The 144,179-nt window shown below is 39.4% G+C and overlaps 7 protein-coding genes across 20 annotated transcripts; 3 read left to right on the top strand and 4 right to left on the bottom strand.

The window, feature by feature from the left end:
• Positions 1-26,613: 26,613 nt before the first annotated feature.
• On the bottom strand, positions 26,614-35,875 carry LOC140771000 (disease resistance protein RPM1-like). Of its 4 annotated transcripts, XM_073112358.1 has the most exons (3): positions 35,637-35,718; positions 26,970-29,827; positions 26,614-26,890 (listed from the first exon to the last, which is right to left on the bottom strand). In XM_073112358.1, the coding sequence occupies exons 2-3, from the start codon at positions 29,784-29,786 to the stop codon at positions 26,885-26,887; spliced, it is 2,823 nt and encodes a 940-aa protein (XP_072968459.1). In that variant the 5' UTR covers positions 29,787-29,827; positions 35,637-35,718; the 3' UTR covers positions 26,614-26,884. The 4 variants fall into 4 exon arrangements, with proteins under 4 accessions (XP_072968459.1, XP_072968451.1, XP_072968474.1 ...); XM_073112350.1 differs by having other exon boundaries at positions 26,614-29,827; XM_073112373.1 differs by lacking the exon at positions 26,614-26,890 and having other exon boundaries at positions 29,784-34,952; positions 35,637-35,875.
• Positions 35,876-54,505: 18,630 nt separating this feature from the next.
• On the bottom strand, positions 54,506-58,861 carry LOC140771420 (disease resistance protein RPM1-like). 2 transcript variants are annotated; one of them, XM_073112979.1, is made up of 2 exons: positions 58,724-58,861; positions 54,506-57,720 (listed from the first exon to the last, which is right to left on the bottom strand). In XM_073112979.1, exon 2 carries the CDS (start codon positions 57,677-57,679, stop codon positions 54,848-54,850), a length of 2,832 nt encoding a protein of 943 aa, XP_072969080.1. In that variant the 5' UTR covers positions 57,680-57,720; positions 58,724-58,861; the 3' UTR covers positions 54,506-54,847. The 2 variants fall into 2 exon arrangements, with proteins under 2 accessions (XP_072969080.1, XP_072969072.1); XM_073112971.1 differs by lacking the exon at positions 58,724-58,861 and having other exon boundaries at positions 54,506-54,777; positions 54,857-58,717.
• Positions 58,862-66,475: 7,614 nt separating this feature from the next.
• On the bottom strand, positions 66,476-107,575 carry LOC140769579 (uncharacterized). Of its 4 annotated transcripts, none has more exons than XM_073110344.1 (28): positions 107,328-107,575; positions 107,157-107,249; positions 106,707-106,879; positions 105,729-106,002; positions 105,594-105,661; positions 105,444-105,513; positions 105,003-105,353; positions 101,624-101,703; positions 101,494-101,545; positions 100,851-101,004; positions 91,112-91,199; positions 90,935-91,037; positions 90,772-90,859; positions 85,179-85,276; positions 84,285-84,482; positions 80,294-80,545; positions 79,311-79,406; positions 79,100-79,194; positions 78,921-78,984; positions 78,745-78,832; positions 78,593-78,663; positions 73,107-73,192; positions 72,928-73,018; positions 72,584-72,657; positions 70,934-71,040; positions 70,678-70,775; positions 70,512-70,589; positions 66,476-67,120 (listed from the first exon to the last, which is right to left on the bottom strand). In XM_073110344.1, the coding sequence occupies exons 1-28, from the start codon at positions 107,499-107,501 to the stop codon at positions 66,881-66,883; spliced, it is 3,504 nt and encodes a 1,167-aa protein (XP_072966445.1). In that variant the 5' UTR covers positions 107,502-107,575; the 3' UTR covers positions 66,476-66,880. The 4 variants fall into 4 exon arrangements, with proteins under 4 accessions (XP_072966445.1, XP_072966455.1, XP_072966428.1 ...); XM_073110354.1 differs by having other exon boundaries at positions 70,678-70,763; XM_073110327.1 differs by having other exon boundaries at positions 66,477-67,120; positions 70,678-70,796.
• On the top strand, positions 95,885-98,407 carry LOC140769466 (uncharacterized). The gene is made up of 3 exons (XM_073110158.1): positions 95,885-97,664; positions 97,769-97,887; positions 97,976-98,407. The coding sequence occupies exons 1-3, from the start codon at positions 95,885-95,887 to the stop codon at positions 98,405-98,407; spliced, it is 2,331 nt and encodes a 776-aa protein (XP_072966259.1).
• Positions 107,576-108,763: 1,188 nt separating the features above from the next.
• Positions 108,764-115,657, top strand: LOC140772979 (ABC transporter B family member 19-like). Its single transcript, XM_073115262.1, has 9 exons — positions 108,764-109,012; positions 109,943-109,997; positions 111,792-111,967; positions 112,140-112,340; positions 112,542-112,801; positions 112,888-113,278; positions 113,463-113,705; positions 114,761-115,113; positions 115,213-115,657. Exons 1-9 carry the CDS (start codon positions 108,764-108,766, stop codon positions 115,655-115,657), a joined length of 2,373 nt encoding a protein of 790 aa, XP_072971363.1.
• On the bottom strand, positions 111,600-136,533 carry LOC140775342 (uncharacterized). Of its 7 annotated transcripts, XM_073118610.1 has the most exons (11): positions 136,343-136,532; positions 135,040-135,107; positions 134,824-134,917; positions 127,803-128,662; positions 127,521-127,635; positions 122,316-122,411; positions 122,114-122,230; positions 113,348-113,723; positions 113,109-113,258; positions 112,503-112,609; positions 111,601-112,269 (listed from the first exon to the last, which is right to left on the bottom strand). In XM_073118610.1, exons 2-7 carry the CDS (start codon positions 135,096-135,098, stop codon positions 122,147-122,149), a joined length of 1,308 nt encoding a protein of 435 aa, XP_072974711.1. In that variant the 5' UTR covers positions 135,099-135,107; positions 136,343-136,532; the 3' UTR covers positions 111,601-112,269; positions 112,503-112,609; positions 113,109-113,258; positions 113,348-113,723; positions 122,114-122,146. The 7 variants fall into 7 exon arrangements, with proteins under 7 accessions (XP_072974726.1, XP_072974711.1, XP_072974697.1 ...); XM_073118625.1 differs by having other exon boundaries at positions 111,600-112,269; positions 113,109-113,723; positions 122,114-122,202; positions 136,343-136,533; XM_073118596.1 differs by having other exon boundaries at positions 113,109-113,723.
• Positions 113,717-118,221, top strand: LOC140775332 (ABC transporter B family member 14-like). The gene has a single exon (XM_073118566.1). It carries the CDS (start codon positions 116,471-116,473, stop codon positions 117,857-117,859), a length of 1,389 nt encoding a protein of 462 aa, XP_072974667.1. The 5' UTR covers positions 113,717-116,470; the 3' UTR covers positions 117,860-118,221.
• Positions 136,534-144,179: the final 7,646 nt, after the last annotated feature.

Below are 144,179 nucleotides of genomic sequence, written 5' to 3'. Positions count from 1 at the left end.
GAAGGAGGGATCATCAACCCTTCATGGTGCATCCTCCCCCGGTTAGACAAGGACTTGGACATGATCCGGAACGAGACAACGGCATCCGTGGACAAGTCGTGCATCTCGAATTCCCCAAGTTCAAAGGTGGCGATCCGATCGATTGGTTGTATAGGGCAGAGCAATTCTTTGCATACCAAGGTACGGCGGAAGAATACAAGGTGACGCTTGCGAGCTTCCACCTTGAGGATGCGGCGCTTCATTGGTTTCGAGCAGCCAATGCAATTGACGCTATCGAAACTTGGGCTGAATTTTGCGCCGATATCACACGGCGGTTTGGAGCATCGGGATATGAAGACTTTGATGCTCTCCTCTCAAAGACGGTGCAAAAGACCACGGTTGGGTTATACCAAGAAGAATTTGAGAGGATTAGTAGCCGATGTCATCCACCATGGACGGATCAGCAACTTCGCAGCACCTTCATCTCCGGGGTGCGGGGTGACATACAAGCCGATGTGAGGGCTTTAAGGCCTAGAACCTTAAAGGAGGCCTTCGAAGATGCGGTGCTTATGGAAGACAAACATAGGGCCATGAAGATACACTTGAAACAGAGTTGGTTGAGCCAAGGAAGCCGCAATCAAGCTCAACCAAACATAGCGGCGGGAAATACTATCGGAGTACCAAGGGTTGCTGCTACAGTGGTACCTCCTCGAGCACCCTTGAAGCCATCCCAAGATGTGAAGTATGCACCTAGAGGTCCGGGACGAGCACTCACACCTGCCCAAGTAGAAGAAAGAAGAGCCAAGGGCCTATGTTTTCGTTGTGATGAGAAGTTTGTACCCAGGAATCGCTGCGCTAAACCGATGGGATCGGTGATACTAATCGATGGGTTGGAGGAAGCTGAGGAGGAGTTTGCAGCTGAAAGTGCAGATGTGGCTGTGATACGATTCGGACTTCACCGACGTCGTCTCGAGTTTGGATTGAGTTTTAGGATAAGATTGAGTTTTAGGATAAGATTGTGTTTTAGGATAAGATTGAGTTTTAGGATAAGATTGTGTTTTAGGATAAGATTGAGTTGTTGGTTAGCCTATAAAAGTATGTGTAGGGCAACCAAAATTATTATTGATTATTGAGAATTGAGTTTGCCTTGCCTCCTTCATCTTCTTCGCTCCCGTTCCCTCAATCTCCCCGGCGACGCCGCTTCTAATCTCCCTCGACAGGCCAATCACCCTAGTCCCTTAGGAGTGGCCCTCTTCTCCCCCTTCTTCCAATTTATCCATCGCTATCCCTAACCTTTCCATCATCCATAACCCTTCCACCATCACTTTTACACCGGTGCCACCCCATCAACACCGGCCCTCCACAATCCACCATTACCCAGGATTTCGTGCCTTCATCCACGGAATCCAAAAACAGAGTATCCTGACGTTCGTCCACTAATCGAACGATATTTCGAGATCCCCATCTCCGATTCGCCTGAAACTAGATCCGTTGGAAAGCTCTTTTCCGGGCCTACAACATATCAAAATTTCACAGCGATCCAACGGCGGGATATTTCGGGATCTGATCTCAAAGTTCCGTGCAAGATCGTATTAATCTTGAATCAGAGCCATAGCACCAAAAGAGGGTTCGTATCAATCTGGTATCAGAGCCTATAGCCGAGGAAGGATCGTAACAAGCTGGTATCAGAGCCACCGTTCCTCGGACAAGCGCTTCCAATGACGATCACTCGATCTAATAGGAATACGGAAGAACCTAGCGTTCTATCCATGTTGGGGTCTATTTCCAAACAGATTGCCATCAACAAGCAAATAATGATGGAGATGATGCAGGAAATACGGGCATGGACGAAACCTTTTTCAACAAGCAAGGCAATCACAAGACAGCATTGGGAACCCTCCACAACATACCCAACATCCTCCACGGCCTCCCCGTTCATCACAAAAATAGGGGAAAGTTCGGCTATCCAGCAAGAGCGAGATTCTACACCTCGACCTATGGTCAGCCGCAACGAACTGCCACCGGCTACAATGAGATCCTCAACCATTGTAGCAGCCCTCGGAACCTCCACATCTTCCCATGCACCGGAGACCTCGTCGACAAACCGCGAAGTGCTGGCTACCCCACACCTGGTCGCTGGATATCCCTCATCAGGAATCCTCATCAGTGGTGAAGGAGATGATCCGAAATCGCGAATTTCGACACTTGGGCCGCCTTTCACTAGCTCCCTTTGCAACCATAGTGAGTCGGCAACTAAGAAGAAATCGCATATGGCCTCCAGCGATCTTCTACCATTCTCCTCGGTCAATCGACAGTCGACCACGACAGCTTCATCACCAGCGATGACGTTGCAGCTCCCTGCCAAGCTACCACTCAAAGGAGAAGGCCACGATCTTCCACCCATGGCAGCTGAAGGTGCAGATGTGGCTAGACATCGAGGAGAAGAAGTTGAGGAGCAACAACACGTGGAGGACACGAAGGCCGAAATCTCCCTCGACGCCTATTCGGGGACAGCCGCGCCAAAGACCTTGCGGGTGAACGGTGTAATCAAGAAAACCACAGTGAGAATCTTGATTGACACCGGGTCCACCCACAACTTCATTGACAAGAGGCTCCTTAGGAAGATTGGGCTCGAGTCGGAACCCACGGAAGGGTTCGATGTGACGATTGGAGATGGCACCACCTTGCGAGCAGATTCTATTTGTGGAGGTGCAGAATTGAAGGTGCAAGGCCAAATTTTCACATTGGATCTTTATCCATTGGCCTTGCAAGGTGCCGATATTGTTTTAGGGACCCAATGGCTTCGGAGCTTGGGGCCCGTGACCTTTGATTTTATAAGCCTCACATTGACCTTTTGGAGAGATGATCAGAGAGTGTTGTTGGATGGAAGTAAATCGCTGCTTGAACTTTCAAAAGAAAGGGAGCTCGCTTCTTTCTCGGCACCCACTTTTCCTTTCTTTTCAGATCTACGGAGAGCCAGTGCAGAGGATAGTGATCTGGTCCGACTCATGGAGGAATTGAGAGCGAACCCCTCAAGCAACCCCGAGCACGAGGAGCGCAATGGGTTAGTACTAGAGCACGGGCGAATCAAGGTACCCCGAAACGAAGAGCTACGGAGGCTATTGATGGCACACTTCCATGATACTCCTATAGCAGGTCATGAAGGGGTATTACGTACTTACAAGCGGCTGGCCCAAAACTGTACTTGGACTGGGATGAAGACGGACGTGAAGAAGTATGTGCGTGAATGTCAAATCTGCCAACGAGTCAAATCGGAGGCACTCAAGCCTAGCGGGCTACTGCAACCACTACCGATACCAGAGCGTATTTGGGAGGATATCTCCATGGACTTCATCGAGGGGCTGCCGAAAGTTCGAGGACAATCGGTGGTGTTTGTTGTGGTGGATAGACTGAGCAAGTATGCACATTTCATAACATTGTCTCACCCGTTTTCAGCAAAAAGGGTTGCTGAAATTTTTGTTCGGGAAGTGGCACGCTTGCATGGGATGCCTAGGACGATCGTGTCAGACCGGGATCGCATCTTCATAAGTGAGTTTTGGTCCGAGTTCTTCAGATTGCAAGGGACTCAAATCAATCTTAGTTCAGCTTATCACCCCGAGACGGATGGCCAAACCGAGGTGGTGAATCGTGGACTAGAGCAATACTTGCGATGCTTTGTGGCGGATCGACCAAAGGATTGGGTCAAATTTCTTCCCTGGGCTGAGTGGTCATACAATACCGCTCATCACTCAAGCATTGGCATGACCCCATTTGAGGCGGTTTATGGGCGCACTCCCCCTGTCTTGCGTGCCTACGATAGACTCGCGGCGACGGATAGGACTGAGCTTGACTTGGAGCTTGCTGATCGAGATGAAACATTGAGACGGCTCAAGACTCACCTAGCCACAGCACAAAACCGCATGAAGCAAACGCATGACAAAGGCAGACGTGAGCGAGAATTTGAGGTGGATCAATTGGTGTTCGTTCGAGCTCAACCGTATCGACAATCCACATTGAGGCCAATTTTGAACCAAAAGTTGGGATACAAGTACTATGGTCCGTACCGAGTGCTACAACGAATCGGTCCAGTAGCTTACCGATTGGACCTACCTGAAGGAACCAGGATACATCCCGTCTTCCATGTCTCGGCATTGAAGGCCCAGATCGGGCCTAACCATGTAGTGGGTTCGACCTTACCCGAACAAATGGAGGAAGATGGCTCCAATGAGCCGGTTCGAGTCCTAAGTCGTAGGAGAAGACGCCAAGGATCCAGATTAGAGACTGAAGTGCTGATTGAGTGGCTGGGCAAACCTACTGACGAGTCTACATGGGAGCTAGAGACAGACATCATGGATCGCTTCCCAAATTTCAAACCTTGAGGACAAGGTTGCGGAAGCGTGGTGGATTGATACGATTCGGACTTCACCGACGTCGTCTCGAGTTTGGATTGAGTTTTAGGATAAGATTGAGTTTTAGGATAAGATTGTGTTTTAGGATAAGATTGAGTTTTAGGATAAGATTGTGTTTTAGGATAAGATTGAGTTGTTGGTTAGCCTATAAAAGTATGTGTAGGGCAACCAAAATTATTATTGATTATTGAGAATTGAGTTTGCCTTGCCTCCTTCATCTTCTTCGCTCCCGTTCCCTCAATCTCCCCGGCGACGCCGCTTCTAATCTCCCTCGACAGGCCAATCACCCTAGTCCCTTAGGAGTGGCCCTCTTCTCCCCCTTCTTCCAATTTATCCATCGCTATCCCTAACCTTTCCATCATCCATAACCCTTCCACCATCACTTTTACACCGGTGCCACCCCATCAACACCGGCCCTCCACAATCCACCATTACCCAGGATTTCGTGCCTTCATCCACGGAATCCAAAAACAGAGTATCCTGACGTTCGTCCACTAATCGAACGATATTTCGAGATCCCCATCTCCGATTCGCCTGAAACTAGATCCGTTGGAAAGCTCTTTTCCGGGCCTACAACATATCAAAATTTCACAGCGATCCAACGGCGGGATATTTCGGGATCTGATCTCAAAGTTCCGTGCAAGATCGTATTAATCTTGAATCAGAGCCATAGCACCAAAAGAGGGTTCGTATCAATCTGGTATCAGAGCCTATAGCCGAGGAAGGATCGTAACAGGCTGGACATCAAGGAGAAGCTGAGGAGCAACTCGTGGAGGACATGATAGCCGAAATCTCCCTCCACGCCTATTCGGGGACAGCTGCGCCAAAGACCTTGCGGGTGAACGGTGTAATCAAGAAAACCACAGTGAGAATCTTGATTGACACCGGGTCCACCCATAACTTCATTGACAAGAGGCTCCTTAGGAAGATTGGGCTCGAGTCGGAACCCACGGAAGGGTTCGATGTGACGATTGGAGATGGCACCACATTGCGAGCGGATTCTATTTATGGAGGTGTAGAATTGAAGGTGCAAGGCCAAACTTTCACATTGGATCTTTATCCGTTGGCCTTGCAAGGTGCCGATATTGTTTTGGGGACCCAATAGCTTCGAAGCTTGGGGCCCGTGACATTTGATTTTACAAGCCTCACATTGACGTTTTGGAGAAATGACAAGAGAGTGCTGCTAGATGGAAGCCAACCACTGCTTGAACTTCCAACTGAAGGGGTCGCAAGGGAGTTCGCTTCTTTCTCGGCGCCCACTTTTCCTTTCTTCTCAGATCTGCGGAGAGCTAGTGCAGAGGATAGTGAGCTGGTCCAACTCATGGATGAGTTGAGAGAGAACCCCTCAAGCCACCCCGAGCACGAGGAGCGCGATGGGTTAGTACTAGAGTGAGGGCGAATCAAAGAATTATTCACGTCCGTCTTCATCCCAGTCCAAGTACAGTTTTGGGCCAGCCGCTTGTAAGTACGTAATACCCCTTCATGACCTGCTATAGGAGTATCATGGAAGTGTGCCATCAATAGCCTCCGTAGCTCTTCGTTTCGGGGTACCTTGATTCGCCCGTGCTCTAGTACTAACCCATTGCGCTCCTCGTGCTCGGGGTTGCTTGAGGGGTTCTCTCTCAACTCCTCCATGAGTCGGACCAGATCACTATCCTCTGCACTGGCTCTCCGTAGATCTGAAAAGAAAGGAAAAGTGGATGCCGAGAAAGAAGCGAGCTCCCTTTCTTTTGAAAGTTCAAGCAGCGGTTTACTTCCATCCAACAACACTCTCTGATCATCTCTCCAAAAGGTCAATGTGAGGCTTATAAAATCAAAGGTCACGGGCCCCAAGCTCCGAAGCCATTGGGTCCCTAAAACAATATCGGCACCTTGCAAGGCCAATGGATAAAGATCCAATGTGAAAGTTTGGCCTTGCACCTTCAATTCTGCACCTCCACAAATAGAATCTGCTCGCAAAGTGGTGCCATCTCCAATAGTCACATCGAACCCTTCCGTGGGTTCCGACTCGAGCCCAATTTTCCTAGGGAGCCTCTTGTCAATGAAGTTGTGGGTGGACCCGGTGTCAATCAAGATTCTCACTGTGGTCTTCTTGACTACTCCGTTCACCCGCAATGTCTTTGGCGCAGCTGTCCCCGAATAGGCGTGGAGGGAGATTTTGGCCATCGTGTCCTCCGCGTGATGTTGCTCCTCAACTTCTTCTCCTCGATGTCCAGCCACATCTGCACTTTCAGCTGCCATGGGTGGAAGATCGTGGCCTTCTCCTTTGAGTGGTAGCTTGGCAGGGAGCTGCAACGTCATCGCTGGTGATGAAGCTGTCGTGGTCGACTGTCGATTGACCGAGGAGAATGGTAGAAGATCGCTGGAGGCCATATGCGATTTCTTCTTAGTTGCCGACTCACTATGGTTGCAAAGGGAGCTAGTGAAAGGCGGCCCAAGTGTCGAAATTCGCGATTTCGGATCATCTCCTTCACCACTGATGAGGATTCCTGATGAGGGATATCCAGCGACCAGGTGTGGGGTAGCCAGCACTTCGCGGTTTGTCGACGAGGTCTCCGGTGCATGGGAAGATGTGGAGGTTCCGAGGGCTGCTACAATGGTTGAGGATCTCATTGTAGCCGGTGGCAGTTCGTTGCGGCTGACCATGGGTCGAGGTGTAGAATCTCGATCTTGCCGGATAGCCGAACTTTCCCCTATTTTTGTGATGAACGGGGAGGCCGTGGAGGATGTTGGGTATGTTGTGGAGGGTTCCCAATGCTGTCTTGTGATTGCCTTGCTTGTTGAAAAAGGTTTCGTCCATGCCCGTATTTCCTGCATCATCTCCATCATTATTTGCTTGTTGATGGCAATCTGTTTGGAAATAGACCCCAACATGGATAGAACGCTAGGTTCTTCCGTATTCCTATTAGATCGAGTGATCGTCATTGGAAGCGCTTGTTCGAGGAACGGTGGCTCTGATACCAGCTTGTTACGATCCTTCCTCGGCTATAGGCTCTGATACCAGCTTGTTACGATCCTTCCTCGGCTATAGGCTCTGATACCAGATTGATACGAACCCTCTTTTGGTGCTATGGCTTTGATTCAAGATTTATACGATCTTGCACGGAACTTTGAGATCAGATCCCGAAATATCCCGCCGTTGGATCGCTGTGAAATTTTGATATGTTGTAGGCCCGGAAAAGAGCTTTCCAACGGATCTAGTTTCAGGCGAATCGGAGATGGGGATCTCGAAATATCGTTCGTTTAGTGGACGAACGTCAGGATACTCTGTTTTGGATTCCGTGGATGAAGGCACGAAATCCTAGGTAATGGTGGATTGTGGAGGGCCGGTGTTGATGGGGTGGCACCGGTGTAAAAGTGATGGTGGAAGGGTTATGGATGATGGAAAGGTTAGGGATAGCGATGGATAAATTGGAAGAAGGGGGAGAAGAGGGCCACTCCTAAGGGACTAGGGTGATTGGCCTGTCGAGGGAGATTAGAAGCGGCGTCGCCGGGGAGATTGAGGGAACGGGAGCGAAGAAGACGAAGGAGGCAAGGCAAACTCAATTCTCAATATTCAATAATAATTTTGGTTGCCCTACACATACTTTTATAGGCTAACCAACAACTCAATCTTATCCTAAAACACAATCTTATCCTAAAACACAATCTTATCCTAAAACTCAATCTTATCCTAAAACTCAATCTTATCCTAAAACTCAATCTTATCCTAAGGTAAATCCAAACTTGAGACGATGTCGGTGAAGTCCGAATCGTATCAGAAAGCGGGTGGAGTGAGTTCGAACGCGGTTTGTGAACGGGGTTGTGAACGTGGTGAAGAGAATGTACTGTGCGTTCGAACGCACTGTGAACGCCTGCATCGCGTTCGCAAATACCGACAGGCACTTTCGATCGCGCGTTCGAACGCCTGCATCGCGTTCGCAAATCTAGAAGAGCGAACTCGGTGCGTTCGAACGCGGTCGGGCGAGTTCGAACGCGGTCGGCGAAAATTGTGTTTTAGGGTTAATTTGAGTTGTTGGTTTGCCTATAAAAGGATGTGTAGGGCAACCAAAATTATTATTGATTATTGAGATTGAGTTTTGCCTTGCCTCTTTCGTCTTCTTCGCTCCCGTTCTCTCAATCCCCGACGATGCCGCTTCTAACCTCCCTCGACCGGCTAATCACCCTAGTCCCTTAGGGGTGGCCCTCTTCTCCCCCTTCGTCTAATCTATCCAACACTTGCCCTAATCCTTCCATCAACCACAATCCTTCCACCATCACTTTTCACCGGTGCCACCACATTAACGCCGGTCCACCTTCAACCACCATTACCTAGGATCACGTGCCTCCATCCACGGATCCAAAACAGACCACCTGACCTTCGTCCACTAATCGGACGATATCTTAAGATCCCCACATCCGATTCGCCTGAAACTAGATTTTTTGGAAAGGTCTTTTCTAGGTCTATAACATATCAAAGTTTCACATCGATCCGACGGCAGCATCTTTTGTGATCTTATTTCAAAGTTACGTGCCAGATCGTATCAAGCTGGTATCAGAGCTCCATAGCCAGAGGCGTGATCGTAACAAGCTGGTATCAGAGCTCCATAGCCTAAAAGGAAGATCGTATCATTCAGCGTGTTCGAACGCGATCGGCGGGAATCTCTAGAATTAGGGTTACTTATAGCTATTAGGACTTGTTGGCTAGCATCTATAAGTATGTAGACGGTGGCCAAATTCATTATGGAATTGGATTATTAATTTCTTGCATCCTATCTTCTCTCTAGACTCTCTCCCTCCTGCCTCTTCACAACCTTCCATCTCTACCGTTGGCAAGGTTTCTCCTAACTTCTAATCTCCCACGTTTGTCGAGTCACCCATCTTCTTTGGGATCTCGACCACTTCGTTCCCTTTGTCTATATTCCTTAATCATATCCACCATCCACCTTCATCTCCATACCCATCCATAACCCTAACATCCACTCCACTCGTCACCACCACCATCACCTACGTTATTCCGTGTTTGCATCCCAGTTGCAATTCGAATCTGCGAAGGGTATAAATACGAAAGTTGTAGATCAGGAACTTACGAATCTAATCCACTTGGTTTCATTATTGTTTGACTACAGGAGAATATTTTCCCACTATTGCGTGGACTGATTCGTGTAATAAATCTAAATCTTGAAGGAATTGTTTTGTAGCCAACCTTTTGGTACAAAAACCCATTAGTCGACCTCGTTTGAACGTGATCGGCGAGAGTCCACTATTTTTAGGGTTAATAATTTTTATTTTAGCTTGTTAGCCTCTTAAGGTGTGGATGGCAACCAAAATTATTATGATGAATGAATATTGATTTCCATCTCCGTCTATCTTTTCTCTTGTTTCTCTACCCTAATCTCCCTCCTCCCTCTTTACCAACCCATCACCTCTACATTGGCAAGGTCTCATTTAACTTCTAATCTCTCTCATCTATCAAGTTCTCCCTCCTCCTTGGAATCTTGACCACTCCCCCCTCCCCCCCCCCCCCCCCCCCCCCCCCCCCACCTTCATCCTTATCCCTTAAACTCCATCATCATCCATAACCATATCATGACCTCCACCCGTCACCACCACCATCACCCCCACTATTGTGTATTTTCGGCCTAGTTGCAGTCCAAATCTATGAAGGGAGTAAATACGAAAAATGTAGATCAGGAAGTTACAGATCGATCACCCTTAGTTTCGTAATTTTCTAACTATAGGAGAATATCTTGTGAATATTTTTCATCAATTGCACGAACTTCTTTCCTGCATCCAATCCAGATATTAAAGAGGATGTTCCATATTTATCAAGTCTACTACTACCCACTCCACCCATAAGAAGAACTAAATCGATGCTGATGTTTCACTACAACTAGGCATTGATGATTCCTCGCGTTGAAGAGGAAGATATTTGGGCTGAACTGAATGATCTAGAGCCTCAGAGACTTCATCTTAGAGTTGCTGTGGTGAACCATAGAGGACGAAGGGCATTCCAAGTAGAGGACAAAGTAGAATCGGCTATCCAAGGTGGAATCATTTGCCTCAACTTTCCTTAATTTAATAGGTGGATCTACTCGATTAGTTCTCTCTAGAGGAATAATTCTTTGAGTACCAGCAAACACCAGTGGCTCAGAAACTATTACTGTCATCTTTTTATCCTAATGAGACCACCATATGATAGTACCAAGCCTTCGATTGAGCTCAACCATTCTAGACTGGGAATGAGTTCACGGAGGCAATATGCATTCAGTTTGGGCCTATTGATAATGAGGACATCGAAGCTGCCCTCACCAAGCTCACTCAAAAGACTATGGTGAGGGCATATCAAGAGAAGTTTGAACGCATAAGCGACCTATTCCAGGGCTTGACGAAGTTGCAATTGAAGAGTACCTTTGTAAGCAATCTTTGGCAAGATATCCACTACCCAAATAATGGAAAAGAAGCTAAGTGAGCTTTGGAATACGGCCAGGGGGTGGCTGGAATGTGTCAAAGGCCAGAGCCACCACTCGACAAATCGCAACGACGTAAATGGCACTGACGAGTCTTTCAGAGATAGCAAGGGTTCTCTCCCTTCAACGACTTATTTCAGAAGTGAGGGGACCTTCTAGAGTCCCTATTAAGTGACTCACATAAGCCAAGTGGACGATAGAAGAGTGAAGTGGCTTTATTTCTATTGTGATAAAACATACAAGCAGGGACACAAATGTGCTTGACCAACGATAATGACGATGGTGTTAGATAATGTTGCTGAACTAGAGAAGGAGCTTTTAGATGAAAAGATTGTTGTTCAAAGACCTCCAAAAAACATCAAGGAAGTGCAAGACAAAATCTTGGTCCATGTTTATCCGGGATTCACTACAATGGCTACTCTCCAAGTTAATGACATTGAAAGCATGCATAACTTTATGGATGAGAAAGTGGTCTAGAGGATGGGCTTGACATCGGAGCCAATCTTAGGCTTCAACGTGATGATTGGAGATGATATTGCCCTTTGAGCAAATAATGTGTGCAGATGGTAATCTTGAACATCCAAAAACATGCCTTGGAATTGGATCTTCACCCATTAGCTCTCTAGGGAGCAAATGTCGTGTTAGGCACCCAATGGCTCTATGGCTTGGGTCTCGCTATATTTGACTTCAATTATATGTGGTTGGAATTTAAGTTTAAAGGGTGACATGTGTAGTGGAATGGAATTCAATGAAGTACTAGCGCCAATTTGCACTCAATGGTTGGTCTACCCTAAATCGGGTGTCACGAATACTTATTACAGATGTTCGGGTTGCCTAAATCCCCTTTGGCTGAGGGAGACACAATAGATTTGCCTTGGCCACCGGCAGTTCCACTCAAGGCCATGGTGAGCGCAACATTATCAAGAAGAATTTGAGTTAAATCGGTTTATCCGAGTTAGCTCCTCTTCCAGGTCCAGATCTATATAATAATGATACGATTCGGACTTCACCGACGTCGTCTCGAGCATGGATTCGGACAAGCGCTTCCTATGACGACAACCAGATCTATGGCTGCACGGAGAGATGATGAAGAAGAGATTCTCCCAGTAGAGGAGGGAGAAACGGTTGCGGGGACTTCCACCCGTGGAACCGCCCGATCTAATCAGAATACGGAAGAACCTAGCGTTCAAGCCGTGTTGGGGTCTCTTTCAGAGCAAATGGCCATCAACAACCAAATGATGATGGAGATGATGCGGGAACTACGGGCGACAAGGGAAGCAATGGAGAACGGGAAAGCACCATCGACCCCACGACGCGAGTCCACCCCCTTGAACCCACCGCCACCGGTTCAGCCTTTGCAACCACAAGAGCCGCTGCTACAACCACCCTATGGGCAGAGGCAAGCAAGGATGGTTACACCAGGTCCAGTTGCAGGTGAACCCATCCGACGTGCGAACCACTACGGAGACCGCCTTGGAGATCAAGATCCGTGGGCGGGTCAATACGATCCGGAACCACGGCAAGTTAATCAAAACCGAAGGAGAGATCATCAACCCTTCATGGTGCATCCTCCCCCGGTTAGACAAGGACTTGGACATGATCCAGAACGAGACAACGACATCCGTGGACTAGTTGTGCGTCTCGAATTCCCCAAGTTCAAAGGTGGCGATCCGATCGATTAGTTGTATAGGGCGGAGCAATTCTTTGCATACCAAGGAACGGCGGAAGAGTACAAGGTGACGCTTGCGAGCTTCCACCTTGAGGATGCGGCGCTTCATTGGTTTCGAGCAGCCAATGCCACTGAGGCTATCGAAACTTGGGCTGAATTTTGCGCCGATATCACACGGCGATTTGGAGCATCGGGATATGAAGACTTTGATGCTCTCCTCTCAAAGACGGTGCAAAAGACCACGGTTGGGTCATACCAAGAAGAATTTGAGAGAATTAGTAGCCAATGTCATCCACCATGGACGGATCAACAACTTCGCAGCACATTCATCTCCGGGCTGCGGGGTGATATACAAGCGGATGTGAGGGCTTTAAGGCCTAGAACCTTAAAGGAGGCCTTCGAAGATGCGGTGCTTATGGAAGATAAACATAGGGCCATGAAGATACACCTGAAGCAGAGTTGGACAAGCCAAGGAAGCCGCAATCAAGCTCAACCAAACATAGCGGCGGGAAATACTATCGGAGTACCAAAAGTTGCTGCTACAGTGGTACCTCCTCGAGCACCCTTAAAGCCATCCCAAGATGTGAAGTATGCACCTAGAGGTCCGGGACGAGCACTCACACCAGCCCAAGTAGAAAAAAGAAGAGCCAAGGGCCTATGCTTCCGTTGTGATGAGAAGTTTGTACCCGGGCATCGCTGCGCTAAACCGATGGGATCGGTGATGCTAATCGATGGATTGGAGGAAGCTGAGGAGGAGTTTGCAGCTGAAAGTGCTGATGTGGCTGGACATCAAGGAGAAGAAGCTGAGGAGCAACCCGTGGAGGACATCATAGCCGAAATCTCCCTCCACGCCTATTCGGGGACAGCTGCGCCAAAGACTTTGCGGGTGAGTGGTGTAGTCAAGAAAACCACAGTGAGAATCTTGATTGACACCGGGTCTACCCACAACTTCATTGACAAGAGGCTCCTTAGGAAGATTGGGCTCGAGTCGGAACCCACGGAAGGGTTCGATGTGACGATCGGAGATGGCACCACATTGCGAGCAGATTCTATTTGTAGAGGTGCAGAATTGAAGGTGCAAGGCCAAACTTTCACATTGGATCTTTATCCGTTGGCCTTGCAAGGTGCCGATATTGTTTTGGGGACCCAATGGCTTCGAAGCTTGGGGCCCGTGACATTTGATTTTACAAGCCTCACATTGACGTTTTGGAGAAATGACAAGAGAGTGCTGCTAGATGGAAGCCAACCGCTGCTTGAACTTCCAAATGAAGGGATCGCAAGGGAGCTCGCTTCTTTCTCGGCACCCACCTTTCCTTTCTTCTCAGATCTGCGGAGAGCCAGTGCAGAGGATAGTGAGCTGGTCCAACTCATGGAGGAGTTGAGAGAGAACCCCTCAAGCCACCCCGAGCACGAGGAGCGCGATGGGTTAGTACTAGAGTGAGGGCGAATCAAGGTACCCCGGAACGAAGATCTACGGAGACTATTGATGGCACACTTTCATGATACTCCTATAGCAGGGCATGAAGGGGTATTACGTACCTACAAGCGGCTGGCCCAAAACTGTACATGGACAGCGATGAAGACGGACGTGAAGAAGTATGTGCGTGAATGTCAAATCTGCCAACGAGTCAAATCGGAGGCACTCAAGCCTAGCGGGCTGCTGCAACCACTACCTATACCAGAGCGTATTTGGGAGGATATCTCCATGGACTTCATCGAGGGGCTGCCGGAGGTTCGGAGACAATCGGTGGTGTTTGTTGTGGTGGATAGATTGAGCAAATATGCTCATTTCATAACATTATCTCACCCGTTTTCAGCGAAAAGGGTTGCTGAAATTTTTGTTCGGGAAGTGGCACACTTGCATGGGATGCCTAGGACGATCGTGTCAGACCGGGATCGCATCTTCATCAGTGAGTTTTGGTCCGAGTTCTTCAGATTGCAAGGGACTCAAATCAACCTGAGTTCAGCTTATCACCCCGAGACGGATGGCCAAACCGAGGTGGTGAATCGCGGACTGGAGCAATACTTGCGATGCTTTGTGGCGGACCGACTAAAGGATTGGGTCAAATTCCTTCCATGGGCTGAGTGGTCATACAATACTGCTCATCACTCTAGCATCGGCATGACCCCCTATGAGGCGGTTTATGGGCGCACTCCCCCTGTCTTGCGTGCCTATGATAGACTCGCGGCGGCGGATAGGACCGAGCTTGACTTGGAGCTTGCTGATCGAGATGAAACATTGAGACGGCTCAAGACTCACCTAGCCACAGCCCAAAACCGCATGAAGCAAACTCATGACAAAGGCCGACGTGAGCGAGAATTTGAGGTGGATCAATTGGTGTTCATTCGAGCTCAACCGTATCGGCAATCCACATTGAGACCGATTTTGAACCAAAAGTTGGGTTACAAGTACTACGGTCCGTACCGAGTGCTACAACGAATCGGTCCAGTAGCTTACCGGTTGGACCTACCTGAAGGAACCAGGATACATCCGGTCTTCCATGTATCAGCATTGAAGGCCTAGATCGGGCCTAACCATGTGGTGGGTTCGGCCTTACCCAAACTAATGGAGGAAGATGGCCCCACTGAACCGGTCCGAGTTTTAGGCCGTAGGAGAAGACGCCATGGGACCAGATTAGAGACTGAAGTGATAATTGAGTGGCTGGGCAAACCTACTGACGAGTCTACCTGGGAGCTAGAGTCAGATATCATGGATCGCTTCCCAAATTTCAAACCTTGAGGACAAGGTTGCGGAAGCGTGGTGGATTGATACGATTCGGACTTCACCGACGTCGTCTCGAGCATGGATTCACTTTAGGAGTGTTTTTATTTCATGTATTAGTGTTTAATTTCCATTATAATAAGTTTTCTATAAGTCGCGTTCGAACGCGGGTGGAGTGAGTTCGAACGCGGTTTGTGAACTGGGTTGTGAACGCGGGTGAAGAGAATGCACTGTGCGTTCGAACGCAGTGCGTTCGAATGCACTGTGAACGCCTGCATCGCGTTCGCAAATACCGACAGGCGCGTTCGATCGCGCGTTCGAACGCCTGCATCGCGTTCGCAAATCCAGAAGAGCGAACTCGGTGCGTTCGAACGCGGTCGGGCGAGTTCGAACGCGGTCGACGAAAATTGTGTTTTAGGGTTAATTTGAGTTGTTGGTTAGCCTATAAAAGGATGTGTAGGGCAACCAAAATTATTATTGATTATTGAGATTGAGTTTTGCCTTGCCTCCTTCGTCTTCTTCGCTCCCGTTCTCTCAATCCCCGGCGACGCCGCTTCTAACCTCCCTCGTCCGGCGAATCACCCTAGTCCCTTAGGGGTGGCCCTCTTCTCCCCCTTCGTCTAATCTATCCAACACTTGCCCTAACCCTTCCATCAACCATAACCTTTCCACCATCACTTTTCACCGGTATCACCCCATTAACGCCGGTCCTCCACCATCCACCATTACCTAGGATCACGTGCCTCCATCCACGGATCCAAAACAGACCACCTGACCTTTGTCCACTAAATGGACTATATCTCGAGATCCCCAACTCCGATTTGCCTGAAACTTGATTTGTTGGAAAGCTCTTTTACGAGGGTACAACATATCAAAATCTCACGTCGATCCGACGGTAGCATATTTTGGGATCTTATTTCAAAGTTACATGCCAGATCGTATCAAGCTGGTATCAGAGCCTTAGCCTCAAAGAGAAGATCGTATCAAATAAATCAAAGCCTAAGGAGCTAGCTGGGATGGATCAACGATGATTGAGCTCAACTTCAAAGGGGCTCAAAAGACATGAGCTGAACTAGCAATGTCGGTTCCGACAATAAGCAAGTTGAAAGAGTAATTCATCCACCCATCACTTTGAGGATAAAGTCGAGTAAAAGCATGGTGGAATGATGTGATCCAGATCAGACTGAACCACTGCCAAGTTTCATTGAGGCTGATCAAAAACTAGAAGCTGAATTTCAAATTCTTTGGGATGTATCGGATTGTGGAACAGATCGAGGTAGTAACATATTGCTTGGAGTGATGGGTTCTTGTACCAAAAGGTCAGCTACGGAACAATTCTTTTAAGATTTGAATTTATTGTAGAAAACAGTCTGCGCGACCGTCGGAAAATATTCGTACAATATTTTTTTGTAGTAAGAAATTACGAAACCAAGTGGATTAGATTCGTAACTTCTTGATCTATAACTTTTGTATTTACACCCTTCGCAGATTCGAACTGCAACTGGGACGAAAACATAGAATAACGTGGGTGATGGTAGTGGTGACGGGTGGAGTGGATGTTAGGGTTATGGATGGGTATAAAGATGAAGGTGGATGGTGGATGTGATTAAGGGATGTAGATAACGGGAATGAAGTGGTTGAGATCCCAAAGAAGAGGGGTGACTCGATAGACGAGGGAGATTAGAAGTTAGGAGAGACCTTGCTAACGGTAGAGGTGGAAGGTTGGTGAAAAGGGATGAGGGAGAGAGTCTAGAGAGAAGATAGGATGCAAGAAATTAATAATCTAATTCTATAATGAATTTGGCCGCCATCCACATATTTATAGAGGCTACCCAACAAGTCCTAAAACAATAAGTAACCCTAATTCTAGAGGATTCCTACCGATTGTGTTCGAACGCACAAAAGACGTTCTCTGTATGTGCGAACGCGATGCAGGCGTTTGAACGCGGCCGACCGTGTTCGAATGCACTTTTCACGTTCTCTATATTTGCGAACTTGATGCAGGCGTTCGCAAGGGCGTTCGAACACGACTCCTCCTATGTTCAAATGCGACCTACAGAAATGTTATTTTAATAAAAATAAATAACCAATGCAGTAAGAAAAGATCCTAACTAAATGTATCAGCCCACCATGCTTCCCCCACCTTACCCTCAAGGTGAAAACTCGGGGAAACGCTCCAAAATGTTAGTCTCCAACTCCTATGTCGCCTCATCGGATGGCTTACTAAGCCACTCAACTAGAATCTCCATCTCCAATCTGGTACCATGTCATCGTCGGCGCCTAGCAAGTACACGAACTGGCTCTACAATCTCTATCTCCTCCGATGGCTCCAATAGAACTGATCCAACGACCTCATGATCTCCAAGCCGCTCCCTCAGTAATGAAACATGGAAGATAGGATGCACTCTCGACCTCTCCGGCAGCTCCAAACGATATGCAACCGGACCAATACGGTCTAACACCCGAAATGGACTAAAGTAGCAATGCGCTAACTTTTGGTTACGCATCGGACGTAAGGTCACCTGTCGATACGATTGCACCATCACAAACACCCAATTACCTATGTCAAACTCCTACTCCCTATGGATACGATAATAAACTTGCTTCATACGGTTTTGAGCAAGTTTAAGATGAGCACGCAACCTCCTCAATGTAGCGTCTCTACCCATCAAAGCTAAGTCCACCTCCGTTCGATCTGCAGATGCCACTGGATCATAAGCGCATAACGTCGGAGCTATGCGTCCATACACCACCTCAAATGGAGTCATGTCAATGCTGCTATGGTAGGCGGTGTTGTAAGACCACTCCGCCCACGGTAAGAACTCTAACTATCGTCTTGGCATCTCTCCAACATGACACCTCAAGTACTGTTGAATGCCTCGATTGACCACCTTAGTTTGGCCGTCCGTCTATGGATGGTAGGCCGAACTGAAGTTCAATCAAGTCCCCTGTAATCTGAAAAACTCCGTCTAAAAAGTCACTCATAAATATACGATCACAATCCAAGACAATCGTGCGTGGCATGCCATGTAACTGAGCAACATCTCTAACAAAAATTTCAGCCATCGACTTGGCTGAAAATGGATATGGCAATGCCAAAAAATACGCATACTTGCTCAATCTATCAACTACCACAAAGATAACGGAATAACTATGTACCAGCGAAAGACCCTCTATGAAATCCATAGAAATGTCTTCCCAAACACGGTCTAGTATAGGTAAAGGCTGAAGTAATTCGGCCAATTTTAATGTGGTTGCCTTAACCCTTTGACAGATTTCGCAAGTACGGACAAAACTCCTCACATCCCGCCTCAATCCTAGCCACGTGCAACTCTGTGATATCCTCCTATAAGTCCTCAAGACACCCTCATGACCACCCTCTGGAGAATAATTGGTGAATATTTTCCCTTGGTTGCGTGGACTGCTTCCTACATTAAATCCAGATCTTGAAGGAATTGTTCCATAGCCTATCATTGGTATCAAAGTCTATCTTTTGGTACCGTCAAACCTATCATAGTCTTATTTATTCTACAAGATATTAGTCTACCTTAGTATATCCCCAATTAATTTTCTGATCACACTATCTATATCTGTTATATGATGATTATCTCATAAATAGTTTTCCAACATAATGCTTTGTCCTTGAGTCATTTTGTTCGTCATTGTAGAATATTTTTTTAAATAATATAAAATAAAATATATAAAAAATGAGTTGTCTATTTTAAAAAAATTAGTATTGCCGAAACTTGTTAGAGATCAATTCGAACAAAATTTGAATCCATTCGAGCGAGATAGATCCATTCAAATAGAAATTTTCCAAGAGAAAATTTTATCTAATGTTCAAAATTCATTCGAATGCTAGGTATCATTTTGAATAAGATGTGTCCTATTATAAAAGAAGAAAACCTATTTCGTCTCTAAAACTCTTTAAATAAAGAGGGAAAGAGCATCTAAAAGTAATTAATAATAATCATACCCTTTGACCCTCTTTTCTTCATATAAAATCATTGATCTTAATTTTTCTTTTTGATCTTTAGATTAGTGATTGGTCTCAAGTTCCTTGAAAGTATAGTACTTCAAAATTTGATAGTGAAGGCATTACATCCTAGAGATAATTTCTAAGAGTACATTTGTACTTAGATGAGGAAATTAATTTTTAAAAGAAGCTACCAACATCTTGCCTTATCAACCCAAATTTCTTTTTAAATTCCACTCTACTTCACAAATTCCCCTAATAATTAAGATAATAATTTTTCTCATTATGGAGTCTTCAATGCTCAAGACTACTATACAAAAAGAGAGGCTAAATCGTTTTAGAGATCGTCTACCAACTCACCATATTAAAAGTGTTTTATGTAATTATAACTCTTTTTCTAACGAAAGGAGCATTTGAAGGTGAATACAGCTACAAATAAAGGAAATAAATTGATGACGATTATATTTGCTGCTATACCATTCTCAACTCAACAACAAATCCATTGTTCGATGAATTTTTCAAGTACACAATATATAGAGGCTAGCCAACAAGCCCTAAAGTAACCCTAATTCTAGAGGATTCCTACCGATCGCGTTTGAACGCGCCCGATCGAGTTTGAACGCGATCGAACACGCTCGATCGCGTTCGAACGCACAAAACACATTCTCTGTATGTCTGAACGCGATACAAGCGTTCAAACGCACAATATGCATTTTCTGTATTTCAGAACCTAGTGCAGGCATTCGCAAGGGCGTTTGAACGCAACTCCTCCTGCGATCGAACACGATTTACAGGAATTTTATTTTAATAAAAATAAACAACTAATACAATAAGAAAAGATCTTAACTAAATGTATCAGCCAGCCCACCAAGCTTCCCTCACCTTCCCCTCAAGGTGTGAAGTCGGGAAACTCTCCAAGATATCAGTCTCTAACTCTCATGTAGCCTCATTAGATAGCTTGCCAAGGCACTCAACTAGAATCTCCATCTCCAATCTCATAGCATGTTGTCGTCGGCGTCTAGCAAGTACATGAACTAGCTCAACGATCTCTATCTCCTCTAATGGCTCTGGTAGAACTGATCCAATGACCTCATGATCTCCAGTCCGTTCCCTCAGCAATGAAAATTGAAGATCAGATGCATTCTTGACCCCTCCGGCAGCTCCAAACGATATGCAATCGAATCGATACACTCTAACACCCGAAACGGACCAAAGTAGCGATGTGCTAACTTTTGGTTACGCATCGAACGCAACGTCACCTGTCGATATGGTTGTACCCTCACAAACACCCAACTGTAGATGTTGAACTTCTGCTCCCTGTGACTGTGATCATAAACTTGCTTCATACGGTTTTGAGCAAGTTTAAGATGGGCACGCAACTTCCTCAATGTGGCGTCTCTATCCATCAAGGCTAAGTCCACCTCCGTCCGATCTGTCGATGCCACTGCTGTGCATCCATACACCACCTCAAATGGAGTCATGCCAATGCTACTATGGTAGGGTGTGTTGTAGGACCACTCCAGCCATGGTAAGAACTCCAACCATCGTCTCGGCATCTCTCTAAAAAAAAACACCTCAAGTACTGCTCAATGCCTTGATTAACCACATCAGTTTGGCTGTCTGTTTGTGGATGGTAGGTTGAACTGAAGTTCAATCGAGTCCCCTGCAATCTAAAAAACTCTATCCAAAAGTCACTCATAAATACACGATCACTATCCGAGATAATCGTGCATGGCATGCCTTGTAACCGAGCAACATCTATAATAAAATTTTAGCCACCAACTTGGCTGAAAACGGATATGACAATACTGAAAAGTGCACATACTTGCTCAATCGGTCAACCACCACAAAGATAACAGAATTACCACATACTAGCGAAAGACCCTCTATGAAGTCCATAGAAATGTCCTCCCAAACACGGTCCTGTATAAGTAAACGTTGTAGTAATCTCACCGGTTTCAATGTGGTTGCCTTAGCTCTTTGACAGACTTCGCAAGCATAGACAAAACATCTCACATCCCGCCTCAATCCTGGCGACGTGCAACTTTAAGATATTCTCCTATAAGTTCTCAAGACACCCTCATGACCAGCCTTTAGAGTTTGGTGGAAATGCTCCAACAATTTTTGCCGCAATCCTTCATTTGCGTGCACCTTAATGCATCCGTAGTCCAGCAGCAAACCACCTCGATTCTCCAACTCTGGATGGCGCTCCGGATCATCCATCATCTCCTACAACAATCACAGAACATCTAGGTCAGATGTACATGCATACCTCAGCTCGCCAAGGAAGGGAAAGGTAGAAGAAGAATAGGCTGCAAGCTCGGTAGTATCGAGTTGGCATGATAGTGCATCCGTCGCTCTATTTTCTGTTCCCTTCTTGTATTGTATTTCATAATTATACCCCAATAATTTTGTGAGTCATCTCTGCTGTGTCGAAATGTGTATACGCTGTCCCATAAAGTATGGAAGACTCCTTTGATCGGTTCGTATAATAAATCGTCTACCGATAAAATAAGGCCTCCACTTTGTCACCGTATACAGAATTGCCAACATTTCCTTCTCATAAGTCGATAATTGTTGAGATTTTTGTGATAAAGCCTTGCTAAGATAGGCAATGGGATATCTTCTAGCACAACTCCTATGCCAACACCCGACGCATCACATTCCACAATGAACTCTTTGGTGAAGTCTGGTAGCGCTAGAACGAAAATCATCGTCATTGCAATTTTTAGTTTTTCAAAGGCTTAAGTGGCTTCATCCATCCAACTAAAAGAGTCCTTCAACAAAGAAGTGAGAGGAGCAGTGATCTTATAATATCCGGTGATGAAACGACGATAGTATCCGGTCAGCCCTAAAAATCCTCTCAATCCGGTGGTAGTAGTAGGATTAGGCCAAGCGGTCATGCATGTAACCTTTTGAGGATCCCTTGCTACACCATCTGCTGAAATGATGTGGCCTAAATACTCCACTTGTGGTACTCCCCGTAGGCATTTGGACTTCTTGATCTTCAATTGGTTTTGCTTCAACAAATTCAACACATCATCCAAATACCTCAAATGCTCCATTTCGGTCCTGCTATACACCCAAATGTCGTCTAAGAATACCAAGACATACCTTCGCAATAGAGGTCAGAATATATCATTCATGAGGCCTTGAAAGTTAGCTGGAAGCATTAGTGAGACCAAAAGGCATCACCGGGAACTCGTAATACCTATCTAGAGTCCGAAATATAGTTTTGTGCACATCCGCAAGGTGAACTCTAATTTGGTGATACCCGACCCTCAAATCAAGCTTGCTGAAAATAGTCACCCCTACAAGCTCGTCCAGCAACTTCTCAATAACCGAAATAGGATACCGGTCCTTGACAGTAATAGCATTTAGTGCTCGATAGTCAACACAAAAATGCTATGTCCCATCCTTTTTTCGCACCAATAGCACGAGGGATGAGTTTGAGCTATGACTTGGTTGTATTAGGCCTTGCTCCAACATCTTGGCTACCACCTTTGAGATAACTTTTTTTGGCACATGTGGATACCAATATGGCCTCACGATCGCCGATGCAGCACCGAGTACAATCTCTATGCGATGGTCCACCGCTCTCCTCGGTGGGGGATGATGTGTAGGCATAGATAATAGAAGATCATTGACACTCACATGATGCACCTAGATGTTGGTTCGGATAATGAATCATCTACCGATTAAATAAGCCTCCACTTTATCACCGCATGCAAAATTGCCAACATCTCTCTCTTATAGGTCGATAAATGTTGGGATTTTTACGATAAAGCCTTGCTAAAAAAAGGCTATGGGAGCATCCTCCTTGCATTAGTACAGCTCATATGCCAACTCCCGACGCATCACATTCCACGACGAACTCTTTAGTGATGGCCGGTAGAGCTAGAAAGGGCATCGTTGTCATTATTGTTTTTAGTTTTTCAAAGGTTATCGTAGCTTCATCCGTTCATTTAGAAGAGTCCTTCCTTAGCAAAGAAGTGAGAGGAGCAGCGATCTTGCCATATTCAGCGATGAAGCGGCGATAATACTTGATCAGCTCCAAGAATCCCTACAATCCTATGGTGGAAGTAGGGATCGGCTAAGCGGTCATGCATGCCACCTTTTGAGGATTTGCTGCCACTCCTTACGTTGTGATGATGTGGCCTAAATACTCTACTTGTGGAACTTCCCATTGTCACTTGGACTTCTTAATCTTCAGCTGGTTTTGCTTCAATAAATTCAGCAAATCCTTCAAAAGCCACCAATGCTTCATTTTAGTCCTCCTGTACACCAAAATGTCATCAAAGAATACCAAGACATACCTTCACAGTAGAGGCCAAAAAATATCATTCATGAGGCCTTAAAAAGTAGCTGGAGCATTGGTGAGACCAAAAGGCATCACCCGGAACTCATAATGCCCGTCCAAAGTCCGAAATGCAGTTTTATGCACATCCGCTGGGTGAACTCTAATTTAATACCCAGCCCTCAAGTCAAGCTTGCTGAATATGATCACCCCTACAAGCTTATCCAGCAACTCCTCTATGACCAGAATGGGATATCGGTCCTTGACGATGATAGCGTTTAGTGTTCGGTAGTCGACACAAAAATGTCATGTCTTGTCCTTCCGCACCAATAGCATGGACAATGAGTAAGAGCTAGGACTTGGTTGGATGAGGCCTTGCTCTAACATCTCAGCTATCATCTTGGAGATAACTCCTTTTTGCACATGTGGATACTGATATGGTCTCTCGTTCGCCGGCGCAGCCCTGTGCACAATCTCTATGCGATGGTCTGTTGTTCGCCTTGACGGCAACTCCTTTAGTTCCTCAAACAGTCCAGCAAATTTATCTAATAAATTAGACAAATCAATTGTAGTACCTAGACTCATTAGAGGCTCATCTCCTGTTGGTCCTAACTAAAGAAGATAGGCCAAATCACTCGCACAAGGCAGCCCCACCATCGGCTGCATCGCTGGAATCGGCGGGGACTGAACGCCTTCAAGCCGCGCACCTCTTTGTTTCCTTGTGTAAATCTCATCCACATGCTGTGGATATCAAATGTGATGGATCCCAAACTCTACAACTGCTGAGTGCCTAGCATAATGTCCTGTCCTCTCAGTGCCAATGGATACAAGTCCACAATGATGTTGTGTCCTTGCACTAGTATACCGACCTGGTGACACAAGCTCTCCGCTCGAAGCTTCGTGCCGTCTCCAATAGCAACGTCAAACCCTATGGTCGGTTCAGCGTCCTAGCCCAACTTTCTCACTAACCTCTCATCTAGAAAGTTGTGTGTACTCCTGGAATTAATGAGGATGTGCACACAATATTTTCTAACGAGTCCATCGACCTGCAATGTCCTCAGCGTGGAAGTATCCAAATATGCATACATCAATATTTCAGCTTGGATATCTTCCTCTACGCCCTCCTCCACAGCCTCCTCATGGACCTCCTCTGGGTACTCTCCATCACCAACAACTTCATCGTCCCCCTCGAGACCGTCCATGAGCATCACACTCCCAATCGGTTTGGAACACCGATGACCAGGGGTGCAATGTTCATCGCATCGAAAGCAAAGGCCCTTCGCTCTTTGCTTGTCTACCTAGGCAGGTGTGAGAGTTCAAACGGGGGATCTTGTGCCTCTTCTAACCTTGGAAGAGAGTCTCAAGGGTGGTCGTGCTCTAGTACTAGCAATCGTTGTCTTTGCACTCGCAGAACTTCCAGTCAACATTCTAGGCGTGAACCGCCCATCTCAGTTGCCCCAACTTGCTTTTGCTGCCATCTTGAGAGCCTTGTGCTTTTGCTCCATCCTCACGACCTTCTCAAAGGCCTCCACAAGAGTGGTAGGACAGAGAGCACGAACATCCGCTTGGATCTCCTCCCGTAGCCGTGAGATAAATGTGCTCATCAATGTCGGTTCGGGCTAAGGTGGCTCGCAACGACTACTAAGTCTTTTAAATTCTGCTTGGTACTCCAATATAGTTGTCATCTGAATTATCTTGCTTAATGTGGCAGCAAAATCTTCATACGCCACTGTCCCAAATCTGCATGTAATCCTCCTATAAAAGTCAGCCCAATCGGTAAATCCTCCACCATGAATAGCCGATCGATACCAATGCAATGCCATTCCTGGAAGGTGAAAGCTTGCCATCTGTACCTTTGCGTCCTCTGTTGTCCCTTGAAAATTAAAGAATTGCTCCACTTAAAACGCCCAATCTGTCGGATCACCGCCTTGGAATTTCGGAAAGTCTAAATGTGTGGCTCTTCCCTGGATAGCATTATCGGGCTCGCGAAAGATCCTTGGTTCAGGTCTGAACCTTTGTGCTTGTTGATATCCTTCGTTGAATCCTCGAGCACATCTCCGAAGGGACCAACTTCATTCTCTATGCCAATCCTCTTCATCAACAAAGCGCACCAATGCAGCACGCCTCTCGGGTTCCACCACCGCCGGCCTTGGGTTGTGTATTGGAGGTGGGGGATGATGCGTAGAAATAGGTAAAAGAGGATCATTGACATTAACATGTCGTACCTAGATCTATGGGGTATTCGATCGGTGTGGTCCCACCGAGGAAAATTATTCACCTAATATTCTCTTATAATCAGAAAATTATGAAACCAAGTTGGATCAATCCGTAACTTACTGATCTACATTTTTTATACTTATGCCCTTCATAGATTTGAAATGCAACCAAAAAGAAAACACGATAGAGTGGGGATGAAGGTGGTAGTGACGAGTGGAGTGGTTGTTAGGGTTATGGATGATAATGGAGATGAGGGTGGATGGTTGATGTAGTTAAGGGATAAGGACAAATGGGAAGAAGTGGTCGAGATCCCAAGAAAAAGGGAGGACTCGATTGATGAGGGAGATTAGAAGTTAGAAGAGACATTGCCAACGGTAGAGGTGGCTAGTTGGTGAAGAGGAGGAGAGATTAGGGTAGAGAGACTAGAGAGAGGATAAAGGAGGATAGAAACCAATATTTATTAATCATATTGATTTTGTGATAAGTTCTGATACCACTTGATAAGATTTGGAACCAAAGATAAGCTATGCAACTATTCCTTCAAGATCTGAATGTATTACAGGAATCAGTCCGCGCAATAGTGGGAAAATATTTGTCAGATATTCTCCATATTCAGATAATTACGAAATCAATAGGGTTAGATTCGTAACTTCCTGATCTATAACTTTTATATTTACGCCCTTTGCAAATTCTAATTGTAGCAGGGACGAAAACACGAAATAACATGGGTGATGGTGGTGGTGACGGGTGGAGTGGATGTTAGGGTTATAGATAGGTAAGGAGATGAAGGTGGATTGTGGATGTGATTTAGGGATATAGATGAAGGGAACGAAGTGTTCGAAATCCCAAAGAAGAAATAAATTTATAATTAAATATGTGGAGCCAAATTTTAATCTCACGTTTAAAACCAACGATATGTATTTTATTTAAATTTGAAGCAAATACACAAATAGTGATATATTATTCAAACATGATTACCTCCAAAGGTATACAGAAAAGCTTAATCTTTTCTAAAGACAAACTAATAGTATCTCACTTATATATTACAACAATAAGAGAATCAGCTCATGCTCTGATTGATACTGTGTTAACTCATCAGCTGCTCCTAAAACTCCAGGATTTGTGAATTATTGGTGATAAGATATGCAATATCTGAGAAAATTACCTTAGATCTGGAACCAAAAATTTAAAGAAGTTATAGTAAATATTCATGTGAAAAAAAAGAAGATTCAAATGTAATTTCTAAATTACCTTTTCAGTGGCTTGGGCAAGATTGACAATACACCAATGACCTTCTGCATTTTCATAAATATAATTAATGACAGGAATGTGTTTAGTTTTATTTTTCCCATCTGCAACTTGGATGTTCCGAATGAATTCTGGGTGCATATCCCGTAGATAAAGTTGCTGGAGAAATACAAGTGAATTCATTCCTTGTGGGATCTCCTTCAACTGTGCTAGGCCCACCAATTCTAACTCCCCAAGGCTCTGCATGGATTTCTCAAACGATATGAACTCGAGCCATGGCATATCTCTTAAAAAAAGTCTTTTCAGATTAGGAAACCACCCTGGCTGAAAGATCAACTCTTTTCCTTCATATGCCCTTTCAAGACTAAGACGTGTTAGGCTGGATATACAAGAGATATCTCCAAGTGGATCTTTCTCGAGCTTGCACCACGCTAGGTTTAGCCATTTAAGGTTGACTCGAAGGGATTGAAATACAGGGGAAGCCAACACCCCTTCTTGCAATCTGCCTATCAAACATAGCTTTTGAAGATGATGAGGTAGGGAGCTCAATGCTTCTAAATTGATATACTCATTCTCGTCACTTGCGAACACATCTAAGTTAGAGAGGAATTGCATCTTACTAATGGATTTAAATAGCTCGTAGCAGTGAATCTTTTTGACACTTCTAATTCGAAAACTTCTTAGTTGAGTCAAGTTTCCTATTTTTTGCACGAAGCCCATGGTTGCTTCAATGCCTTGTAGAGTTTGCAAGTCTGTCAAATGCCATAGTCCCTTTGGAGCTTCCACACCAGTGAGAGAATGAAATTTTCTAACATTTTTATCCAATTTCTTCTCTGCAAACAAGTGCCGCAACTCCTTTAATTCTACTATTGTACTAGGCAACTTTTTTATTGCAGTTTTGTATAGGTCGAGAGTTTGGAGTTTATGCAATTTGCCTAAAGAGTTGGATAACTGCTTAACATTTGTATTCCTCAAACCCAAGTAGCATAAGTTGAATAGATTGAAAATATCATCTGGTAGGCTTGTGATTGGGGCATTCTGTATATCTAATACTCTGAGATATCTTACACTCTGTGAAACCCATGATAGCGAGGTTGGTAAAAAATTGGCAGTATCGAACAAATAAAAAGAGCGAAGGTGTGAAAATTTGATACTCGACTGAATACTGTCGTTATACTCATCTGATGCCACACGACGAGCATTATTGTTTACCATTCTCATCTGTGATTTGTCATATGCTGTGCAAAAATTTTCTTTTACAGAAATCGATATGGCTAATTCCCGCACAAGGTCGTGCATTTGACAAGACTTGACCCTTCCAAAGTCATTTCTTTCCACAACTTGTAACAAGCATCGATCAATGAGTTCACTAAGATACCCCTCTGCAATTTCTTCTACTGTCTTGGTACTACTACTCTTTGATGCAACCAAACCTTCTGCAACCCACAGCTTAATTAGCATCTTTCTACGAATTAAATAATCCTCTGGAAAGATGCTACAAAATAAGAAACAATTCTTCAAATGACTTGGCAAGTGATTATAGCTTAGATTCAAAACTCTCATTACCGAGCTCAAATTTTGGCTGTCTAAGTTATTATGTAACTCCCAATTAATTTCATTATAGAATCTTTCCCATTCTGCTACCTTCATCCTTCTGAATGACAACAAATTGCCTACAACCACAATTGCTAGTGGCAAACCATGACACTTGTCTACAATCTTTCTTCCCCATTGTTCAAGATCCTCTGGACATTTTTTATCCTCCATGTTTCTAAAAGCCCATCTACAAAATAGATCCCATGCTTCTGACTCATGTAGGTTTTTTAACTCAAGATCATAGTTTTCTGTTGCTAATTCGGCTACATCTTTCAATCGTGTTGTTATTACCACTCTGCCTCTAGAGTTGTTCTCACTAAAAATAGTAGAAAATTTGATCCAGACATCTCTACTCCAAACATCATCTAAAACAATCAAGTACCTTTTGTCTTGCAAATTTCTCTGAAGTAGCTCTTTTAGATCTGTACAGCTCATGCTTTGAATGCTTACGGGGTTTTCATTACTAGTGAAGACATTTTTAACCATCCCTCTTAATATATCCTCAAGTTGGTACTTTTGAGAGATAGAAACCCAGAAACGATAATCAAAATGTTCCTGTATAATTTTGCTTTCATAAATATTACGAACAAGAGTAGTTTTCCCCGATCCTCCCATACCCCACACTGAAATTATGGAAGTTTGCTTTTCTTCGGTTGTTAAATGCTGCATTATCTTTTCTCTTTCTTCTTGAATACCTACGAGCTCATTGTAATCCATTGCATAGGAAGAGAGATTGAAATCATGTGGTCCTTCAGCTGAATAAGAAGTGTCACATTCTTTTGGCCATTCAAGACTAAGCATATCTTTCATGCTTGAAAGATTATGGAGATGATCTTGGATTTCTTTTATCTGAGTGGCAACTTTATGCCAAGAATTGATGTTCTTTGATTTGTGAAATGTGTTCTTAAGAAAACCTCGAAATCCACTTTGATAACCACTAACTAGGAAAGTATACTCATCGATTATGTCCTCAATTTCAAATGCCAACTCTTGTACTTCTTGCAACCAAGCTTGTCGTGGTTCATCATAGCCTTCCCGTGTCTGTGCTTGACGTAAGAATGGGTGTATTATATTAAGCTGACTTTTGATCTGTTTTATTTGACTTTCAACTTGGATCAAAAGCGATATTTCCTTCCCTAACTGTGAACTTAATGCTTGTACTGTATTTGTTGCCACAATAGAGCCTAATTTATAAAGAATTTGAGAGACTAGAGCTTCTGCCATCTTTTGCTTTACTGCTCGATGAAAATTTTCGAGATTGCCACCTGCAAAGAGGTAGTAAAATCTTGAATGCAAATTGTTGACCGAAACTAACCACCAAGTGAGGGGACTTAAAACTCTCCCTCTCTAGCTAACTAACCCCATGTTTTTTGCTATATTAATTCTCAAAATACACACTCTATTACAATAAATAAAATATAGGATATTCTGCAGAACGAAACTTGATTCATATTTTATGAGAAGGAAGTCCCTCTAGAAAGATAGAAGAGCAAAATGAATTACTTTGGTATGACTCCTAAATTACTTGGCACCTAGAGCCCAGCATTACCCTAGGCACTCCACTGGCCAACTAAGTGGACCCCTAGGCTCAAACTGCCTTAAAGACTGACCTAACATATAGATGGGTCTGCCCCACCTAAGGTGGCTGAATTGAACATAATTTTAAAGATTATCACTAATTTTTCGGTGGTTCCTATCAACCTATACCAAGAAGCTGAACAATCAATAGCTCAAAGAGATGTGTGGTTTTTATATTTTTTACTCTAAATATAACTTATATAACTACTTTAAAATTTATCCTTATAGAGTTGTGTGGTTTTTATATTTTTTTTACTCTAAATGCACTCCCTCACTTCTAGGCTATTTTATACACTAAAATTGGACACAGGTTTTGAACCTATTTTCTTGCTTTACCATTCTCTTTTCTCTCTGTTTTTCCTGCTGCACCTTCAATTTTAAGCAAAACTGCTTCTAGTTTAACTACTTTTGGGGAAATTAAACTACCTTTTTTATATTAAAATATTTTGAACAATCTTCAGGTTCATGATATGAGAAATTTTTCTGCTAGTTATCTGAACAAGAACAAAACTCTGTATTTGTTACGATCCTTCCTCGGCTATAGGCTCTGATTCAAGATTAATACGATCTTGCACGGAACTTTGAGATCAGATCCCGAAATATCCCGCCGTTGGATCGCTGTGAAATTTTGATATGTTGTAGGCCCGGAAAAGAGCTTTCCAACGGATCTAGTTTCAGGCGAATCGGAGATGGGGATCTCGAAATATCGTTCGTTTAGTGGACGAACGTCAGGATACTCTGTTTTGGATTCCGTGGATGAAGGCACGAAATCCTAGGTAATGGTGGATTGTGGAGGGCCGGTGTTGATGGGGTGGCACCGGTGTAAAAGTGATGGTGGAAGGGTTATGGATGATGGAAAGGTTAGAGATAGCGATGGATAAATTGGAAGAAGGGGGAGAAGAGGGCCACTCCTAAGGGACTAGGGTGATTGGCCTGTCGAGGGAGATTAGAAGCGGCGTCGCCGGGGAGATTGAGGGAACGGGAGCGAAGAAGATGAAGGAGGCAAGGCAAACTCAATTCTCAATAATCAATAATAATTTTGGTTGCCCTACACATACTTTTATAGGCTAACCAACAACTCAATCTTATCCTAAAACACAATCTTATCCTAAAACTCAATCTTATCCTAAAACTCAATCTTATCCTAAAACTCAATCTTATCCTAAGGTAAATCCAAACTCGAGACGATGTCGGTGAAGTCCGAATCGTATCAATCCACCACGCTTCCGCAACCTTGTCCTCAAGGTTTGAAATTTGGGAAGCGATCCATGATGTCTGTCTCTAGCTCCCATGTAGACTCGTCAGTAGGTTTGCCCAGCCACTCAATCAGCACTTCAGTCTCTAATCTGGATCCTTGGCGTCTTCTCCTACGACTTAGGACTCGAACCGGCTCAGTGGAGCCATCTTCCTCCATTGGTTCGGGTAAGGTCGAACCCACTACATGGTTAGGCCCGATCTGGGCCTTCAATGCCGAGACATGGAAGACGGGATGTATCCTGGTTCCTTCAGGTAGGTCCAATCGGTAAGCTACTGGACCGATTCGTTGTAGCACTCGGTACGGACCATAGTACTTGTATCCCAACTTTTGGTTCAAAATGGGTCTCAATGTGGATTGTCGATACGGTTGAGCTCGAACGAACACCAATTGATCCACCTCAAATTCTCGCTCACGTCTGCCTTTGTCATGCGTTTGCTTCATGCGGTTTTGTGCTGTGGCTAGGTGAGTCTTGAGCCGTCTCAATGTTTCATCTCGATCAGCAAGCTCCAAGTCAAGCTCAGTCCTATCCGTCGCCGCGAGTCTATCGTAGGCACGCAAGACAGGGGGAGTGCGCCCATAAACCGCCTCAAATGGGGTCATGCCAATGCTTGAGTGATGAGCGGTATTGTATGACCACTCAGCCCAGGGAAGAAATTTGACCCAATCCTTTGGTCGATCCGCCACAAAGCATCGCAAGTATTGCTCTAGTCCACGATTCACCACCTCGGTTTGGCCATCCGTCTCGGGGTGATAAGCTGAACTAAGATTGATTTGAGTCCCTTGCAATCTGAAGAACTCGGACCAAAACTCACTTATGAAGATGCGATCCCGGTCTGACACGATCGTCCTAGGCATCCCATGCAAGCGTGCCACTTCCCGAACAAAAATTTCAGCAACCCTTTTTGCTGAAAACGGGTGAGACAATGTTATGAAATGTGCATACTTGCTCAGTCTATCCACCACAACAAACACCACCGATTGTCCTCGAACTTCCGGCAGCCCCTCGATGAAGTCCATGGAGATATCCTCCCAAATACGCTCTGGTATCGGTAGTGGTTGCAGTAGCCCGCTAGGCTTGAGTGCCTCCGATTTGGCTCGTTGGCAGATTTGACATTCACGCACATACTTCTTCACGTCCGTCTTCATCCCAGTCCAAGTACAGTTTTGGGCCAGCCGCTTGTAAGTACGTAATACCCCTTCATGACCTGCTATAGGAGTATCATGGAAGTGTGCCATCAATAGCCTCCGTAGCTCTTCGTTTCGGGGTACCTTGATTCGCCCGTGCTCTAGTACTAACCCATTGCGCTCCTCGTGCTCGGGGTTGCTTGAGGGGTTCTCTCTCAACTCCTCCATGAGTCGGACCAGATCACTATCCTCTGCACTGGCTCTCCGTAGATCTGAAAAGAAAGGAAAAGTGGGTGCCGAGAAAGAAGCGAGCTCCCTTTCTTTTGAAAGTTCAAGCAGCGGTTTACTTCCATCCAACAACACTCTCTGATCATCTCTCCAAAAGGTCAATGTGAGGCTTATAAAATCAAAGGTCACGGGCCCCAAGCTCCGAAGCCATTGGGTCCCTAAAACAATATCGGCACCTTGCAAGGCCAATGGATAAAGATCCAATGTGAAAGTTTGGCCTTGCACCTTCAATTCTGCACCTCCACAAATAGAATCTGCTCGCAAGGTGGTGCCATCACCAATAGTCACATCGAACCCCTCCGTGGGTTCCGACTCGAGCCCAATCTTCCTAGGGAGCCTCTTGTCAATGAAGTTGTGGGTGGACCCAGTGTCAATCAAGATTCTTACTGTGGTCTTCTTGACTACTCCGTTCACCCGCAATGTCTTTGGTGCAGCTGTCCCCGAATAGGCGTGGAGGGAGATTTTGGCCATCGTGTCCTCCGCGTGATGTTGCTCCTCAACTTCTTCTCCTCGATGTCCAGCCACATCTGCACTTTCAGCTGCCATGGGTGGAAGATCGTGGCCTTCTCCTTTGAGTGGTAGCTTGGCAGGGAGCTGCAACGTCATCGCTGGTGATGAAGCTGTCGTGGTCGACTGTCGATTGACCGAGGAGAATGGTAGAAGATCGCTGGAGGCCATATGCGATTTCTTCTTAGTTGCCGACTCACTATGGTTGCAAAGGGAGCTAGTGAAAGGCGGCCCAAGTGTCGAAATTCGCGATTTCGGATCATCTCCTTCACCACTGATGAGGATTCCTGATGAGGGATATCCAGCGACCAGGTGTGGGGTAGCCAGCACTTCGCGGTTTGTCGACGAGGTCTCCGGTGCATGGGAAGATGTGGAGGTTCCGAGGGCTGCTACAATGGTTGAGGATCTCATTGTAGCCGGTGGCAGTTCGTTGCGGCTGACCATGGGTCGAGGTGTAGAATCTCGATCTTGCCGGATAGCCGAACTTTCCCCTATTTTTGTGATGAACGGGGAGACCGTGGAGGATGTTGGGTATGTTGTGGAGGGTTCCCAATGCTGTCTTGTGATTGCCTTGCTTGTTGAAAAAGGTTTCGTCCATGCCCGTATTTCCTGCATCATCTCCATCATTATTTGCTTGTTGATGGCAATCTGTTTGGAAATAGACCCCAACATGGATAGAAAGCTAGGTTCTTCCGTATTCCTATTAGATCGAGTGATCGTCATTGGAAGCGCTTGTCCGAGGAACCTGGCTCTGATACCAGCTTGTTACGATCCTTCCTCGGCTATAGGCTCTGATTCAAGATTAATACGATCTTGCACGGAACTTTGAGATCAGATCCCGAAATATCCCGCCGTTGGATCGCTGTGAAATTTTGATATGTTGTAGGCCCGGAAAAGAGCTTTCCAACGGATCTAGTTTCAGGCGAATCGGAGATGGGGATCTCGAAATATCGTTCGTTTAGTGGACGAACGTCAGGATACTCTGTTTTGGATTCCGTGGATGAAGGCACGAAATCCTAGGTAATGGTGGATTGTGGAGGGCCGGTGTTGATGGGGTGGCACCGGTGTAAAAGTGATGGTGGAAGGGTTATGGATGATGGAAAGGTTAGAGATAGCGATGGATAAATTGGAAGAAGGGGGAGAAGAGGGCCACTCCTAAGGGACTAGGGTGATTGGCCTGTCGAGGGAGATTAGAAGCGGCGTCGCCGGGGAGATTGAGGGAACGGGAGCGAAGAAGATGAAGGAGGCAAGGCAAACTCAATTCTCAATAATCAATAATAATTTTGGTTGCCCTACACATACTTTTATAGGCTAACCAACAACTCAATCTTATCCTAAAACACAATCTTATCCTAAAACTCAATCTTATCCTAAAACTCAATCTTATCCTAAGGTAAATCCAAACTCGAGACGATGTCGGTGAAGTCCGAATCGTATCAATCCACCACGCTTCCGCAACCTTGTCCTCAAGGTTTGAAATTTGGGAAGCGATCCATGATGTCTGTCTCTAGCTCCCATGTAGACTCGTCAGTAGGTTTGCCCAGCCACTCAATCAGCACTTCAGTCTCTAATCTGGATCCTTGGCGTCTTCTCCTACGACTTAGGACTCGAACCGGCTCAGTGGAGCCATCTTCCTCCATGTCGGTGAAGTCCGAATCGTATCAGTATTTCAAAATAGTCAGTGATATATTATGTGCTAGAGTACTATAACTTGTTGAAGGAAACATCAGTGGGCCTAAAAATAATAGATTTAAAGAGGGTCTATGCATGGGAAAGAAGGGAAATGAGGATTTAACTTATTAGACTCGATCTGCTCATTCCAAACGTAGCTGTATATAGTATCTACAAAAAGATTTAAAGGTTTTACATAGTAACCAATCCATCTGCTTCAGCTTTCAATAAGAAAAGAGAATTACTCTTAATAGTGAGCACGACAAGAAGAAGAAAAAGAAACACACACATACATGTCCGCCAAATATATCAAGAGGGGAACGAAGAAGATTGTGACAGAAAAACAAAATATTCTATAAGGTTCAGACAGTTAGTAGTGTAGTTATACTTCCTTTAGGAATTAATCTTTGCTACTTGATGGTGAGAGAAAAACTAACACAATATCCAAGTAAAGCAAACATGCAAAAGGAACAGGAAAAAGATCAATTATTTCATAGAGAAGAAGATCATAAGCAATGTTTTCAGAATACTTGCTAATTTGGTAAAAGATTATATCACACTTATGATACATAAAATTAATTTCCTCATATTATCTATCATTCTGCTCATCTTTGCATGCATAAATGATGGAAGTGTATGAGGGGTACCTCTTGGCCAACGGAATCACTTACGTAGTCTCTCCTTCTGTTTCTTATATTTAGGAGGGCTTAGAAGAACCAGCGCAAGGAGCTTGTGAGTGAGTGATGTATTTATAATGGAAGTTGCTGGCAGAATTATATTGATGGTAATCTCCTTTCTTTCTTTCTTTTTTTTCTTTGATGAAAAGGACTAGCAACCTTCTTGTAATATTATATATTAATGTCCGCGATCGGCAATAATTCTTAGTAGTTGGCAGCCCAAGAAAGTGAGTAGACTTGTCTATTTTGCTTGACTAGCTGTTTTCTTTTGTCATTTCTCTTAATAATTCGTAGGTGATGACAACCTAAAACACATCCCAGCCTGTTAGTTTTTGTTCTTATCCTTTCCATGCATGCTTTCAAGAATTACTAAATAGTATATCTTTAGATTATTCCATACTGATTGCTTTAAACTAAAGTCCTAAAGTCTTTCAAATTTTACCATTAATGTACTTAATATTTTTTTGTTTTGTTCTTTCAAATTAATTTGGGTTGTAACAGGATTCTTTTCAAACTAGCCCTTTAAACAGTAAAAAATGGCTAGTTTGGAGGCGAACATATATAATTTAATATATAATCACTTATTACCTTTACAAACAGTAAAAAATGACTGTTGCTATAAGTACAAGGGCCAACATACTCTTTTTTCTTCAAACAAATAAAAAAAGAAACTAGGGTTAGCATAGGGTAAATCTTTTATTTTAAGAACAAATAGATTATAAATTAGCCACTACGATTGCAAGACATGCTGTTAGAGTCGAAGACCAAAAACTAAAGCACCTCAGTTAGAAAATCGCCATCCCACGTATACCCATACCCAAGGTTCATTTCCATTAATAAGCCAATCAATAGCCTGATTAGCTTTCCTAGAGATATGTTTAACTTTATAATTATAAAATTTCTAAGTTAAAAAATTAATATCGCCAATAAAGGAGTCAACATCCAAGACGTTTTAGTAGCGCCATTAACCATATTACCAGTAGCAAAGAATTTGATCTGATCCACACATTGCAACATATTTATTAGAAAGACAATGAAGAGCCTCCTTCATCTCCACCGCCTTAGAGATAATGATCAAGCTGTACAAACCACAACAAACCCCTACAAGAAAAGACCTATTAGCATGTCAAACCACAAAGCCCACTCCTTCAAGCTCAGGGTTCACAAAAGAACCATTCATTTTTACCCTAACCTATCCCATGGTGGTGGTTCCCAACGGATGAGGTGGTTAGAGGAGTTGGGTTCTATATGGCCGACATAAAAGTTCTTGAAGTATTTGTTAGTTATCCTTAACACCCAGCTCCACACCCTTTTACTAGTTCTCCCTATCCTTCTAAAACAAAGGGCATTTTTGAATTTCTATAATCGCTAAAGGATCACCATGGTCAATGCTCTTAGTTAAGCTTTAGACTTCTCCAGCAGACCCTCTCCTTCATGCAGTTAGAAACCATTATCCCATAAGTCCCAACTCACAAGGCGGTGTCTCACAAAATCTCACAAAGCAAAAGCAACTCTATAGTGGAAGAACACATAGTCGATGGGCAATTCAGCGACTTCCAAGGTGGAAGGAATAGAGAAGGTCATGTTAAAATTGGCTTCAGGAAAAAGAACTTACTCTCATTGGGAAAAAGAACTTACTCTCAATGATATGATGCATGTGCTCGACATTCGAAAGAATCTGACTCCGGGATCATTGTTGAGTAAGAAAGGTTTTAAGCTGGTTTTTAAGTCTGATCACTTTATACTTATAAAACATAGCATGTATGTAGGAAGGGGCTAATGACCTCTTTAAGATGAATGTAATAACTGTGACTCTAAGAATAAATAAAGATGAATATTCTTCTTCTTACTTGCTTGTCTTGTAAAATTTCGCATGGTAGATTAGGACATGTTAATTGTGGCACATTGCGTAGATTAATTAATCTTAACATGTTGCATAATTTCTATATTGATTTGAATAATAAATGTGAAATATGTGTGGAAGCCAAATTGACTAAGACTTCGTTTTATTCCATTAAATTAAAGTATAGAACCTCTAGAACTTATACTATGATAGTTCATTGGAGGCCCTAGTTATCTTAATTTTCAGTTTTTGCTTAATTATGCATTGTATTTCATTTTTAGACCTTGAAGTCTTGTTAATTGCTTACTAGTTGTTTAGGGAAATAAGATAGTTTCTAACAAGTGTGTTCAAACACAAATGGTTGTGATACGATTCGGACTTCACCGACGTCGTCTCGAGCATGGATTCACTTTAGGAGAGTTTTAGTTTCATGTTTTAGTATTTATTTTTCATTAAAATAGGTTTTCTGTAAGTCGCGTTCGAACGCGCTGTGAACGCCTGTATAGCGTTCGCAAAAACCGACAGGCACGTTCGCACTTGCGTTCGAACGCCTATATCGCGTTCGCAAATACAGAACAGCCAATTCGGTGCGTTCGAACGCGGTCGGGCGAGTTCGAACGCGATCGGCAAAAATTGTGTTTTAGGGTTAGTTTGAGTTGTTGGTTAGCCTATAAAAGGATGTGTAGGGCAACCAAGATTATTATTGAATATTGAGAATTGAGTTTGCATTGCCTCCTTCGTAGCGGTGAAAACGGGTCGGATTAACTCCGACCCGACCTGCTATCCGACCCGACTCGGATCGGATTCGGATAAAAAATTTCTATCCGATTCGGATTCGGATACGGATACGGATAGAATTTTTGAAAAAAATTCGGATATGGATTCGGATACGGGTCGGATATAATTTTTGGATTCGGATACGGATATCGGATATCCGTTTATCCGCATATTTTTTTAAATGATTTACAATTTTTTTATTTGCTTATTTAAATAGTAAGTATTAATATTATTATTAATAATACGTTATATATTATTTATAGAGATTAATTTCTCTAATTTTATATATTTGACATACAAAAAAATAATTTCTTATAAAAACTCTTAATAATTTTGTGTTAATTATATTTAAATAAAATATTATAATTATTTTAAATTTAATCAATATCCGTTTAAGATCCGATATTTTATCCGAAAATTATCCGTATCCGTTTAGTTAGGATATGGTTTTTAATTTTGCTATCCGTCTAATATCCGTATCCGAATCCGTATCCGAACTAAAAATACGGATCCGGATATGGGTTGAGCACTATCCGATCCGTATCCGATCCGTTTTCACCCCTACTCCTTCGTCTTCTTCGCCCCCGTTCCCTCAATCTCCCCGGCGACGCCGCTTCTAATCTCCCTCGATAGGCCAATCACCCTAGTCCCTTAGGAGTGGCCCTCTTCTCCCCCTTCTTCCAATTTATCCAGCGCTATCCCTAACCTTTCCATCATCCATAACCCTTCGACTATCACTTTTCCACCGGTGCCACCCCATTAACACCGGCCCTCCACAATCCACCATTACCTAGGATTTCGTGCCTCCATCCACGGAATCCAAAAACAGAGTATCCTGACGTTCGTCCACTAAACGAACGATATCTCGAGATCCCCAACTCCGATTCGCCTGAAACTAGATCTGTTGGAAAGCTCTTTTCCGGGCCTACAACATATCGAAATTTCACAGCGATCCAACAGCGGGATATTTCGGGATCTTATCTCAAAGTTCCGTGCAAGATCAAATCAAGCTGGTATCAGAGCCTTAGCCGAGGAAAGATCGTATCAATCTGGTATCAGAGCCTTAACCCCAAAGGAGAGATCGTAACAAGCTGGTATCAGAGCCACCATTCCTCGGACAAGCGCTTCCTATGACGACCACCAGATCCATGGCTGCACGGCTTGATGATGAAGAAGAGTTTCTTCCCATAGAGGAGGGAGAAACGGTTGCGGGGACTTCCAACCGCGGAACCGTTCGATCTAATCGGAATACGGAAGAGCCTAGCGTTCAAGCCATGTTGGGGTCTATTTCAGAGCAGATGGCCATCCACAACCAGATGATGATGGAGATGATGCAGGGTCTACGGGCATCAATGGAAGCAATGTTGAACGGGAAGGCTCCATCGACCCCACGACGCGAGTCCACCCCCTTGAACCAAACCCCACCGGTTCAGCCTTTGCAACCACAAGAGCCGCTGCTACCGCCACCCTATGGGCAGAGGCAAGCAAGGATGGTTACACCAGGTCCAGTTGCAGGTGAACCCATCCGACGAGCGAACCACCATGGAGACCACATGGGAGATCAAGATCCGTGGGCGGGCCAATACGATCCGAAACCACGGCGAGTTGATCTAAACCGAAGGAGGGATCATCAACCCTTCATGGTGCATCCTCCCCCGGTTAGACAAGGATTGGGACATGATCCGGATCGAGACAATGGCATTCCTGGACAAGTCGTCTCGAATTCCCCAAGTTCAAAGGTGGCGATCCAATCGATTGGTTGTATAGGGCGGAGCAATTCTTTGCATACCAAGGTACGGCGGAAGAATACAAGGTGACGGTTGCAAGCTTCCACCTTGAGGATGCGGCGCTTCATTGGTTTCGATCAGCCAATGTCATTGAGGCCATTGAAACTTGGGCTGAATTTTGCGCCGATATCACACGACGATTTGGAGCATCGGGCTATGAAGACTTTGATGCTCTCCTCTCAAAGACGGTACAGAGGACCACGGTTGGGTCATACCAAGAAGAATTTGAGAGGATTAGTAGCCGATGTCATCCACCATGGACGGATCAGCAACTTCGCAGCACCTTCATGTCCGGGCTGCGGGGTGACATACAAGCCGATGTGAGGGCTTTAAGGCCTAGAAATTTAAAGGAGGCCTTCCAAGATGCGGTGCTTATGGAAGACAAGCATAGGGCCATGAAGATACACTTGAAGCAGAGTTGGACAAGCTAAGGAAGCCGCAATCAAGCTCTACCAAACATAGCGGCAGGAAATACTAGCGGAGTACCAAGATTTGCTGCTGCATTGGTACCTCCTCGAGCACCCTTGAAGCCATCCCAAGATGTGAAGTACGCACCTAGAGGTCCGGGGCGAGCACTCACACCTGCCCAAGTAGAAGAAAGAAGAGCCAAGGGCCTATGCTTCCGTTGTGATGAGAAGTTTGTATCAGGGCATCGTTGCGCTAAACCGATGGGATCGATGATGCTCATCGATGGATTGGAGGAAGCGGAGGATGAGCTTGCCGCTGAAAGTGCAGATGTGGCTGGACATCGAGGAGAAGAAGTTGAGGAGCAAAACGTGGAGGACATGATAGCTGAAATTTCCCTCCACGCCTATTCGGGGACGGCGGCACCAAAGACATTGCGGGTGAACGGTGTAGTCAAGAAGACCACAGTGAGAATCTTGATTGACACCGGGTCCACCCACAACTTCATTGACAAGAGGCTCCTTAGGAAGATTGGACTCGAGTCGGAGCCCACGGAAGGCTTCGATGTGACTATTGGTGATGGCACCACCTTGCGAGCAGATTCTATTTGTGGAGGTGCAGAATTGAAGGTGTAAGGCCAAACTTTCACATTGGACCTTTGTCCATTGGCCTTGCAAGGTGCCGATATTGTTTAGGGGACCCAATGGCTTCGGAGCTTGGGGCCCGTGACCTTTGATTTTACAAGCCTCACATTGACCTTTTGGAGAAATGATCAGAGAGTACTGTTGGATGGAAGTAAATCGCTGCTTGAACTTCCAAAAGAAAGGGGGCTCGCTTCTTTCTCGGCACCCACTTTTCCTTTCTTCTCAGATCTACGGAGAGCCAGTGCAGAGGATAATAATCTGGTCCGACTCATGGAGGAGTTGAGAGAGAACCCCTCAAGCAACCCCGAGCACGAGGAGCGCAATGGGTTAGTACTAGAGCACGGGCGAATCAAGGTACCCCGAAATGAAGAGCTACGGAGGCTATTGATGGCACACTTCCATGATACTCCTATAGCAGGTCATGAAGGGGTATTACGTACTTACAAGCGGCTGGCCCAAAACTGTGCTTGGACTGGGATGAAGACGGACGTGAAGAAGTATGTGCGTGAATGTCAAATCTGCCAACGAGTCAAATCGGAGGCACTCAAGCCTAGCGGGCTACTGCAACCACTACCATACCAGAGCGTATTTGGGAGGATATCTCCATGGACTTCATTGAGGGGCTGCCGGAGGTTCGAGGACAATCGGTGGTGTTTGTTGTGGTGAATATACTGAGCAAGTATGCTCATTTCATAGCACTGTCTCACCCGTTTTCAGCGAAAAGGGTTGCTGAAATTTTTGTTCGGGAAGTGGCACGCTTGCATGGGATGCCTAGGACGATCGTGTCAGACCGGGATCGCATCTTCATAAGTGAGTTTTGGTTCGAGTTCTTCAGATTGCAAGGGACTTAAATAAATCTTAGTTCAGCTTATCACCCCGAGACGGATGGCCATACCGAGGTGGTGAATCGTGGACTAGAGTAATACTTGCGATGCTTTGTGGCGGATCGACCAAAGGACTGGGTCAAATTTCTCCCATGGGCTGAGTGGTCAGACAATACCGCTCATCACTCAAGCATTGGCATGACCCCATTTGAGGCGGTTTACGGGCGCACTCCCCCTGTCTTGCGAGCCTACGATAGACTCGCAGCGACGGATAGGACCGAGCTTGACTTGAAGCTTGCTGATCGAGACGAAACATTGAGACGGCTCAAGACTCACCTAGCCACAGCACAAAACCGCATGAAGCAAACGCATGACAAAGGCCGACGTGAGCGAGAATTTGAGGTGGATCAATTGGTGTTCGTTCGAGCTCAACCGTACCGGCAATCCACATTGAGGCCAATTTTGAATCAAAAGTTGGGATACAAGTACTATGGTCCGTACCGAGTGCTACAACGAATAGGTCCAGTAGCTTACCGATTGGACCTACCTGAAGGAACCAGGATACATCCCGTCTTCCATGTCTCGGCATTGAATGCCTAGATCGGGCCAAACCATGTAGTGGGTTCGGCCTTACCAGAACCAATGGAGGAAGATGGCTCCACTGAGCCGGTTCGAGTCCTAAGTCGTAGGAGAAGACGCCAAGGATCCAGATTACAGACTGAAGTGCTGATTGAGTGGCTGGGCAAACCTACTGACGAGTCTACATGGGAGTTAGAGGCTGACATCATGGATCGCTTCCCAAATTTCAAACCTTGAGGACAAGGTTGCAGAAGCGTGGTGGATTGATACGATTCGGACTTCACCGACGTCGTCTCGAGCATGGATTCACTTCAGGAGAGTTTTAGTTTCATGTTTTAGTATTTATTTTTCATTAAAATAGGTTTTCTGTAAGTCGCGTTCGAACGCGCTGTGAATGCCTGTATCGCGTTTGCAAAAACCGACAGGCGCGTTCGCACTTGCGTTCGAACGCCTGTATCGCGTTCGCAAATACAGAACAGCCAATTCGGTGCGTTCGAACGCGGTCGGGCGAGTTCGAACGCGATCGGCGAAAATTGTGTTTTAGGGTTAGTTTGAGTTGTTGGTTAGCCTATAAAAGGATGCGTAGGGCAACCAAGATTATTATTGAATATTGAGAATTGAGTTTGCCTTGCCTCCTTCGTCTTCTTCGCTCCCGTTCCCTCAATCTCCCCGACGACGCCGCTTCTAATCTCTCTCGACAGGCCAATCACCCTAGTCCCTTAGGAGTGGCCCTCTTCTCCCCCTTCTTCCAATTTATCCAGCGCTATCGGATCTTGCATGGAACTTTGAAATAAGATCCCGAAATATTCCGCCGTCAGATCGATGTGAAATTTTGATATGTAGTAGGCCCGGAAAAGATCTTTCCAACAAATCAAATTTCAGGCGAATCGGAGTTGGGGATCTCGAGATATTGTTCGTTTAGTGGACGAACGTCAGGATGCTCTATTTTTGGATCCGTGGATGGAGGCACGAGATCCTAGGTAATGGTGGATGGTGGAGGGCCAGTGTTAATGGGGTGGCACCGGTGGAAAAGTGGTGATGGAAGGGTTATGGATGATGAAAAGGTTAGGGCAAGTGTTGGATAGATTGGAAGAAGGGGGAGGAGAGGGCAACTACTAAGGGACTAGAGTGATTGGCTAGTCGAGGGATATTAGAAGCGGCGTCGCTGTGGATTGAGGGAACGGGAGCGAAGAAGACGAAGGAGGCAAGGCAAACTCAATTCTCAATAATCAATAATAAATTTTGGTTGCCCTACACATCCTTTTATAGGATAACCAACAACTCAATTTAACCCTACAACACAATTTTCGCCGACCGCGTTCGAACTCGCCCGACCGCGTTCGAACGCACCGAATTGGCTCCTCTGGACTTGCGAATGCGATGCAGGCGTTCGAACGCAAGATCGAACGCGCCTGTCGGTATCTGCGAACGCGATGCAGGCGTTCACAGCGCGTTCGAACGCACATTACACTATCTTCACCCACGTTCACAACCCTGTTCACAAACCGCGTTCGAACTCACACCACCCGCGTTTGAACGCGACATACAGAAAACTTATTTTAATGGAAAATAAACACTAAAACATGAAACCAAAACACTCCTAAAGTGAATCCATGCTCGAGACGACGTCGGTGAAGTCCGAATCGTATCAGACCCACCTTCCTTTCTATCTTTCCCTTCTAACCTAGCCACCTTCTCTATGCCCTAATCCACCGATCCACTTCCATCCAAACCCTTGGCTGTTCTCCACCTCATTCACCGGCCTTCCGCACCTCCATCCACATCCCTAGATCAGCCCTACATACCTGGTCTATTCCCTATAGTGGTATTAGAACACGTTGATTCTTGGACCAAGCTTGAACCTCCATTAATGGCGTACACAAGGTCTCAAAGGTTAGCAAACAAATCTACCCCTACCGATCCAGAAGTTGCTACCGACAACCCTCATCAATCAGGATCTTCTTCGGCCAATCCTAGCAGGCCAAAATTGACAACCACTGGTCTGGACCTGATTTCCATGCAGCAGGTCACAACCGAGGTGCTGTTGCTGTGGATAATGGAGGAGATGAGTGTAGATAGGGCAGTTGCAATGGCGGAGAGAGAAGCTGCTAGGGTATCGCAAGAACGCATGATGGAGTTGTTGGCTGATGTGATTGCCTCAAGAACACTTCTCCCTAGCGCGCCACCTGCTGTTCCAGATGAAGAGATGCCACCTACAGCCACTGAACCACTCTTTCCAACACCAAATATAACGAGGATGCATGAAGAGGAACACCTTATGCAACCCCTAGTTAGACCAAATCACCATGAGCCACCAGCCTGATACGATCTCCCCTGGATTATGTTTGATCTATCTCGTTATCAAATCTGTGCAGGACCTTGCATTGAACTTTCGAAGGAGATTCCTGAAGATATAACTGTCAAATCAAGGTGAAATTTTGTTAGGTCGTAGCTCTAGAGAAGAGCTTTTCAACGAATCTAATTTTGGATGATTCAGATGGTGGGATTCGGAGATATCTTCGGATAAGTGGGTGAACATCGAGGAATCTAATCTGCAAGATGCAGATCAGAATGTGATTTTAGATCCGTGGATGGAGGCAGAAGATCCTAGGTGGAATATGGAGGTGGTATGGTAGATTCTCGAACCAGAGATATGATACACAATGATTCCTTCAAGATCTTGATGTGTTATAGGAATCAGTCCGCTCAACCGTGGGAAAATATTCATCAAATATTATTCGGTAGTCAAAAAGTTACGAAACCAAGTGGATTAGATCCAAAACTTCCTGATCTACAACTTTCATATTTACGCCATTTGCAAATTCGAACAAGTCCTAAAACATATATATAGGGGCTAGCAAATAAGTCCTAAAACAATATGAAACCCTAATTCTAGAACTTTCCTGTCGATCGTGTTCGAATGCGCCCGATCACATTCGAACGCACCAAAAGACATTTAGTGCGAACGCGATGCAGGCGTTCGAACACGAGCGTTCGAACTCTTTCGACTATGTTCGAATGCACAATATACGTTCTCTGTATTTGCGAACCTGATACAAGCGTTCGTAGGGGCATTCGAACGCGATCCCTCCTACATTCGAATGTGACCTACCTAAATTTTATTTTAATAAAAATAAACACCTAATGCAATAAGAAAAGATCCTAACTAAGTATATCAGCCCACCACGCTTCTCCCACCTTGCCCTCAAAGTGAAAAGTCGGGGAAACACTCTAAAATGTCAATCTCCAACTCCCATGTCGCCTCATCAAATAGCTTGCCAAGCCACTCAACTAGAATCTCCATCACTAATCTGGTACCATGTTGTTGTCGACGCCTAGCAAGTACATGAACTGGCTCAACAATGTTTGTCTCCTCCGATGGCTCTGGTAGAACTGATCCAACAATCTCATGATCATCAATACGCTCTCTCAACAATGAAACATGAAAAACATGATGCACTCTCGATCTCTCCGGCTGCTCCAAACGATATGCAACCGGACCAATACGCTTCAACACCCGAAACGGACCAAAGTAGCGATGTGCTAACTTTTGGTTTTGTATCGAACGTAAGGTCACCTGTCGATACAGTTGTACCCTCACAAACATCCAACTATCGATGTCAAACTCTTGCTCTCTATGGCTATAATCATAAACTTGATTCATGCGGTTTTGAGCAAGTTTAAGATGAGAATGCAACCTCCATAATGTGGTGTCTCTATCCATCAAGGCTAAGTCCACCTACGTCCGATCTGCTGATGCCATTGGATCATATGCGCGCAATGTTGGAGCCGTGCATCCATACACCACCTCAAATGGAGTCATGCCAATGCTGCTACAGTAGGCGGTGTTGTAGGACCACTCCGCCCATGGTAAGAACTTCAACCATCATCTTAGCATCTCTCCAACAAAGCACCTTAATTACTTCTCAATGTCTCGATTGACCACCTCAGTTTGGCCGTCCGTCTATGCATAGTAGACTGAACTGAAGTTCAATCCAAAAGTCACTCATAAATACACGATCACGATCTCAAATAATCGTGCGTCGCATGCCATGAAACCGAGCAACATCTGTAACAAAAATTTCAGCCACTGACTTGGCTGAAAACAGATGTGATAATACTGAAAAGTGCGCATACTTGCTCAATCTGTCAACTACTACAAAGATAGCAGAATAACTACATACCGGTGGAAGATCCTCGATGAAATCCACAGAACAAAACTTCTCACATCTCGCCTCAGTCCTAGCCACGTGCAGCTTTGTGATATCGTCCTATAAATCCTCAAGACACCCTCATAACCAGCTTTTGGAGTTTGGTGAAAGTGCTTGATACGATTCGGACTTCACCGACGTCGTCTCGAGCATGGATTCACTTTAGGAGTATTTTAGTTTCATATTTTAGTGTTTATTTTTCATTAAAATAAGTTTTCTGTAAGTCGCGTTCGAACGCGCTGTGAACGCCTGTATCGCGTTCGCAAAAACCGACAGGCGCGTTCACACTTGCGTTCGAACGCCTGTATCGCATTCGCAAGTCCAGAACAGCCAATTCGGTGCGTTCGAACGCGGTCGGGCGAGTTCGAATGCGATCGGCGAAAATTGTGTTTTAGGGTTAGTTTGAGTTGTTGGTTAGCCTATAAAAGGATGTGTAGGGCAACCAAAATTATTATTGATTATTGAGAATTGAGTTTGCCTTGCCTCCTTCGTCTTCTTCGCTCCCGTTCCCTCAATCTCCCCGGCGACGCCGCTTCTAATCTCCCTCGACAGGCCAATCACCCTAGTCCCTTAGGAGTGGCCCTCTTCTCCCCCTTCTTCCAATTTATCCAGCACTATCCCTAACCTTTCCATCATCCATAACCCTTCCACCATCACTTTTCCACCGGTGCCACCCCATTAACACCGGCCCTCCACAATCCACAATTACCTAGGATCTTGTGCCTCCATCCACGGATCCAAAAATAGAGAGTATCTTGACGTTCGTCCACTAAACGAACGATATCTCGAGATTCCCAACTCCGATTCACCTGAAACTTGATCTGTTGGAAAGCTCTTTTCTGTACCTACAACATATCAAAATTTCACATCGATCCAACGGCGGAATATTTCGGGATCTAATCTCAAAATTCCGTGCAAGATCGTATCAAACTAGTATCAGAGTCTTAAACCCAAGGAGAGATCGTATCAAGCTGGTATCAGAGCCATAGCCAAAAGGGAGGTTCGTATCAGTGCTCCAACAATTTCTGCCACAATCCATCATTTGCGGGTACCTGAATGCACCCGCGGTCTAGCAGCAAACCGCCTTGGTTCTCCAAATCTGGATGGCACCCCGGATCATCCAATACCTCCTGTAACAATCTCATAATACTTGGGTCATATGTACATGCATACCTTAGCTTGTCAAGAAAAGAAAAAGTGGGAGAAGAATAGGCTGCGAGCTCAACAGTATCAGGGTGGCGCGATAGTGTATTTGCCGCTCTATTTTCTGTTCCTTTCTTGTATTAAATTTCATAATCATACCCTAGCAATTTTGTGACCCATCTCTGCTATGTTGGAGTGTGAATACACTGTCCCATAAAGTATGGAAGGCTTCTTTAATTGGTTCGGAAAATGAATCGCCTACCGATTAAATAAGGCCTCCACTTTATCACCGCATGCGAAATTGCCAACATCTCTCTCTTGTAGGTCGATAATTGCTAGGATTTTTGTGATAAAGTCTTGCTAAGAAAGGCTATGGGGGCATCCTCCTTACATTAGTACAGCTCATATGTCAACTCCCGACACATCACATTCCACAACAAACTCTTTAGTGAAGTCCGGTAGAGCTAGAAAGGGCGTCGTTGTCATTATTATTTTTAGTTTTTCAAAGGTTATCGTAGCTTCATCCGTTCATTTAAAAGAGTCCTTCCTCAGCAAAGAAGTGAGAGGAGCAGCGATCTTGCCATACTCAACGATGAAGCGGGGCGATAATACCTGATTAGCTCCAAGAATCCCCGCAATCCTATGGTGGAAGTAGGGATCAGGCAAGCGGTCATGCATGCCACCATTTGAGGATCCGCCGCCACTCCTTCCATTGTGATGATGTGGCCTAAATACTCCACTTGTAGAACTCCCCATTGGCATTTAGACTTCTTAATCTTCAGTTGGTTTTGCTTCAACAAATTCAGCACATCCTTCAAATGCCGCCAATGCTCCATTTCAGTCCTATTGTACACCAAAATATCATCAAAGAATACCAAGACATACCTTCACAGTAAAGGCCAAAAAATATCATTCATGAGGCCATAATAAGTAGCTCGAGCATTGGTGAGACCAAAAGGCATCACCCGGAACTCATAATGCCCGTCCGAAGTCCGAAATGCAGTTTTATGCACATCCGCCGAGTGAACTCTAATTTAATAATACCTAGCCCTCAAGTCAAGCTTGCTGAATATGATCACCCCTACAAGCTCATCCAGCAACTCTTCTATGACTAGAATGGGATACCGGTCCTTGACGATGATAGCGTTTAGTGCTCGGTAGTCGACATAAAAATGTCATGTCTTGTCCTTCTTTCGCACCAATAGCTTAGGCAATGATAAGACGCCATGCTCCAACATCTCGGCTACCATCTTGGAGATAACTTCTTTTTGCACATGTGGATATCGATATGGTCTCTTGTTCGCCGGTGCAGCCCTGTGTACAATCTCTATGCGATGGTCCGCTGTTCGTCTTGACGGCAAATCCTTTGGTTCCTAAAACAGTCTAGCAAATTTATCTAATAAATTAGACAAATCAATTGTAGTACTTGGACTCATTAGAGGCTCATCTCCTATTGGTTCTAACTGAAGAAGATATGTCAAATCACTCGCACAAGGCAGCCCCACCATCGGCTGCATCGCTAGAATCGACGAGGATTGAATGCCATCAAGCCGCGCAATTCTTTCTTGATACGATTCGGACTTCACCGACGTCGTCTCGAGCATGGATTCACTTTAGGAGTGTTTTGGTTTCATGTTTTAGTGTTTATTTTCCATTAAAATAAGTTTTCTGTAAGTCGCGTTCGAACGCGGGTGGTGTGAGTTCGAACGCGGTTTGTGAACAGGGTTGTGAACGTGGGTGAAGATAGTGTACTGCGTTTGAACGCAGTGCGTTCGAACGCGCTATGAACGCCTGCATCGTGTTTGCAAATACCGACAGGCGCGTTTGATCTTGCATTCGAACGCCTGCATCACGTTCGCAAGTCCAGAGGAGCCAATTCGGTGCGTTCGAACACGGTCGGGCGAGTTCCAATCTAGGAGTGGCCCTCTCCTCCCCCTTCTTCCAATCTATCCAACACTTGCCCTAACCTTTCCATCATCTATAACCCTTCCACCACCACTTTTCCACCGGTGCCACCCTAATAACGCCAATCCTCCACCATCCACCATTAACTAGGATCTCGTGCCTCCATCCATGGATCCAAAACAGAGCATCCTGACGTTCGTCCACTAAACGAACGATATTTCGAGATCCCCAACTCCGATTCGCCTGCAACTTGATTTGTTGGAAAGCTCTTTTCCGGACCTACAACATATCAAAATTTCACATCGATCCGACGGCGGAATATTTCGAGATCTTATTTCAAAGTTTCGTGCTAGATCTAGTCCAGATCTGAGACTCGGACGAGATCAATCCATAGCCAAAAGGGAAGATTGTATCAAGCTGGAATCAGAGCTCGATAGCCCGAGGCGTGATCGTATCAAGCTGGTATCAGAGCCACCGTTCCTCGGACAAGTGCTTCCAATGACGACCACCAGATCCATGGCTGCACGGCGTGATGATGAAGAAGAGATTCTCCCAATAGAGGAGGGAGAAACGGTTGCGGGGACTTCCACCCGCGGAACCGTCCGATCTAATCGGAATGCGGAAGAGCCTAGCGTTCAAGACATGTTGGGGTCTCTTTCCGAGCAGGTGGCCATCAACAACCAGATGATGATGGAGATGATGCGGGATCTTCAGGCAACAATGGAAGCAATGTTGACCGGGAAAGCACCATCGACCCCACGACGCGAGTCCACCCCCTTGAACCAACCACCACCGGTTCAACCTTTCCAACAACAAGAGCCGCTGCTACCGCCACCCTATGGGCAGAGGCAAGCAAGGATGGTTACACCAGGTCCAGTTGCAGGTGAACCCATCCAACGAGCGAACCACCATGGAGACCACCTTGGAGATCAAGATCCGTGGACGGGCCAATACGATCCGGAACCACGGCGAGTTAATCTAAACCGAAGGAGGGATCATCAACCTTTCATGGTGCATCCTCCCCCGGTTAGACAAGGAGTTAGACATGATCCGAAACGAGACAACGGCATTCGTGGACAAGTCGTGCGTCTCGAATTCCCTAAGTTCAAAGGTGGCGATCCAATCGATTGGTTTTATAGGGCGGAGCAATTCTTTGCATACCAAGGTACGGCGGAAGAATACAAGGTGACGCTTGCAAGCTTCCACCTTGAGGATGCGGCGCTTCATTGGTTTCGAGCAGCCAATGCCATTGAGGCCATCGAAACTTGGGCTGAATTTTGTGCTGATATCACACGGCGATTTGGAGCATCGGGCTATGAAGACTTTGATGCTCTCCTCTCAAAAACGAACGATATTTCGAGATTCCCAACTCCGATTCGCCTGCAACTTGATTTGTTGGAAAGCTCTTTTCCGGGCCTACAACATATCAAAATTTCACATCGATCTGACTGCGGAATATTTCAGGATCTTATTTCAAAGTTCCGTGCAAGATCTAGTCCAGATCTGAGACTCGGACGAGATCAGTCCATCGCCAAAAGGGAAGATCGTATCAAGCTGGTATCAGAGCTCCATAGCCCGAGGCATGATCGTATCATTTCTTTCCTTGCGTAAATCTCATCCACATGTTGTAGATATCAAATGTGACGGATCCCAAGCTTTGGAACTACTGAGTGCCTAGCATAATGTCTAGTCCTCTCAGTGCCAATGGATACAAATCTATAATGATGTCATGTCCTTGCACCCGTATACCGACTCGGCGACACAAGCTCACCGCCCGAAGCTTCGTGCCGTCTCCAATAGCAACGTCAAACCTCATGGTCGGTTCAGCGTCCAAGCCCAACTTTCTCACTAACCTTTCATCTAGAAAGTTGTGTGTACTCCTGGAATCAATGAGGATGTGCACACAATGCTTTCTAACAAGTCCATCCATCTGCAATGTTCTCAGCGTGGAAGTATTCGAATATGCATGCATCAATACTTCAGCTTGGATATCTTCCTCTACGCCCTCCTCCACAGCTTCCTCATGGACCTCCTCTAGGTATTCTCTATCACCAACAACTTCATCGTCCCCCTAGAGACCGGCGATGAGCATCACACTCCCAATCGATTTGGAACACCGATGACCAGGGGTGAAACATTCATCGCATCGAAAGCAAAGGCCCTTCGCTCTTCGCTCCTCTACCTAAGAAGGTGTGAGAGTTTGAACGAGGGATCTTGTGCCCCCTCTAATATTGGAAGAGGGTCTCAAGGGTGGTCGTACTCAAGTACTAGCAACCGCTATCTTTGCACTCACAGAATTTCCAGTCGGTGTTCTGGGCGTGAACTGCCCATCTCAGTTGCCCCAACTTGTTTTTGCTGCCATCTTGAGAGCCTTGTGCTTTTGCTCCATCGGCACGGCCTTCTCAAAGGCCTCCACAAGAGTGGTAGGATAGAGAGCACGAACATCCGCCTAGATCTCCTCCCGTAGCCCTGAGACAAATTTGCTCATCAATGTCGGTTCGAGCTAAGGTGGCTCACAACGGAATAACATGGGTGATGGTGGTGGTGACGGGTGGAGTGGATGTTAGGGTTATGGATAGGTATGGAGATGAAGGTGGATTGTGGATATGATTTAGGGATATAGATAAAGGGAACGAAGTGTTCGAGATCCCAAAGAAGAAGGGTGGCTCGATAGTCGAGGGAGATTAGAAGTTAGGAGAAACCTTATCAACAGTAGAGGTGGAAGGATGGTGAACAGGGAGAAGGGAGATTAGGGTAAATAGATGATAGAGAGGCAAAAAAAATTATATTCCAATAGCATAATGAATTTGGCTGTCATCCACATATTTATAGAGGCTAGCCAACAAGTCCAAAAATAATATGAAACCTTAATTCTAGAGAATTCCCATCGATTGTGTTCGAAAGCACCAAAAGACGTTTTCTATATGTGCGAACGCGATACAAGCGTTCGAACTCGGCCGACCGCGTTCGAATGCACAATATGCATTCTCTATATTTACGAACCTGATGCAAGCGTTCACAAGGACATTCGAACGCGACCCCTCCTACGTTCGAACGCGACCTACTAGAATTTTAAATAAAAATAAATACCTAATGCAATAAGAAAAGATACTAATTAAGTGCATTATTTTAACTGCCATCTACACCTTTATAGAGGCTAGCCAATAAGCAAAAATAATTATTATTAACCCTAATTATAATGAACTCTCGTCGATCACATTCGAACGCGCTCGACCATGTTTAAACGCATATTTTGCGTTCTTTGTTTTTGCGAATTGATACATGTGTTTGCAAAGTCGTTCGAACGTGACCCTTTTCACGTATACATGCGACATTCAGAAATTTTATTTTAATGAAATAAATAACTAATACAATAAGAAAAGACTCTAGCAAAGTGTATTACTATTTAGTAAGGTAATGCCACTATTGCAAGTGCGAACAACCAAAAGAAAAGGAGAAGGCTAATGTCGTCGAGGATGATATGGTTGTTATGATCACCAAACTCATGATGATCAATGTAGATAAAGGTCGGTGGCTTGACTTGGATAGACTTAAGAAGTCTTATTTATGTTATAAAACTATATTATCATAGCGTCTATGTAGTCTTTGATTTTTATAAAGTTATTATTAGTAAGAAAGAATCTTTCACAAGAAAAGGCTATGCAAGAAAATTTGTATTTACTTTGTATGAATAGTGAAGTTTTTACTTCTTTTATTTTTTTTCTTTGAATGATTATAATATTTGGCATTATAGATTAGGACATGTGGGAAGAAAATTATGCATAGGATAATGCATCATGACTTAGTTATTAAATATAATTCTTCTATTTCCTTTTAAAAGTGAAGATTGTTTGCAAGCCAAATTATGCAATAAACCTATTAAGTATGTAGTTAGATCTACTACGTTGCTAGAATTGATTCATACTAATATTTGTGTCAATAAGGATCATCTAACTAGAGGTGGAAAGCATTATTTTATAATGTTTAGAGATGATTTTGTTAAATTTTACACATGTATATTTGCTTACAACTAGAGACGAAGCATTTGAAGAAAATAAAAATTGTAAGCTTGAAGTTAAATCAACTTGAAATTAAAAGGATAAGATCTAGTAGAGGTAGTGAATATTTATCAAATAAATTTTATATTTTTTGTGAATCTCATGGTATTGTTAGAAAATTACCCTGCTTAATGGGGTTGCAGAAAGGAAAAATAGAACGTTATTAGAAATAGTTAGTGTTATGTTATTACATTCTCATTAACCTAAAAGTTTTTGGGGGTATTGAAGCATTGTTTATTAAATGTTAAACAAGAATTATAATAAGACAGCTTTTGAATTAAGGATTAATAAAAAACCAAGCCTAAATTATTTTAAGGATTGTGATTGTATAGCTTATATCTTAGATCTTTCACAAAAGAGACCTAAGTTAAGAAGTAAAGCTATAAAATTTATATTCTTAGGGTATATATGCTAAGAATAGTAGAGCTTGTAGATTTCTTAATCTTAATTCCAATAGTATTTTTAAAACTATTTATGCAGAATTGTTTTATCATTTGACAATTAAAGATACAAGTTTTTTTGGAATTAGAGAAGAATTAAATGCTATGTGGGACAACAATTAATTAATCATTTATGCATAATAAATCAATAACACTTGATTTATAATAAAATATTGTAAATAAATTTATAATTAAATATGTGGAGCCAAATTTTAATCTCACGTTTAAAACCAACGATATGTATTTTATTTAAATTTGAAGCAAATACACAAATAGTGATATATTATTCAAACATGATTACCTCCAAAGGTATACAGAAAAGCTTAATCTTTTCTAAAGACAAACTAATACTATCTCACTTATATATTACAACAATAAGAGAATCAGCTCATGCTCTGATTGATACTGTGTTAACTCATCAGCTGCTCCTAAAACTCCAGGATTTGTGAATTATTGGTGATAAGGTATGCAATATCTGAGAAAATTATCTTAGATCTGGAACCAAAAATTTAAAGAAGTTATAGTAAATATTCATGTGAAAAAAAAGAAGATTCAAATGTAATTTCTAAATTACCTTTACAGTGGCTTGGGCAAGATTGACAACACTCCAACGACCTTCTGCATTTTCATAACTATAATTAATGACAGGAATGTGTTTAGTTTTATTCTTTCCATCTGCAACTTGGATGTTCCGAATGAATTCTGGGTGCATATCCCATAGATTAAGTTGCTGGAGAAATACAAGTGAATTCATTCCTTGTGGGATCTCCTTCAACTGTGTCAGGCCCACCAATCGTAAGTCCCCAAGGCTCTGCACGGACTTCTCGAACGATATGAACTCGAGGCACGGCATATCTATTAAAATAAGTATTTTCAAATTAGGAAACCACCCTGGCTGAAAGATCAACTCTTTTCCTTCATATGCTCTTTGAAGACCAAGACGTGTTAGGCTGGATAGACAAGAGATATCTCCAAGTGGATCTTTCTCGAGCTTGCACCACCCTAGGTTTAGCCACTTAAGGTTGACTCGAAGGGATTGAAATACAGGGGAAGCCAACACCCCTTCTTGCAATCTGCCTTCCAAACATAGCTTTTGAAGATGATGAGATAGGGAGCTCAATGCTTCTAAATTGATATACTCATTCTCGTCACTTGCGAACACATCTAAGTTAGAGAGGAACTGCATCTTACTGATGGATTTAAATAGCTCGTAGCAGTGAATCTTTTTGACACTTTCAATTCGAAAAGTTCTTAGTTGAGTCAAGTTTCCTACTTTTCGCACAAAGTCCATGGTTGCCTCAATGCTTTGTAGAGTTTGCAAGTCTGTCAAATGCCATAGTCCCTTTGGAGCTTCTACACCACTGAGAGTGAGATAATGAAAATTTCTAAAATCTCCATCCGATTGCTTCTCTGCAAACAAGTGCCGCAACTCCTTTAATTCTACTATCGTACTAGGCAACTTCTTTATTGCAGTATTGCATAGGTCGAGAGTTTGGAGTTTATGCAATTTGCCTAAAGAGTTGGATAACTGTTTAATATTTGTATTCCTCAAACCCAAGTAGCATAAGTTGAATAGATTGAAAATATCATCTGGTAGACTTGTGATTGGAGCATTCTGTATATCTAATACTCTGAGATATCTTACACTCTGTGAAACCCATGATAGAGAGGTTGGTAAGAAATTGGCAGTATCGAACAAATAAAAAGAGCGAAGGTGTGAAAATTTGATACTCGACTGAATACTGTCGTTATACTCATTTGATGCCACACGACGAGCATTATTGTTTACCATTCTCATCTGTGATTTGTCATATGCTGTGCAAAAATTTTCTTTTACAGAAATCGATATGGCTAATTCTCGCACAAGGTCGTGCATTTGACAAGACTTGACCCTTCCAAAGTTGTTTCTTTCCACAACTTGTAACAAGCATCGATCAATGAGTTCACTAAGATACCCCTCTGCAATTTCTTCTACTGTTTTGGTACTACTACTCTTTGATGCAACCAAACCTTCTGCAACCCACAGCTTAATTAGCCTCTTTCTAGGAATTAAATAATCCTCTGGAAAGATGCTACAAAATAAGAAACAATTCTTCAAATGACTTGGCAAGTGATTATAGCTTAGATTCAAAACTCTCATTACCGAGCTCAAATGTTGGTTGTCTAAGCTATCATGTAACTCCCAATTAATTTCATTATAGAATCTTTCCCATTCTGCTACCTTCATCCTTCTGAATGACAACAAATTGCCTACAACCACAATTGCTAGTGGCAAACCATGACACTTGTCTACAATCTTTCTTCCCCATTGTTCAAGATCCTCTGGACATTTTTTATCCTCCATGTTTCTAAAAGCCCATCTACAAAATAGATCCCATGCTTCTGACTCATGTAGGTTTTTTAACTCAAGATCATAGTTTTCTGTTGCTAATTCGGCTACATCTTTCAATCGTGTTGTTATTACCACTCTGCCTCTAGAGTTGTTCTCACTAAAAATAGTAGATAATTTGATCCAGACATCTCTACTCCAAACATCATCTAAAACAATCAAGTACCTTTTGTCTTGCAAATTTCTCTGAAGTAGCTCTTTTAGATCTGTACAGCTCATGCTTTGAATGCTTACGGGGTTTTCATTACTAGTGAAGACATTTTTAACCATCTCTCTTAATATATCCTCAAGTTGGTACTTTTGAGAGATAGAAACCCAGAAACGATGATCAAAATGTTCCTTTATAATTTTGCTTTCATAAATATTACGAACAAGAGTAGTTTTTCCCGATCCTCCCATACCCCACACTGAAATTATGGAAGTTTGCTTTTCTTCGGTTGTTAAATGCTGCATTATCTTTTCTCTTTCTTCTTGAATACCTACAAGCTCATTGTAATCCATTGGATAGGAGGAGAAAGTGGAATCATGTAGTCCTTCAGCTAAATAAGAAGTGTCAATTTCTTTTGTCAATGTAATGCTATACCTTTCTTTCATCCTTGAAAGGTTATGAAGACGATTTTGAATTTCCTTTAACTCAGTAGCAACTTTATGCCAAGAATTGATATTCTTAGATTTGTGAAAAGTGTTCTTGAGAAATCCTTGAAATCCACTTTGATAACTACTAATTAGGTAAGTATACTCATCGATTATATCCTCGATTTCAAAGGCCAAGTTTTGTACTTGCTGCAACCAGGCTTGTAGTGTTGCATCATACCCTCCATATCTTTGTGCTTGATATAAGAATGGATGCATTACATTAAGCTCACTTTCAATCTGTTTTATTTGACTTTCCACTTGGATCAAATTTGCTACCTCTTTCCCTAACTGTGAACTTAATGCTTTCACTGCATCGTTTGCCACAATAGATCCTAGTTTATAAAGAATTTGAAAGACGAGAGCTTCTGCCATCTTTTGCGTTACTACTGGTTGAAAATTTTTGAGATTGCTACCTGCAAAGATGTAGTAAAATCTTGAATACATATTGTTGAAGGAAACTAGCCACTAAGGGAGGGGACTTGAAGCTCTCCATCTCGAGCTAACTAGCTCTATGTTTTTGGCTATATTAATTATCAAAATACACACTCTATTACAACAAACAAAATGTAGGATATTCTTGCTTTACCATTCTCTTTTCTCTCTGTTTTTCCTGCTGCACCTTCAATTTTAAGCAAAACTGCTTCTAGTTTAACTACTTTTCGGGAAATTAAACTACCTTTTTTATATTAAAATATTTTGAACAATCTTCAGGTTCATGATATGAGAAATTTTTCTGCTAGTTATCTGAACAAGAACAAAACTCTGTATTTCAAAATAGTCAGTGATATATTATGTGCTAGAGTACTATAACTTGTTGAAGGAAACATCAGTGGGCCTAAAAATAATAGATTTAAAGAGGGTCTATGCATGGGAAAGAAGGGAAATGAGGATTTAACTTATTAGACTCGATCTGCTCATTCCAAACGTAGCTGTATATAGTATCTACAAAAAGATTTAAAGGTTTTACATAGTAACCAATCCATCTGCTTCAGCTTTCAATAAGAAAAGAGAATTACTCTTATAGTGAGCACGTCAAGAAGAAGAAAAAGAAACACACACATACATGTCCGCCAAATATATCAAGAGGGGAACGAAGAAGATTGTGACAGAAAAACAAAATATTCTATAAGGTTCAGACAGTTAGTAGTGTAGTTATACTTCCTTTAGGAATTAATCTTTGCTACTTGATGGTGAGAGAAAAACTAACACAATATCCAAGTAAAGCAAACATGCAAAAGGAACAGGAAAAAGATCAATTATTTCATAGAGAAGAAGATCATAAGCAATGTTTTCAGAATACTTGCTAATTTGGTAAAAGATTATATCACACTTATGATACATAAAATTAATTTCCTCATATTATCTATCATTCTGCTCATCTTTGCATGCATAAATGATGGAAGAGATGAGGGGTACCTCTTGGCCAACGGAATCACTTACGTAGTCTCTCCTTCTGTTTCTTATATTTAGGAGGGCTTAGAAGAACCAGCGCAAGGAGCTTGTGAGTGAGTGATGTATTTATAATGGAAGTTGCTGGCAGAATTATATTGATGGTAATCTCCTTTCTTTCTTTTTTTTCTTTGATGAAAAGGACTAGCAACCTTCTTGTAATATTATATATTAATGTCAGCGATCGGCAATAATTCTTAGTAGTTGGCAGCCCAAGAAAGTGAGTAGACTTGTCTATTTTGCTTGACTAGCTGTTTTCTTTTGTCATTTCTCTTAATAATTCGTAGGTGATGACAACCTAAAACACATCCCAGCCTGTTAGTTTTTGTTCTTATCCTTTCCATGCATGCTTTCAAGAATTACTAAATAGTATATCTTTAGATTATTCCATACTGATTGCTTTAAACTAAAGTCCTAAAATCTTTCAAATTTTACCATTAATGTACTTAATATTTTTTTGTTTTGTTCTTTCAAATTAATTTGGGTTGTAACAGGATTCTTTTCAAACTAGCCCTTTAAACAGTAAAAAATGGCTAGTTTGGAGGCGAACATATATAATTTAATATATAATCACTTATTACCTTTACAAACAGTAAAAAATGACTGTTGCTATAAGTACAAGGGCCAACATACTCTTTTTTCTTCAAACAAATAAAAAAAAGAAAATAGGGTTAGCATAGGGTAAATCTTTTATTTTAAGAACAAATAGATTATAAATTAGCCACTATGATTGCAAGACATGCTGTTAGAGTCGAAGACCAAAAATTGAAGCACCTCAGTTAGAAAATCACCATCCCACGTATACCCATACCCAAGGTTCATTTCCATTAATAAGCCAATCAATAGCCTGATTAACTTTCCTAGAGATATGTTTAACTTTATAATTATAAAATTTCTAAGGTAAAAAATTAATATCGCCAATAAAGGAGTCAACATCCAAGACGTTTTAGTAGCGCCATTAACCATATTACCAGTAGCAAAGAATTTGATCTGATCCACACATTGCAACATATTTATTAGAAAGACAAGCAGGCGCCAAGCAAGATTAGGGATTACACTTTTGTTCACCAAATCCATCAGTGTAATACCCATTCCACTAGAGGAAGCAGTGATATAACTTGCAATTTAGTACTTGTATTAGAAGCATTTGCTTTCAGCTCTTTGATTTGGTTTAAGTTAATGTGGTCAGGCTAGCCAAACCTACTTCTGACTGCATTTTTAGTGGCCACCTATAAATAATTAGGTGTGGACAACTTTGAGGAGTCGTTGAATGAATTGAATCTGGCCCTAACTCTATCTTTCTCTACCTCTCGTGCATTCTTTTTATCGCGCCAAGCTCAACCCTCACTAACGATGGTTGTCCAAGTCTAAGAGGCGCTGAGAGGTTTCTTTGCTTCCCAAAATATTATGATCCAACCACATAGGTTAGGTTGGTTGAGTCAGTTGAGTCAAGTCAAGCCAACTTGAGTAAGTTAGTTAGTTTTATCTTACTATTTTAAATTTTAAATAAGTCGGATAATCCACATGTACACCCGATTCGCTAGAATTTTTGCTCCTATAAAAGAAATGGTCATGTGTTGATTATCATTGATCATTGGATGAATCTGAGTTTAGCCAAATCATTATTTGCATCTTTATCTTTTACCATAGCTGTTAAATCATCTTTTATCTTTCTAGGAGTAGATCATAGCCATAGAAATATCTCAATTTTCTAACCTGCCATCTTCCTCCACTTGCAGCTACTCTACTTTACGGTCGTCTACCATCACCCTTAGTTATCCGCCATTCTCCAGTGACCGTCGCAAGGTCGATTATTTATCGTTTTGCCTATTTTGACCTTGCTCCACTATTTTATTGATACACTTATTTAGGACCTTTTCTTATTGCATTAGGTGTTTATTTTCATTTAAATAAAATTCATGTAGGTCGCATTGAACGCAGGTGGAGTCGCGTTCGAACGCAGGTGGAGTCGCGTTCGAACGCAGGTGGAGTCGTGTTCGAACGCTTGTGAACGCTCGTGTTTGTGAACGCCCACGTTTGTGAACGCCTTGTGAACGCGTTTGTGAACACTTGCGTTCGAACGACTTGTGAACGCCTGTGTTGCGTTCACAAATCCAGAGAAGGGGCTTTTTCTGTGCGTTCGAACGTGATCGGGCGCGTTCAAACGCGATCAGGTCTGTTCGAACGTGATTGATGGGAATCCTCTAGAATTAGGATTTCATTTTGTTTTAGGACTTGTTGGCTAGCCTTTATAAATATATGGATGGCAACCAACTTCATTATGGAATTGGATTCTTGATTTCTTGCCTTATATCCTCTCTAGACTTCTCCCTCCTCCCTCTTCACCATCCTTCCACCTCTACTGTTGGCAAGGTTTCTCCTAGCTTCTAATCTCTTTTGTCTGTCGAGTCACCCTCTTTTTTGGGATCTCGACCACTTCGTTCCCTTCGTCTACTTCCCTTAATCACTTCCAAAATTCACCCTCATCTCCATACCCATCCATAACCCTAACATCCACTCCACCCGTCACCACCACATCACCCACGTTATTCCATGATTTCGTCCCTGCTACAGTTTGAATCTATGAAGGGCATAAATACGAAAGTTGTAGATTAGGAAGCTACTGATCCAACCCAATTGGTTTTATAATTTTATGACTACTAGAAAATATCTGACAAATATTTTCCCACGGTTGCGCGGACTGCTTCTTACAATAAATTCAGATCTTAAGGAATTATTCCGTAGCCGATCTTTTGGTTCCAGATCCTATCAATTTGGTATCAGAGTCTATCAATTGGTATCAGAGCCTATCAATTTGGTATCAGAGCCAATCAATTGGTATCAGAGCCCTATTAATTAGTATTAGAGTTATCATTAGTATTAAAGCTCATCAATTGGTATCAGAGCAGGTGAACCTCAGACCTCTATTAATGGTTGAAATAAGGAAGATGACATCAACAAGGAGACCTATGGAGAGCACACCAACAAGAGAGGACTCAATGCACGATGATCCTAACCATGAGGCCGATTCTTTTGGAGTGATCATGGCAGGACCGAGTCAACCAACGTCCATGGTTTCGAATATGGATGAACTAAGGGGCATGTTCCAAACATTGTTGCATAGAGTTGACAACATACAAAAGGATCACAATGAATTCAAGGAATATGTCATGAATCGATTAGGTTTGTCATCTCCTCGACGACGAACGGAGTTTCAAGAAGGACCAGCGGTGGGACCCCATAGAACCAATACCCCACAAGTCCAGGTGCGTCATATGAGTGTCAATGATCCCCTACCTATGCCTTCACATCATCCCCTACCAGTGGTGGGACCCCATAGAACCGATACCCCTACCTATGCCTTCACATCATCCCACACTTCCGTTACAAAACCTAAGACTAGCGATGGTGGAACCCGAGAGGCGTGCAGCACCAATGCGCTTCATCGATGAGGAGGATTGGCACTATGAGGATGAGATTGATCCCTATGGAGTTGGTGATGAATGCGCTCGAGTATTTAGAGAAGGTGATCAACATGCACAAAGGTTCAGAACTAAACCAAGGATCTTTCACAAACTCGACAACGCTATTCGGAGGAAAACCGCAAGTTTGGACTTTCCAAAATTCCAAAGCGGTGATCCAAAAATTGGTGTTTCAAGTTGAACAATATTTTGATTGTCAAGGTACAACGGAAGATGCAAAAGAGTTAGTAGTCGTTGTGAGCCACCGTGGCCCGAACATACATTAATGAGTACATTTATTTCAAGGCTATGAGAGGAGATACAAGCGGATGTTCATGCTCTATATCCTACTACTCTTGAGGAGACCTTTGAGAAGGCCGTGATGATGGAACAAAAGCATAGGGCTCTAAAGATGGCAGCGAAAACCAATTAGGGCAACCGAGATGGGCGGTTTGCACCTAGAATGTTGGCTGGAAATTATGCGGTTTTAAAAACAGCGACTGCGAGTACTAGACCACGACCACCTTTGAGACCTTCTTCCGATGTTAGAGGAGGCATAAGACTCCCCACTCGAACTCTCACACCTACCCAGGTGGAGGAGCGAAGAGCGAAGGGCCTTTGCTTTTGATGTGATGAGCATTTCACCCCCGGTCATCGGTGTTCTAAACCAATCGGGAGTGTGATGCTTATTGATGGTCCTAAGGAGGATGATGAGGTTGTTCATGATGGAGAGTGTCCAGAGGAGACCCATGAGGAGACCATTGAGGAGGGCGTGGAGGAAGATATCCAAGCTGAAATATCGATGCATGCATATTCGGGTACTTTCCCACCGAGGATGTTACAAGTAGACGGACTCGTTAGAAAGCATTATGCACACATCCTCATTGATCCGAGGAGTACACACAACTTTCTAGACGAGAGGCTAGTGAGAAGATTGGGTTTGGATGCCGAACTAACTACGGGGTTTGACGTTGTTATTGGAGACGTCACGAAGCTTGTGGCGAAGAGCTTGTGTCACCGAGTTGGTATACAGGTGCAAGGATATGACATCATTGTGGACTTGTATCCATTGGCATTGTGAGAAGCGAACACTGTCCTTGGTGCTCAGTGGTTACAAAGTTTGGGACCCGTCACATTTGATTTCCGGAGCATGTGGATGAAATATAAACAAGAAAACAAAGATGTGAGACTTAATGGTGTTCAATCTTCGTCGATTCTTGCGATGCAGCCTTTGGTGGGACTGTCTTGTGCGTATGATTTAGCCTATCTTCTTTAGTTAGGGCCAGCAAGAGATGAGCCTCAAACGAGTTCATGTACTACCATTGAATTATCTAATTTATTAGATAGCTTTTCTAGACTGTTTGAGGAGCCGCAAGAGTTGCCACCGAGGAAAGCAGCGAACCATCGTATAGACATTGCACCCGAGGCTGCACCGGCGAACGTGAGGCCATATCGGTATCCACATGTGCAAAAAGAAGTTATCTCAATAATGGTAACCGAGATGTTGGAATAAGGCCTTATACAACCAAGTCATAGCTCATACTCATCCCCTGTGCTTTTGGTGCAGAAAAAGGATGGAACATGGCATTTTTGTGTCGACTATCGAGCACTAAACGCTATTACTATCAATAACCGGTATCCTATTCCAATTATCTTAATGGATGAGCTTGTAGGGGCGACTATATTTAGTAAGCTGGACTGATATATTAGAGCGTTTCCCTAATTTTTCACCTTGAGGGCAAGGTGGGAGAAGCGTGGTGGGCTGATACACTTAGTTAGGACATTTTCTTATTATATTAGGTGTTTATTTTCATGAAAATAAAATTCCTGTAGGTCGCATTCGAACGCAGGTAGAGATGCGTTCGAACGCTTGTAAACGTTTGTGAATACTTCTAAACGCCTTGTGAATGCCAGCGTTTGTAAATGCCTTGTGAACGCGTTGTAAAGTAGCTGTGGGCATTGGCTAGCCACAACCCCAAAGCATGCTAAAGAATGGTTTTGCAATTCTTTTCTAAATTAAAAGAAGGAAATTTCCAAATGAATCCTTATTTGGGTTGCAGCCATGTTTTGAAACGTTTGGTTAGAACAAAATAATAGAGTGTTTACTAATAAATACTGAGATGTGGAGGCTATTCATCAAAAAGTAACCTTCATGTTGTATTGGTGGCAGGTTTACAAGGAAGGGAGGTGAAGGAGAAGGCAAAAAAGATGGTGCAGGTGGTGGAGAGCAAAGATGCTTAGCCCAGCTGAGTTCGTGACCGGGAGGTTCACGGCTGTTGTTTTGGATTTTTGTAACTGGTTAATAGGGCCAAAGGGCAAGAGCTTTTTGTTAAAATTTCTTTTTAGAGATAGAAAAGTGAAATTTAACGATGTGCTGCTTGGATTCGAAATCGAGAATACTCCTATATAACATTAGTTTTCTTTAACTATATAAACACTATCTTTGCTTTTAGACAGAAAAAAAATTACTATTGATGTACGAATTAGGGCTAGCATACTCTTCTTTTTATTCTTATTTTAAAATACGACTAGCATAATCATAATCTTGCGCCTAGTAAGTTTGCTGGTAGAACATTCTAAGCTTCCGTTCACTTGTAGAGTAGGAATAGGCTTATTCTGGTGTAATAACTAAACAACATCTTACCTTATTCTAGTATATTATTTTAACGTGCTCTCTCATCTTGTTCTATACAATTTTTTAAAAACTATTTATTAATAACCCAAGATTATAATTTTACCCTTTGAGATGACAACACACTAGTTATATCAGCTATATGCTTATAACATCCGATCGAGGACCAATCACACAAAGAAAAAAATGGGATTACCTGTCTTTCCCGTCTCTTGTCAACTGCATACTGCATGGAGTCTTCCCCGGAAAAAAGGCGAGGCTGTCAATATGCTATTCAAAGCCATCTCTCTCTCCGTCATCTCCAAAGGCAGCTCTATATACTCGCAGAGTGCGGGATAATCAATGCCCTCAAGCAATCTAGCGTGCTCCTCCAAGCCCTCCAGCAATCCTTCATCACAGCGACGTCTCTCCCGTCGCCAAGACCACCTGCGACAAGATCATCAGCTCCCCCTCCTCCACTGCCTACAAGAAGCTCACGTTCGACCTCCTCCACTTACTCAACCTTACTCCCCACCTCTACAACATGCTCATCTTCAACCTCCTCCACTTGCACAACCTTACTCCCGACCTCTACGACATGCTCATCTTTGGCCTCCAATTCAATCTCTCCTCCAACCTCCTCCCTCACGTCCTCTCCGATTCCCATGCCACCCTCACCGTCGCATTGACCTCCCCTTCTCATCCCTCCGACTCACCACCGTCCTCGCTCACAACAATCTCGTCCTCCTCTGTCAATGCCTCCCCACCCCTTTTCAACCGCATCTCTCCATGGTGAGGCAACATCTCTGCCCTCGCCCTTGATCGCTCCAACACTGTTGCCAAGTCTACGTGCAGTAGCATCAATGAGCACCCGAGCCCCGCATAGCGCGGGGTAATACCCTGCACACCTAAGTGCGGGGCTATAACCCCGCACTATAACCCTGTAAGATGCGAAAAAGCCCACAGTAGAAAAGCTCCATACTATTTACTATTTAATATATAGTCAAGAGTATTTTTATCATTGGGTTTAAAACATCACCAATTCCCAATACAATATCATTATTTTAATATCAACTTTATATCACATCAAATATAATTATTATATCTTATACTAGTATTGAACTAACAATAACTTATACTAATATTAGCCCTCTTTTGATATTAAAAATTAAAATACTTATACCTATTCAACCTTTATTCTACAAGTCAAGAAGAGCTAATACTGACCATGTCAACCCATACGAAATTGTGGGGTTGGCCAAAGGAATTCGGGGGGTGTGAACCTATCTGTATGGCAGATGGTGAAAAACTAGGAAAAAGAGAATAAGAGAATGAAGACAAGAGACGGAGAAAGAAAATTAAGGTTAATAAAGAAAATTATAGGTTAGCCTACTTGCGATTGGGTCATAATTGGAATATTAACGCTGTTCTAAATAGCGTTTTTGTAAGTCGCCCATTTCATTCCCACGGACAGTTTTATCTAATGTGTAGATCGGTAATCATTTCAACAAAAAAAAAAGAAAAAAAAAAAGAAGAAAAAAGCAGAGTATATTGGTATATATTTTGCATAGGAAGAGTAAATCTGTCAAAAACTCTATGAAAAGAGGCTGCTAATAACAAAAGAGCAAGTTTATTCTTGTCTATGAAACACGATATTGGTCTTCAATAATAATATATAACAAGTAGAATCACGACCTTTTAAAAATTAAAAAAAAAAATTGTCTTCATATCAAATTCAGCTCTTGAAGGAGAGAGAACTGATAGTAACAAATAATAACTTAGACACGATACAAAAGTAGAATCATATCTAGTGTGAACCCTCAACATGAAAACAATAAGTCATATATATAAGCTTTAGCTAGAAAGCTGAATCTCCAACAGAAAAGGTAGTCCACATACTACATCTGATCAATTTTTTTGCATCTAATCTACAGACAATGTGCTTTAGTATGAAAACCGCAGCATTGGAACTTAGCGAGCAGCCATTGCCTCATCATCCATATAATAACCAAAAAGTTGAGGATTTAGTGGGTAACTTGGCTAACAGCATCTTTAAGATAAGCAGTTAGCCAGCTTCTCGAATCTCCAAGCAATGGTTTGGTGATTATTGCTTTTATAAATATCAAGCAAGGACTTGCTCACTCCATATAACATCACCTTATTTGGCACATATGAAGTTGAACAAACCTCTTGCTTATCCCCTTTAACAGTCTCGCTTGTCGAAGACTGATTGTCATTCTCCAATAAAGATGAGCACAGCAAATTCAACCACTGTTCTAGTAGAGAGGCTTTCTGCAGAAAGAAAGCAAAGCATCAAACATGAACAGAAGCAAGAAATGATTAAAGATAATAAATACTAAATTCTATTTACATTATCATTAAGTTCTTACAAAGCCATGGACTTACAATTGGACAGACAGTATGCATCAAACTGGTCTGATCCTACTCATCATATCTCATATTAGAAAATTTGAATCCATTTGATTAGTAGTTTGGTTAATTTTTTATTCATGTATTAACTCTGTCTGACTTTTCAACTTTTAGTTACAACTTCACATTATACAATTTCAGCATCCCTAATGAGCTGTGGTGACTAGGCAGGATCTGCTTTATCAAGCATCCAACGTATTACTAATATATTTACATGGTGTGACTAATACAATTAGAGTTGGATCAAGTTGTATCGGAAAACTTGACATATGCTTGATTCTTTGCTTGATTCATTTTGGTGGAATTACTGTTATTGATAACCTTCTCTACTTTTTTTCATATTGTCAGGTGTGCCCCCTTGACTTCTTTTATTAAGTTCATCAATTTATGCAATCGAGAAGGAAGGGAATAGCTTCAGCTTGACGGCATTGGCATTAGGTTAAAGAAGGTTGAGAGAGATAAGAGCTAGCTGAAGATAGAAATGTCAATATTGTTCCATAATCTCAAATGGCTATTCTCTACATATTTAGTGGCTAACCAAAATTCAAAATAACTCTAATAAGAAATGACATCAGCATCGAGCGTTCGAAAGCCATAACGGGCATTTGAATGTCGTTGGATGGGCTACACTCTCAAACTTATTGTTCTGTCGTTCTCGGATCATGATGTTCAAACACCGTTGGTCGGGCGTTCAAACGCCTCAAGGAAAGTTGATCTTCTGTTCCATTGTCTAAACAACATTGGCCGAGCGTTCGACCACTCGAGCCCAATGCCAAAAATTAATTTAAAATAGTAAACAATTAACACTACGATAAATAGGTTCAGCACAGAGAATCCAATCTCCTTCGTAACATGACTCGATTAGGCCCAAATCACATCATTTCAATACGCTTCCGCTCACTTTGTCCTCAATGTGAGAAATTAGGAAAACTGTCCTCCATGGCCTAAAGTGGAGCGGTCAATGGCCATGGCAACGCCATCACGTCTCCATCTAAGGTGGTTAAAGTAGCAATATCATCTGCTATAAGGTGACGTTGAGTTGGTATTGAATCTCATCAAGCTACACGTGTGATTCGTTCTATTCGTAGTCCAGCCACATCTCCATAGAGTCGAAAATGGCTAGACCCAAACTACAGGGTCATGAGGTGCTTAGCATGATGTTCGCTTCTCGGAGAGCCAATAAGCGAAGATTCAATATTGACAAGTGTCCTTAGATCTTCAATCTAACTAAGATTGAGGAAACCTTGAGCTAGTTTAGGTCTGAGCTTGGCTCAAGTGTGGTGGAGATTTGAGCTCAGATGCAAAGGGACGATCCTGACTGACTTAGTGTAGGCATGGGCAAGATAGAGCTGCTCGAATGTGGGTCTATGGTCCGCTCTAGATCCTCCTCGGGTTCCAATGGTGATTGAGGTGGAGAAACTGCTATAGGGATCGAAGCGACCATGTCTACGCCATACTTGGCCACTGACCTATGGTTGACACCCATTATTGGTGGAGATGGTGGTCCCAAAGCCACTTGTATGATTGGGCCCATAGTTCGAAAGGTCTTATCCTCATGCTTAAGTAGCCGTGGAGAAGACATGTTGCAAAGAGGAGTCTTCACCGCAGCACATTGCGATAATAAATCGACGATGGCTTGGACCAACATCTCGATGAAGGCTTGTAAGGCTCACTGCAATGCCTCAATAGAGGCATGCATAGCCCGTTGTGATACCTGCGTTTCTAGCAACATGTATGCATCAATGCCATTAGTTTGACTAGACTTGGTTGGCTTAGCAAGGTAGTTGATGGTGCGCTCGTCAATAGAGCAGTGATCAATTTCATCTCCTCAAAGGTAGACACTTTTGCTGCCACCAATGTGCCTTCTTGATGGTGAGATGTCATTGATCTCATTGTGGGCATTAGGGTCCAAGAAACGATAGCTCTGATACCAATTGTTATGTGTTGGGCTAAGGTGGGTTCTAATAGAGACGGCAATGGGCGATTAGGTGGTGGAAGCAGTGAAAATGATGAGTAGATATTTGAAACAGGAGGGATAGCGTTCGACAACTTGACCTTGATAGCAGAAATTAATTAGAAACAGTAAACAACTAATACTACGATAAACAAATTCAACCCAGCGAACCCAATCTTCCTTATGAAGTGACCTAATTAAGCCCAAATCCCATCAGTGTGATAGATGCACAAAAAAGGCCTCTTATCAACTTTTGGGCATTGAGAGAGTGGTATCATAAATTTTTAGAGTTGCCAACTATTAGGGGAGTACAAAGATAAATTCTCCTAATCTAGCTTTGAACAACAAAGTAATTGAAGAGGTTGGAAAACAAATGTGCTATAAATAATTGATACTGCCCATGTTTGTAAGTCAAAAGGGATGCTTATAGAGACTCAGTATTATTGAACTTTTTGGATGTTTTGTGTCATCTATACAATCATCTTGCATTAAGGAATATATGTGTAGCAAAAACTTAATGCAAGATTTTAGTACTATGAATTGCTCATGTTGAATGCAATGACTCGTTTTTGTGTATTAATTATTGAATGTTGATGTACTCTTTAATACTCGGTCATGAAATTTTCAAGCTATTAAATTGCTTATGTAGATAATGGATGTATTGATTGTAATAGTATGTGCTTTTTCATCCTACGTCTATGTAATATGTTAACTTTTATTTTTCGCAAATATGCATGTATAGATTGTCATTAGATTAGAAATCTATATTTTTTGTTTTATTATTTTTGTTTGTATCCTAGACATATCATATCCTATTTTTTAGGATTTGTTGGATATGTATTCATATCCGTGCTTCATATAGCCAACTCTTCTAATTCTTTCCTCTTTCTCCCAAAATCCAATCCTATATATAGTAATATATATATAAAGTAATATATTTACAGTAATATATTCCTGTATATCTTGCAAATGCCTCTTGGACCACAATACAATGCACGGCATCCAAAGACCAAGGCTATTGGCTCTGCTTCCTCTATCTAATACCATACGATTTATGGCAAACAAATAAACCCTTATAACATTTATTAAGTACAAGAAAACAACACATTAAGAATTTGACAATAATATAAACTAAAATATTGATATTATGGTTACCTACTACTGTCTTCAATATCATTGAGCATGTCACTGCAAATTATGAATGTCAACATCCTCAAAATTTCACACCTTGAAGTTGCTACTTATCCAAGTATTCAAATAATGACATTAAAGAGCACTTAGAACAAGAGCCATCCTTACCTTAACAAGGAAGTCTTTGAGAGATTGATCATCCTTAGATGAAACAAAACCAAGCACATGCAGAGTGGTGAACATAAGCTGAAGGGAGAGAAGCAATATGTAAGACAAATAATTGTTGGGGAAAGTTTAATTAATGATGCATAACATAGGCTTTGCTATGTCAGACCTGCTTTTCAAGGTTGCTCTTATATTTAAAACTTGATGGAGATGATGAATTGTTGGAATTTAATGATTCAACCACATGCACAAGACCTTGAACAACATCTGAATATGAGCTCCCATAATCTGAATTGGACAGAAGAAATCTTAAATATACATATGCATATAATTAGGTATGTGTATAGTGAGTGAGCGAGCATGCGCATACACACACACACACAGACACACAGAGAGAGAGAGAGAGAGAGAGAGAGAGATCCTACCAAGCCTTGATGCTGGCACAGCTAATGCAACAGCAGCATGTATCCTTATCTTATAATTGGTTGAGTCACGAAGAAGCAGTAGAAGAATGCTATATACAGCTGGTGCCCTGTCACAGGTATTTATATAAAAGTCCATAGAAAGTAGAAACTTCAAATTCATATTGAGACTTCAAAGACTTGTAAAATTTTACCACCTGGCAAAGAAAGAAAAAATGTATGTCGCACACAAAAGATGGCACAATACACAATACAAAGACCAATTACATATTATTTCAGGTGAGGATAATGTGTTGAGCAGCACAGTGCATGGAACCCGACATCTTGTGTAGACGAGATGTTGGGAAGATATGGTTTAATCGCACTCTAGATAGAAAGAGATTGGACGAGGATGAGAAGCAGCACAGAGGGGTGAATTCGGGAGACAAACAGAACCAACATCACAGCAATAGACTGTTGTGCCACTATGATCTACTATTATATTAGTATTAGATGAAGATATATGACTTACATATGATTGAAGAAAGCAACCTACTTAGCAGAACATTTTCTATAGAAAACAATCTGCCAGCTAGATCATCTTCCACAACCGTTTTCCTTCACTTGGAACTCCAATGGGCCCATGGACTGTGGATAAAAGTAATAACAGAAGGTTCCCAATTTGTTCTCTTTCCTTCCTCGTTTCTCTTCTTTTAGTTCAGTGTCATTGGCATTAGGGTTGAATCTGATCCCGCCCGATACGAGCTCTCCCTCTCTCTTCTCTCACTCCATCTCTCTTCTCTCTCTAAGGCAGAAAGTGGCCCATCTCTCTCATTTCTCTCTACTCTCTCCCTCTAGTGTCTCCCTCTCTTTTCTTCTTCTCTTTTTTCCACTCTCTCATCTCTCTAACTCCTTCAATCTCTGTTATGCAGCAGAAAATCTGTTGTAGTAATAGAGAGTGAGATAGAGAGACGAGAGAGAGAGAGAGAGAGAGGAAGGAAGAGATTGAGAGGGAAAGAAAAGGGAGAGAGAAGAAATAAAAAAAATCAGAGAAAATAATTACCTTGCCACGGTAAGAGAGAGAGAGGAAGAGAGAAAGAGGAGGGAGAGAAAAGGTAGAGAGAAGAAATGAAAGAAAATTAGAAAAAAATAAATTTGCTTTAGGAGTAATAGAGAAAAGAAGAATAAGAGAATGAGAAAGAAAAGGAAGAACCAACTCATTATTCATCAAAATTATGAATAAGTTAATATAATTTTTCGTTTTTAGATTTCATATGTGAATAATTATTATTTTCTTATCATTTTTCTAAATTTTTAGAAATTTTCCTATATTTTAAATAATATTTAAAATTTATATAATTAAAAAATAATCTGATCCGAGTCGATACAACCGATACGGCCAACACGTATCGTTTTTCTGGATAGCCGATCCCGATACCAAGTTTTAAAACTTGACTTTATGTCTTGCCAAAGATATGTGAGTATGTGGCCTCAATTGATAATAGTAGATATGCTAGAGATAGATTCCAAATGTTTTATGATCATCTGGGGATGCCATGTTCCAACAAGAAAAAAAATTGAAAAGCACAGAAAAGCATAACAGAATACATCATCATACCATTCCAGTCGAATATCTACAAATTGATCTTGCTAGTTTTGCTACTACTGCCTTACCAGGAAACATCATGCAGCTTCAACGTGTCGTTCATGAATAAATTACTCAAAGCATGGCAAACATTCCACTGTACCTGAATAAAAACCAGAAAGGGAGACCAAATAAAATATCAGAAACTTTTCCCACCAAAGTGTTGCTGACAACATAACAAAACTTAACATGATAATATTGCTAGATAGGCAGAGCAATCACATTAATCGATAACTATCCTATCCAAATACCACACTAAAAAGACTCCATTTAATTCCATTGGCCAACCATATAAACAGTACTTTTGGAAAGACAAAACTACTTCTTTTCATGAACTACTGCATCACTGGTAAGGAAAACTTGGATTATCTACCTTTACATTTCCTGTTGTTACACATGAAACAAATGCTTGCACTGTTCTTTCCAGCCAAAGAGGATCTCCATAAAATGTTGAAACTGGAAGGCTGCTTGTAGAAAGAAATTATTAGCTCCTACAAAAGCATGCCTTGGGAAAGCAAAATACTTGAAAGATCCACAGAAACTTGCATATACCTTGCCCCATTGCCAGCAGCAGAACGATCCTCGAATCTTATAAATCTTGAAAGATTACCAAGAGCCCTCACAGCATTTGACTTAATCTAATGATATAAACATCCACCATCAGAATTTTGATATATGGACTGAAACAGCAGAAGGTACATTTAATGAATCCATGGTCATAAGCAAAAGTACACATCTACATATCATCAATAGGAATGGACAATGTATTCAATGGGTTTCAAAACAAAGAGGGAATAGCTTTCATGAGGCAATTGCAAAAGGACCTGATTAGAGCATTTCATTAGTACGAGGAACTAAAAGCGTTCCGACGCGTATTTCAGGTTACAGAGTTGATAGTTGATAGTTGATAGTTGATATTTCAGTATCTTCATCAAGTGAAGAGTAGTTAGGATTAAATTTATTAAACATATTTCCTAATTTTCGTCACTTATTTAACTTCTTTTTATGTATTTTTGTTACCTTTGTATAAATATGTTTTAGGCTCAATTAAAGGTCATTTCGATAATAAGTTGGTACATGGTTAGCTTTTATTCAAAGTTTCAAACCTATATGGGTAAGGTTCCTTTTGACCTAATGTAGCCAGGAATTAGAGTTCATAATAGGTTTATTAGAAAAACGGGATGCAGGTCTTTGTAATGACGCTATGGTTTTGTTTCAACAAAATAAAGGAAAGAGAGCTACCCACATCTCCTTCCTTTGCGTGAATTAGATTTCACAATATGCTTTCATCTTCAACGAATTAAGTGAAGCAGCTTGGGGGAATGATGAGAATTAGATTTCTATTATCTTTTATTTTTGGGTGTATTTTTTGTTAAAAATTAGATTTGTTTTTATAGTTTATTATTTGGTTAAACTCCTAAAATCTAGGAGATTAGGTTGCTATCTTGCTTTTAGACAAATCTTACTAGAATTTGGTTGATTTTAAGTTAAAAGGGTCATAATCAAGGTTTTGAAACTCAGTGTGAGGATTGGAATCAACTGCTAGAAAAAACAATAGATATTGATCGTATTGACTATATTACAAATATCGGATTGAATTATTTTTAATTACATTAAATTATAAATATTATTAAAATATAGGAAAATTTTAAATTTAAGAAAAAATAACAGAAAATAAAGTTAGTTGCATATGAAGCCTAAAAATTTTATAAAAAAAAAACTCACTCAAAATCGTGACAAATTCAGAGCTTAATTTGTTAAATTTTTATGCTCGTAAATTACTATTGTAGAATTGAGATGAAAAGAGAGATCTCTCTTCACTGTTGTTCTGCAATAGTAAGAAGAGTATTGTTTAAACTGGGCAAGAAAGAGAAAAAAAATAAGGAAAAAAAATACTCATCCAAGTTTACCACAGTGCGGAATAGCCGGAGGAGCCCACTGAATCGATCACCGGATGAACTCGATGAAGTGTTAAACGGTGGGAGGAGAGTGTATGGAAGATAGATTAAAAATTTTAAAAGAAGATAGGTGGAGATATCAATTACTAATGTCTCCTAGGTCAGATCCATTTTAGATTCAACTTGAATCTAAAAAAAATTAGTTTTGGCCGATCGGACCCAAACTAGTCGATTCCAAACCAAAATCGAGATCAATTATGGCCGATCCAACTCAAGATAGGCCAATTTTGTGAACCATGGTCCCAGTTTAATTATAGAATAGATTAGGTAAAATTAGGATATGTTGTGATTTGACGTAATCTCCTAGTCTCTATATATAGAGGTGATGGGATTTCCAAATGAGGAAAAAAAATCATAAATAATTGAAAATCATCATTCCCTGTGAACAATTCCATGTTTCTCTTTCTCCATTCTCTTTCCTCTTCTCCTCTTCCCTCTATTTTGTGGTGGAATTCATTTCACGTTCTATATCCCTCACAATCTAAGTGGACTTTCTTCTTCCCCCCACAAGGTGAATTAGTCCTCTTTCCCTCCTCTCTTTTGTGACGGATTTCATGTTTATTTTATCCCCCATAATCTAAATGGGCTTTCTTCCTTCCCCACAAGTAAGGTGAATTAATATTCTTTCCCCCACAGCTAGGTAAGATTGATTTTCTTTCCACCATGGCTTTATGAGTTATTTTTATCTTTCCTATCTATTATATTAAGTCATACTAGTATGAAAAAGATACTTAAGAGGAGAAAATAAAAAGATTTACTGAGGGCTTATCAATTTTCCTTGGGCATGGTTTACCCACTTCCTTGTCTTTCCTCATATCAACAATCAACATGTTTTTTCATCCCTAGTCCACATCAACTTGAGATCAGAGCAAGTTCAGATGAGGCGGATTCAATCATGACGGAAACCTAGTTTGCAAATACAAAGACCAAGTGCTCATTGGTCGAGTTATGCAGATTATGAAGAAATTCTCAAGACGAGATTTGCGCAGCAGAAGCAAATGACAAGAATTAGATTTCTTAATTTTTTTTACTTTTGGATATATATTTTTGTTAAAACTTAGATCTGTCATTAGACAGTCCTATTTGGTTAAAACTCCTAAACTCTAGGGGATTTGGTTATTATTATATGAGTTTTGTTAGGATTTAGTTAACTTTTAACTTAAAAGAGTCCTAGGTAGGTTATAGATCAGATTAGGGAAGATTCAAATGTGTCTAAGTAGTGATTTTGCCCATCTCTACATAAAAAGGTAATGGAATTCTGAACATGAGAGGAAAATCATGAATAATTGAAAGTTACCATTACTGCAAAAAAATTCCACGTTTATCCCTTTCCCCCTTCTCCTTATTCAAGCTCTTCTCTTTGCAATCAACTGATTGTCTAACCAATGCAAGCAATAGGTTTCCTCTTGTCCTCTTCCCTACAATCTTTTGCAATGGAATTCACATTCCTTTTATCCCCCACAATTTAAGTGAGTTTTCTTCTTTCACAAAAAGTTGGATTAATATTCTTTTACCCAAAGCTAGGTGGGTTTGATCTTCTTTCTTAGAGAGTAATCTTCTATCTTTTCTACCTATCTATCCATGGAGGCAGAAAAAGAGATTTATTGAAGCCACATCTTTTCTCATTAGCATGGATCTATGTACCCCCTTATCTTTCCCTATTTCGGCATGTTTTTTTATCTCTAAGCCACATCAATTTGATATCAAAGCCATACCAATTTAGTATCAAAGGAAGTTCAAATCCAAAGGAGCTTATTATGAAGGAAATCTAGCAGTTATTTTAATGGCAGCCAAGGCAGCCGCCATGAATTCCACCTTGGCAGCCTACAAAAGGCAAGTAAGCCGCCATTTATCTTTTGGCGGGCTGCCTTACCGTTTGGCGGCCAGCATAGCCCACTTAGTCGTTATAGCAGGTTAGGTAATGTGATAACAAGTTGGACTATCCAATAGATAGTGAGTTAATAGTGACTAAATAAAATAAAAAAATCTTACTCTGCCCTAACCCAATCGAGCTCTCTTCCTCCTCTCCTTCCTCTCTTGAGCAATGGCAGCAAGCTATATTGGCAGTGGCAGTGGGAGCGGCAACAACGACGAACTCAAACAACACCACTCATAGAAAAATGATATAAAGCACTACATCTATTCGTGACCTTAGAAAAGGGAAGCAAAAAGGGAAGGGGAAAGGAAAGGAGAAGTGGTTTAGGAAAAGGAAATGACAGTTGATTTTGATAGGCTAGGATGGCAATTGGTTTAGGCAAAGCGAATGGCAGTTGGTTTAGAAGAAAGGTGATGTAGATTATAGAGTAATTGATGTGAAGTGATTAATGGCAACTGGCTTAAGCACTAGCTTTGTTCTAGTGCACCTATTTTTAGGAGAAAATGCCCTCACAATCTTCTCTAATTATTGAGCTTACCACATGCTACAAATTTTTCTATGTTAGTGACAAATAGTGTGAATTTAAAAGTATAATTTAATCTGATTAATATTAACTAATCTAATAAAATTTACATATAATATATATTATATCATATCTAATTATTTTTATTTTTTTATATAAAAAAAAATACTAAACAGCCTTGTTGCCTGCCTTCCGCCTTGGCGCTAGGTAGTAGGATGATCGCCCACTACCCGCGGCTGCCTTTCAAAACATTAAAATCTAGTTTACAAATACAAAAATAAAGTATGTATTCATCGAGTTATCTTATAAGGAGAATTTCAAAGATCCAAATAATGATAATCTTGAGACGAGATTTGTGCAACAGAAGATTTGTTATTAGATTGATTTGGTTAAACCTCCTAAAATCTAAGAAATTATGTTGTTATCTTATATTTAGATAAGATATGTTAGGAATTAATTGATTCTAAGTGAAAAGTCAAATGAGTCTTAGTTTGGTTATAGTTGCGATTTGATGTAATCCCCCATCTCTACACAAACGGGTGATGGGAATTCCAAAAATGAGAGAAAAACTATGAATAATTGAAAATTACCATTCTTTGGAGTATTCTTTGTTTATCCCTTTCCCCTTCTTCTCCCTCTTCTCTTCTATAGTGGATTCAATGTTTTCTTTAGCCCTCACAATTTAAATGAGTTTTATTTTTACTTAACAAGTCAGGTGGATTAATCTCCTTTCCTCCACAACTAGGTGGATTTTATCTTCTTTCCCCGACATTTTGGTGAGTTAGTTTCTTTCTTTCCTATCTTTAGCCATGCTAATATGGAAAAGATACTGGAGGTGGAAAAATAGATCCATTGAGGCCCTACCTTTTCTCCTTGGTCATGGATCTACTTACCTCCTTATCTTTCCCCATATGTGGCATATTTTCTCATCCCTATGCCAGATCTTTTCTCCTTGGAAGTGGATTTATATAGCTTCTTATCATTCCCATATCAGCATGTTTTCTCATCCCTAAGCCACATTTGATATCAGAGCCATATTAAGGTATCAAGACATTAGAGCAGCATAAGTTTCTAATTTCCACAAATATAGAGTCAACGGCAATGTTTGTAATCTGCCAATAGTACACTGAGATATGCAAGAAATTAAATAAATTCATGGGTTTTTTTTTTTTGCCTGTAAACTGATTGAAAATCTATTTTTGTGCCTATAACCCTCCAAAGTTTATATGTGCATGTATATCTCTTAAAAAACTTAGTTTTTGCATGAATACCTCTTGAGACACTTAGTTTTTGCATGAATAACTCGACACCTATGTTATTTTATGGATGCTCCTTAGATGTAACCAACTGTAAGGATTTCATCAAGGTAACTATAAAACAAAATATACAATCATACTTATTTGCACACATTCCTTTCAATTAAGGGTACCTATGTCTTTTCCACTGCTAAATTACTAAGAATTTAACATATAGTTCTTAAAAAGTAACTTGAAGAGTATCTACGCAAAAAATATTAGTCTTGAAGGGTATACATGCAAATATGAAATATAGAAAGGTATATGCACAAATAAAGAACTTTGAAGGGTATACATGCAAAGAACTTAAATTTAATTTCACCAAAATAAAGAAGTATATGAATATCTTCAAATTTAGGTGTACTGTAAACAAAGTATATCCTTACTTTATCACCATCCTTAGTCAGTCGCAAAGCACACTCCACTAATAAAGAAACAGTAGAACCAGTTATGACACCTGCATATGAGAACTTAAAAAGAGGTAGTACAAACTTGAATCATAGAGAACAGAGGTATCAGATATTGCTGCAATCTTTACCTGCAGAGCCCTCGATGTGCAATTCAGCTGCTTTATGGCGAAGAGAATCACAAATATTTGCTAAAGCCCATGTGGCAGTAATGCGCACCTATGTGTTTAGAAGAGAACGAATCCCACTTAGGAATAGGAGTATACTTCAAAAATAGGAAGAACAGAAAAGAGTACACTGTAGCAACCGAGGATAAGGGATCACGTGTGTTAAACTCAGCAGCTTGTATGAAATCATTCAGCACCCTCGAGCTACAAAGAGGAAGAGCTACAAATTTACAATGGATTACTATCTGAAAATATATGCTCCGTTTGACTACTAATCAAATTAATGCCTTCAGATACACAACACGTTCAGCATAATTACTTGGAAATAATATGTGAAAAACTAGACATAACACCAATGGCACGACAAGCAGCTGATCTGACAGAAGGAATTGCATCATTTAGTGCTGCATTGACCTACATGGGAAGAAGAATAAAAATACATGTTATATGACAAAAAGTTCATTTATCTTCCAGGTTTTGACATCTAATCGAACTTGCAACTAGTAGTGAAAGGTATTCTCTGTACGTACACACGTGGAAGTAACAAATTCCTTTTTGTCTTCTGTAAGAGAGAAGAAAACAGCTGAAGTCATTCCAGCAAAGCATGTGATTGATGCTGCCCTGATCTAGAAAGTATGAAACAAACAACTTAGCGCAACATATAGGGCAAGAGAAAAGCAATCTGAAAATGCAAATCAAGCTGCTAGTACATTAACTAATTCTGGCTCATCAGAGTAAAGCATCTCTTGTTATCAAAGTAACTTTCAGATCTTCTTGCTAAATGTCAACACCATCTCATATAGAGGATTATCAATATTCCACGTTCTCAAATTTACTAACTTAATATTTTTCTACTGTCACATTCAAAAAGATATCTATGGTCCCACAAACCAACATGGACTAATCAAGTTGACTTAGTGACGTTCCAAATAAAAAGAAAGAACATGATGTGCTCTTTTTGCCTATATAGAAATTTAAATTGGAAATTACAATAAATTGATCTTTGATTCTAATTTTGTCTGTAAAAATTTCTTCTAGTTAGGAAAAATAGATTAAGAAATCCCTATATGAAGTGATGAACTTTTGAATAATAGGCTCAGCAGATAATTTACAGGATCAAAGACAGACATTCTGAAGTCTAAAAAGGCATATATCCTAAATCTAGAATAAAAAGGCAATGTGAATAAGAAATAAAATAAAATAAAAACAGCATGCCAACAATATGTTATCTCACTCTTACATAGCAAGATCAAACATTTCAATATATAGAACAGATATAGGTCGCCCTCATTCAAGTATATAATACTTAATGTCCAAACATTGAAATATAAGAAGTAATTAGAAATATAACTGATTCAAATACCAATTCTATAGCTAACAGCTAAGAATACTAAATTACTGTACCTTTTAGATTTTACAACATACAAATATTCACCTGATAGTCAGAAAAAACAAAATTCATACCAAAATAAAAGGGCATGTAATACAGAAATTCTGGAAAGATAATTAGTACCATCGGAGAAGCATGTGACAATCCCTGAGGCAGATGTTTCTCGATCACCTCATTCCACTGCACTACACCAGCTGAGTTATCCAGGGAGCAATTTCCCGAGGTCTCTGCATCTTCAATATCATAATAAGGAGCAGAAGAAATCCTTTTCTCTCTGACACAATCAGAAATTTTCTGGATATCCTGTAATCTAAACTCTAGGAGGTCATCTGCTCCTTTAAATCCAGATACAGCACGGAGAGCCTCATCCAAAACCTGAATGACAAATATGTTTTAAATTCCTGGGTAAAGTATACCAGACTATCATTTGAAAGCATACTTAAAATCCTAGATGTATAAAACACTGAACTATGAACCTACTCTCCTAAATAGCACGTCACATTACTTTTTCAAATCGACAATAGAATTCAATAAGAACATGATAGGATCAACAAATTTAAACTACTACAGGTTATACACATTCTTTCATTCCAGGTTCTGAATATTGCTTACCCGAATAAAATGATGCATATTGGACGTATACGAGCATATTAAACTATACGGATCGGACTATTTTTTTACTTATATAAAATTTTAAAAATTTATATTAGATGCAGGAAAAATATTAAAAATTAGGAAAAATAATATGAAAAAGAAAAAAAAACCCTCACCCTTCCCTCTCTCTCTCTCTCTCTCTCTCTCTCTCTCTCTCTATTGTAGCAGCAAAGCCAATGGTGTTGCAACAGTAAGGAGAAAGGGAGAAACGGGGGGAGGGAAGAGAGGGAAGAGAGGGAACAAGAGATGGAAAAAAAATGAAAAAAGGACTTTAACCAAAGATAAGAAAGAAACTCCTCACCTTGTCGAAGAACTACTCATTGGAGGTTGACAACACCAGATCAGGGGGGATGCATCGAGGGGGATTGAGAGAGAGAGAGCGAGGGGAAGAGATGAGAGAGAGAAAAGAAAAGTTGTTATTACTTAATAAATGGGTTTGGATCGGATTCATGTTTGGCCCACCTAACGAATAAATGCACCCATTTAGGATTAAATGGATCCAAAACTCCTCTGATTCGATGTGATAGGGCCAATTCATACTTGTTTCGTGTTGGGATCAAGATAAGCCAAAACTAGGTACCTTGTTTTCAATATGATATTACGATATAGCATAATATCAATGACATTTAAAGTGCGGGCATGGACACGAAACACAGATACAACATGATATGGAAACGGTGATACAACAAAATTTGGAAAAACAAGGACACGACAAAATAAATAAAAGCATTATATATTATTGATACAATTAAAGAAATAATTTTCTAAACTAGTAATATAAATAAATAGGCATGCATAAATTATTCATGAGAGAAAAACAAAATGTACACAATACCACAAAATCAAAAATGATAATACTAATACGTAACAATACAATTCAATATTATGAGAATAAATAACTACTTACCATTACTTAACTACAGTGGATTATGGATGGCCGAGCCGACCTTATATTGTTGGCGGCATAACGACGCGTGACACGAGGGGTGTCGCACAGCACCCCTGCTAGCAACTTCGTTGATCTCCATTTCACTGTACTCGCTACACTACAACTTAAGTTTTTATTCAACAACCCATCTCACCCTTTCTTCCTCTTCGGGTTAGGGCACCCGACATGAGCGAAGAGAGCAAGCAAGTGGCCGAGAGGCGAGTAAGCGAGTGCAATGTTAGCATGAACGACGAGCCTATTCTCCCTTATCTTTCTCTCTCCCTTTTTTGCAGCACGTGTCGTGCCGTCTAGTAGTCAGCACGGTCTGTGCCTGTGGCACGGCCATCATTGCAGTGAATGGCATAGGTAAATTTGTGAATTTACAATCATTTGCATTAATATTAATTTTTTTGGATACACTAACTTATTATGTTGCATCATATTAAAATATCATATGCAGGAAATTCTTGCAATAGATAACTTTATTATAAATCTTATGTCCAAAAAGCATCTCAAGAGCATCCAAGAAATATCCAAATTTATTCTATAATATCTTAAATATTGGATACATTGTAGAAGTGTCTGACATGTGTCCAACAAGTGTCCAACGAGTGTTGAAGTATCAAATATAGACACGGCATACTATTTGGAGTGTTTGTGCTTCATAGAACGACAGCCATGCCTGTGGCATCTACTTCCTTATGCATATACAATACACATTCAATCATGTGGATATTGCATGGCTTGTCATGCCACAAGAGAAGATTATTAGCTTTGATCAAATCTTTGGATATCAGGATTTGCTGGAGATAGATTATTGGACATCTACTTCAACAAATCTGCGTTAGGGGACTTTGCCAAATGGAGTATGGGAGAGAGCAAAGTTAGGTGGTACCTTGGTAAAGTGAGGGTTTTCTTTTGATCAATTTGAACCATTTCGAGTGGCTTTGGCTATTCAGGATGAAACGCAACTGAAACGAATCGAGTATTGGCCAGATCGGCCAATACTCCACCCAAACCAATATGTTGACTATTATGTTTTCTTCAACATCGATCCCTATTTATGTTGAATTGTTGTTAGAATGCTTATCTTAAATAGAACCATTATATAGATATAGCTTATCTTTTAATTTTTGCACACTTATATGTTAGATTGTCATTAGAATATAAATATTCTTTAAAAAAAATTATTCTTGTATCCTAGACTTATTGTATCTTGGTTTTTTAGGATTTGTTATATCCCCTTGTATCCATATCCTGTATATGTATCCGTGCTTTAGAGTTGCCAAGTCATTAAGTGTCCACAAGTTGAGGACCGAAAATTTGATAAATAAACCAAACCCCATAGAAGTATGGTACTACCATGATCCATTGACCAGAAAAACAGAACATAAAAGGTGGAGAGGACCAAGGAGGCCTATATCAGCCAATCCCAATCCGGATCAGCGGATACAATCTAACATTTACATAGCCAATATGGATCGAGAACGGCTACAGTCGATCCCGATATCACCCCGATCCCAGCTTATTGGTTGGTTTCAAGGTCAGATTGGCCAATATCATCCCATATTGGGCTGAAACCACCTAATATGAGTTATTGAAATGAGTCATAGACGGGCACATACCTTCTTCTATCCCCTCCGACATAGACAACAAGCTCGTCCAACTGATCCAGTGAAACCTCTCTCCTTTTTGCTCTCTCTCTCTCTCTCTCTCTCTCTCTCTCTCTCTCTCTCTCTCTCTCTCTCTCTCTCTCTCTCTGCTGTAGCAACAGGGAGAATGAGAGAGAGAGGAGTGGGAGAGTGCAAAGAAGAGAAAGCGAGGGAGTGGAAGAGTGTAAATAAGAGAGGGGGAAGGAGTGGGAGAGTGTGAGGGAGAGAGAAGGGCAAAACACGGTGAGAGAGAGAGGGAATGAGTGACTCAAAAAGGGAGAGTAAAATAGTTTTTTAAGTGAGTGGGAGATAGCAGAGAGTGGGAGAGAGTTAGTGGGAGAGAAAATAAGCAGAAGAGAGTTAGTGTGAAAAGAAAGAGAAAATAAGATTATGTATTTGTGTGAGAAAGGAGAAAAGAGATTGAGAATATAGTTTTTCTTTTAGCTTTTAAATTTTATATTGGATTAGTTTATATTTTCTATCTTTTTCTTTGTTTATTTTAATTATTAGGATTCTTTATGTATTTAGAAAATAATTTTAAAAATTGTGTAATTAAAAATAGTCTGATACGAATGACCGATACTGCCAATACAGTCAACACATGTCATCTTTTTTGGACGGTTGATCTCGATATTCGAAACCTTGGAGAGGACTATTAAAAGTTTAAAGTAGACAACCGGAGAATTAGTCGTATATGAAGAACTATTTGTATCTTGTAGAATGGAGAAACTCATGTACTCATCAATAATAAAAGAATGCAGAAATACTGAAGGTTTCTACCTTCTCGAATTACAAAAAGCATATCCCACTTATCATTTAAATGATTAAAGAGTACTGAGTTTTAGCTTCACAGAAGATTGCAAAAAAAATATGACATTACCTTAATACCAGCCATAGTGCATCTTTCTGTAGTTGAGCCTACAATTCTGTCAGTCTCTCCTTTAGATGTCCCATTAACAATGTCAAACCTAAAGTCATCAAGACTTTGTATTTGCAGTAATTCATGAACAGTAGCTGAAACTTGCTTCCACATTTTACTTACACTACGTGGGTAATTGTGAGACACTGCTCTCAATGCCTGCAAGCATACCATTGCCATATAAGAGGCAAAGGAAACCTAATTAATAAGGTGGAAAAAATGCAAATGAAAAAGAAAACTATCTTATTATGATCAACTTATACATCAAAACAAATAATCCATAGTTTCAGCATGTTGACAGCAAAATCCCAGTAGATTCCAAGAGAAAAATATAAAGGTGAGAAAATTATAGGTTACATAACCAAAAGAACAAAGAACAAAATATTCAAAGATATAAAGAAACAATTTTATATCAAATAATCAAATTTACAAACATTATACTTAATAGCGAGATACAGTTTGCTTACAGTGAGATATGGGTGATACAAGAGATACTTCGGTGGATACATTTTCAGATTTTATTGCTATAGATGGATGGGTTCAGATCGAATATGTTAAGTATGAAACACTAAAACTATTAAGTGATGGTATTGATTTGAATTGCTTTCCCTGATTAAATCCAATAGGATTTCATTATATTAAAACATACAGCATCATAAAAAATATATAAAATTGATGAGCACATTATCCAACAATCCGTTAGGAATGTGAAATGATCACTAGAACATTGTAGGTAAGTTAGCACTATTGGCTAAGCTAAAGAAGTTCATTGTTGATTGGTTGAAACTTAAAATCATCAATCTCAATCTAATCAAAGATGAAAATTAAGAACCAAAAAGGGTAATTATGTGATACCTGGAAAGCCTCAGTTCTGATGCTCAGGTGCATTCCTCTCTCTGTGAATTGGAATAAAATAACGACTACACTTGACTCTTGTTCAGCATGCGTGGAACCTAAGAAAGAATAGAGTTCTGTTGGTTATTCAAGGTTCTCTACTATCAATCATTGCTAATAATATCCAAGGACTCTATATATCCTCATTCAAACTTGGTTCTTGCAAGTAATGATTATGCATAAAAAATTTGATGATAATCTAACATCAAATTATCCTTATATTCATATTACTGTAGAAAAATATCTGCACAAATATGAGCATTCACTATTTCTGATCTTATAGTTCAAAATCCTAAATTGTTGCTAGTTAAGAAAGAATAAGGACTTCAATTTAAGAGCAGAGAGGTGCAGCAAAAGACAGATGGTTGGTCATGTAATATCTCTCACACTTTTATCTAATTTAACTGGTGGTACATTGAAATCCTCTCTTTTATGTTTTCTGTTGTGTCACAGACTGCTTTTGATCTATGCACATACTTCACATTGGACTTGTGTCACATCTACAAATCGTCATGGATTTGTTTCAAAGGCTTTTTATTCTTTGAGCCACAAACACAAGCAAACCTGTTCACTTGGACTTCCAACAAAAAGTGAAGCAAAAGAGTTGGTACACAAAGGTCCCCATCTCAGAACCATCAAGCCAACGCCCACCACACGCTTCCATTAGCATCCAGTCCTCTTTGCTAAACCTTTTTAGTCTTCCTCTTATTTTGCCATCAACCAATTTGACAGAATTGCCCAAAAGTGGAGGTAAAGGCAGGGGCAGCATAATTGCCAAATAATGGTAGGCACAATGTTAGTAGTGAAAATGGCATTTCTTAGAAAATCTGCAAAAGCAGCTGGAAAATGTCTTAGTGCTCTTAGGGGTAGCACACACCCAGGTGCCATTCTGTCCCTGGTCCTTTATTATTTTAATGTCTGTTAGGTTCAATCTTCACTAAACTATAGATAGGTGGCTGGCCAGGGGTTCGCCTACTGTGTAGGCACTAGAAGGGTGCCTATGCGAGGCACCCAAAAGTAAGGCAGTCATATAATAGAAAAGCTGTGAAACAGCAAAATAGTCATAGGTATTTGCAGGAAAAGAAGTTGTTTTTTCTTTCATAGAGGCAATTGGCCAATTGTTGTGTTACTCTCCCAATAGTAGCCTTAGAATACAGCAACAATATTCTCAATGTTCCTTTTCTCAGCAGCTGTTGTCATTGCTAATCCTTACAAAAAGGAAAGAGAGATCAGAGGATAAGAACAATAGAAATTATGGCAAAAACATCCATTTCATAACAATTAGAAACTCCTTAGAACTTGAATAATAAGTAGGTTTAAGAGCCAAGAAGGAACGTTACTTTACACTCAATACCTATACTAGAACTTAGAACTATTAATGGGGTTTAACAACTACCCGTGCCTAGAACCTGACTGAATTAAAACCTATACTAGAACTATTAACAATTGAAACTGCATAATTACCAAAGCCTAGGCAGGCATATAGCTCAACACGCCTTGAGGACCTGCCTAAATTCTAGGCAGGGTGGTTAGTGGCCGCCCACCTAAACTTTGACTATTCTTATTTCCGTCTTGTTTGGTTTGAGGCTAAACTCCGAATTCAATTAGTTAGTCTCATTTCTTAGTCTTGATTTTTTGAACAATAAACTTAATTAGATATTAAAAAGATGAAAAAATGTTTGGTTACAAAACCAATTTAGAGATCCCCGAACTAGTTCCAGGGGGTCCCTAAACTCAAAACAACAAAGCCAAAAACACTAGTTAGATTTGCTAATGGCACCACCTCCCTTTTAGCTCCACAATTTGAAACATTTCAGCCAAAGAAGGCCACAATAATACAATAACATGATTAAAGACCAATACCATGCCATCCTAGTTTCCAATCAGCAGCTCCTGAAACCAATCCATTCGGCCTAAACAAATTGGTTTCAGGTGAAGCTATACAATGGATTTCACAAACAATTATGGCATATGGAACAACTGCATCAATTATGGCATATGGAACAACTGCATGAAGAATCTATACAAATCTTAGTATAAGCCTGAAAAGAAAAAAATAAAGGAATTTTACAAATCACATTTACCTATTTTGTGATTCACAACCCATCTTTAAGAATTTTGTAATTGATCCCTCATTTTTCTCTATAATTTTTATTTAATACTCTAAAGTTATTTTAATAAACTGTATTAACCAACTTACTAAAATACTCTTACCCCCTCCCCCCTTCTCTCTATCCCTCCACCATCTCCCGAACTACCCCCTCTCATCGTCGCCACCACCGCCACCACCTACCCTTGTCTTCTCTGTTTTCTTCTTCTTCTTCTTCTTCTTCTTCTTCTTCTTCTTTTTCTTCTTCTTCTTCTTCTTCTTCTTTCCCCTCCCTTCTCTTCTACCTATCCTTAATTCTACCAAGGATTCGCAGGAGAAGATGGAGTTAACCAAACATCTTGACCTACTCTAATTTGGGATCAATATCTCTAGCTTAGGTATGATGAGGTGGTGTGAGATGATAGGAGAAGATGAGAGACGATGACAGGATGAAGAAGACAAGAGTAATTTAGGTATTTAATAAATTATTTTGTATATTATAACGAAATATTCGTGTGCTGGTAACATTTTAGTTAACCCAGAGTGTTGAATAAAAATTAAAGAAAAAAGTAGAGGTAGGTTACAAAATGCTCAAAAATAGGATATGAATCACAAAATAAGAAAAATGTAAGATGTAATTTATATAATAACATAAAAAAATTTATATATATATATATATTGTATGTATACCTTTCATTCCATAGAACACCATTTGAGCCTACAAAATTACAAAAGATTCTTCTAATGTACAACATTTTACGAATCTCTTGTTGTGTCATTTAATAATATTATTAGAAACCAAAACTAAAGTTTTCTTCGTACGCACATATGACCGCATAAGTTTTGGGTTTTGAGTGTTTCGATAGCTGAAATATATTAATTCATTGATTTCAACTAGATTCAACATAAACATACTTCCTATGCAGGTCATCAATTTCAGCCATTTCATTACCCAATATTCACTAATATTACCACTCCATTACTCACTATTCACTAATATTTGTATATACTTCGTATATCTTGGCTTGAAATCACCAATACTGCACATGTAAGTATTCTATATTACTTTGTAAATGAATAACATAATCATATTTGTACATACTTCACACGGTTTGCGAGTTTGGAATTTCAAGATTGATTTCTGAAGATTTGACATTAGATTTGGGCTTTCCCTGTCTCCCTATAGAAGGGTAAAAAAAATCTGAATGAAAGAATACATCTCTGAGAGACTAAAAACACTAGAAGATCATGAATAGTTGTGCAGAGATTCATCCAAGCTGAACTGTTGAAAGATTATCAAGTTCCTTCAACGCTGGGTTTGAAAGGATCCGTTTCATTAATACTTCTGCCTCGAGGGCTACAGAAACAGGCTAGACAGTCTCAATGGTTAACGAGGAAGGAAATCAAACATGAGAAGCAGTGAGAAGAAGGGGAGTCAAGCAAGGAGATCATGGTTCAAGTTGTTGGGTATTGATCATTGGTTTGTGAATTGCCTCGTAACTGCTACTATTTACTTAATGCTTGGTTTGTTCCTTGAAGAGGATTCATAGGTTTGTGAATCCCCTTGCTTGATGGGAGTGGGCTTTTTCACGTTAAAACTCTTGTGCATGCTTTGCTCGTCCTACTTTGATTACTCATTGGTTTATTATTGCGATTCACTTAACTTTATTAGATTGACTAAGAAAAACCATATTCTAAATTAGTTTAAAATTTCAATAGGAAACATGAATATACCAAAATTCTAGCTATATAGTATCAGATATGATATTCGTCAGATACTTCATGAATATATGACTGATATTTCTTTTATGCATTCGAAATGCTTAAAATAAAAATAAAGAGCAAATACTACTAGAAAACTCTAGGATACTTCTTAGATTCTCTTGGAGGTTCACAAAAAAGGCTATATTTGCAATAATAATGATCTACAACATAAAGGTAAATATAACTCATGCATTTATAGATTGAAATTTCACAAAAGAATCAAAGTTAGGGTTTTCTCCTAATTTTTTACCTAATTTTGAAAGTGAAAATTAGAAAAAGAAAAATAACAAATTCAGGTCTAATTGTTCTGCAATCCAAGTATATCTACTCTATACATGTTATTTCCAGCCATAAATTGTAATTTCTTGGTTGAAATCACCGTCACAAAACAAAATAAACGGTTCCAAAATTGTTCCTATTAAAAATAAATCTGAGAAAAGAATTGAAGAAAACCATCAAATTGAATTCTAACTATCATATGACTTAAAGTAGATCTACCCTACTTCGAATTTCAACAATTTTGTCCTCTAATTTGATTTGAACTTGTACGAAAACTTCCTTAATGATGCTTTTATGACTTAGCAATGGCAAATTTATCCAATTTCTACACAAAATTGGATAAATTTCTAAAACTAAAAGATTTTGATTTAGCCATTAAGATTTATTTTAAGCTTTCGAAATTTCTAATATCTTAATAAAGTCATGCCAGTGGCATACGTGGGCATACCTCCTTAGATATATATATATATATATACACAGACACATATAAATAGATATATATATAAACCGTTTGTGCCCTTGGCAATACGTCTTCTTGTTTTCTAAGATTCATGATATCCACATACTCGCATCGTGTCATCTCTGCCTCCCATATAGGTACCCATGCTTTAGAAAGCTATACAATCACAATCATGGTTCGAAAGATTAGTCAATCCGATCCGCACCTGATCCCAATCAATTGATCGGGATCAGGTGGGATTGGCCAATCCCATCTAGATCAGCCGATTGGGCCGATCCTCTTTCACTATTTCTCTTTCTCTCTTTCACTATTTATTTCACTATCTCTCTCTTTCTCTTCCTACTATAGTTACTGCTTCTTCGATGTAGAAATCTAACTCTAGCAAACTCCACCAACATAGATCCAACTCTGACAACCTTGGCTGTGTGATTTTTGTTTTCTTTCTCTGTTCTCTTATTTCTTCACTGTAGTTTTTTTCATCTCTCCTTCAGTATGGCAGAGTTTTTTTTCTTTTTTTTCATTTCTTCCACTCTCTCTCTCCTTCGTTGTAGCAGTTTTAAGTAAGTACTTTTTTTAGTTTTTAGGCTTCAAATGTGAGTAATTACTATTTTCTATTTTTTTAATTTAAAAAATTTTCTATATTTTTAAATAATATTTAGAATTTTATATAATTAAAAATAGCCCAATCCCATCAGGGCGGCCAATATGGCCGAACTAGCCGATACGGCCAATATGTATTGTTTTTTTAGGAGGCTGATCCTAATTTTTCGAACCTTGATTACAATTACAAATAGTTGTTAAAAAAAATAAATAAAGAACTTATGCTACCTATTTCCAAGACATTATTACATCATCATATCTAATTTAGTCATTATTCGCTATTGTTTCTGCAAATATGAATATTAATGAGCTCAATAGTCAAGAAACATAAGAAAATATAAAATCAAATAAAATAAACTAACCTCCCATACCTTCTTCAAGCATTTTTAAGACATCTGAAGAAGGCGGTGATCTAGAAAATGTTGTTGCCAAGCAACTAAGAGCACTAACCTGACAAATAGGTAGAACAAATAAATTTTGAGATGATATAGCAATTTCTATCAAGAGAAAATTTACAAAACTAACCAAGAGACCATGATGATCATTCTTAATTGCATGATTTCCTAGTATTTTAGCACATAGAGATGAAACAACAGTTGGCAGCAACTCTCTAGGCATTCGAGTGTATCTGTTTATCAAAAACAACAAGAAATATTTATTCTGAGGGAAACAGAAATTTGGCTATAAGAAGTTGAGTCATACGGTGTAGCTGATATCAGAAGAATGAGAATTTTGAACAATCCTGTGAGTAACCCGGTGTGAGTTTCACGCTGAATTAAGTATAATATGCCTGCAAGGTGAAGAAAGAAAATCAACAAAATGACAATATTTAGTTCAAAACAGCACCGAAAGGACAAAGTGGAATATCAAAGTGCATTTCTATGTAAAAGGACATGAATTCCATATTGAAGAAAATTGACAGGCTAAAGTAGTAGCAATTTGGTAATCATAGCAAAAAAATCGGACTCCACTGTTTGCATTGAAGATGAAGATGGAATTACATTAAAATGGAATAAGCTATTGCCTCTATCAGAAAGTGCAGGAAGAAAATGTCGAAATATTGCAAGATGATACTGTAGAAATACTAACCACAAAGCTATCAATTTGATGGCTAAGTGCATGGGTTAAAGCAAGGAAAATTCTTCAGTTTCACGAACAATAGAAAGCGAAATATAAAAGGTATGTGTTCTAGAAGTGTTTAATGCAGGCACTTAGGCAGACGAGTAAGCGGTAGCGCTACTTGACTGCATCGCAAGACGACATGTGGAGCCATTTTGCAGCTTGGCAACATAAAGGCCATCTTGGTAGGCCATGTTGGTGGATGATGCCCCCCGCATGGTGGTAGGCAGCCAAAATGGCAGCCCACTTACATATTTCAGTGTTATATGCAATTTGTTGGCCGACTGCCGGCAGTCCTAGTAACAACAGGAAAAAGAAAATACCATCTCTATCATATTCCTCGTCTCCCTCAAGGTTCTAAATAAGGCTCGAAAAATCGGGATTGGCCTTCCGAAAAAATGATACATATCAACCGTATCGGCCATATCGGCCGTATCGATCGCTTGGATTAATCGGACTTTTTAATTACATAAAATTCTAAATATTATTTAAAAATGCAAGAAAACTTTTAAAAATTTAGGAAAAAGCTTACCAAAAATAAGAATAGAAAAAAGAAAAACTATGGTGCAATAAAAGTTGACAAAAAGAAGAGATTAGAAAGAGTGAGTGCAAAAAAATCAAACAAAAAAAAACCATGATGCAGTAAAGAAGAAGAAAAAGAAAAAGAAAAGAGAAGAAAAAGGGAGAGACCGGAAGAAATGAAAAAAATGAGAGAGAAATAAGAAAATTAATTAAAAAATTATATACTGGAGTTTGTCGGAGTTCACTGGAGTTCGTTGGAGTTCACCGGAGCAAGATCTCTCCGTAAGAAAAATAATGATTATATGTAAGAAGAGAAAAAAAAAGAAAGAAAGAGTAAAAGAAAGAAAAAGAGTAAGAGAGAGTAAAAAGAAAGAAAAAGAGCAAGAGAGAGTGAAAAGAAAGAATGAAAAAGAGAAAGAGTTCGAATAGAGCCTGGATTGGCCGGGTTCAACTGATCCCGATCCAGATCAGTCGATCCGTATCGATATTAGCCGATACGGCGAACCATGCTTTTGTTTAATTTGTAAGGCTCATATGTGAATAATAATTATTTTCTTATTTTTTTATCATATTTTCTAAATTTTAAGAAACTTTTCTATATTTCTAAATAATATTTAGAATTTTATGTAATTAAAAAAAATTCGATTTGATCCAAGCGACTAATACAGCTGATCCGGCTAATACGTATCGTTTTTTCAAAAGACCGATTCTGATTCTGATTTTTCGAATCTTGGTTGTTAGCCTCATTTGTAGGTTGCTTTTAGCCACATTTGCTAGAGAGAAAATGATGGAAATAAGTAAGTGTATTTACTAAATTTAATAGGAATTTGATATTTGTTTTGGGCATTTTCAGTCTTTGTATTATGTTGTGACTATCTTCTGTGAATAATCTAAACTCTAAACTCCTATTTTCTCCCTTTTTTCTAAACATGTAACATTTTGCTATGTTTTATATCATTTTTCGGAATTTAAGTAATTAAAAAAGCATTCTAGATGCAAAACAATATATATACTGGCCAAAACGATCGTATGGCTGAAACTATCAAATACATATATGTTTTTCTTAATAATCAATACAAATAGTTATATCAAATACATATATGTTTTTCTTCCACTCACGCTCTTTCTAATCTCTTCTTTTTTTCAATTTTTATTGCACCATAGTTTTTCTTTTTTCTTTTCTTATTTTTGATAAGCTTTTTCCTAAATTTTTAAAAGTTTTCCTGTATTTTTAAATAATATTTAGAATTTATGTAATTAAAAAGTCCGATCTGATCCAAGCGACCGATATAGTCGATATGTATCATTTTTTTCAGAAGGCCGATCCCGATTTTTTCGAACCTTGAACAAAAGTACTAAAAATCCAATGAATACCGAGTTGGCTCTCGTAAATCCCTGTGGTCGTCATCATAATCACCTTAAGTTTGAAACTAATAATGTCTAGGGTCTAATGCTCCAAAAAGTGATTGCATCATATCATTCATTATCAAATTGATCTTTTTGAATCTAAGAAAGATAATAATTAATATATGAATCTTGTGTCTGAGTATAAGGAGGATATTAAGGAGAATAATAATTAGCATATGAATCATGTGATTGTTTCAAACAATGAATACTTGATGAACCATAGTTCATTGAAGTTCACTAGAGTGAGATTTGCGTTGCCAGAGTTTGTTAGAGCTAGATCCCTCCTTTAGAAAGTGAGAGTGAAAATAAAAGGAGAAAGGAGTGAAAAAGAGAGAGTGCGAAAAAAAGAGTAAAAAGAAAAAGGGAAAGAGCTTGGGGACATCAATAATTGATGTCTTCGGGCCAGATCCGAATCAAATCCATAATGGATCTGGCCCAATTTGATCAAAACCGGCCGATTCTGATCCTAACCAATTCTAGTCATTTGACTGGAATCGACCATGGATCGGGATCGGGTCTGACCGATCCCGATCTAGATCAGGATCGACCAATCCGACAAACCTTGCTAACAACAACATTTGCAACAGAGATAAGTGTAGAGGGTGTTAAAAGCATAGTTTCCAGTTTCGACCGATCCCGAGTGGGATCGGCTGAAACGGTTCAGGATCAGCTATAGCCAAAACCAGTCAGTTGGCTGGTTTCGGCCTTACAACAACAGCAGACAGCTGCCTGCTACTGCTGATGTTGGTAGCTGCAGTCGTCTAATACTGCTGACAACAGTAGACAACTGCCTACTGATGCTGCTAGCTGCAGCTGTCAGCTGCTGCTGACAGCAACAGCCAGCAGCTATAGAGAGAGAGAGAGGGAAAGAGAGGGAAAGAGGAAGAAAGTGAGGGAGAGAGAAAGATAAAAAAAAAGAGTGAGGGGGAGAGAGAGAGAGGGAAAGATAAAGAAAAAAGTGGGAGAGAATGGATAATTCAGACCAATGTATTGAAAAGCGGAAAAGGCGGCCGCCATGGCGGCCGCCCCGCCACTCCGCCTGGCGCTCGTAGAAGGCGGTTTGCCGCATTGGCGGGCCGCCTGAGCGCCAAAAGGCGCTAGCAGGCCGCGCGGCCCGATAAGGCGGGTTGGCGCTTCGGCCCGCCAAACCCGCCTTATCGGGTTTTTCTATAGTGGATCGGATTATCCAATATCCACTAAAAAAACTTAACCAATACCATTAATATTTCTTCTCTCTCTCGCTGCTCGCTGCGCCCTCTCTCTCTCTCACTAAAATCCCTAAATCCCTAAATCCCTAATCTCTCTCTCGCTGCGCCCTCTCTCTCTCTCGCTGTCCCCTCTCTCTCTCGCTGCGCCCTCTCTCTCTCTCGCTGCGCCCTCTCTCTCTCTCTCGCTGCGCCCTCTCTCTCTCGCTGCGCCCTCTGTCTCACTGCGTCCGCTCTCGCTGCGCCCTTTCTCTTGCTGCGTCCGCTCTCACTGCGCCTGCTCTCGCTGCAGAGGTATGGGCCCCTCTCTCTCTCTCACACACACAATCTCACTCTCTCTCACTCTCTCCTTCTCTCTCTCTCTCTCACTCCTCTCTCACAGTTTCACTGTCTCACACCGAAGTAGTTAATTTTTTTTTTAATTTTCAATTCTGTCTAAAGTAGGTAAATCTTAATCTATTAGTTACTTAGTGATTATCTGATAATAATGATAATATGTTCGTTAATTAGTTAATCACTTCATCTGTTAATGATGGTTAATTACTTAATTCAGAAATTAATTTAGTAATTATCTGATAATATATTTTTTAGTTTTTCTCTGTTTCAGTGTTTCTTATTACTTAATTCCTCTAGTTAATTAGTTTTTCTCTGTTTCTGCTAATCTATTGAATACTTGAATGTTAATTAGTAATCTACTAATCTGTTAATGATTGTTAATTACTTAATTCATAAATTAATTTAGTAACTATCTGATAAGTGATAATATGTTTTTCAGTTTTTCTCTATTTCTTATTACTTAGTTCCTCATTTCTTCTATTTTTTCTTTAATTCTGTTAATTAAGATTGTTAATTATTTGATTCAGAAATTAATTCAGTAATTGTCTGATAATATTTTTTTCTCTGTTTCTTATTTCTTAATTCCTCTAATTAATTCAGAAATTAAGATTATAGATTAAGATTTAACAGTGAGTTAATTTTTAGTGTTAATCTGTCTCTAACATTTCTTTTGAATTAGTGAATTACTGGATTAAGTTATTAAGTATTAACTAGAGAGTAAATTAGTAATCAATAATTAGTAAATAACTAAATATCTTACTATTTGTTTTACTGGAGAAGGTAAAACAGTAATTAATTACTATTTTTAAATCTGAAATGTGAATTATGAATTATCAATCATATTTGTTTTTTGCCCAATTTCATTACAGAATACAGATAGTCAAATATGACCACTAATTCCTCTCAAACACCGTCTGTGGTTGGGTCAACTTCATCTGAATTTTTTGTGCCTGTTGGCTCCAATGATCCAGGGTGGCAATATGGATACCTTCCAAATAAAATTGATGCCAATACGGTGAAATGTAGATTTTGTGGGAAGGTTACTAAGGGAGGAATTAGTAGATTCAAGAAGCATATTGCTCATGTTAGAGGTGATGTTGCGCCTTGTCCAAAAGCTACAGATGAGGCAAAAAAAGCTATTAAAGAGCATATAGAGGGCAACAAAAGGAGAAAGGAGGATAAATCAAAAGAGGAAGCAGAATTGAGAGCAGAAGTAAATATATTTGGAGAAAAGGAAAATCCAGAAATTTTAAAAGTTGGAAGTAAAAGGTCAAGAAGTAGAGGTCCTTTAGACAAATACACATCTATTGATCCAGAAATTTCAATTAGAGAGCGGGGGAAGATGGTACAGACAAGTATAAAAGATACTTTTGCAAAAGAACAAAGAGATAGAGTGCTAATGTACTTAGCTCATTGGGTTTATAAGTGTGGCATTCCCTTTAATGCTGTAACTGATAAATCATTTCATGTTTTGATGGAAGCAGTTGGTCAGTATGGTCCGGGGTTCAAGCCGGCAACTATGCATGAGTTACGTGAGCCACTTTTGAAGAAGCAAGTGGCTAAAACAAATGATGATTTGGAGAACCATAGAGCTGCATGGAAGAAAAATGGCTGCTCCATTTTAACTGACGCTTGGACAGATCGAAAAGGAAGAAGCATTATGAATTTATGTGTCAATTGTGAGCTGGGGGTTAGTTTTCTACGTTCAGTTGATTGCTCTAAAGATTCACATACAGGTGAATACATTCACAATATTGTTGTTGAGGGTATCAAGGAAGTGGGAGAGGAAAATGTACTTCAAGTTGTGACTGATAATGCTGCTGCTAATTTAGCAGCTGCACGGTTGCTAAAGCAAAATTATCCTCGTATATATTGGACATCTTGTGCTGCCCACTGTATAGATTTGATGTTAGAGATGATATCAAAGGAAGGAAGGATTAGGAGTTCAATTGAACGTGGAAGGGAAATCACTGTGTTCATTTATGGACATCACAAAACATTGAGTTTGATGCGTCAGTTTACACAAAAAAGGGAGATCGTGAGACCCGGGGTTACAAGATTTGCCACTTCATTTCTCACATTACAGAGTCTTTTAGAGAAGAAAGAAAAATTAAGGCTTATGTTTACTTCCGATGAATTTTTAAGTTGCAAATGGTCAAAAACTGCGAAAGGAAAGAGGGTTTATTCTACTATCCTCAATAACCAATTTTGGAGGCAAGTGTCATTAGCAGTTAAAGTATTCACTCCTTTGGTGAAGTTGCTACGAGTTGTTGATGGTGAAAGAAAGCCACCAATGGGATTCATATATGGTGGATTGAAAGATGTCAAGAAAGAAATAAAGAATATTTTCAATAATAATGAGACATCTTCCAAGCCTTTTCTAGATGCAATTGATCACTACACAAATGGAAAGCTTGATACACATCTCCACGCTGCTGCATATTACTTAAATCCATACTATTTTTATAGAGATTTGGATGAGATGGAGACTGATTTTAATGTAATGGATGGTGTTCTTAGTTGTATTGAGAACTTTTATCCAGATCAAGCCATTCAAGTTCACATTTCAAATGTTGAGATGAAAGCATATAAGGATGCCACTGGGATATTTGGGAGACCGCTAGCAAGATTAACAAGAGAAGTTAACAATGATGAATTCAACCCAGGTAATAATTATTAATTAGCATATGTTGTAAAAATGTAAAACATGTCTTTTACAATTTTATTCTTTGTATGTTACTAAGTTACTTTTTAATTTTTATGGTTATAGCTCATTGGTGGAGTGTATATGGAGCCGCTGCGCCCTACTTGAAATGTATGGCGGTTAAGATTCTTAATTTAACATGTAGCTCCTCAGGATGTGAAAGAAATTGGAGCTCCTTTGAATGGGTAATATATCATTAATCATTGTATTGACTAAGCTAAATTGATGAATTTTATTATCAAATTGATTTAGTCTTTGATTTGATGATTTCAGATTCATTCAAAGAAGAGAAATAGATTGGAAGTGAAGAGGCTAAATGATCTTGTTTATGTACAATTTAATGCAAGAATGAAGGATCGAAAGATAGCGAAAGAGAAGGATCCAGTCGTTTCAAAAGAAAGAAATAATGCAAGGGAATGGTTGGATAATGATCATGTAGAGCAAGAGGTCTTTCTAGGTGAAGGGTTAACTTGGGAGATGGTGACAGAAGCATCAGGAGCCGAAGAATATTTAAGATCAAGGATGAGCACTAGATCTACTCAAGCTACTACTAGTAGCACTCCTTCCACTTCTCTAGATGAGCAATTAATTGAGTCGGATGAAGAAACAGATGATGAGGAGGATGTTGAGCTAGAATTTGATGATGATTCCGATGATAATCTTTTGGTCGATGAAGTTCCTCCCATAGATTGTGAAGAAGATTAGAAGATGGCCTTTATGTTATAATTGTGAACTTGTTATGAACTTGATAATTTTGAATTTTTGATTATATGTTATTTGTTATGGACCTTATAATTTTGATATGTTTTATCATATTATTTTGTTATGATTGTGAACTTGTTGCTAGGAACTTATGGTTGTGATAATTTTGAATTTTGAATCTTTGATTATGTATTTATAGTTGTGAATTATGGTAATGTTATTGTGGTTGTAAATTGTGATTATGTTATTATGGTTTAGAACTTGTTGCTATTTATGTATTTATGTTATTATGGTTGTGAATTTGTGATTATGTATATTATATATGTTTATTTATTTATTTATAATTTTTTATATTAAAAATGCTAGACCGCCTTGTCACCCGCCTTGTCGCCCGCCTTCCGCCTAGGCGCTAGGCGGTGGGGTGACCGCCCGCCATCCGCGGCCGCCTTTCAAAACATTGATTCAGACTAACAGTTAAAGGAATAGAAAAGAAGAGAGGGAGGAAGAGAGATTTTTACTTTTTAGGCTTTATATGTGAGTAATTATTATTTCTTATTTTATTATAGTTTTTTGTAAATTTTTAAAAATTTCTCAATATTTTGAAATAATATTTAATATTTAATTAAAATAGTTCGATCTAATACAAATAGCCGATACGGCCGATACATATCGTTTTTCGAAACGGCCGATCCTAATCTCGATACCGATTTTAAGAACCTTGGTTAAAAGAAAAACAAGCAGAGTGAGAAGAGAAAAAATGCAACAAAAGGAACAATCGAAACAACAAGACATCAATAACACGTCTTGATTTGGATTCAATTTATGCCCCGAGCTGAATATATTTAGCATTGGAAAAGAATTCAAATTAACTCTTTAGTCGATACAACAAATAAAATAGCCGAATTGGACAATATGGATCGATACAACTGATATGGACAATATTCGATCAATACAACCAATACTAGGCTGAAACCAAGAAAAACACTAGTTTCTTCTCTTGTTTCAGATTGGCAATGACTGATTCCTATACATATCGGCCTATACATATTGATACTGATCAATACTTCGAACCATGCTCTCTTTATATAGGTTTATCACACTGTATACCCCTAGCCTCATTCGTCATCTCTTGATTGATAAGTTTCTCATGAAGGTACACCATGCTTCACACTATCTCACACTAGCTAGCTCTCCACTCAAGTGATTAGTTAGATTACGGGAAAGGACGGCAGTCAATCTCCACTGATGCGCCACTCTACCTCTCCTCTCTTAATTAGAAGATGACAACACCAATCTCTACACACTATCTCCTAATCGACTTCATGTGAGAAGCATGAGGGAAATTATTCTGTAGTATTTTTCATATATGTCATGCTTACTGCTCACAAATTTAATTTTTGGGTAATATCTTTCCTAGTTAAAAGATAGATAAATTGTTTTTCTAGAAATATCTGTATATAAAAAGCAGTGGCGGCAGAAGGCATAGCATGCTGCCCCTCCATCCACCACAGTTTTCCTGTACTGGCATGGAATGGCATTTGGGGCTTGAGGCAGGCACCACATCAGCCATGGACCCACTATATTGCCTGCTGTGGCAGGGAGATCCGCTAACCTATTACTCGACTCAATAGACTTTTAAGTTGCTTATTAACAAAAGAAAAAAGGCTTCGGTGTACCTCACAAGCCTAGATTTGCAGCGAGACTAAAAATGGCAAAATGGAAGAGATAGTATGAAGAGGAGAGGAAGAGAAAAGGGAAATAAGGAAGAACAAGAGATGGGAGGGCATCACACGGACATTGTCATCTGCATTTGCCTTACTAGTTACTACCATCTTTACATGAGGTTCTTCTATGCCTTTTCCCTTTCTTGTCCTTTCAAAATCTGTTATTTATTCTATATTCCACTGCACAAACAACATGCTTCTTCTTTCTTATCTTTTCATCTTGGCCTTCAGGAATGAACCTGGCCTCGGGGATCCTGTACTCCTTCCTTCAAACAATCAAATGTGAGCTCAAACTGAGGCATCATAAGGTATGAAATCGCCTGTAGATGGTAGATGATAGATGGTAGATGTAACATGGAGATTTTTAAATTGTCCAATCAAAAGTATATCAAATATATCTATATAGCAGGCAAAAAATTGTTGAGTGTGCGATTCTTCCTCATTTATCTAAAGTACGGACACAGAGAGTTCAAAAAATAATGCAAAGGCAGTCTACAAGAGAATTGTCATTTAATTTGAAAATTCTTATGAATCCATATGCTGATTTAATTACTATCAATTAGAATTGAGATCCACACACCAATAAAATGTTGAATGATCAAAGGGTGACAAGTGTAAAAGTGGTGTATCAGCTTCTAGAAATAATCTGAAATAAATAATGATCAACAATAAAAATTTACAAAAATGATTGCAGCACAGATAAACCTGGCACTTGATAATACCTGTATGCAACTGCATTAGAATTTGACCAAGGGAACATGATAGTGTAGTAAAAGATCCGCGTTTAGAAGATTCTTTGAATTCAGCTACTTGTGATAAAACTAATGCATGCCCATCCAACATGGCAGCAATAGCAGAAGCAGCCTCCATTCGTATCTGAAAACAAAAAAGAGAAAATTACAGGATGTTAAAACAGTCTGGAAACAAAGGTTCGAAATGAGAAAATGAGAATCTATTCATAGAGAACATATTTGCAGCATATCATGAAATCAGTGGAAGAACAGAATGTGGAGGTTTCATATAAAAAGGGAAATGCCCATCATAAGTGTCCTAGATTCTGTTTCTAATGAAACAGGAGCTGCAGCCTGGTTTGTCAAAAAAATAAGTGTCCTAGATTCTGGAGCGGAAACAAAAATCATTGCAACTTAATAAATGTGATAGATAAAGAATGGCAGAACGCTTCATAGGAACTCTTTAATCCTTACTGTTCATATGCAAAGTGAGTTTTTGAGTAATAGACTTGTTTCAGCTTCTAGAATACTCAACACCAGAAGACATATAAGGGAAAAATAACATGACCAAGCATACTTGCTCAGGAAAAACAGAAGAACAAATTCAAGATTTGCAACATCTTAAGAGTTTTACCTTGATTACAGGATCAAAGATAAGAGATGTCATTAGATTTGCCTGATACTTCCTGTGGAAACATGCATCATGCAAATTAGAAGCAAAATGGCAAACATATTGCAGCAGGAAGAAAATGGAATAACTTTACCTCAACTGTAGTACATCATTCTCAGGTAAAAGTAGTGGCCAAAGCGAAGTGAGCAACTTAGGATCAGCATGACAAAGATCCTTAAAAGTAGAAAGTAGACAAGTTAGTCAAAGCTCAAAAAGGCTTTCAGAACATCAGACTATTGGAGAAGTCGTAGCTACGCATATTTACTCATAAAGATACCTTAAAGATGAATGGGTTTTAAATTTTTAACTCTTCACTACATCACGAAAGACAAAGTAATTGCACAAAACAAGCAAGAAAACTCACTAAATATTGAAAAAAAATAATGCAAGTTATTACAATCTAAGCAAAAATCAAGATAATCTCCTGAAATCAAGCTACCACTAAACCTACCTAGAATTGCAGATGCATAAGATACACATTCCATGTTTGCGTTAGTGTTATGTTTGTTGGATCGCAAATTTGTGAAAATGCATTCATTGATAATGTACAAACCTTATACTTTATGCTGATATTACAAGGCACATATAACTTAAGATTAAATTTGAAGCAGATTTCATTCTAGGTTCAACCCAGCTATTATACCAGAAACCACTCGAACTGTCCCTGGTATGTTTGAACGCCCCCTGCCCCCTAATTAAGTTCATGACTATTATTCAATGAGCATATGAATGACAATCGAATGTCAGATGGAGCTGTGGCATCATTCGAAGAGCATTTAAATGCCAGAACATAAACCCTAAGGAATCCTTCAAAGGTGTTTAAACTAAGATTCTGAATATCAGGATCTAGATCAAACGTCCAGAATGCATAACAGTAGTATCAACTGTCCTTATAGACTATCTGTATCGAATTATTTTTTAATTACGTGGAATTTTAGAAATTATTTTTAAAATACAAAAAAAATCCTAAAGGATATAAATTATAAATTACTCCCTCATAAAATTTAAAACCTAAAAAAAATATACTACATCCTCATTCTCTATTTCTCTCTTCCTCTTTCTCACACAAATAAAAAATATCATTTTCCTCTCTTCCCACCAACTCTCCCCCCCCCTAACTCAGTCTCCCTCCTACTAACTCTCTCTCACTCCTTGCCATCTCTCACTAAAACTCGTTCTCTCTCTATCTCTATCTTTATCTCTCTCTCTCTCGATGCCTTCCTTTTTTCTCTCTCCCTCACACTCTCCCACTCCCTCCCTCTCTCTCTTCCTTGCACCTTCCCACTCCCTCCTCTCTCATTCTTTGTTGCTATAGCAGAGAGTGACAGCGAAAAGGGGAGAGAGAGGTATGGCTAGATCCACCGAAGGAGCTCATCATCTATGTCGAGGGAGATGGAAGAAGGTATGTCATCTATGACTCATTACAATAGCCCATATAGGATGGTTTTAGCCAATCTGATAGAAACGGGTCCACTATGGTACAACATCGGGAGATGCGACCTCAAAACTAACTAATAGGCTACGATTGGTGGTGTTTAGATCGACCAATACTAGCATCCTTGGTTTGCACTTTGGACAACAATGTGGGTTCAAACACCGGCATAATTCTAAGATGGCTTCTAGACTTTTAACGTGAACTGAGTCAAATCAGATCATATCAGGCGGCATTAGACTTACCTAATCGAGTCAATTATGTTAGCTTGGTCTATTTCTATTTTAGTTGAATTTATTTCAACTTATTATGACTTAAGTTGTTTAAGTAGTTGGTTGAGTCTTATTTAATTAGCTTGTTGGGTCAAGTCAGTTAGCCTCCTTTAAATATTATGGAGTGTATCCAAGTTAAGATGAATCAAAAAATTAATCGATTGAGTTCACCTCCTACTTCTCTCTCCCTCTAGTTCTTCTCCTTTAACCCTAGCCTCTTCTCAAACTCAAGCCGCCGCCGCCACCTTGGCCACCGGTCCTCCTCCCACCTCATCCATCAATCCCCCTCCTTTTTTAGAGTCGACCACCTTCTCTCCCTTCCTCTTCCCCTCAAAGTATCAGATCTATTGTTACCACCATCTCCATCTATGTCATCATCACTATCTACAATCTGATCCACCATTGTTGCCCTCTAACAAATCATCTCCAACTGCCACCAACACAATCGACAAAACTTCCTCAATATTAGATCAAGATAAAACGAGAAGAATGTCAATATTAAAAACGTAGATCAGAAGAAGATCATCTTCGGTTAGGGGTTTCGATCCAAGAGCTTACATACCACGAACCAAGTTAGTTTCGTAATTTTGCGACATTAGATGATTATTTAGAGAATATTCTCGACAGGTTATGCAAACTGTATTTCTGCAACTCTATTCGACCTACCCTCCGAGATCGGGTCATATCAAGTGGTATCAGAGCCACCATTTTTCTGATACCATAATCGTGACCAGAGCCATGGCAGCAAGAGGCCAAGGAGAGTCTTACCAAGCTGTGGATCTCATAGAAGCAATAGAGACAAGGACGCCATCATCCCCAACCTCATAGCCACAGCAAACTCCACCGATACCATCAGGCCAACCTAACATTGGAAACATGGTCATCAGCCTCCTCTAGCGGAGGTGGCTATTATACACCTCTATCACAAAAGTGATGGCAATGATGACTAAGGGCATTTTTGAATTTATCATAGAGTTGGCATGGCTTTGACTATTTTAATTATGTTGCTATTATCTTAACTGAGTTATCTAAATTTTCTTGTTTCCATGCCATTTTATTAAAATTTTGAGTTTCTTTCCTACATTTATATAGTTTTTAGAATTTAAACTATTAAAAGAGATAGTCTAAAACTGAACTGTTGATACAACGAGATAGCCAATATAACTGATGCATATAGGTTTTCTAGCAACTAATATTGATACTTGAACCCTCATATATTCCATAAACACGCATACGTGGGTATTTCCAAGAATAAAAAAAAACAACATACCACCTTTCCAAATTGACGGTTAAGTATGGAAAAAAAACAACATACAATTAAAGCTTGTAATCCCCATTTAGGAGAATGCTATATCATTTAAATTTTATTACATTACCACTTATGACTGTCAAGCAAATCAAAAGGAAGAAAAGCTCCCCAAAATTATTTTAGAAATTCAATCAGAATATCCAAATGCAATTTTCATCTCAAAATAATCCTTTCACCCCTCAAAAGCAATATGTCTCCATATTTTGTTTATACTATAACTATGAATCGTCTCTCAAAGGAGATTCATTAGCTAGGAAGCAAAGGGGGGCGTCCAGACACCCTAGGTGCCACCAATTGGCACAATGCCGACACGATAATTCATGCCACAAAGTAAAGAAGGCATGTTGATCTAAGTTTGGAATCAAAAGGGAAAATGATAAGCCAAAGCGAAGGACCGAGTCAAAGTGGAAAACCGCAACACAAAAATACATATAAAATAAGGTTGATGCATAATGGATACCTGTATGCAAGCAACCGCAGCTAATCTAGCCTTTGAGCTTCGAAAAGGATCTTCAATATTTGCATATCCATCACTATCACTATGATCTGAATCAGACGATGTAAAATCATATCTTGAAGATTCACAATCTGAAGACACCTGGGCATCCAATAGATTACTCTTATTTCCTTCCCTTTTCCGTAAGTGTGGGGGTCTATATGGACCACGATCACTTTTTGTAGTCAGACCAGAATTCAGTTCTAAAGAACGAAATGCCTTCTCCTTTGAGTTACCGGTTGCAGGTGGTAAAGAAGACCGACTTGGAAGCCCATACATAAAAAACATTTGCAGAGTTGCTACAAAACCTGCCACCTTATATTTTAAAGACAATGTTAACAGTCAAAAGGAAAACAGCAAAGTATGCTGATACAGTAGGTTCAACTACCAAACTCCATAACTTACATGCCCAGAAAGAGAACCCTTAGGATCTGAAAGAACCAAATGGAGACAATGAAGAAGTTTGGTATAGAACCTGGGAACAATTAGGAGAAATCTTAAATTCTTGAGAGTATCCATTCAGGAATTCTAAAGGACAACAAATTAAATTAGTACCTTGACATAACATTATTCTCTATAAAAAGGTTCTTCGATGACAAAAAGTCCATTACTTTCCGCAGAACCTAAAATGAAAAAGGTATTATGGAAACTACTCATAAGAAAATAACTGCATTTGAGAAATATTCTCACATCAGCAATCGACTGCCACAAATCTCCTGGGATGGAAGACCCAGTCCTGGATAAGACATCTCCTATCAGAGTAAATGCGAAGGTCTGCATATCCCAGAGGTTCGAATACTTCATATTTCTAATTCCAGTACTATGACCAGAAATATCAGATCCATTGGACTGGTGTAAGTAAAGAAGTTCAGCATGCAAGCATGAAACAACAGAAAGGAGAGCTCGGACTAACTGCACACTCTCTGACAATGAATTACTTCTTCGATAAGCCTTGACCATAAACCTGAGAAGAATTGTAAATACAATTAAGGATCAGAGATCATAATGATAAATAAGAAGTGGTAACTCGTAAGTACTAACAAAGAGAGAGGATGAAATCTATACAGAATTATTTTACTTTCCTATCCTAAAATTATATGCCTCTCATAGATGCCACAAAATGAATTGAAAGTATCAAGAGGAAATATCTATCAGTAGTGCCAAATAGATCCAGGTCGAGAAGCTCTAAGTACAGCTACTTTCTAAATATCTTCCCATAAAATCTAAAAAAGTCCACTTGAACTCATAGAGAAATTTCAAGGGAACATAAGTACATAGGAATTGAAGAGGTTGAAGCCATACCACAGATTATACATAGTGTGTGTTACTTGTTTAGTCAAATTCAAGTTTCTTAACTCCATTTTCATGAAGGAATTGGAGCGGCTCATTATTATAAGTTAACAGAAGAAGAGAATTAATATCATATAATGAAACAACTTCATATATGCAATTGTATCGAGTTCAAAATAATCCCTCCTCCAAATGAGGTTCTCTGTACAATGACATGGACGGACATCTCCAAAACTATTATCTCTTACATATTTTCTATTTATGTTATTTATTTATGCATCAGTTCCAACCTCAAATACAATTCCTATGTATGCTTCCGTTCCTCAAGTCAACAAAGAATTCATGTTGATACAATGCGATGAAAGTATAGCATTTAACCTGAGAATCTCCAAACATTCAGTTGTCGCATTCACTACAGCAGTCTGAGAAGTTAAGTTGTTACTACAGGCTTTTTCAGGTAAGCACTCCAGAATCTCTTGAAGAAAGTTCAGCAAAATGACCCACGAAGAAGAATTTATCTCCAGGTGCACTCTACAGCAAACATCATAAATCTGTACCGGAACGGCCCAAATGCACCAGAAAAATATATCAGTAGATTGCATGAAATTGACACTTCAATGTTATGAGCAGCTCAAAGAGGAGAAAAAAGATAAATTTTAGTTACTATGAGTGAGGCTGCCAACTTAAGTATAAATGCGAGATGACGGGAAATCAGAAATGTTGCTTGTTATGAGTTGATTTACCAATTTGGAAAATTCTGAGCAATCATGTGTTCCAATCATACGTATCCAGTGAGGAAAGATTGACCAAGGAGATCAAAATTATTACCAAATGGCATATGCGAACCAATGCATCGTCCACATCTGGGCACTTCGAAACAGCCACCGCCAACTCCGCGAGAAGCATCACATCCGAAGTGACCTGAGACCAAAAGCAGAAGATTCCCCATCTCATACGAGAATACGGTACGGGAAGAAGGGACTCGGATTGGCGAAGTACCTCGTGGGGAGGGAGGTGAGCTGCGGCGGCAGCGAGGGCATCGGAGGGGTGGGAGAGGACGAGGTCGCGGAGGAGAGAGAGGAGAGTTGGGGGAGAAGGACATGCTAGGGTTTCGTCTCTCAGGGTGAGGAACGCCGTCCGCCATGATCTGACGCCGGGTGAGGACGACGCCATCGACGCCGAAGTGGGCTGTTCCAGCGCTGCAAGAGATGCTTTTGGAGGAGAGACTACTAATAAACGTTGTGGATTTGGACCCAACTCTAATGCTGGCCCAATTGATAAAGTGGCCGTTTGGTTTCCTTTATATTACTTTCAAAATATCTTTTTTTTAATTTCAAACTATAATTTTTTATTTTAGAATAATAATTATTTTTTATCAAAAATTATGCCTCATACCACCCAAACTCAATTATCAATTTATCATTCAATATTATAGAAGTATTCGGCTTTCTCAAAATAATTATTTAAATAATTATATAAGCTTTCCAATGCATGTAAAATAATATATTGATCGGAGTTCATGTTAAAAAGATCTTAGCACTACCGTAGTAAAGAAATGAACGAAGACTTTGAAGGACTTCAAAAAAGTTTTTAAAATAACGAGGAGGAGAATGAGTTTAAAAGATATTCGTAGCTCTTTTCTCACACTCAGTATCATCTAATAAAATAATCTATATTTTACATATGAATTAAGAACATATTACATTATTTTATTGTACTTCATTAAATAAAAGGTAGAATTGAAACTTTTAAAAAATAAGGTGTAAAATATAAAATGGGGAGAAAGTGCAGCATATATCTAAAAATAAAATAATTTTTCTTATTATTTTTTTACTTTATATCATACCAAAATAAATTATTACATTCTTATTTTAAAATACAAAAAATATATATTATTCCTATAATAAAGGCATCATGTTGAGAATAATAAAATATATACTTATTCTAAAATGGCGTTTATTCTTAAAGCAAACTACTCCTTAATAAGCTCCTGTGCCTACATACACCATCCCTGGTCTCTTCTAAACATTATCAGTCGTCAGCTACTGCCTTATAAGTAAGCTTGCTCTTGTTGATATTGTTCAGTATAATCCTTGTTTCACAGGAATCTAAGTTTCAACTCAGTTCTTGAATAAGATTATGAAGAATCTGAGAGCATAATTCCATCTTCTGTCCTTCTTGGACCGACGTGATCTAACCTCAATGTTCCTTCTCCTGCGTCGTTTATTCGCGGCCTGCAATCCAAAACTCCAAATATCGTAAGCAAAAATTGACGCCAAGCATATCCTCTCCTAATATTCCCACCCCTCCCTCGTTCTCGTAACCCATAGTAAGCGTACTTCAGCAGACACAATTTTTAAAAAAATTGACCGTTGTACGTATATGAATCCACCATCTTCTCTAGCTTCATGCATCAACCTCAAGCCACTGTCACCATGGCATCCGTTACCCATGACGAGCCGGCGGTGGGATCCGTAGTCGGCGGCGACGCAAAGCCGCTGCCGTTTATTAGGCTGCTTAGCTACGCCGACGCCGTCGATTGGGTCTTGATGGGGTTGGGAACCTTGGGGTCGGTGGTGCACGGCATGGCGCAGCCCGTCGGATATCTCCTCCTCGGCCGAGCCCTGGACGCGTTCGGGAACAACATAAGTGATGAAAGAGCCATGGTTAGGGCGCTCTATAAGGTACGTACTTTGGATTATCATACTATATTCAAGGCCTTGTTAATAGTAGCTTTTTGACCAATTTGCTTCAAAACTAGGGATAATTACGATAAGTACTCTTTACTATGAAAACCTCTTACCCCCACAACAATGTTAACAGAAAATATTTAAAGCTATATTACCTTAACTTTTCTGTCCTTTTCTTCTCTAAATTAAGAGTAAAATGATCCCGAGAAGATCTAAAATTAATCACCTAGCATTCACATAATCTTAAATTTCAGAATACAATCTCTTATTCTAGAATAATAGATAAAAAAAAATAATCTATTATAAAATATAAATACTATTAATCAAATTTACATCCAATTAAAGAGTATTTTAGTAATTTTTTTCTTTACATTCATTTTATATCACATCAAAACATAATTATTACATATTTATTTTAAAATACAAGTAATTATTTATAAAAGAAATCTCTTATTTTGGTGATAACAATTCCTATTTTATCTCCTTTCCTAATGTGACTGGGGCCATTATGGAATGAATATTGCAGTGATTTTAATTTTAATAGTGGAGGGAATGTCATGAAAAATATTATAGTGTTGTCATGTAACATTATGTCAATAAATTGAAGTCCATGTAAATAGCTGATTCTGAGACAAAATTTTACATAGTAATTTAGCATAAAAAAGTCAAATTTGAAGAGAGCGAGTTACTGAGAGTGATTTATTAAAGACAAATTTACGATAGTCTAGTTGACAAAAAGTTTAATAATTAACTAGTTTGAAAATTATTCTAGAACGGTAATAAGTTTTGCTTGGTGTAGCAGATCGATCAAAAACTCCTTGCCAATAAGCCATTATAATTTTGTGATTAGTGTATTTGATTGATATAATTTTTCTCTATTTTTCTCTATTTTTTTTTTGGTTTCTTTCTGGGTGTGGATTGTAGGTGGTTCCGTTTGTGTGGTACATGGCAATTGCTACTCTCCCTGCTGGAATGCTGGGTGAGTGAAGTGATCTTCTTATAAGTGCTAACAGTAGTGCATTGTTTTATATTTCAGTTCTCTCTTATACTTTTGTTATCCCCTAGTGGTCTTTAATTGTATAGAATATATAATATACATGATCAGATGCAGATCCAAAATAATTGGAGCATAGTAGTATGGAAATGAGGACTGATTTATACATGAGATATATAGTATCTGATTAGCTACTATGACATGTTTTGGACCCTAAAATAGAGTTTATATGACTAGTTAAGTTGGAAAGTCGCTGCTGCGAGATGATGATTTCTAAATATAAGTCTCTGATTAGATTAGTGAAATAGCTAAAAGAATTGCTAAATATGAGAGAAAAAGTTTTCATCTAAAACGCTCAGCGATTTATATTTAAAAGTTATTAAATCAAAAAGTAATTTATATGAAAATGCTTTTTATCACACTTATCAAATCATATCAATTAATAATTTATATTTAAAAATTGTTATCAAATTTCCCAACTCACATAATTTTATATTTAATTTTTAAAGTGTATTAGATGTATGGAAAAGAATCTTGGGAGGGCTAATTTGGTCACACTCTCTATATTTCATCACTTATCTCTTACTTTTGTTCTCTTAAATTATCCCCTAGTAGTCTTTTATTGTATAGAATATACAATATATATGATCAGATGCAGATCCAAAGTAATTGGAGCATGAGATATATAGTACCTGAGTAGCTACTGTTACATGTTTTGGACCCTAAAATAGAGTTTTTTTTTGGTGACTATTTTAGGTCTATCAATTTTTTTTTTATCATGTGTCTAATTCATCTTCAAATCTAAATATATGATTAGTTAAGTTGGAAAGTCGCTGTGAAACGACGATTTCTAAATATAAGTCTCTAATTAGGTTAATGAGTTCGATGAAAAGTAAACAATAACTAAAAGAATTGCTAAATATGAGAAAAAGTTTTCATCTAAAACGCTCAGCAATTTATATTTAAAAGTCATTAAATTTGAAAACAATTTATATGAAAATGTTTTTGCTCACTCTTATCAAATTATTTCGATCAACAATTATATTTAAACATAGTTATCTCAGTTAATAATTTCTCAACTCATATTATTTTATATTTAAATTTTAAAGTGTATTAGACGTATGAAAAAGAATCTTGGGAGGGCTAATTTGGTCGAACTCTCTAAAATGGACCTTAGAACAAAAGAGTAAAACCATAGAAGATAAGCAATTTAATTAAGAGATCAAACACAAGGTAAGCAAATTAAATGAATTCTTATCTCGTTCCAACCAACAAAATCTGATTCCTATCTTTTAATTTTACTTCATTACTTCTGAACAACGGAATTCATTTTCAAATGAAATCAATTGAATTATATCCAAATGAAATCAATTGAATTCCATTAAGAACTTGGTACTAACCATAGTTTAGTTTCAGATTTCATACTTATTCTATTGTAACTTTTGAAAAACTAGTAGGCAGTTGTTACAATCAATACGAAACTAACACATCATGCAAGTATACAAATTTTCCTTTTTCTTTTTTCCTGTCCGTAGAGTTTAGTTCTTACTTCTAGGAAATTATCATTCTAGCTTAAAGGGCCAAACAACCATACTTGTACCATTCTCTGAAACATTTGAGTAATTACCTCCAAGGAATTAACAAATCAATAGAAATTCCTAGACGCAAATTAGATTTCCACAGCTTTCCTCTCAAATTCAGTAGGAAAATTTCTATTTTGCTGCACATATATCTCAAGATGCTCTGTTCTCTATTCCACTGATTGCAAATGAGCTACAGAAATCTCATGCTGGATGTATTCAAGTGAAAGACAACTAGCGCACTTGCGACTGGCATTCCTGAAAGCAGTTCTCAATCAAGATATTGAAGCTTTTGACACTGATTTAACTACAGCTCAGGTCATCTCCGGAATGACGACCCATATGAGTGTCATACAAGATGCAATTGGTGAGAAGGTATGGGATAAAAAAGACTTACAAATTATCCATTACAATAACACATTGTAAGAAATATAAACGGAGCATTATGAAGAAAGTTAAATTATATGCAGTAAGAGTTCTGGTAGTTATCACTTGACCATCTCCTTCATGCAATACAATTCTCATTGATATTCTAACTCCTCTGCAGTTGGGGCATTCCATATCAAGCTTCTCCACTTTCTTAGTTGGTATCCTCATTGCTTTCTTTTGCTGCTGGGAAGTGGCTCTGCTTGCTCTGCTCGTTGTCCCTTTGATTCTTGCTATTGGAGCAACCTACACTAAGAAGATGAATACTCTATCATCCTTGAGGATGACCTATACATCTGAAGCAACAGCTATAGTAGAACAGGTACCAAATTTAGTATAATGCAGAAGGAAAGAGTTTTGAAAACTTTCAGACATAAAAAGGAACGGAAATGTTTCAAGGGCCATTTTTACATATCTAGTTCTATAAATTTGCTAAACTAGAACTTTAAACTGTTATGAGAATTTAGATACAACCACTACTAACCTTATTATTTGACAAAATACTGACAATGTATATCCGCAGACATTATCCCATATCAAGACTGTTTTTTCCTTTGTTGGAGAGAGCTCGTCTGTTAAGTACTTCTCTTCCTGCATGGAGAAGCAATATGTAATGAGTAAGAAAGAGGCAGTGATAAAAGGGCTGGGATTGGGCTCATTTCAAGCAGTAACATTCTGTTCATGGGCTTTAATTGTTTGGGTGGGAGCAGTAGTAGTTACTGCAAAAAGAGCCAAGGGAGGTGATGTAATAGCTGCTGTAATGAGTGTCCTATTTGGAGCAATGTAATTATCCGAAAAGAAACTTTCAGTTTTTGACATAAATTAAGTTTCTGAAGTATAAATGATTCATTTTTCTTCATAAATTGCAGATCAATTACATATGCTGCACCTGATTTTCAGATATTTAATCAAGCAAAAGCTGCAGGAAGTGAAGTTTTCAAGGTGATAAAACAAAAACCAGGTATAAGTTATGAAACAAAAGGACAGATCTTAGAAAAGGTTGCTGGAGAGATAGACATTAAAGAGGTGCATTTTGCTTATCCATCACGTCAGAATAAGCCTATTCTCCAAAACTTCTCATTGTTCGTACCAGCAGGCAAAATAGTTGCTCTTGTGGGTAGTAGTGGATGTGGGAAGAGCACAGTCATCTCCTTAGTTCAGAGGTTCTACAATCCAACCTCAGGTTCCATCATGCCTCCCTCTTCATGTGTTCTGAAGTGTAGTCCTCAATTGCCTATTACTTTAACCAATCCGACACAAGTAGTCTAATTTTAAGCTTTATGCACACATAAACTAAGTTTCGGAAAGCGCGAAACAGAATTCTGATACCTTATATTAAAGTTAAAATAAGTGATACTAGCTGATAAGAAATGTGCCTTGACTATACAGATGCATATGCCTGAATGACAAATCTGCAGAAGTATGTATTCTGTATTACTAATAGGTTAGGTCTAAGATTGCAGGTGGCATATTTGTTGACGGCTACAACGTTAAGGATCTGGATCTAAAGTTCCTACGGAGAAATATTGCTGCAGTTTCACAGGAGCCATCACTCTTTGCAGGCACTATTAAGGATAATCTGAAGATTGGTAAAATGGAAGCAAGTGATGAAGACATAGTTAACGCAGCTTCAACAGCCAATGCACATTCGTTCATATCCCAACTTCCATATGAATACTCAACTGAGGTAAGATTCCAGGTGGCGCTGCAACCAAAGAATAATTATAATGACCAAGACTGTCTCTTATATTGACTGAAGTATCACATACCCTAGAGATCTAATCTAAAGCTTCTGAAAATTGCACACACCAAAATATGTACAGAATTGGCATTTGGCAACATGCACCTGCTTGTTGAGAATCACAAATTACGACATAGTTATTAAACATTTGAATTACGATTACATCTGTGATAACTAATAAGCTGCTTGAAATGAGATGGTTTAACCATGCTCTGTCAGGGTTGTCAAGGTGGGCATGCCTTTTACATGGGGGAACCAGATGGAAGTTGGATGGATCCTATTATGGGGGATAAAAGGCCAAACAAATCCTGTGGCCCAAAGTCACTTGATAAAGTGTTTCTGAGATTAAATATGGGATTTGAATGGAAAATACTACAAACTTACAGTTTGCCTACATGACTGATTTGAGTAATAATTAATAGTGATCGAATGAATACACATCAGTAGAAAGACAATCTAAAGATAGCAACACTCAAGGAGTCTTGGCTTGAGGTCTTAATGATTTAGAAAAGTGTAAAATGACAGATGGCTGGAATCAACTTGTTCATCTGATTCATTTAGTTATTTTTCATCATTACTTTAGGCTTTAACTTCAAATAAAAACATGATCATTCATAATTTTTAACAGAAATGTCTAGTATAAAAATAAATAAGATAGATAAAAAGAAATTCAGATGTATGTTATGCGACAGATAGTGAAGCCTGTATCAAATAGTTAAATTGAACAGTAATCAAAAACTCCGTAAGGTATTTGATGTTAGAAATCTCAGTTAGTAGTCACCAAAGTAGTAAATTTCCTTTTATTGAACTAGCCAAACAATGCCTCATAGCTGATACCACTTGTATTGTTTTGGTAATTTTAATTGTCATTTGTTCAGAAAGTGCCTTTCACTTGAATATACACCAGCTACTCTTGAGAGACTACATTATGTAGATGTAGTTCTCTTTTCTTACTCTATTTCATTCACTTATTTTCCTCATGGTTGATATAATTGGCCCAGCTAGGTGAGAGGGGCATGCAATTATCAGGTGGGCAGAAACAGAGAGTAGCTATTGCAAGGGCGGTGCTGAAGGACCCACCAATTCTGCTTCTTGATGAGGCAACAAGTGCACTCGACTCAGAGTCTGAAAAACTGGTCCAAGATGCTCTTGAGAAAGCCATGCAGGGAAGAACTGTTATCCTTATAGCTCACAGAATGTCAACAGTCGTAAATTCAGATATCATTGTTGTGGTGGAGAATGGACGAGTAGCACAGAGTGGAACACACAAGGAACTGTTGGAGACCAGCAAATACTATAGCAATGTATTTAACATGCAAAATGTAGAGAAAGAAGCTGGACAGACAGAAACAAGGTAGGCAGGCATCTAGGCCTCTTGCTACACAAATTCTACAGTACTGGAAAAACTTTCTCAACAATTGTAATCTTATCTTCTGTTTTAATTTTTAAACAGAGCTAGAGATCATTCAAAAGAAGCAGAACAAACCATTGAAAGGTCTCAAATGCAAGCTTTCAAGATCCATGAACATTGCAAGAAACCAGATGAAGAACCGACAAAAGTTCCAACTCATGGAAGAGAAGTCCAAAGAAAAACAATTCCTTTCTTCAGAATCTGGTTCAAATTGCACAACCTCGAGGTTGCAAAGACTGCTGTGGGCTCTGTTGCAGCTGCTGTATCTGGCATTTCAAAGCCCCTATTTGGTTTCTTCATCATGACTATTGGAGTATCATACTACAGGCAAGATGCAAGGAGCAGAGTAGGGAGGTATTCTATGATCTTTTGCCTAGTTGGACTGATTATGTTAGTCAGTCACACCTTGCAACATTATCTCTATGGTCTGGTCGGTGAAATGGCCATGAAAAGCCTACGGGAGGCTCTCTTTTCAGGTAATATCTGACCTTCAATAAATGTCACTTCTTTGACTGTTCGCATTATACCCAGTACAGTTTACATTTTTGCTTAAGAAGGATGACTTTTCTAGGAAACATGTACCTGCTTATCCTTTTTCATAAGACATCTATATGTAACTATCTGTGGCAATAACTTCTAGCAGCCAATCTAAATAAACCTTTATGACACAACTATATAAAATTTAACCTAACTAAAACAAATTGTATGCCTGCCTTACCGAGTTTTAGAAAATTAGTTGCTTATTGATCTGGCTTTCATTGATATGATTCACAATTATTCCTCATCCACCACTAAGTACCTGGTGCCTCACAGTCTCACACAAACTGTGGCTAGTTAGCTTATGCAGGCCAACAGCCTAGGTATCATGCTAAAGTCAATTTTTGCATTCTTTCCAAGGTGTCAAAATAGCAGATAGCTCCCCTTGAAAATTGAGAAATTAATAATTTATTTTAAGGGCGATCATTGAGCTGCTGCTGTAAGGGAAGCTTGACAATATTTTCATATATTATGCTGAAAAAATAGCTCTTCATTTAAATTACCATCAGGCATCTCATGATTCTCATCTCTATTTCCTTTCACTAGCATTTCTGAGATTTTATTATTTATTATCCTATGGAACAAGAAAACGAGCATATTACAAGACATTTATATAGAAAAAATCTACTACCAAAAAACTGTGCATGACTAGAATAATTTTACTTGTCAAATTTCAGTGGTTCTTCAAAATGAAGTTGGTTGGTTTGAAAAACCTAAGAATGGCGTGGGCTTCCTTACGTCACATATAGTCAGTGATACTTCAATGGTCAAGATAATTATATCTGATAGAATGTCTGTTATCGTCCAGTGTGTTTCTTCCATTCTAATAGCAACCACTGTGAGTATGATTGTTAACTGGAGAATGGGTCTAGTAGCATGGGCAGTTATGCCATGCCATTTCATTGGCGGTCTAATACAAGCCAAATCAGCCAAAGGATTCTCACGTGACTCTACTGTTGCTCACCAAGAACTTGTTTTGCTTGCATCAGAAGCATCAAGTAATATCAGAACTGTGCATTCCTTCGTTTACGAAGAGCAGATACTCAACAAAGCCAAGCTATCCTTAAGAGCACCGATGAGGATTAGCAGGACGGAGAGTATCAAATATGGAATGATTCAAGGGGTATCTCTTTGCTTGTGGAATATTGCACATGCTGTCGCATTGTGGTACACTACCGTTTTGGTTGATAAGAATCAAGCAACCTTTGAGAACGGAATACGATCATATCAGATATTCTCACTCACTGTTCCCTCAATTACAGAATTATGGACTTTGATTCCAACAGTTATTTCTGCCATCAACATACTGACCCCAGCCTTTCAGATACTAGATAGGGAAACACTAATTGTGCCAGATGTACCAGAATCTATGAAGCTAGACAGAATTTCAGGAAGAATTGAATTCGAAGAAGTTAGTTTCAACTATCCATCAAGGCCACAAGTGACTATATTGGATAGTTTGAATCTATCTATTGAAGATGGACAAAGGGTGGCACTTGTTGGCCCTAGTGGTGCAGGGAAATCCTCTATTTTGGCGCTTCTGTTAAGGTTTTATGATCCATATAAAGGAAGGATCTTAATTGACGGGAAAAATATAAGAGAATACAATCTTAGATGGTTAAGAAAGCAGATAGGATTGGTCCAGCAAGAACCGATCCTTTTTAATTCCTCAATTAGAGACAATATCTGCTATGGCAAAGAGAGAGCATCAGAAACAGAAATAGTCGAAGCCTCGATGAAAGCAAACATCCATGAATTCATCAGCAACTTACCAAAAGGTTATGACACTATGGTGGGTGAGAAGGGATGCCAACTTTCTGGAGGACAAAAGCAGAGAATAGCCATTGCAAGGACTTTACTGAAGAGGCCTGTAATTTTGCTTCTAGATGAAGCAACTAGTGCACTGGATGGGGAATCTGAAAGAGTGGTCATGAATACTTTGGGGTCTAATGAATGGAGGCAAGGTGGGCCATTGAGCAAAACCACCAAAATTATAGTTGCCCATAGGCTTTCTACAGTTGCCAATTCAGATATGATTATGGTTATGGACAAAGGTAAGGTGGTTGAGATGGGTATCCATGCAACCTTAATTAAGGAAAATGAAGGTGCTTACTCCAAATTGTTCCATAGTCAAACCAAGATGAAAAATTAACTGATGCACAAAGTCACACTGTATTTAGAAAATAGGAGAAAATATCTCGCTATCTGATTAGAAGTATCATAAATTACACAAGAGTATAAGTGTATTAAGCAACATTTTCCTTTTTTTTTTTTGCAAAATTTACTACATATACACAATTTCTATCCAAATATTTATGGCAAATTGCTTAATGTTCCTAGCTTGGTTGTTCCTAACATGAATACCTTCTTATTGGATATATATAATGGTCAACAATATTAATTGCATGCGCCACTATCTAACTGCCCAACATCAATGTCGAAGTGTTATAAAAGTATTTCACTTTCACAATGCATCTATTTTCATAATATATTCTTTTTTCCTTTTTGTTTAACTAGTGAGACTCTAATATTATGAAACAAATAAAAAACCATACAAACACCAATATTTTGAAAGGTAGCCGCAGGTAGCACGCAGTCACCCCACTGCTTAGTACCTAGGTAGAAGGCGAGTGACAAGGCTGTCTAACATTTTTAATATTAAAAATAAATAAATAAATAAATAAAATACAAATATATATATTATATAATATATATTTATATTTAGTTATATGGTTAAATATATTTTACCCTTTGTACTTATGCTCAAAATCACTTGGGGTACTTTAAAAAGTCTCATATAAGTCTTTGTACTTACAACTATAGTCAGACTGTTGATTTTTCATCTAAATTAATGTAGCGCGCCCAAAAAATTTTAAAAATTGAATGGAGGGCTGAATTCTTTCCATTTTTAATCTTCTATTGACAAAAATGCTCTTCTCGTATATAAGCATTTCTTTCTCTTCAAAAATACCCACATACTTTTTCTCTTACTTTCTAGATCATACCAAATATATAGTAAATTTTATTAAACCCGGGTTTTTATGAAGTTTAATAGTTATAAATAAGACAAATATAGATTAGAAAAAAATCAGATAAAAAACCTATCTATTTTGCCTAATAAACACGAAGGGACATTTTGGTCATTTGGGCGCACCCTATTAACTTTGACAGAAAAATTGATGATTTCACTTTAATCGTAAGTATAGGAATTGGTTTAAAATTTTTTGAAGCACATGAGAGAAATAATTTTGGGCACAAATATAAGGGAGAAAAATGTATTTAACATTTAGTTATAATTAATATTGTATATACAAAAGATTCAATAGTGCACCACACTCATCTAATTGTATGAGCAAATATTGAGGGGCTTCTTAGTAAATTCATATGTAAGAAAGGAGAGAATGGAGAAAGAAAAGACAATGACAAGTAGAAAACATCTGGCATGTGGACAGCCCTTGTACTTGGGGCAGTAAAATCACCTCCCCACTAACACGTCCTCTAATCCAAGCTCGCTTTGCCAACCCTTAACCTCTATATTACCCTAGTTACCCCTTGTTTTCCCTTCCATCTTCGCACGATCCTAGTCAGGATTCTCCTCTCCATTCTTCCTTCTCCTCCAATTTCTCCCCCAAAACTCCATGCTTTCCTCCATGTCGTTTGTCTCGTTTTGCTCCCCCATCAAGCTCGATCTCCCATTTTCTCCCCCTCTACCCCGTCATCCCCATCCCAATCCACTTTAGAGTTTGTCGTCATCCACGTCCCATCCAAAGCTACGACCCCCTTTCGTCGGAGCCAATTTACTTAGCAAGGTGGCTAATGCACCGCCCCGCCACATCCGCCATTAAAAACGCTAACAAACACTCACTAAAGAGATTACCTAGAATGTTCATACAAAATCACCATATTAGCTATAAACCTAAGCTCCCATTACAAAACCAAAGAAAACTAGCCGAGGTATAGAGCATATACAAGATAACATTGTCATATTTACCCAACAAACTAGAAAAGAAACTAAGCCATAACCCTATCAAATTAGCAGATAAGCCATATCCCTCAAGTGATCAATAATCCTAATATAAACAAAAGAGCATTTTTTGCAATATTGTTAAAACAATTAATTTCATTTTGATATGTCAATATTTTTGGATAAGAAAACTATTGTGAACAGTGTGGAAAATTTGTTCATTCATGTCACATTTGCTACCTCTTCAGACTGCAAATGGATATCTTCTTCCCATTTGTCAGTCTAGATCTATTACCACTACCTTGAGCATTCTGGTTGTCTACTTTACCTCATGTCTTGCATGTTTGATTTGAGCATAAATCTTCTCTCGATTAGTAGCATTTGTGATTTTGGTTATCATGTCTTATTTACAGCGACCTTTTGTGTGATACATGATCTAGTACTAGCTAGGAGATTGGAATTGGTCGTAGAGCTGGCAGCCTTTACCATATCTCTGTTCTTCATCTACCTATCTCACTTATTTCCTATATTGTTGGTAATACTCTCTCTCCTACTGATTTGTGACATCGTAGGTTAGGATCTTGTCTTAAAGGTCTTTTCCATTCTAGAACCTTAAGACAAGATTCTTTTGGTTTTAGTTCTATGCTGATTATGTAAGTTATAAGTTAGCCAAACCATCAGCTCTTCCTTTTTCTTCAAGTAATAGTAAAAGATTAAAAGCAGTTTATCTTTTGATTTTGTTCATTCAGATATATGGGGTTCCACACCTTTATCTTCTAGATGTATATATTTGTATTATGCAAATTTTATTCATGACTTCTTTAGATATACTTGGGTTTATCTCATTCGTCATCGCAATGAAATTTCCTCAAGTTTATCAAATTTTTAAACTTATGATTCACACTCAGTTTCACAAACATATTAAGGTTTCATATTTGATTGCGTTCAAGAGTACACCTCAATTGCTATGCTTTTCGTTCTCCATTCTCACGACACCATTTTTCAACAGTCTTGTCCCTACACTCACGAGCAAAATAATGTAGCAGAATGAAAATATCCTCATATCTTAGAGACTACGTATGATCTCATTTTGGGCAAAAGCTTTTGACTATTGTTAATCTTATTGATCTCATGCCTTATTAACAATATCATCTCATGCCTTCTCTCCTACGAGATTGTTCTCCTCATGATATTCTTTTTTTCGTTAAACCATATTATAGTTTTTTTTTTGGTGGTGTTTTTGGATGTATTTGTTTTGTTTTGCTACCTGCTCAAGTGTATGACAAGTTGTGAGCTTGATATGTGTGATGTGTTCTTCTTGGTTATAGTTTTTATAGTTCTAAACATAGGTTATTGATGCTATGATCCTTTGACTCATCAAATGTAGATTATTCATCATGTCTCTTTTCTAAAAGATATTCATTATTACTCATGAGTATAATGACCTCACTTTTCTTGAGCTTTCACCTTCGACATCCTTTCCTCAGAAACCTCTTAATACTGTGCCCACTTCATATTTTCTTGAGGATCCTCTTGTTAGATGTCCTACTAATTCTCTCCTTTGTTGTCCTATCACTTAAGTGTACTCTCAACGGGTTATTCATATACCTCCTTCATCTTCTTCTCCTCCTAATCCTCTTGTTTCATCTTCAGAGCCACCTTCTGCACCTCCTCCAGCAAGTCCTATGGGTCCTTGTTGATCTCAGTGTAAGTATTGGTTCTCCTCAGTGATACAAGTTTATTAATGTCATATACTATTCTTTTGAGTTTCACACATTTCTGATAGCTCTCCACGTAGATCATGAGCCTAGTTCTTGCAAGAAGATTGTTGTCCATCCTAAGTAGCAACATGCAATGAATAAAGAGTTGTAAGCTTTTGCATGCACTCAGAGATGGGATATTGTTCCTCTACCAAGTAGCATTGGACCTATCGGCTATAAATAGGTTTACAAAATCAAGAGGCAATCTGATGAATCTATTGAGCAATATATATACTCTTATGTTACACCTGAGGGATAACCTACCCTAACCATACATGTATTTATACTTATTCTCAATGAGAAAAGATTAGAGTTTTCTCCATTCGTCATAGTATGTAAAGTTTTCTTTTGCAAATGCATTTGCAATGCATGATTTACTAAAGTATATATGCTTATATATTTAGAATGCCTCCTGATTCTAAAGTTTAGCGCCAGTCCTTTTTCCAGAAAATGAGGTATGTATTGCAATTTCATGAACTTTCCTTTTCTATTTTTACTTTATTCTCCTGACATATGGAAAATACTGAAGGATCATGTACATGGACAAAGTGTATTTCTAGTGTAATTTTACTTGGTCAGATACTAGAAGTAACTATCAAATAGTTCTAAACCATGGTAGAAAGAAAAGAGTTAATCCTCATAATGACAAATGTATTATTTCAGCACGGAGAACTTTGCAAACCTCATATGAATTTCATCTACTCTTTTAGAAGACTTAGAACTTCACTAGTATACTATCAATAGTCTTGAGCTGCTCCATCTCTTCTGCATCTGCAATCCCAGGATCCACATAACATAACTAGAACCAAAAAGAATATGTCAGATACTGTATAAAATAAGATAACTTTTCTTGCTAGAATGCTGCAGAGCAACATCAATGTGACCTGATATTGGGGCTTTTTCAGTGTGTGAACACCCCTTTTTATCATCTTCTGCCATCCTTTGTTGTCCCCAAGGGACCTTTCCAAAGCCGTTGTTCTCTGTATACATGGAAGAAATCATAGTAACTGTAAGTAGAAGCAACAGTCACAGACGAAGAAATAACCAGAGTGTTCACTGTGTTATCCCACAAAATGTAGAACTTAAAATCTATCATTAACAGATTCTTTCTTTTCAGTTCCTATCATAAGATGGCGAAGAGTTCTTCTGAGTTTGGAAGTAACAGATCATTTACCATGACAAAAGAGCTATAGAGAACGAAAATGCACTGAGGACCGAATGGCATGTCTCTGGTGAACTGGATAGAATACTGAATACAGCTATATTCAACACAAAATGTAATTCATCTTCCAAGCTTCATATTCATGGCTTTCATGCAATTATTCACAAATCCATGGACATCTTTGCACATACTAATGAAAGGGATTTCACTCTATTACATGTTTGATTCATAGTTTATTGCTCAAGTCACAATCCACTTCAACTAGATTGTGACTTAACCTCATGATACACTCATTGCTTTATGACAGGCAGCCTTCAGGGGCTGTGGCACACATCTCGGATGCCTCAGGAGCATGTGCAATGTGGTGTCATGGGCAAGAAAATCTTTGATTCAGCTTCTTACAATGGATATAAATGCTCTAAATTCTGGTGTTATACTTTTATACTTTTACGACATATGAATCTAATGATAAGGATAAAGTCTAATGATTCAGAATCCTGCTTCTCACCTTGGTGTGACATGTTGCAGTATTCAGTTCTTGCAACACCTTCAGATAGCACTCATATGCATGAAGTAAGTGTAGAAGAGAGGAGAATATTAAAAAGGATAAGTTGTTTCACTAAGAAAGATAGGACAAGTGGTTATACTTGTGACATTGACAATAAGATGATTCAGACAAATCCTTCAGACCATATAATGTCCTAGTAAGGAAGCCACTAAGTTCAAGTGAGAGGCAGAATACCAAAAAAGAGTTGGCTAGAAATAGAATTAACAGCCTTTTTCTTAAGAGAGAATTTCGCAATATAAAGCAGAATGGAGCAAGACAATTCATGTAGCTTACTTAACAAAAAGTGTCATAGCAACAAGAAGAAAAGTCCTATTTCACTGGGGTAGTACATGAAACCTGTAAGAACCAAAAAAAAAAAAAATGGGTTGAGAGAGGAGGGTGCACCGTGCAACCCACTCCCCTCTCTGGCACGTGACGAGGCCCTAATTCTCTTCCCTTTTCTTCTTCTTCTCCTCCTTTCGTTTTCTTCTTTCTCACCGTCGGAGTCACGCCGTGAAATCAGCCGGCCGGAGCGTCGCCGGAGCCAATGGAGACTACCACGTGACTCCTTGGTAAACCCTCTCCCACCCCTCAAGTTTAATTTCAGTTTAATCAATCTCTGCTTGAGCTCTTGGAAGCTATTTTCACAATCATCTGACCACTCAAATTTTACCCATTTTTTGGTAAGGTGAGTAAATGGCAAAGCAATCCGAAAGGACTATTCAAACCCTTAAGGATATGTTGCGAGCATGTTCTTTAGAGTGGAAAAAAAATTGAGATGATCATCTTCCACTCATAGAGTTCTCATACTATAATAGCTACCATTCGAGTTTAGGGCTAGCACCTTACAAGGCGTTGTATAATAGAAAATGCAGATCTCCACTCTATTGGTTTGAGGTTGGTGAAAGACAGTAATTGGGACCAGATATAGTACAAGATGCCACATAGAAAATCATTAAAATTAAAGAAAAGCTTCTTACAGCTCAAAGCCGTCAAAAGAGCTATGCTGATAACCGGAGAAGAAACCTTGAGTTTCAAGTGGGCGACATGGTTTCCTAAAGGTGTCATCTTGAAATGGATTGATCAAGTTTGGTAAGAAAAGCAAGTTGAGTCCTCACTTTATTGGACCTTTTAAGGTGTTAGAGCGCCTTGGAGAGGTGGCATACCAAATAGCATTGCCACCTAAGTTATCTAAAGTACATAATGTCTTCCATGTATCTATGTTGAGAAAGTATGTGCCTAGTGCAGACCATGTGATCGACTTTAAGCCTTTGGAGATCCGAGAAAATCTATCTTATGAGGAGCAACCTATGGAAATTCTAGAGACTCAGCAAATAACTCTTCGCAATAGGGTAATCTCCTTCGTAAAGATTTTATGGCAAAACCACAAACCGGAAGAAGCAACTTGGGAGCGTGAAGATGAAATGAAGGAAAAGCATCCAAAGCTATTTCCTCAATCTTCATAGCGACTATTATGGTATTACTTTATCCTTTCATTACACCAATTTTAATTTCGAAGACGAAATTTCTTTTTGTTGGGAATAGTTGTAAGAACTAGAAAAAAAATTGGGTTGAGAAAGGAGGGTGCACGTGCAACCCACTCCCCTCTCTCTCTCCGGCACGCGACGAGGCGTAGAGAAGATCTCATTTAATCCGAATCAAATTAGATTTGATTTTCTTTTAATCTATAAATTAAACCCTAATTCTCTCTCTCTCCTCAACCCTCCCCCTAAGCCTCATTTTCCCTTTTCTTCTTTCTCACCGTCGGAGTCACGTTGTGGAATCGGCCTGCCGGAGCGCCGCCGGAGATAATGGAGACCACCACGTGACTCCTTGGTAAGCCCTCTCCCACCCCTCAAGTTTAATTTCAGTTTAATAAAGTAAACTAGAAATACCTAATTTGGGGGATTTCGGCTTCGCCGGCAACTCTCGCCGACCGACGGCTTCGGGCTGATGCTGCTTGTGCTCAAGATATCCAAGTCGTTGGCCTTGCGCCATAGTTGCCTTCTGGGAGAGCCCTCATGGCTCTAGTCATCGTCGGCTTCGAAGTCGGCCGTCCGTGGTGGGTTTTCTTCCACCTCCCACCTCGTGAAGAGAGAGAGAAAGAGAGAAAGAGATAGAGAGAGAGAGAGCCGAGAGGTTGAGGGTGGTCGTGGATTGCCGCCGGCGGTCATTCTCTCCCTCAACTCTTCTCTTCCTCGCGTCGGTCGTGGGAAGAGAAGGTTGTGGGTGGGACTCGGGTTTGACCCAAGCCAACCCTTTTCTATTGAGTTTCGGGTTCGGGTTCGGGTTGGATTTCGAATCCAAAGACCCGACCTGAACCACTTAAGTGGGTGGGCTGTGGGTTAGCCCGTAGCCCGATCCACTTAATTTTGGCTGGGCCTCGACCCAACCCGACTAATTAAATTTCTTTTTTTGGAATGGGCCGGGCCAGCAGTAGCCCAACCCAATCCAATGGGTAACTTAACCCATTTTAGTTCTTTTTAATTTTTTTTAAATTTTAGAAATATTGATATTATTTAAATTAAAAAATTTATTATTAAAGATGGTGATTTTTAGTACGTGAGCTAGATATTTGAGATTTTGGTTGTCTTACCTAGACTGAGGTGAGTGGGTTCACTCACAAATTTATTTTATTATATTTCGTACCTTTGTCAGACCATGTAAATTTTCTGTGTAAATTTATTTATTTCATCCTTACGTGCAAAAATTTAATTGTTACATTTTCTGTGTGCATTTAATTATTATACTCAGTGTATCACCATACTGTGTGCAAATATTGAATTTAGTGAAAAAAAATGAAACTAATATTGGTACAACTTAGAAAACAGTCCCGATATAAATCGCTTGCGATTTTCCATGGTGACTCAAGTCTATTTGGAAGTCCAGGGGAAAGTCTTAAATCAGATCACTGTAGTGCCTTTCTTAGGTGATCTCTCTTTCTTATGATGATTCTGGGGCCAGTGACGGGGTTAGGGAACAGTCCTAGGATGAATGAAGAAATTTCCTAGGTAACTCTAACTTCTCTCAACGATTAGTGGAAAAGATAAAGTGTGTTGATCACATAGTGATACCATTTGATGACCCTAACCGGATCAGTTATGAAAAAAAATCCCGAACGTCATCTCAAGATGATTTCTAGTTGATGTGGATCCACAGGGTATAAACTCATTGAGATATATGACAGTACAAATATTGGAAAGATGTTAATATGTTAAAACTAAGCAAGGTTACAAATTATGACTCGCTATTGTTATCATTGTCATTATTTAAAGAGCATGTTTATTGCAAATTGTTATGGATATTATTGCTTTTAGTTTAATTTTATTCAGCATTAATATAATTTAGAATTTATTTGATTTTCAAGTGAATTCCACTCACTGAGCTATAGTTGTTGGCTTATGGATTTGTTTTCTTTTATTTATTTATCTATCTCAGGTAATAGTCAGCGTGGCGACTAAGTGAGATGTACCTGGACTCAACTTCCACTTAGGATCCATCTATTTACTTTTTCGTTCTTTTAGATTTTATGTTTTAGATTAAATGTAAATTTTATTTCGTTTAGAGACTCAAAAACAATAACATTGTTTTATGTTTATTACAATTAGTTTTAAATTTAATAAAGCAGATCTTCTTCGTTTATTTATTCTTGCCATTGTACACTTAGGAAGTATTAGTAAGGCTTCATGTATCTCAAGCATATTAAAGTGTATGGCCAATCATGATTCCTTTATCGGGTCGTGACAAAACCCTTTTTCTCTGATTAGTTATATTAAGTAATATCATCCAACAATAAGAGGGTGACCATATCTTTTCTCACTATATGCTAATTATATTTTGTTCTTTCTCATTATTTACCATACCTTCAAATTCTCTATTTCCACTTAGTCAATGTCCTACATGCTGACACAAACAAATAGTTCAATTTATCTGTGTACGCAAGAGGGAGGTACATTTTGGTAAATTGGAAATTGACCTGGTGGAATCAATAACCTTGAAGGGCAATCTGACCTTTAGTACAAACTGGTCTAAGAAACAAGATGGGAAATGGTTGATAGATCACAGCTTCACATCTTACAGAATGAAGCTTTTAGCTTGAAATGGATACTATGTGTAAACTCTAGTAGTGTTAGGTTAACGGTTTCAGTTGCACTGTTGAACCATAATAATACCTGGTATTTGACTACCCTGGTTTGGTCCTGATTTTGCACAGTAAACAGACACATCTTTTAACCACAGAAACCTTCAAAAATAAAAATAAGTTGCAGTGGTTTGAATAGCATATTAAGCTTCATACAACCAAAGGGAGGGAAACCGCCAATATATAAGTATGAATACCATGAAATGCAACTCAAATAAGAAAGGTTAATTGTAGCTTACATGAGCAGGGTCTAAAACCAGAAGAAAGTATCGCTCCAGTGATCCTGGCTGTCCCTTTTGCATCTGAATTCCCACAATGGTTCTTGAATGACCATCATGTTGCAAATATAAAGGCCTATATATGGAGAAGAATAACGAAGTCTTACATCATTAAAGTAAAATAAACTTTGAAGGGATTGTTAAGATATTCAATACTTAAACCAGTCTACATCAGAAAAAAAAAATCACATGATTAGCACAGGTTAAATCATAAGAGATCATAGATGAACAAAGTGAACTCACGTCTTCTCACTTACAATAACACGCTGAGAACTACCCTGTCTACCAGAAGATTTATTCATAAAGTAGTTCCAGATCCAATCGATAAGAACCTGGTGACCACTTGCACTATTAGAATTGTCACTGCTTGTCATTGTACACTTGGAAAAACAAGATGAATCATGATCCTTGGAACAAAGTACATGTGATGAAGGACCGACTTGAAGATCATCATAATGCTGCAAAAACTTATCCAATGGCCCATAGAGCTGTTTAGTTATTCCTTTTCCTCTACTCTTCCCTATTTTTGACCTCTCTGACAATCCTGTACTATCAAAATCTACAATCCTTGCTCGAAGCCCAAAAGAACGAAAAAGTGAAGCACATTCAGTGGTCCCAATCCATTTCTTGCAGCCATAAATTTTATGATGAAATGAATTCGAGCCGATAATATCAAAACCTTTTCTCCAAGCAATCTCAAGCCACCTCTGAAGTGAAGGAATATCAGGAACAAATCCTGATCCGCCAAACATAACATGTCTTGCTTCTTCTCTTTCACTCAATAAATAAGAACTCAACATCTGAATGTTTCTCCATCCACAGCCCCAACCAGAATCTTCTGATTCAATACTCTGATAATGATCAACATGGCGTGATATTATACTTCTCGAGTATTCACCTTCTACGTTCAAGCAGCTCCTCAACAAGGTCATAAGACCACCTTCTATTTTGTGGAAGGTGCTTCTAATTTGTAATCCAACTAAACAGGATACTTCTTGATCCAAGATCGGTCGATAACTAGGCAAACCTTTATTGGTGCTTGAATTAGAGGCTTCCAGAGTCCATCCAGCATTTACTGGTTCCCCATAATCCTTGGATATATCCTACAAATGAGCATACCAAGAAAAAATAAGAGTAATATTTTTGCACTACATGGGTAATTTGAAATGCAAGCAAAAAGAGAAATTCAATATTGACAGCAGTAGTAACATAATAACATGACTTACAAGATGTAGTTTGTCCAATGAAAGCAAAACAAGACCAGTAAGCACATGACATTTTGCCAGTCATACACGAGAATATCAAACAAACAAAACATGTATGGTCTATGTATCCAGTCGAGTGTTCCATCAGACCAACGGTCAATGATGCAGACATTTTCCTTACATGGTACAAGCATTTAACTATGATTCATCATGTTCTTTTTATTTGTCAAAAGTCAGAACTCTTAGATATTTTTATTAATGTTCAAGATGACACCCATTACAACGTCTTGTGACAGGTTTTGACCTATCTCTATCCATTCCATGGAAGCATTTAATGGAACAAATCTTGTTGAATCAGAATGTAGAGAGAGTGAGGATAGACTCCAAAAGAGATCTTCTCTACACGTGTCCTACCACATTAAATGCAGAGTTTGTTCTTGATCTCTCCCTCCCTCTTTGTATCTGTACTGGTCCACTGTACTATTCTTCCCCCTTAGAATATCTCCAAGGGAGGGCTCTATATTAGAGCCAAGAGCCCGGTGCACTATTTATTATTTAATTAATATAATATATATATATTTATATATTATATTTTAAATCACTTAATAAGTCATCTTAATGTTATTATTTTTTAATAAAAATTATATGGTTAGAAAACTCTCGTCGATATCTTTATAATAAGACTAATATTCAATAGTTTCAGAAATAATTTTAAATTACTATTTTTTTAATTAAAAATATCAAAATTATATTACATAAAATAAAAATAAAATATTTAAAATAACTTAAATAATTTAATATTAGACTCATTTTAAAGATCTTGATGAGAGCATTCTAATGGTACTATTTCTGTTAAAAATTGATTGACAAAACTAATTATATATTCAGTTTAATTATTTAATAAAGGATACAGACAGAATTTAAATTTTCAGATTAAACTTTTATAGGGCAAAATTGGCATTTCTAAAAGTTAAATAGTATCGGAGCTGAGCTCTAAATTTTTAGATAGGGCTCCAAATTTGGAGCTTTACTGTAGTTGGCTCCAAATTTGGAGCTCCATTTGGAGCCCGGTTGGAGCTCTATCGAGCTCCAAATTTGAAGTTTTGGAGCCCGGTTGAAGATATTTTAATACTATGATAGCAGTATAGAACTTAGCGACGAGAATCCCAAGATTGGGCTTCTTAGCCATGGTGGACCCATCTTTGGAGAAGAATCACTTAAGGATGTTGATCGGGGGCAAAAGCGACGGGCCATCTTCTCTGTTTCCTATTTTTACTAAAAAGGCTCTTGTTTTTAAGACTATCATAGAGATTGCAACTAATTATGGGTAGGAGTTGGTCTCGAGGAAGGATACCGTGAAAGTAGTTAGGGTAGTGTAGAGCAATGCCATGAGAGAGACAATAGAGAGTAGATGAGAAAATTGTTTTTTTTCTCTTTTCTATTCCTTTTCTTAGGGTTATGGAGGGATGGTGGTAGGGAGGTGGCCAATCTTCAAATTCTTGATTTAAGAATTTGGCAAGCTGATGGTGCTTGTGTGAATTGCAACTATGGGAGATTTTATTCCTAGTACTGTGTTAGTGTGTTCATTTGAACTAGTGCATAAGGTTGTCAAAACAATCAAACCGGGCCGCCACCTCCCTCTCTCTCCTCTTGTTCCTCTTTCCTCTCCTCTCTTCTCTCTCACTCTTTATCACTGACGAGCTTGTTTACAGCTTGAGCTTGAATTAGACTTGGCTTGAGAGTAAATGAGTGGAGCTTGTACAATAGTTCAAGCTCGAATTTAATTTTGAGCCAAGCCTAGCTAGTCTAGGCCCGCTCAAGCTCGACTAATTTACACCCCTTACCTAATACCAAACATAACCTGAGACAAATTTGAAATAGAATTTACATGTATGCAAACTCAATTTATAAAAAGTTGGAACTATGAATCATGGATATGGAATACGACAATACAGGTACACAAATATGGCAAATTCTTAAAAAAAAATAGGATACCGATACGACAATATCAAAGCACTGTAGACTAAAATAATTCTCCTACTATCCTATAATAATATACTTCTAACATCAAAACATTTTATACCGACTCTATGGCCTATAATAACAACATATTCCTAACATCAAAACATTTTATAGAAACCCTAGCCTATTCTAACATATTTCTCTTATAACAGCCTTCAAGGAAAAAAAGAAGAAAAGAAACAAAAGCTTTTATGTCTGCCAAAGTGAAAGCAAAAAAGAAGAATGGAAAACATATTTCTTTCCTCGAGAAGGAAACGAGGGTTGTTGTCACCCGTCATCATCATTAGAGAGAGGAAAGAGTGGTGTCATCGTCGATGCTACCATCAATGGAGAGAGGAAGATACCCGACGTCGAAAAAGGGCATTGCCGTCAACACAGGAAGACCGATGCGACATTGTTATACTAGAGAGAAGAGAGCATGTTCCGTCGTCGACAGAGGAAGGCCGGTGCGACACTAAGGCGTATTGTCAAGTAAGGAATGAGGACAGTAGGGTTTGATAGCTCTTTCCTCTCATTAAAGCTTAACGGATCAATAGTTTTACAGGTCAATAGCTTCTTTTCACCCGATATAACCAATAACAAAATACAAACCATATATATTGCGTATCTAGGCGTATCCAAGCCATATTTAGCAATTAAAAATATTTATTTTAATCCAAATATTTTTGATATATATCAGATAAGTATCTAGGCATATCCCCATATCCATATCCGATATGTATTGGATACGAATTCTCCACCTATTTTGGAGTATCCGTGCTTTCTAGGTTAAAAGACAACAAAAATTAAGTTATTAATAATGTTGCTTTGATCAGAAGAAGAGAGTTGTGACTAGGATATTGAGAAAGAAAAGAAGAAAGTATGCCTTATTCGCTAATCAGCAAAAACATTGTTAATAGAAGTCATCATCCATTCTATTATGAAAGTTGATGGGAATTCCATAATAATCTCAAATCATCAGTTCTATCAGTTTAATAGGCCAAAAGAGATATTATCCACAGTCATAGATACAATAAACATAACTAATTGCATACAGGTTGTCGCAAAATGCTTAAAATCAAGCCTAGGCCAGACTAAATATCAAATATGGGAAAATACATAAAACTGACTTAAGAACCAGCACCAAAAAATAAAGATTCATAAAAAAAGAGATAAATTTATTTTCTATACTTGAAATAACATCTTCTAAACTTCTCAAAGCATTCTATAGTCTCAGCTGAAAGACTAAATGCAGTAAGGCAGTTAAAAAAAAAAATTTGAAGCCCACAAAAAATAAATGAGACTTTAAACATGAAAAAGTAAAAGAATATGAGCTCTAGTTTCATGTCTGACCTCAAAACTGAGTTAATTCTCCAAAAGGATCTAGGGGCCTGAAACTAATAGTATTTGCATAATTCAATCCCAAACAAGATATAGATCAGTAACATATATTGCGTGACAGATACAAACGCATTCCCTATGGCAAGACTTTCGTATTGGTCAATGATAATACTCTCACACAACCTTTGGCTAATGAGTATGACAATGTAAGTCAAATTGGATTGACATCAAACACAGTGATAATACTAATAATTATGACTGTTCACTCTTCAAAATGCCACTTCTTGCCAGAGCCACCATTTTGAATAATTGATAGGGGTGTAAGTGTGTAACCGAGCCGAGCCTGAGTGAGCCGGCTCCGGCTCAAGCTCGGCTATAAATGACTTTTGAGTCTTATAATTCTGCTCAAGCTCCGCTCAGCTCAACTCTAGCCGAGCTCGAGCCTATTATCAAGCCTCCATCTCTCCTCCCTCTCTCGCTTCTTGCAACTCAGGTTACTACCCAACCCACAACCAGCAATGGCAGAGCAGAAGAACTGGTGGACGTGGAAGTTGCCCGAGTTCGAACCGAGAAGGCCGTTTGAGCGCGAGGAGTTTTGCACCCATCTCTGTGGTCAAGAGGCTCCCCGTCCTGCCGCTGTCACCCGTTCCGCTCTCCGAGACCTCAGCTTCCTCGACCTCGTGACGCCAGAGATCAGGGCACTGGATGGTGAAGGAGGACGAAGGGCAGGAAGAGGGTCGACGGTGGCAAAGGAGAAGGATTTGGGTCGACGGTAGGGAAGGAGGAGGATTTGTTTTGGTGGCTTTGGAAATTTAGGATTTGAGCGACGGAGGCTGTTGGGATTGTTGAGCTTTAAGAATTTTTAAGATTTAGGGTTTGATGAGTTTATATACCGAGCCTGAGCGAGCCGGCTTCGGCTCAGCTCAAACCGAGCCGAGTCGAGCCCAAGCTTCAGTCGAGCCAAATTCAAGCCGCTCATTTATTTTGACAACCCTAATAATTGAGATTGTAGTTCTTCTTTAGCACAAAGAAAACATGCATGAAAAATATATATCTTGGTGGTAGAGAAATTGCATGCAATTAAAATTCAGTTTTCAAATTTCATTATTCTCAAAATCAACATGCAAGAACATAAAAGTGCCTTTTATTATGTCCTTTATAATCATTTTAGATAACTAAATACAAAAGGTACAATATTGCAACAGAACTAAAGGAACAAATATTATGCTACCTACAATTATAGACTATTGTCGTGCCAAAAGCATGGTGCATATAGACCTTGGCTAGTAAGTATTGTTGGCACGTGCCATGTCAAGCAAATGTGCCACTGACACACCCAATGGCCTTGACATGCCATTTTTTTTAAATTTTAGAGCCTTAAAATAGATTTTATGCGCTAAATTAAATTCCGTTAAAACTATATGACCGAGCTTGGCTAAACCAAAATAAATCTAGGCTCGGGCTTGGACAAGGCTTGAGCCAATCCATTCCCAAATTGGTTTTGGTTTAAACTTTTTGACCCAGTCCAAATCCATGTCTATGCTATGGAGCAAGCTGGTAGGTTAGGCCACCTGCGCGAAACCCATTAGGTCCTATTTTATAAAAAAGGAAAAGAAAGATTACTTTCCTTATTGAGCCCCTCTAACATGACGAACCACACTTACCAATTTAAATTTTTCACCATTGTTTGGTTTCCTGGTTGAGGACTTTTAATAGAGATCTAAGAGAATTCAAAAATGAGTTAAGGGATTTAATTTAAAAAACATGGGTCGGGCTAAATGCAAGCAGACGAGTCAAGCGTCAATGGACAAGCCATTATGTACGAGCTCTAATAGATGGGTTATGGGCTTTAGACCTCCTTAGCCCTAGCGAGTCCAATAGACTTTATGGTCGGGTTAGGCATCCCATTTCATAAAGAAAAGAAAAGAAAAGAAGAGGAGGATTGCTTTCCTTATTGAGCCCTCAACCCTTTGTATAATTCTTTCTTTTTTTGCATAAATGAATCAACCACGCTTTCTAATTAAAAATGTATATCGTTGTTTGTTTTCCTTATTGACAGCCTCTAACAGAGATTTAAGGAAATTAAGGAAGTTAGGACTAAGGAAATTAAGTTCAAACGAGATTTAAGGAGTTTAAATCTAATAGACATGGGTCGGGCTAATTGTGGGCAGACAAACTAGGCCTCAATGGATGGGTCCTTATCAATGGGCTCTAATGGATGGGCCAGGTAGGGCCTTAGACCCCTTTTAATCCAAGCAAATCCAATAGATTTTCACGTCACATCACGTTAGGTCAGGCCCAAAGCGGTCCCAAGTTGTATATTGGCTCAATTTTATTGGGTTGGACATAGATGAGTTTCAGACCCACAAGTTTTATTTTTAGCACCCTTATTTCTAAAATCATGATTTTCCTTTGATTTTCTAAGTCGGAGCAAACAACTTGAGGAAAACTGAAATTCCCTTTAATTTCTAAAATTTGACGTATAATTTATATAGATTAAGCACCAAAAGGCACGGGATACCAAAAAGTTGAGAAAGATACCCCAAATTAGATTTATTCAAAGTAAAATATGCTAAATTCTTAGTAGACATATCAGCATCATTGGCTATGACAGAATATCGCAATATTCCCCTGTATCAATGTTGATAATTCACTAGCACAATACATATCTATTCATGCTGTCCAGCACTACAAAAACTCAACAAGTGTCTACATACCATATTTCTAGGGCTAGGTGGAGCCAATGCAATTTGTTGTGCAAATTCCATATCTTTTTCAAGTTCATCCTCCGCAAAATGATTGTTTGCATGCCTGAACATGTAAAACAAATTAATATATAAATGTGAAGCTAGTCTATTAATTATATTAAAAAATGCATAAGAACAACTAATGCATGTTAAATGCAAAAGGCAAAGAAAAAATATGAGAATTACCATTCCAACTCACTAGAGAGAACGCTGGCATGACAAAATGGGCAAGAGGAAAACATCATAGTCAATTTCTGCAAAAACAACAAGACAAGGTTTATGTAATAATTTAAAGTAAACATATTTTCTTTCAAACACAATTATCTAGAATACTGAAGGAATTTATAAAAGAAAATCGATAATGTGCACAATGAAAAGTCTAAAACTCAATTAGAGATATATGAGGGTGAGGAATATTGCAGAAATTTCAGCAATCTCTATGCTGTATTTTCACACTGTTGGCTACCGGTCAACAAATACAATAGAATATGGGAGCATTGTCCCATGATGCAATACTTTATAATTTGTACTGTGAAACCAAAAAGAGTACTCATTTACCATAATTTTATGCTATCCATTGATATTATTGAATGTTTTCTGGTTCTGTAGTGACAGCCTTGACTAGCATAATTTGACATTTATAATGCTCTTTCTGGTACAAATTATGACACAAACTCAAAATGCATTTAGAAATAAAGGAACTATCACTTAACATTCTTGCTAATTTTTTCATCTGACTTACAACAATATTTAGGTTGGTATCGTAGCCATAGGGAAAATTTCATTTTTCTCCCAACTTTAACCAAATTCTACATCTAAATTAACAAGAGTTTTATGAGAGATTAAGATGAAGCACTAAAGTAAGGCATTTTGTATGAACTAAATGACCCACTAAAGGATAGCTCAAGGCATTCTAGCATTCAACGACTGACAATTTGTGGCTGGCGTCATACCACAGTGGTATTGTGTAAGCGATGTATATGCTAGGTCACTGATCCCTAGTGTTGCCTCCTTATGGAGATGTAATGGTATGTTCTCTAGTGGGCCTGCAAGCTTTTGCAGAGGGTTGACATACTGGCTTCGATGATGAAAAACAAAAGGGCTGCAAATTTCGCTTACCTAGCAAGAACTATTTCAAATTCTTAGTTTTCTTAGGGAAACTTTGAATAATTATTGTTTCCCAAATTTTACCTCAAATATCAAGTATATTTTTCCATACATGACCTAGGGAACATCTATTTGTTTCTACCCTTCTCCAACAAAAGCATTTGAATGTGAGTTTTCATGGCAACTAAAACTACGAGCTTTTCCTCGGATTTGAGGTACTTTTGTTTGGTTTAGAAAGTAAGGGTTGCGCTGCTCTATGTTGGTGGAATTCATCACCATGAAGGCCCTACTGACCATTGAATACTTCGGAGCGCAGGAAACACTCGACAAAGAGCAAAAAAAGAAGCCAAAAAGAGGAGGAAGAAAGGAGGAGAGAAGTTACCTTTGATGGTCAAAGCCCGGTAGGATGAATGAAGAAATTGGAGGCGGGAGGAGAGGTGGGGCTTGGCGCAAAATGAATCAAGAAATTGGAATCGGTCTAACAGGCTAGAATATATTAGAAGATTGGAAGTCGGGCACTAATTGCTCGTATTGTTTCAATTCGAGCTTAAGCCTTGCAGGCAAGCTCGGCTCAACAAACATAATCTTTAGTGGAGCCCAAATGAGATTTTATGTCTAAATGTTTGCTAATAGTTTACATCAATCCCCTCCGTGAATTCACTGTAAGATGTTCTCTGATTAAATGAATGGGTCTGAGGACTTTTTAAAAAAAAGAAAAGAGAGAAATCAATTTCGAACCTAAACTCATGAATCAAGTTTTAACTCATTTGAGGAGAGGGAGGAGAGTCATAACCCAAGTGAAACAAAGTTTGACATGAATCTTGAAATTTAACTCGACCTAAAAGCTTGAGTTCTTAGGTGAGAGTCCAATAGTTTATATAAAGTATTTTATTTTTATTTTCTTTTAGTTTCTTATGCGAGACTAAACTCCCGTTTTGATATTCAACAATACTCATCTTTTACACATTTCTCCAAAATATGTATATATAGATATATATATATATATATATATATATATCACCCTTCAGATGTGAGTCAACATTAATTCCTCTCACTTAGTCCAACCTACTACTCATAATTAAGCTTTGTGGCCAATTTCTCTTTCAATCACCCACTGATGAGAGTCTAGCTCTTCAATATCATTAATCGCTTATCAGGAGTTACCGCGAACCCGCTCATATAAGCCAGTCCATTAATACCACACACTCTCACCCTAAATCAAGACACTTGCTTCATAAGTATAAGCAAAGAGCTTGCACACCAATCTTGTATGTTTAGACCTAATCCGAAGGCCTAGATCCACTAATCGCACCATATCGCGACTATCATGTTACTATAACTATTTTAGAAGAATATGCATATCTACTTGCAACCAAATTGATCATGTCGATTTTTTTTAAAGTAGTCAAGACTATCGGATCCTAAGTTGAATCCTCCGTGCCAGTCTTTTTCTTCATCCTGAAATCTTTCAACCCCACTAGGAGTAATAAGATAATTTATGTAACTTACTATTTAATTTCATCAGTTTATCTATGAATTATGTAATTAGCTTATATATATATGATGTCTATCGATTTACCTATATATTTTATAAAAACTTATCCATGTAATTGTGGTTTATAGACTTTCGTAGATTTTTGCAACTTTATATATGGATTGTATTATTAATTGTGACTTATAGAATTATGTAGATTTTGATAAGTTTATATATAGAATCTTATATTATTATCCCTGTAATACAATATTATTAATAATGAATTCTGATATTAGTATTTATGTAATATGTTGTTAGTACTCATTGAATCTTGTATTAATATCTATAATGTTATTAGGATATATAGAATTGTATATGTTTTTGTCGATTTATCTATGGTTCTATAAGTTTATCCATGTAATTTTGAGTTATAGAATTTGATTGGTTCATATATGGAATTTTATGTTAACATTCCTAGACTCTAGAGTAAGTATTTACGGATTCTAATATTAATATTTATGGAACTCGTTGTTAGTACTTATTGAATTTTTTTAATAGTATATTATGTATTTGTAAGTGCAATTTTATGTAAAGTTAAATTCGTGGACATAATGCAATTATAAAATGTGATGTACAATCTAAAAAATATATATAATCAAGTCATATTCTTTGTAGAAGATTGATATGTGCGAAAGAATCCAAGTTTTATTTGTTGGAAAAAAAATTGAAAAGTGGAGATGAATGAAATCAAATGACTAGATTCTTGCAATAATAAGATAAATTTATTTCTTGAATAAATTTGTCGTCCATTTGTTACGATTGAAAATTTCAAAGGTAATATATTCTCGGAATACAAGACTGCCATGAATCAAGGTGCAACTCGTGAAATTGAATCTTGATTTGAACAAGAGTTAATTGTAACAGCAAATACTAATGTATTTGAATGATTCAAAACAATAGCACCATCTTCTATTTATAAAAATAAAAGAACACCAACTAAAAAGTACTAGTAGTTAGATAATTAAAAAGTAGTTACATAACTAAAAATTAGTTATGGTAGTTAAAAGATCAAAAAATGCTAATTAAATAGCTAACAAATAGTTGTAATCATGAAAATGTGTCTAATCTAAATATCTACTCACAAAATTATTTATTTTAAAATAACACCATAAAAATACTAATAATTCTAACATGATTGAAAGAAAGAAAGAAGTGTTTTAGCATTATTTAAATCTCGATTTGAATCATGATTGATTCAAACTCAGGCATGGAAATTATCCTAGTTCACTTAAGGGATATAAGTTCGATGTGAATCGAACGTGGATCAATTTGAACCGATCGCTCGTCTCAAGGCGGCTGGCAGACCGGCATCGATCCTCTCTACAAAACAATCGCAGCAATCGCTAGGGCTAGCGAACCGATCGACCTCTCTCTCAAAGCAACTATGGTTGGCAGACCGATCACCCCTTTCCCCCAAAACGACCAAGGGCAGCATCGTTATGGGTTATTGAGCTCAAACTTGTTTTGAATTAATAGGCTATCCACCTGGGCACCCAAAACAATTTCGATCTAAGGGCAATATAAAGCCCAATCAAAACTTTGCAGCTAACATGGTCTCTAAGGCTGTATCTAAGGAGAATATTCTATTTACAATATTAAGCATAGTTTCTCAGGCCCAACTTCAACGGATCATGTCAACTTTGAGTATCCAAAATGGGGATAATCACACTCATGTTAATGCAGCAACAACCAAATAAAAGACACCACCATTTTTGTCTAAACTTTTTTTAATCGATGGATTATTGATAGTGGTGCATCAAACCACATAATATCATCTCTGAAATTAACTTTACATGAAGCCAAAATGAAACACCAAAACCTCCAAATACACGTGTAAATTGCATGGGTAAATCACACCATGCGGTGCATCACATGACATGTTAATGATAGGATTTCATAAGGCACATAACAGCACAAATTTATACCATAAATAAACTCAACCATAAGAGTCTGGATACAAGTTTCACAGGCCATAACAAGCCTTCTAGATACACATCCAAAATACAATGCTAAAGTCCAAAATACACGCGTCATGGGAGAGAGGTAGCGAGGTGGAGAAATGGTGCAGTAGGGAGGGGGAGATGGGATTAATGGAGGTGGGGAGGGTGGCGTGCACGGTAAGGGAAAAGGAAGAAGAAGAAAGGAGAAGGACGGGGGGTGGCAGGCTCTATGATGCACGCATTATGGGTTTTTTTATTTTTTATTTTTTATTTTATTTTTAAATTTGGGGTATTACATAAAAAATACTCAATGCCTCCCGTATTGCTACCCAATGGAGAGAAGGTTGATATTATTGCAAAAAGGTTGATACCTTTAAATTCTGCCTTCTATTTATATGACGTACTTTGTGTGCCCAAGTTTAAGGTCGATTTGATGACTGTTAGTCGACTAACAAGAGGATCTAAATTGTTTAGTGACTTTTTTTTTCCTTATTGGTGTGTTTTGCAGGATCCGGAAACGAAGAAGATGATTGGTTTAGGTAAGGAGCGTAATGGTCTGTACTATTTGGTGGCATTAGCAATGGTCACTTCTACCACTAACCTTTGGCATAATAGTTTAGGCCATATTTCACCATCTCGTCTTGCCCTCATTGCTAAAAATTTCTTGAATATTTTCATCGATATAAGTAAAGATTATCAAATATGCCCTTTGGCAAAACAAAGTTGTTTACCTTTTGATATTAGTTCACTTTCAATAAAAATCTGCTTTTGATATTATTCATTGTGACATATGGGGGTCCTTATAAATAATTTTCAATTTCTGGCAATTTCTATTTTCTTACAATTATTGATGACTACACACGTTTTATTTGGGTTTATCTAATGAGACAAAAAGGTGACACTCAATCACTTTTAAAATATTTTTAGTTTTGTGGTGACACAATTTTCGTCTCACATCAAAGCATTTCGTAACGACACTAATGCCAAGTTTCTTTCTCTTCAACCTTTTTTTTTAAAGAAAAAAGTATTGTTTTTAAACATTCTTGTATTTACACGCCCCAACAAAATGGAATTGTGGGACGGAAACACCGTCATATTTTACAAATTGCATGCACCTTAATGTTTCATGCTAATTTTTTTACTTATTTTTGGGGCGAATGCATGTTATCTGTTGTTCATATCATTAATCGTCTTCCATCACCAATTCTTTCCTTCCAAACTCCATTTGAATGTCTTTATAATAAAACTCCTTCTTTCTTCCATCTTCGGACCATTGGTTGTTTGGCATATGCTACGAATTCTCGTATCATACATAAATTCTCTCTTTGTGCCATTAAATGTGTTTTTATTAGTTACCCTCTTGGTCAAAAGGCCTATAAATAATTCTATCTTACAAATCAACAAGTTTTTACTAGTAGAAATGTTTTCATGAAAACATTTTTCCATGTGCTTCTAATAATTCTACTCATTCCATTCCTCCCTTGGACCACAATTCCGACTAAATTCCATTACCACTTCGGGTGCAAGAGTACCAATGCAATCAGATCTTGCTCTCTCCATCCCAACCATCATCCTTTCTTCATCTAAGTCTTACCAAAGGTACTAAGTATCCTCTTTCAAACCATCTTTCCTACCACAGATACTTACCACACCATCAAACTTTTATTACTCAAATTAGTGCCACTATAGAGCCTCGAACCTACACTAAGGCTGCGACTTCACCTAAATGGCAGAAAGTAATGCAAAGAGAATTGCCGGGTCTCGAAGAAAATGGCACATGGACTATGACTCCACTACTGGCTAAAAAAAACTTAATTGATTATTGTTGGGTCTATAAAATCAAATACAAGGCTGATGGCTCAATCGATCGATACAAAGCACGACTAGTTACGAAAGGCTTTATACAACATGAAGGTGTCAACTATTAAGAAACTTTTTCTCCCACTGCCACGATAGTCTCTATCAGATGTCTTCTAGCTATAGCAGCAGCAAGAGGTTGGTCCCTTCACCAACCTGACATCAACAATGCCTTTCTCCATGGTACACTTGAAGAAGAGATTTATATGTCTCCTCCTCCTGGGCTTTGTAGACAGGGGGAGAACAACATGGTATGCAAGCTGCACAAACCACAATATGGTCTAGAACAAGCATCTCGATAGTGGTTTGCAAGATTTTCAGAAGCTATTCAATTAGTCGAGTATGTACAATCCAAAGTTAATTATTCTTTATTTGCCAAGAAATATGACAATTTTTTTACTGCCCTGTTTATCAACGTTGATGACATTTAATTACCGAAAATGATCTTTTGAATATTGCTGCACTTAAGGAATTTCTTCGTTCTCATTTTCACATTAAAGACTTGGGAAATTTGAAATATTTTTTTGGGTATTAAAGTGTCTACTTTGGCAATAGTATCTTTATCTACCAACGCAAGTATGCCTTAGAGATTGTTAAGGAAGCATGATTACTTGGTGCTGGTCCCATTAATATTCCAATGGTAAAAGGTCCTTAACTCTCAGATAAAAGTGACGTGTTGAAAGATGCAGCCCGCTATAGAAGATTGGTTAGAAAGTTAATTTATCTTGCTGTTTCCAGACTAGACATCACTTATGTAGTTCATATATTGAGTAGGTTTATGCATCAACCCAGAAAGTCACATAAGAAAGTGGCCTTATGTATAGTTCAGTATATTAAAAATGCTCCAAGTCAAAGGCTATTCATTTCCTCTAAAAGTGATATCAAATTACAAGCTTTTTGTGATTCTAATTGGGCAGGTTGTCCGGTTACTAGAAAATCAACTTCTGGCTATTGTATTTTCCTCGGTCCTTCATTAATTCTATGGAAGTTGAAGCGCTAGAAAACTATTTCTCTATCATCAGCTAAAACAGAATATCGAGCCATGATAGGAACTTGTGAACTTTCTTGGCTTCGGTATCTTCCTAAAGATTTGGAATTGCAACATTCAGAACCTGCCATTATTTATTGTGATAATAAAGCGGCACTACACATAGCGGCTAATCCGATCTTCCATGAGTGCACTCAGCATATTGAAATGGATTGTCATTATGTAGGAGACAAGATACTTGATGATTCCATCGTCACCAGATTCATGAGCTCTATAAATCAATTGGTAGATGTTTTTACCAAAGCTCTTGGAAAAGAAACTTTCGGTCTCATGGTTTGCAAGTTGGGAGTTGGAGACATTCACTCTCCAACTTGAGGGGGAGTATTACGAAAAAAAATACTTTACAATTGGAATGAATATCGATTCAGGAAATCATATCCTCCATGGATAGAATGTCTATCAACTATATTAGGAAGATGCTAATCATCATAATTTATTTCGACATGTATAACATAATCAATAGTTGTATTATAGATAGCTGCATTATAGGTAGACTTTCCTTATAGAAGAAATTCCTGCATGTATAAATAGTGGCAATGCCAATATGTAATGCAAGCCTCTTAGCATATACTTCTCCATTCTCCTTCTTGCTTTTTAGTAAACGAGCTGAGCGTGAGCGAGCTTGGAGTTGCTCAAGCTCGGCTTGGAAATAATCTTGATCCAAAATCATTTGTTTAGGCTCGGCTCACTTGATCTCAAGCCAAGCTTGAGCTGAATAAATTCGAGTCTGAGTTTAATATGATTCGGACTTCACCGATGTCATCTCGAGCATAGATACACTTTAGGGGTGTCCTTTATTCTTATTTTAGTATTTATTTAAAAAAAAATTATGTATATCGCATTCAAACGCGGGTGGGGTGCGTTAGAACGCGTTTACGAATGGCTGCATCAAGTTCGCAAATACAGAGAACGCAAAATATGCGTTCGAATGCGATTGAACATGTTCGAACACGGTCGACAAAAATCCACTATTTCTAGAGTTAATAATTATCATTTTTGAACTGTTTGGTTAGTCTATAAATGTGTGGATAGCAACCAAGGAGTGATTATTGAATGAACTGAGTTTTGCCCTAGTCTTCTTCTTCTTCTCTCTCGTTCTCTCATTCCTCGGCGCTGCCACTTCTAACCTCCCTCAACCGGCCACTCACCCTAGTCTTTTAAGGGCAGCCCATTCCTCCCCTTTTTTCTAATCTCTTTATTACCTTGCCCTAACCCCTTCTATCATCCATAATCCTTCCACCACCACTTACCCACCGGTGCCACCCCATTACCGTCGATCTACCACCATCTATCATCACCTAGAATCTTATGCCTCCATCCACAGATCTATAGACAGACTCCCTAACGTTCGTCTATTTCTCGGGCGATATCTCGAGATTCCATCGTCCGATTTTTCTGAAATTAGATTTGAAAAGATCTTTTTCAAGGCTACAACATATAAAAATTTCGTGTTGATCCGACCACTGCATCTTCCGGGATCTATTTTCAAAGTTCCGTGCCAGATTCTGTCCAGATCTGAAAATGGGATATATCAAACCTTATCCCAAGAGAAGATCGTATCAGAGTCAAGCTTGAGCTAGAAATGAGCCAAGAAAAGAGGAGGAAGAGAGGAAAGAGAAAAGAGAAGATTAGAGGTTAGCGTCGGCCTATTCACTCTCGTCGGCATCATCTTAATCCAAAGTGAGGGAGAAGGGAGGTGGGAGAATGAGGAGAGATGAAAGGAGAAGTGAAGCAAGAGTTTGAGGAGAGATGAGAGGGTAAGAAATTGAGAGAGGGAGGGAGAAAGAAAAGAGTTACCAGGGGAATAGTGATGAGAGGAGGGTTTGGTGGCCGCCGACGT

Source organism: Typha angustifolia, chromosome 2 (assembly GCF_048772165.1).
Source record: "Typha angustifolia cultivar Huaian chromosome 2, ASM4877216v1, whole genome shotgun sequence".
NCBI classification, from domain to species: domain Eukaryota; kingdom Viridiplantae; phylum Streptophyta; class Magnoliopsida; order Poales; family Typhaceae; genus Typha; species Typha angustifolia.
Note: the sequence above shows the minus strand (reverse complement) of the source record. Positions and strands in the feature narration are given on the sequence as shown.

Excerpts from the sequence above, each read along its gene's own strand:
- LOC140771000 (XM_073112350.1), bottom strand. The coding sequence starts at position 29,786 with ATGGCAGAAGCTCTAGTCTCTCAAATTCTTTATAAATTAGGCTCTATT.
- LOC140771420 (XM_073112971.1), bottom strand. The coding sequence starts at position 57,751 with ATGTATTCAAGATTTTACTACATCTTTGCAGGTAGCAATCTCAAAAAT.
- LOC140769466 (XM_073110158.1), top strand. The coding sequence starts at position 95,885 with ATGACCACTAATTCCTCTCAAACACCGTCTGTGGTTGGGTCAACTTCA. Across the intron at positions 97,665-97,768 it reads CAATGATGAATTCAACCCAG|CTCATTGGTGGAGTGTATAT; the intron begins GTAATAATTATT and ends TTATGGTTATAG. Across the intron at positions 97,888-97,975 it reads ATTGGAGCTCCTTTGAATGG|ATTCATTCAAAGAAGAGAAA; the intron begins GTAATATATCAT and ends TGATGATTTCAG.
- LOC140769579 (XM_073110327.1), bottom strand. The coding sequence starts at position 107,501 with ATGGCGTCGTCCTCACCCGGCGTCAGATCATGGCGGACGGCGTTCCTC. Across the intron at positions 80,546-84,284 it reads GCACTATGGCTGGTATTAAG|GTTTTGGATGAGGCTCTCCG; the intron begins GTAATGTCATAT and ends TTTGTCATTCAG. Across the intron at positions 79,195-79,310 it reads AATTTGTTACTTCCACGTGT|GTCAATGCAGCACTAAATGA; the intron begins GTACGTACAGAG and ends CTTCCCATGTAG.
- LOC140772979 (XM_073115262.1), top strand. The coding sequence starts at position 108,764 with ATGGCATCCGTTACCCATGACGAGCCGGCGGTGGGATCCGTAGTCGGC. Across the intron at positions 112,341-112,541 it reads CAACAGCTATAGTAGAACAG|ACATTATCCCATATCAAGAC; the intron begins GTACCAAATTTA and ends GTATATCCGCAG. Across the intron at positions 112,802-112,887 it reads AGTGTCCTATTTGGAGCAAT|ATCAATTACATATGCTGCAC; the intron begins GTAATTATCCGA and ends CATAAATTGCAG.
- LOC140775332 (XM_073118566.1), top strand. The coding sequence starts at position 116,471 with ATGGTCAAGATAATTATATCTGATAGAATGTCTGTTATCGTCCAGTGT.
- LOC140775342 (XM_073118596.1), bottom strand. The coding sequence starts at position 135,098 with ATGATGTTTTCCTCTTGCCCATTTTGTCATGCCAGCGTTCTCTCTAGT. Across the intron at positions 127,636-127,802 it reads GTTATTGTAAGTGAGAAGAC|GCCTTTATATTTGCAACATG; the intron begins GTGAGTTCACTT and ends CTCCATATATAG. Across the intron at positions 122,231-122,315 it reads TGAAAAAGCCCCAATATCAG|TTATGTTATGTGGATCCTGG; the intron begins GTCACATTGATG and ends TTTTGGTTCTAG.